This window comes from Talpa occidentalis, unplaced genomic scaffold (genome assembly GCF_014898055.3).
Source record: "Talpa occidentalis isolate TD23 unplaced genomic scaffold, MPIMG_talOcc4v2.1 talOcc4.15, whole genome shotgun sequence".
Taxonomy (NCBI): Eukaryota; Metazoa; Chordata; class Mammalia; order Eulipotyphla; family Talpidae; genus Talpa; species Talpa occidentalis.
The window spans coordinates 87921784-88060488 of NW_023601543.1; the positions used below are offsets into that span (position 1 = coordinate 87921784).

Consider the following 138705-nt stretch of genomic DNA (forward strand, 5'->3'; position numbering starts at 1 on the left):
TATCCCCACTTGCGTCCTTGCAAGAAAGGGGTGCTCAGCAGCCGTTGAGGGTGTGGGCTGCATCCCAGCTTCTGTGTTTGTTCTCCGCAGCCTGTGGTCAAATAGCTCAACTTGAGTTTTTTCTCAGAAAGAACGGATGATGGATCGAGGAGATGTGGCCTGGATACCAATGGAATATTACACAGCCATGAAAAAGGGAGACTAAACTGCCAAGCGTGCAGATGCCAGCAAGGTACAACCCCCGCCCCGCGCCCGAGACAAATCTCTCCGTGGTCAACGCTGATGCTGCTCCGAATCAATACTCTTTTTTTTTAATTTTTTAATTAATTATTATTTTATTCCCTTACATCCTTGTTCACTGTTAGACTCTCTCCCTGCGGGTCCTATCGCCCATGAGCCATCACCACAGTCCATCGAGTTGATATGCTTCCTTTTTTTTAAGATTTATTTATTTATGCATCCAAGAACTGGGGTGCAGGCCAGAAGTGTGGAGGTCAGAGGAGTCCCCAGAGACAGAGTGGGGTGCAGAACAGGTGTATCCACTGAAATATACTGCTGAGGGGAGCAGCGGGGAGACAGGAGGGGTCTGCCATGCCCTGTGGGCTACCCTGGCCAGCCAGGGTTTGAACTCGTGCTGCAGAGGCTGCGGACAGCTTCACAGAGCTCAGCTTAAGCCCTTGCGCCACCAGGGAGGCCCCACTATTCTTCTCGAAGACCAATATATTTTTGCTCTTCAATTCTTACTCACACACACACAAGCACACACCTTGATTCATCGTTGTCCATTTTTCACATCCCAGACTGACCCCCCCATTCTCTGGCTCTGAGCTTTGAACCCCAAAGCTTCTCCTTCTGGACTCCTGAGAGCCAGGTCTGGGCCAGCACCAGCCTTCTCCTCTTCGGGGTCCCTGGGGACCACTGCTTGGGGGGAGCCTCCTCAGCTGGTGCAGGTTGGGGTCAGACGTCGAGACTCAGGTGTGTGGTGTTTGCTTCTGAATCTCCAAAATGGGTCGTCCATCGTTGGGGGCTGGGCACGCAGCCTGGGATGGAGCAGGTCTACACACATTGACGACACTCACAACACAAGCCCTCTGGCTCTTGCTCCCCCTATCTGTGCGCCAGGCACCCCAGCCCGCTCAGCCCGGGCTCACAATGCAGGTCTTTGTTCTGTTCCCTGGCGCGGTAACCTGACACCCCGCTCACAGGCTCACAGGGAGGAATTAAGGGCTTTGAGAGAGCGCGGTCTGAGAGCCAGGGGTAGAGCCCCCCAAACCCCCAGACTCTGCAGCGTACAGAGGAACGAAAACACACACCATCTTCACACCTGCTTTTCATCGGACGGGCTGAATCGTTTCACTGGGTCAGCGTTTCCAAAAGCTAATGAGGACGCAGCAGAACTCTGTGTGCAGCGAGCCGAGGTCATGGTTTCCTTTGATTCCTGTTTTCCTAGGCAAGCAGATGGTTTGCATTAAAAGTGATGCTCGTGCAGGGAATTCCATCTGGGGGAGACCCGTCCACATGAGGTTCCAGCGGCTCCGGCTGAGGGAGCTCGAGCAAGGAAGGGGAAGCCCCCAGGGGCCAGGGTCACTGTATCACCCTAGGGGCGGGTCCGAAGGTCAGCAAGGAAGCAAGGTGAGGGGTGGTGTCTACACAGCACAGAGGGTCCAGGGAGGCAAATCAATCCAGTTTAATTCATGAGGGACACTCCTACTCCTGCCCCCACTTTCGGGAAGCCCCGGACTGGCTGCAGGGAAAGGGGCGGAGCAGAGCCGCCAGGTAGGAGCCACAGCACTGAGAACAGGTGGGCTGCGGGGCTGCCTGCGGCCGACTTGCACCCTGGTACTTGGGGAAGGAGATGAGGAAGGAGGGACAGGAAAGGGACACTTGGCAGAGACAGAGACGTGGGGAGAGGCCGGTGGTGAGGTGACCGCTGCGGCCTTTGTCTTGACTCGGGTTGGATTTGGCTCCTTGGCTCCCAGCCCTGCCTGGCCCCTCCTGCCCCTGTCCTGTGGGTCCCCCAGAAGGAGTCTTAGAGTGGGGGACACTCAGGGCTCAGGGGTCCTGCTTTGGGCCACCCCTGCTGGGCTGGACATTTCCCCATGAGGGGACGGGAGATGCTGGGTGCTCTCGGGGCAACTTATTAGACTATTCTCTCCTTTTCGCTCTCTCTGTGCACAGAACTGCAGTAGAGATGGTCTTTCAGCAGCTGGTGCAGAACCCCTTTCACAGCACACGCCCTACTGGTTTGGGGTCCTTGGGCGGCCCTCAGTCGCTCACCCACAAATTCTGACAAGAGCAGGACATGGCGAGAGAGTCCAAAGCTGAAGTGCTGGTCACCACGGACGTCCCTCCACTCCAGTGTCTGTCAGCAGCCCACGTGCTTCTCACTGACCCACTCAGGCTTGGGGTTCCCAGGACTCCCCGCTCAGGAGCACTGAATGGGCTAGAGTGGCTCATAGGACTTGGGGTGCCCACAGGAGCTCCAGCTGCCCCTTAAGAGTCAAAGTCACGCCCACAACATCTCACCCGCTGCCCTGCTTCCTCCTTGGCCAACCCTGAATTTGTCTCTCTGTTGTACCCAAAGAGCCCCCCAAAATACATGCCCCCAAGATGAACAACAAGGTGGTAATCTGAGCTCCATCCACTCAGCAGCATCCCAGCCCCCAACGATGACCCATTTTGGAGATTCAGAAGCAAACACCACTCACCTGAGTCTCGACGTCTGACCCCAACCTGCACCAGCTGAGGAGGCTCCCCCAGCAGTGGTCCCCAGGGACCCCGAAGAGGAGAAGGCTGGTGCTGGCCCAGACCTGGCTCTCAGGAGTCCAGAAGGAGAAGCTTTGGGGTTCAAAGCGGCCCTCTCCCACTGCCTGCACTGGCCACCCAGATGTCCTGACATCTGTCCTACAGCTGGTCGCAGCAGGAATCCTCGCAGCCCTCGCTGAACTCAGAAACCCTAAAACAACATGAGCTGGCAAGCGCTCTGCCACCCACGGTGCATCCGGGAGAGGTTAGCCAAAGCAACCACCCAAACGGGTCTCGGGTGGAAAAGGGCTTGGAGGACGGTCTGTGAGCAAAGGGGGAGAAACAGCAGGACGAGGGGGACACAACGTCCATCCACCTTCTCCAGTTTTGCCCCGAGGACGGGCACATGAGCTGGACAGCAGGGAACGTAGGCAAATGCGGTTGTTGTCAACATATGTGCGTGTGTGCACGTGGGGAGGTGGTCACGGGAGAAAACTCGAAGACTTCGACACCCTAAAACAGAGCCTGTGGGGCCGGCACAGCTTAGGGTCTGTCCCGCGCACCTGCACATCAACTGACAACAACACACTAAGGAAAGACACATTTTGTGGATGTGAATATTCTCACGCAAGGGGTGAGTCACGGAAATAAAAACCCAGACTCAGAGGAGCAATTCGATACCAGAAAGCAGAGTGCTGGGGAGCAAAGGCTTTGCCTCGACCCTCTTGGATTCAACCTACTGTGTTTTCATGAGGTTCTGCAAATTGAACGGACCAAAGACAGAGCGGCAGGAGAAACAGCAGACAAATTTAACGCGTGTGGATTTTTTAGGGATTTTTTCTTAATTTATATAAATACTTATAAATCGCATTATTGTTCATTTTTGGGCACGGTATGCTTGTAGGGTTTCTCCTCCGGCTGTAGACCCCGTGAAATTCCCACCACCTATTCACCCGCGACCCACCATCGTCCCTGTTTTGATCCCTGTCCCGCCCCCTCCCTTGCAGAATGTTTATATTTTAGGGGTGTCGTAGAAAAGAAAGCCTCAGAGAAGCAACTAAAGTCGAGAGTTATACGCCCCGCGGTGGAGGTGGTGGGGAGAGACACGAGCACTGTGGGAACAGAACGTCTCCTTGGCGTCACGAACACAAGGGCAAATCTTCCAAGATTTTTTTTCTGAAGCTGACGCTGACTTCCAACACTCTGCGTGATTCAGGGGACGGGGTCCCACGCAGAAAAAAGGGAAATAGCATGTCTACGAATGCCGAACAACTGAAACGAGCCAGCAGAGAACAGAGATTTTTCTCACACGCCCCTCGGCTTCCTGCACTTCCACGGCACAGCCACAAAGCAACAACTTCACGAAACGTAAACATGCATGAAATCCTGCTCCTCTCGTGCCCTCGCCAGGATCCAATGTGAGAGCAGAGGAATTTCATTCCCCTTCTTGGTTTTCAGTCCTTCTGGAACATGTCGCAAATTTTCCAGTAAAAGGCGGACGGCCGACTTCCAGCGCGATCTTATGATCCCAGCTCTGGTGGAAGAGGAATGGAGCGGGGCCTCCCCGGTGGCGCAGCGGTTGAGCGCTGGGTTGCGAGGTGGTTGCTGCAGCCTCTGCAGCGCCAGTTCAATCCCCAGCTGCTCCCCGGCCACCAGAGGAGGGTCCCGCATGGCGCGCAGACCTCTCCTGCCACCCGCTGCTCCCCCCAGCAGTGTCCTTCGGTCCTTCTGCCTGCTCTGCTCCCCGCTCTGGCTCTGGTGAATCCTCTCACCCTCCCGCGCTTCTGACTGTACCCAGTGCTCGTATAAATAAATGAATAAATAAATAAAATAAAATAAAGTAAATCTTAAAAAAAAAAAGAAGAGGAATGGATCGTGCTGCAAACCGTTGTTCAATTCCCCCAGGCGTGTCACTGGGGCCGAAAAATGTGCCTAAGCGTATTTGTCCTGCCGTTCCGTTTCCACCGCCTTCCCCGCGACACCGCCGTGCAGAAGAGGCTCCACGGAAATCGTCGTGAAGCTCCCGTGGACAGTGACCTCCTCACCTGCCCCGCAGGAGCTCTGGGCTGTGTCTTCTCCCTCGCTTTGCTGCCTCCCCTTATCTCCCGCCGCCCTGACGAGACGCGAGCGTTTTCCCGTCAAATCGCCCAGTTCATCTTGAAAGCGGGTTCAGCGCCAGCACATCTGGTGAACACACTCACGGTGAGGCCTCCCCTAGGTCCCCAGTGTCTAAACCCAAAGAAGTGCCGAAAGGACTGGAACCTTCACCCCACAATAGGACATCGATGCCCGCGCACCCTTCCCAGAAGGGATGAAAGTCAGCAAGAGCCACAGCTGAGCTCACAGGCACCAGCTCAACCCGTCAGGCGTTTATCTACGAAGGGATCTGCCCCATGTACTGTGATCGCCATCTGTCCATCTGTCAATCTATCTATCCATCCATGTGTCATCTATCTATCCCCTATTATCTCTCTGTCAACCTACTGTCTGTCTAACCTTTCATCTATATATAAAAATATCACTATCTGTCTATCTAATCTTACATCTATCCATCCTTCTGTCCATCCACCCATCCATCTGTCCATTCAGTCTTCCATCCATCTACCCATCCATCCATCCATCTTTGGATCTACGTAATCTTTCCTCCATCGATTCACCTGTCCACCTACTATATATCTAATCTATCATCTAGCTAATCTTTCATCTTTGTATCTATCATGTATCTAGTCTTATATCCATCCACCGTCCATCCATCCATCCATCCATCCATCCAATCTTCCATCCATCTATCCATCTACCTATCTAATCTTTCCTTCATCCATCCTTTCAGACATCTACCTACCTGTAATCTATCTACCTACCTATCCATCCATCCATGCATCTAACTATCTATCTATCTATTTATCTATCTATCTATCTATCTATCTATCTATCTATCTATCTATCTATTATCTGTTATCTATCTAATCTTACCTCCATCCATCCATCCACTTACCTGTCTACCTATTATCTATCTATCTTATCTTCGATCTATATATCTATCATCTATCTAATCTTACATCTATCCACCGTCCATCCACCCATCCATCCATCCGTCCATCCATCCAATCTTCCATCCATCCATCCATCTACCTATCTAATCTTTCCTTCATCCATCCTTTCAGACATCTACCTACCTGTAATCTATCTACCTACCTATCCGTCCATCCATGCATCTAACTATCTGTCTATCTATCTATCTATCTATCTATCTATCTATCTATCTATCTATCTCTCTAGTATCTATCTAATGTTACCTCCATCCATCCATCCACTTACCTGTCTACCTATTATCTATCTTATCTTCCATCTATATATCTATCATCTATCTAATCTTACATCCATCCACTGTCCATCCACCCATCCATCCATCCATTCATCCATCCATCCATCCAACATGTATCTATCTGCCTATTATCTATCTAATATTACCTCCATCCATCCATCCATCCATTTACCTATCTATTATCTATCTTATCTTCCATCTATATATCTGTCGTCTATCTATCTATCTAATCTTACATCTATCCATTGTCCATTCATCCATCCAATCTTCCATCTATCTATCTGTGTATCTATTATCCACTCACCCATCCATCCATCCATCCATCCATCCATGTATCTATCTGTCCACCTATCTATTATCTATGTAATCTTTCCTCCTTCCACCCACCGATTCACCTATCTACCTATCATCTATCTAATCTTTCATCTATATATCGATCTAATCTTACATCCATCCACTGTCCATCCATCCATCCATCCATCCATTTACCTATCTATTATCTATCTATCTTATCTTCCATCTATATATCTTCCATCTATATATCTGTCATCTATCTATCTAATCTTACATCCATCCACTGTCCATCCATCCATCCATGTTCATTTATCCAATCATCCGCCTGTCTACCTAACTACCTATCCATGTAAACTTTCATCCTTTCATCCATCTAATCTTTCCTTCATCCAGCCATTCACCCATCTACCTACCTATCATCTACCTACCTACCTACCTATCATCTATATACATGTATCGACCTATCATCTATGGACCTGTCTACCTACCTACCCACCACCTAGCTGTCCAGCTTCTGTAACTTCCCATCACTTCCCCAACTTACTCCGCGGACCTCATGACTGACGCCTACCAGCCACCCCATTCTGCACAACACGTGCTGCGTCTGTGCAGAGTCCGCACGCCTGTCCCTGCGGGAAGAGATCAGGGCCGGCGGCGGTGAAGCCAGCTCAGCTGTGACTCCGTTTGGACTCAACAAATGCTTCCGTGTCTCTCTGCAAAGCAACAAGTGAGTCGAGATTGCATCCACCACGCCCGAGGCTCTGGCTGTGCCTCCGCCGGGGGCTCTGATTAAATTTATACACGTCCGCTCCGAGTACAACTCGCCGTGGCTGGCTCTTTGTGTGACCCGACTTGAATTTCATCTTCACTGTTTAAAGACTCCCTCCTGCCTTCGGTCGAGGTCACTGACACGCTATGGTTTATAGCACAGCCATGTGTGCCACAATTTCCCCACCTTTTTACAGTTTCCTTTCACAGCTCAAGCCCGTAGCTGGGCCTGAGCTGCGCAGCTCACGCTCTGAGTCGATCCCCTTGTTTCCAAGGACCAGCTTGGGGGTGCTACTTGGCGCACGTGGAAGACTCTTCTTCACTGGCGTGGGACTTCCACGTGCTTTTAGGAGAAGCGGTGGCCTGTGATGAGGGAGACTGGGTCCACCTCTGCCCCGCGCCAGCAGCCGGGGGGATCCTGAGCATCTCCAAGCTGGGAGTGTTGACTGAATTTTACCCAAACCAGGACCGGCGTGGACAGACCCCGAGTCCCACCCAAGTGTGTGGTCCACACTGCATCTTTGCTAGTTTCAGTCTTGCACACCTCGTCCAGGCTCACGCTGCCCAGGGGGGATGGCAGAGGGCCGTCTCGGAGCCGCTGGCGCCAGGCCAAGCCCAGCTGTCCAGCCACCTCCGTGAGACGCTTCCCTCAACGCTTAGACTCTCTCCTTGCCCCAGCGTGTGCTTCTCGCTCCTTTATCCCTTGTTTTTCCTGCAAGGCCATCTTGAAAAACCCTTCTTTTGCCTACACTTTCCCAGCAGGCGCTTATTCCACTGACGTCGACGTGCACCTGGACACCTGCTCTCCCTCGGAAATGATATTTCTGTTGCTGTTTCGGGGGCCAGAGAGGTGTCTAGCGGGCTGGCTGCAGGGGCCAGGTTTGAGCAACGTGGAAGCTCCCTCCCGCCCCCCAAAAATTCTTCCGAGGCTGCCTCCGCCGTGCTAACAGTGGGGCTCCTGTTATTGATTGCAAAGATTTGTCAAGCAAATCTCAAGAGTTTTCATTTTTATTTTGCTAAACAGAGTCCCCGCCCCCAGAAGCTGGTTCTTCTCACCGACGCCCTTCCTGACCCCGGCTCTGTCTTGCCCCACGGACTCCAGTCTCCACCCAAAATGGCCTCCTGGCGCCATCTTGAAATTCCAGCAGGTGATGGAAGATGGGGTCCGCCCCTACCCTTGTGCACTGAACCCCACGAAGCGCCGAACCCACCCTCGTCAGAAATCAAGGAGACACGGACACGCTTAGGTTATCATTTGTCAGACCAAAGACGGAGGAGGCTTGAGCACCTGAGGGTCTGCAACGACTTGGCTCCTTCCATGCAGACTCTGGGCTCGCTCCTTCAGCTGACACCTCCGCTTCTCTCTGGGGTGACACTCAGTCCCTGATTCAAGCCCTGCCCAGAAGAAACAGGGGTGTCCTTCGAGCTTGAAGAAAGGGTCGGGATCTTTGCCGGCTCCATGGTCCGTGGATCGGGCGACAGGGCGCCTGAGGACACAGCAGGGTTCTCGGGAACAGCAGCTCGGAACCCAAGCTCTTCCGAGATCTGCCCTCGTCTGTAGCTCTGCGCATCCCCGCCGGCCTGCTGGCCCCTGGGGGCGCCACCTGTGGGTCTGCGTCCCTGCGCAGGTCACTCAGCTACGGGAGCCCGACCCTGCAGGTGCCGCTCAGGCCATCACGAGCAGAAGTGGTCACCTGGCAGGGGCGGCCTCCCGTGGTGTGACCAGGAACGCCCGAGGCCTCGACCGAAGCTGGACAAGGGACCCCAGAGCTGATCCGTGCACATCTGCTGATGGGACTGGAGCCCTGGCCAGGGTCTGGGGCCTGACCTCAATCTTAGCACCCAGTGCACGGAGCCAGCGGCTTCATTGGACGCAGCTGGACACAGCCCAGCACCCAGGAGCCTTCACCCCACGGCTCCGGCCGGCTGCGTCTCCGCTGTGTTCACAAACCCAACCGGCCGGAGGCTGGGGCGGGGGCGGTGTCTGCCTGGACATCTCGGTGAGGATTTGCTCCTGCGCCCCGACCGCACCCCAGTCAAGTTCTGTACAGATCTCGACTTGGAGCTGACGCCGCGCCAGGGGGATGTGCTGTTTCTTCAAAGGCGTCACCCCCAAGACGGAATCAGCAGGAGCCCACCTCCACGGGCCGCTGTGTTGGGGTGACCCGGCCGAGGCGCTCAGGCCAGGCGCCGTTGTTTTCCATCCGTGGGACGAGGGGGTGTCGGCACAGAAGCGGGAGAGCATCTTCTCTCCACGTTCACCCCAACGCCTGGATTCTTCTCGACGCCCCGTTGAGGCCGGGGTGAGCGAGAAAGCCTGTAGTGTGCAAAAACCCGCCAGCCTGCGAGACGTGGTCCTTCATGGAGACAACAGTTCCACCCGGGAGATAAAGTGTGGGCCTGGCGCCAACCAAAAATCCGGTCCAAGCCGCCCTCCCGCCCCAGTTCCCTGCAGAGAGACCGGCGTCGGCGAAGGAACCGTTGGGAGCCCTCGGGGAAGGTGGAGAAAACATTTACCCCCATGGGAGGGGACACAAGGCCTTCATGGAGCTCACAGGAACGTGCTGGGGCTACAGTTGTCTGGGATTAGGGCGTCGGGCTGTATCCGAGCGCCCCCCAGTGGGTAAAAGAAAGTCGGGGTGCAAGCAACCAAGGTTCCGTCAAGGAGCTGACGAGCTGGGGCGTGGGAGGGCGGAAGGAAGGTTTTCTTCACATGCAGACGCTGGGGAGCAGATTTACCATCCCGCAGAATCGGAGGGACGGGGCACGGAGTCTCCCGGCGCACCCCAGGGCCCCCAGCTCCGACACCTGCTCTCTGAGGTGCAGTTTACAGCTGTGTCTGGTGCTCGGGGGTCCCGCGGTCGGGGGCAGCTCACAAGTGGCCAAAGTTTGGGTCCATTTTCCACCAGGGGCGCGTCTTAAATCCTGCCTCGGGGTTAATTTCAAGACACCAGCGAGAACGTTTATTCCCCACCCTCCCGGCGCCGCCGGCACCACGGGGGCAGACAGGTGGGGCTGCAGAAAGGGGCGCTCCCGGGCATGGCTGGCACCTGGCTGGCACCAGGTGGGCGCAGAGTTGTCACCTGCAACACACCTGCCTCCTTCTCCGCAGTTGCCATGGCGCAGAAAACAAACACCTCCTCTGTGTGGACTCACGGGTTTCCCCTCCTGATGGCCTTGTGCAAAGGAGGCGCCAGAGGTGTGGCTCGCACAATGCCCAGCGCTGGCGGTGGGAGAGGGATTAGCCTAGTCATCGACCAGCTCCAGAAAGCAAGACCCGCAGGTGCCGGCGCCCCCGGATCACAAAGCACGAGACCCAGCATGTGTCAGAAGCTGTAGGGACCGTCAGGAGCACAGACCCCAAGGTGAAGAGACAGAGGTGGAGCCCTTTGTCGAACCTCTGGCCCCTTTCAAATTCCACATAGTTTAGAATTCTTGGCGTCAAGAATTCAAAATAAAAAAAAATATCAGAGGAAAGACATTTAATTATGGACCCATGGGACCCCACAAAGGGGCTCAGGACTCGGAGGCCTCAGCAATCACGGCTGGGGTGCTACAGACGCCCCCCGGTTGCTGTTCCTCCTTACCACCCCACGCCTGGGGAGCCCTCCTCCTTGTCGCACAGACAGAAGGGGAACATCCCACAGCACGGCCTCAGCCACACGATGTCCTTGTTCAGTTCCAAGAGCTGCTGCCGGACGGGGGTGATGGATTTCCTGTGCTCCCTCACCGCGGCCGTCACCGTCTGGATCACGAGGTCGTACAGAGGCTCTGTGTCCCGCCTCAGAGGGTTGGACTCAGAGGGGTCTCTGGAGAGGTCGAAGAGCAGAGGGGGGTCGTGGTAGGTGACCGAGTTATTTGAGCATTGGCAGAGGGCGGTCTGGTAGCAACCCTGAGCTCCCGGGGGCTGGAACACCGGGGTCACGTAATGGACCTTCCACACCGCCTCACCTGCGGGAGGAAAGACCAGTCAGAGAGAGGCCAGACCACTTGCCAGAGGCCCTTGGGTTCTTCCATCTCCTAAAGCTTTTCCCTGGTCTTTCTCTCAGCCCGCACTTGTATGCAAAATAGCATTCAATCCTTGGAACGGCCCTAGGGCGTCAGAACACCCCACTACATAATTTTGTCCATCTTTGGTAGCCAGGACTGCTTTTTGTCCTCAAAAGTGATGCCTGCGAAGGCGTCTCCCTGTCCCTCTAAGCACACTGACTCTCAGACGCTCTCCCAACGAGGCATAAATACGCGGCGGAATACTACGCAGCTGTCAAAAATGATGAAACCCTGCTAGACTTGTGTCCAGAGCGTATAATGCTGAGTGAAATAATTCAGATGGAGCAAGACATCTGAACCCACCTGCGCTGCATAAAGAAAGCAACGAACGAATGAATGAAATGACTCAAAAGCAACCTTTTCGAGTATGAGAAGGAACTACCGGTTACCAAAAGGGAGAGGGTAAGGCGGTCGCGTGGCGCTTTTGCTTCTGGTGTGAACGCAACGCAGGATCTACAGACGCTGATTTATAACCACGCACACCTGAATCCTAAATAATCTTATAAACCAGGACGGCTTGAACAGGGGTGATTTCCGGCAGCCACCCTGGAAGGGAGGACCGGAGTGTGAGCAGAAGAAAGCCCTGGGGATGGGGCTGACCCCACTGTGGCATCCACAGGGAGCAGGCGGGAGCACTCACTGTTCTGGGGGTGCCAGCGGGCGGCGTGCAGGTAGGACCCACAGTAGTGGAACAGGAACTCGTGTTCTGAGTGGTTGGTGTGCCCCTGAAGCAAGGGCATGAGGTTCCGGCCGTCAATCACCCTGTGGACATTCACAGAGGAGATGCAGTCAGGACAGCCAGCCCTCCCGGTTCCCTGAAGGTCGGTCAGTGTGTCCAGCCAGTCCAGGGGCCAGAGAGCAGCCCAGTAAGCATTTCAGAAAAACCTGTGCCATCGAGGGACGCCCCTTTGATGCCCGCACTTGGAAGCCACCAAAAGCTGACAGGAGAAAGAAGTGGACAAAGCCCAATGAACTGCAGCCGAGGAAGGACCGTCGTTATGCCAATGGCCACGGACAACTGGACAGCCAGCTGGAAGGAAGCAGCACGACCACCTACACCCCGGCCGTGTCCACGCCAAGTCTGCGTGCCCAGAATCGCCCCAGAGTGAAGGCATCACCTGTCTTGCGGCACCGTGGCTCCCGACACAGCTGCCAGCGTGGGCAGAATATCCATCAGGCTGGTGGGTTCGTCAATGTCCCTTCCGGCCGCCACTTTTCCAGGCCATCGGACGATGCCAGGGACGCGGATTCCGCCTTCCCAGCCGCCCATGGCTTTCCCACCTGTGAGGAGGACGGGAGGTTGGAGTTTCTTGTCGTCAAGGTGGGAACCACACTTAAAAATGCACAATCGGATGGTATTTGCTCAGCTGATGGGGCAGCAGTGCACACACACACAGACACACACACACACAGACACAGGTTTTTGATTCCACAAGTCATCATATTTGCTCTGGGACATTGGCACAGCCCATTGTCTCTGCCAAGAATATCTCATACACACCTGCCTCATCCCCGGCCTGCTGCACACCTTTGCTCAAAATTACCTGCTCGGTGAGCTCTGTCAGAGCACCTGGTTGAAGTGGCACATCCCCAGAAGCAACAAATACAGGTGAGGATGTGGAGGAGATAAAGGAACCTTTGCACAATGTGGGTGGGGTGTGGTTTTCCCTCCGGAAAACAGTGTGGAGGCTTGTCAAAATATTGAAAATGGATCTGCCATAGGCTCCAGCAATTCCACTCCTAGGTGTCGACCCGAAGGATGCCAAAGCGCTAGTGGGCACGGACAAGCACACCTACATTCATGGCAGCGCTATTTATAATAACCAAACCATGGGAATAACCTCAGGGCCCCCCAATAGGTGAGTTGATCAAGAAGACACAGTTTTACACGCATGGTGGAATACTACTCGGCCATGAAAAAGATGGGCTCTTTCTAGTCGTGACACTGTGGACAGACCTGGAGGGGATGATGCCGAGTGAGATCAGTCAGAAGGAGAGAGACAGATGCCAGATAATTTCTCTCAGACGCAGAATATAGAGAAACAAACCAAAAGAACGGATCCAGCTCCCTCAAAACCAACCCTAGAAATCTACAGAATTGAGGTCACCAGTGGCGGAGGGACCCCAGGGGCTGTGGGGGAAGACTGTGGCTGCCTTGGTGGTGTGAAACGGAGCCCCCAAATCATACACGGTGTTATAAACCAATGTGACCTCAATAAAAAAAAATGTGCAATGAACAAAAAACAAAATGGCGGCACCACGCCTGTAGTTCTCTACGCTTTTCCTCCATCTTTATTTCTGCTCTATTTTTCCACAGTCCTTGACCTCTTCTAACCCAGCCTAGAAATTATTTATTCTTTTTTCTGGTGCGCTCCTTCCATAAAGACGTGAACCCCAAGGAAACTCACGCCCCCTGGGGGACCAACAGTCGTCCTGCGACTGGGTTTTTTTTTTTTTCATGATTTCACTGCGTTACTCAAAGCAAAGTTGAAGCCAGAGCGCCCGGAGCATCGGAGCTATTTTTCAAGTCCGCGTAGGCAGAGACAGAATTTCAGTCATTGCAATTTCCCTTATGGGTCTCCTGCGCTTGCTAAGCCCTCAGGATAGCAGTCCGAGCCCTAAATCACAAGCTCTCCATCGGTCAGGAGGAGGGGAGACCCTCGCCCCACTCCTGCAGAAAGTTCTCACCAGATTCAAGACCGTCCAGGCCCTGCTCGCACAGATTATGAAAATATTTTCCTCGAGAGAAGACTCTGAGGTCTTTCCCAGCACCGACGCTGCGATGCATTCAGTGGTTTCCAGATAACATTTGCTTATAGCACCAGGACACGCGTCCCGATGGACAGGGCATGTTCGTGGCGTGAACGCTGTGTCGGGTCCAGGACGGGAGGCGACTTTGGGGGGGCAAATCCTATCTTAGAAAGAGGCACCGAAGCATCCTAGGAGCCCAGGAAACGCCTCTGCAAGCCCCACCTCTTCCCTGCGTCCTGATCTTCCCGCACACGCTCCTGAGTTCACCGCACGTGTGGAGTCTGACTCCTTTAAAGAGTCTGAACCCCCACTACCTGCTGGGGTCACTCTCCCTCCCATGCAGGGGCTGCCAGAAAGGCCACTTCTCATTCAGCACACCCGGGCTTCCCTGGAATATGCGCAGATTCGGGCTCCATTTCCTTGGTTAGTGCTCTGATGCGCATCACTTCTCCACCGGCCCCCGCATTCCCGTCCTGGATTCTCGCCTTATGACCCCCAGAGCTGATGCACCCCAAGCCCGGCAGGAGATCCCCCACACCTTTGTAGATCCCGTTCCATCCTCCCAGCTGCGCGTGCCCACGCCGGGCCTCCAGGTGCCCTCCGTGGTCCGACGTGAAGTAGACGAGGGTGTTTTGGGTCAGATTCAGGCCGTCGAGGGCATCGAGAATCTTGCCTGAAATAACCATGAGGAATGTCGGGTGAAGGGGGAGATGTGGGGAGCTCGGCAAACCCTCCCCCCGGGGCTCACATGTCCCTGGCACACAGGGTGATGCTTCCCGCCCGAGATGGACAACCCAAACACCCAAGAAGAGTCCGGGGCACCTCGTCCTCGTTCCCAGCAGCACCTCATGTCCGTGGAGTGAGAATGCGGAGCGAGATTATAATTTATAATCTATAAATTACAGATTCATAATTTATGAATCAATTATCCATTGAGTCTTCCATTATCTATCTCATCAATCCATCCATCTAACCCAATCCAATCCAATTATCCATCCTTCTATCCATCCATCCACCCACCCACGTATCCACACATCCATCCATCATCCATCATCCATTCATCATCCATCATCCATCCATCATTCATCATCCATCCATCATCATCCATCGTCCATCACCCATCCATCATCCATCCATCCTCCACCATCCATCATCCCTCATTCATCATCCATCCATCATCCACCATCCATCCATCATCCATCCATCCTCCATCATCCATCCATCATCCATCCATCATCCATCATCCACCCATCATCCATCCATCCATCATCCATCCATCATCCATCTTCCATCATCCATCCATCTTCCATCATCCATCCATCCTTCATCCATCATCCATCCATCATCCATCATCCCTCCATCCATCATCCACCCATCCTCCATCTTCCATCATCCATCCATCATCCATCAGCCACCATCCATCAGCCACCATCCATCCATCATCCATCCATCCTCCATCATCCATCCATCATCCATCCATCATCCATCCATCATCCACCCATCATCCATCCATCATCCATCATCCATCCATCATCCATCTTCCATCATCCATCCATCTTCCATCATCCCTCCATCCATCATCCACCCATCCTCCATCTTCCATCATCCATCCATCATCCATCCATCATCCATCAGCCACCATCCATCAGCCACCATCCATCATCCATCCATCATCCATCCATCCATCCATCCATCCATCCATCCATCCATCATCCATTATCCATCCATCATCCATCCATCATCCATCCTTCATCCATCCATTCACCTCTCTGCCATCTATCATCTCTCCATCTTCATCTTTCTTAGACAGCTTCACACCCTCCACGCTCACCTTCCCTCCCCAGTCGAGTACCCAATCCTCCAGCAGTCCTCATACATCCCCCCCACCTCACAATCCCAACCACAACTGTCTGCAAACAGGTCCCACCCAGACTCTCCTCCTGCTCCCGTCTCTCCCTCAGGACACCCCCCTCCCTCCCCATTCCCGAGAGCCCATGTCCTCCCAGCACAGCTGCTGATCTGGACACTGTGCCCAGTGGCCTCCTTGCCAAAACCCTGCTCCTCCTAACCTACATCACCCCCAGCTGGACACACCATCCCATGCGAAGCTTATCTCACAGAAAAGCGTGGAAGATCTTAGGTCTTTTCTGCATCCTGGGCTGAGGCTAGAAAACAGCTGCACACACCAGCTCCCGGGAGAAGCATGAAGCGAAACTATTGAAGGTCCTTGGCCACTCACCGAGCATGAAGTCCATCTCCTGCACGTTGTCGCCATACAGGCCGTGCTGGCTGGTGCCGATGAACTCATCCGAGGTGGGCAGGGGCGTGTGCACGTGGAGGAAAGAGAAGAACAGCAGGAAAGGGCCTTCGCGGTGCCTGGGAAGACATCGAGGCCCCCTTGTGGGCACTGCCCGGCTGAGAAGGGAAGCAGCCCCAGCTCCTCCTTCCCTGGCGAATATCTCCCCCTATCACCCCCGGAGCCGGTCACATGCACGGATACCCAAGCCCGAACCCCAGTTGGAGCGAGTGCGGGTCTCTGGGTCAACAAAGAGAGTCTGACTTTCATAGCAGCCGCCAACAAGACGGCAGCTCTGCGGCCCTGCCTGGGAGACACCGCGGGTCTGCAGCCGTCTCCGTCCTGCCCAGACCCCCCCCCCACCGCGGTGCCGGTGATGGCCGCTTCTGGGCTCAGGCGCTGGGGTGCGCGCACCCCTTCTTTGGAAGCGCCTCTACCTTTCAAGAAATGCCAGCGCCTCCCGCACCATGATGGAGCCGGTGCGCGCCGCCTTCATGGGCTGCTCCGTGACCTCGTGCTGGCGCATGAGCAGGCAGCTCCAGTACAGCCTGGACGTGAGGCTGGAGAACCACGCGTAGGACAGGAGGGCGATTAACAGGACCAGGAGGAGGACGAAGGGCCAGGCCACGGCCAGGCAGTGGCTCCACTTGCCCACGAGCAGGAGGGTGAGCGCGGCGAGGGCTGCCAGCTGCACACACAGGCACAGCCGCTTGGAGAGCGCCAGCTCCGTGCCGCGGGACGGGTCGGGCCAGCACTCGTCGAAGAGCGTGGTCGGCGTGCCGTAGAAGTAGTCGAAGCCGTAGTTGTGCGGGTGGTGGCAGTGGTCGCTGCGGGACTCGCAGTTCAAGCCTTGGTGCCACTTGCCTGGGAGGGAGCAAGCAGAAAGGGAACAGCGCCGAGTGCAGAGGCTTTAGGATGTGCTCGTAAGGGGCCTCCCTGGTGGTGCAAGGGGTTAAGGTGCAACCTAGGAAGCTGTCCGCAGCATGAGTTTGATCCCCCACCAGGGAGCTGACTCACATGGCACAGCAGACCTCTCCTGTCTCCCTGCTGCTCCCCTCAGCAGTGGGTCTCAGTGGATCTGCCTGTTCTGCTCCCCACTCTCTCTCTCTGATGAGTCCTCTCACCCCCACACCTCTGGCCTGCACCCCAGCTCTTGTGTGCATCAATAAATAAATCTTAAGGGAAAAAAAAGGATGTGCTTGTAAGGAGGCAGAGTGGTGTGAACATAAAGGGGGCAAAATACAATTGTGTTTGTGGCGAGGATGGGCAGTGGGCAGGTTGTCATTCGTGACAAGGATGAAGTTATAGCCACAGAGACAGGGTGAGATGCAGGTCCAGGAGAGACTGCGGGGGACGGGTCACAGGTGATGGGTAGGGAGGTAGGTGGGGACACACAAAAGTGCATAGATAGATAGTAGGCAGGTAGATAGGTAGGTAGATGGATAGATAGATAGATAGATAGATAAGATGATGGATGGATGGATGGATGGATGGATGATGATGGATGATAGATGGATGGATGATGGATGATGGATGGATGATGGATGGATGATGGATGGATGATAGATGGATGGTGGGTGATGGATGGATGATGGATGATGGATGGATGATGGATGATGGATGGATGATACATGATGGAGGATGGATGGATGATGGATGGATGATGGATGATACATGATGGATGATGGATGGATGGATCGATGGATGATGCATGATGGGTAGATGATGGATGGATGATGGATGGATGGTAGATGATTGATGTATGATGCATGATGGATGATGGATGGATGGATGATGGATGGAGGATGGATGGAGGATGGATGGATAATGGATGGATGATGGATGATACATGATGGATGATGGATGGATGATGCATGATGGGTAGATGATGGATGGATGATGGATGGATGGTAGATGATTGATGGATGATGGATGGATGATGGATGATACGTGATGGATGTATGGATAGAGGAAGGATGATAGAGGATGGATGGAGGATGGAGGGATGGAGGGATACACAGGTACACAGATGATAAATGATATGTAGAAGATGGACGGTGGATGGACAGATGCTTAGATGACAGGTAACTGGATGGGTGGATGGACAGACAGCAAGAACCCTGCACAGATGCTGGATGGATGTTGACAAGCAAAGTCTCCTCATGGTAATGCAGAGCCAGGGACAGTGTCACAGCCCAGAGGGGTCTCCCGGTGGCCAGCAGAGGAGGAGTCAGGTGAGATGGAGCACGGGCAGCCAGGTGGCCGATGGCCACTCTGTGAGCCCACATGCCCAGTCCTCATCTTGGTCAGGGTGACAGACACAGCAACAGACATTTTTATGGGTTTCCTTGGGGCGACAGCCTGACATATGTAGGGGCTCCAAACCCGACACCCCTAAAGGCCAGTTCAGGATGAGGGGAGCTGCGTGCGTGCCAAGGAGGCCCCATGATGTTTGTGAAGTCCGGCCAGAGGCCGAGGTGGAGGAGTCCAGGGTCTGGAGGAGGAGCATGTAGGAGCAGGACGCCCCGGGGAGCAGGGGCGCAGGAAAGCGATTCTGGCGAGACCTGAGGGGTCGGACTCAGGTGCCGAGGTGACCGCGCCTCGGTCCTCCCGCGTGGGAAGGGGTGTGTGCGCGCGCGCCCGTGTCGGGGTGTGTCCAGGTGTGTGTGGTCAGCGCCCGGGACGGGCCCTACCGATGAGCGCCGTGCTGTAGCCCTGCGCGCGGAGCAGCTGCGCGAAGGTGGTCTCGTTCCGAGGGAGCCCGGCCTGGACGCTGACGTGCAGGATGACGCGGTTTTGGTTGCTGGACACCATGCCTGGGCGCGGGAGGGAAGCCGCAGCGTAAGAAGAGCCGGGTGCCAAGAGCGCGCAGGGAGCCCGGGCGGGGAGGCAGGTGGGGGTGAGGGGGTGCGCGGGGGTGGGTGGGGGCCTGGTGGAGAGGGGTGGCGCGCGCACCTGGAGCGCACGGGGACCTCTGGCCGGGAGGTGGGGCGACCGACACGCATGCGAGAGCATCCCCCGGACCCCCGGCCCGGAGGAGTGGGGTCCCCAAGGGAGCTCACCCCAGCCCGCCCCGCCCAGGCCTTCCATGGCTGAAAGTGGGAGCCGAGACGCCCGCGGAAGGGCTGGCCGGAGCCGGCTGGGCCTCAGCGTCCGGGCGTGATGCAGCGATCGCGTGGTCGCGAGGACCGAGACGCCCGAGGGCTCCCGGGGGGCAGGCTGGAGCCGGTGCGCCCCGGGACTTTAGCCCCCCCACACCCCCGCCCGGGCACATCTGGGGCCCGCACCATTCAGCTTATATTGGGCGCGATTAAGCCCAGCTCCGGGGCCAACGGTGCCTCATCCTCCCCGGACACGTAGGGGGGATCGCGCGCAGGATGGACGTGCGCCCCGCAAACGCGCACAGAGCCCCCACAGAGCCCCGATCCACCTCCCTGCGCACGCCCCCTGCGCGCCCCAGCTGCGCTCCTGACAACTCAGCAGGCGCAGCCCAAGCCCTGGGCGCACCCTGGGGGTGAGGACTGTGCCAAATGGGGGGTCACCCGGAGCGCAGGCAGGGTGCGCACAGTGTGAGCTCACAAAGGCTCCAGGGCGCTCAGGGGCACCCCGGGGCTCAGAGTGACCCAGCGCGCAGCCCAGGGTAGCCTTTGGGACCCCTGCAGGGACCCCTCGGCAGCCTGCCGCACCTGATCGGATGGGGTACCGCCCGGTGAGGAAGGCCGACCGGCTGGGGGTGCACAGGGACGCGGCCGCGATGTGCTGGGTCAGACGCACGCCCTCCCGGGCCAGGCGGTCCACGTGGGGCGTCCTGGGGGGACAGGAGGGGTGTGAGGCGGAGCTGGAGCCGCAGAGGCAGAGACATGGAGAGACAGAGCGAGAGAGAGGCAGAGGGTCCTGGAGACGCAGAGAAAGAGACAGAAATAAGCAGAGACATGGCCCCAGCCGGACTCGCTGAGGTTGATGACCGACTTACAGACCTCCGCAAGGCCACGGCCAGCTTCCGGGCCCCGCGCTCGGGCACCACAGGGACAGAGGAGCCGTTCCTCCGCCTCCGTCTCTGCCTCTGCGTCTCTGCGTCTCCCCCTCCCCGGAGCCTGACCGGCCGGACTCAGGGACACGAACCTTATGGTGTCGTTGCCGAAGCAGCCGAGGTCGCCGATGCCCAGGTCGTCCACCATGAAGAGGACGATGTTGGGCCTCTCGTCCCCGGCCCCTTGTGACCGGCACGTGGGCAGGAGCGCCCCGAGAGCGCACAGGGACAGCCAGAGGCTCCTGAAAGCAAACATCACGGCTTGTGCTGCCCACGCGGTGCCCGGCGCGGAGGCCGGTGTCTGGAATGTCTCCAGGGGGTCGCCCGGCTGCACCTGCCCGTCCCTGCGCTGCCGCGGCCGTCAGGAGTCGGCACAGGGATGCCCACAGAGGCCAGGCCTAGGCACGCAACCCTGGAGCCTCGGCAAGACCCGGAGGACCCCGATTTCCTGGCACGGCGGGCAGGCGAGTTTAGACCCGTCATGCCTTGAGTGCACTGCAGCCCTTAGGGCCCCCCAAATTCCCCCCTCCAAGGCTGGACTTCTCTGTGGCCTCAGCTCCATGCCCGCAGCTCCCCAGCGCCAAGTACTGTCCTGCAAAAGCGTCTCATGTGCTCGGGGAAGCTTGGGCTCGGCCTCCGGACACCTTCTGCCACGTCCCCGGGGCTGCAACCCACTTCATTTCCTTCAGACTCCGGTCCAGAGTGTCCATGCGGACGGCCTCTGGTCCCCGCCGGACAGACGGGAGCCCTGCAGACTCTGCACCAAGTCGGGGGCCCCCCGGGGGCCTCGGAGCCGTGGCTGCCCTTACCTGAGCTCCATCCCGCGCTCCCAGGCGCCGCTGAGCTGCCCTGAAAGGTCCTGGAGAGAAAAAGAGGTGATTTTGGGCAGCGGGGCCCTCCGTCCGCAGACCGAGGCGCGGCATCTCCGCCCGCAGCATTGCCAGTGCTGCCCCCTCAGCAGAGAAGAGGCCCCCGGGGCTCTGGGGGGACGCACCTGAGGCCCACTGCAGAGAACACAGCAGAGCGTGGGGCCAAGCAGCCCCTGGGTGGTGTCTGCGCCCCGGCCCCCCGCTGGAGCCGGCCCCAGGAGCCCGCAAGACAGTCCCCTCTGTGCTGTGCTCCAAGTCCCGGCCGATCCCGGCCAAGACGCTCGGTCCCCGCCGCAGAGGCCACTCCCTGCTGCACAGAACTCCCAGGGGCGCGGCGCCCCACCCGCCGGGCCAGAGCTGGCGCCGCGGAGCCTCCCCGGCACCTGCGCGCCCCGGAGCCCAGAATCCCTGCAGCGAGAGACACAGCCGCGTCAGGGGGATCTGGCTGAGCTGGCCTGGGGCCGCGTGGGATGGGCACCCCAAAATAGCAGGCCCGCAGCAAGGAGTCCTGCTTCGGAGCCGCTGTCAACAACGCTCACTGGACACGGAAGGTCGCTGGGGTCACAGCTCCAGAGTCCAGATTCCCGGGGCGGAGCCGGGGAATGGCAACTCCAGGGGATGGCCTGGCCAGGTGACCTCCCGGGTGCTCGGCCCTGCCCTGGGGCAGGAGGGCCGGCCGAAGTGGAGGGTCTGGCCCCTGGGATGGCCGAGGGACAAGGAGCAGAAGCGGAGAGGAGAAGGTGGTGATGAGCTGATGACAAGGAAAGGTGGAGGGTCTCCGCCCCCTGCAGGCCCCTGCCCCGCCCCCTGCCACGTCCACGTCCTGGACACACCACCCAGGCGGAATCCTGACTTCGCCCTCCTGAGCCGGATAGCAGGGGGTGGACACTGGTGCCAAGAGCCCCCCATTCCAGAAGGGGATAGCGGAGGAGGGAGGACGGGGCAGAAGGGGGAGCAGAGCTTGGCTGGAGCTCACGTCCCCTGCCCGAGCGCTGCGTCCAGGGCCAGGAACGGGGGCTGGCCCCCAGGGAGCCCCGCCGCTGTGTCCACCTCAAGAGGAACAAGCCCACCACCACCCCCAACTCACCTGCCGGAGGCTGTGTCCACTTGCTCCCGGGGCGCCCGGGGAGCTCCGGCGCTGGGAGGGACGTCTGTCCTCCTGGAGGGAGCTGCTGTCCTCCTGGGAGGGACTCTGTCCTCCTGGAAGGGACTCTGGCCTCCTGGGAGGGTCTGTGTCCTCCTAGAAGTTGTCTCTGTCCTCCTGGAAGGGTCTGTGTCCTCCTGGGAGGGTCTGTGTCCTCCTGGGAGGGACTCTGTCCTCCTGGAAGGGACTCTGGCCTCCTGGCAGGGTCTGCGTCCTCCTGGGAGGGACTCTGTCCCCCCGAAGAACTTCTGTCCTCCCAGAACAACCGCTGTCCTGGAAGCCTGGACAAAGTGCTGACTGCACAGGAGCCCGCGGGACGGCCGTGCCCTCGCACACCCACACCCGTTTCTGCTTCCCCGGCAGAAAGCCGCGTCCCGGATGACAGCGCTGCCCACGGCCAGGAAAACACGGGCGCTTTCGGGAAAACCCCGCAGGCCGGGGGCGGCCCAGCTGTCATGGGTCCAGGGCAGCCCCATCTCACGGGCCACCTGCTTGCTGCCTCCATCCCCGTTTCACAAGCGCAGAGCAACACCCGACACAGCACCCAGGCGCAGAGCAACACCCCGACACAGCACCCAGGCGCAGAGCAACACCCGACACAGCACCCAGGCGCAGAGCAACACCCCGACACAGCACCCAGGCGCAGAGCAACACCCCGACACAGCACCCAGGCGCAGAGCAACACCCCGACACAGCACCCAGGCGCAGAGCAACACCCGACACAGCACCCAGGCGCAGAGCAACACCCGACACAGCACCCAGGTGCAGAGCAACACCCCAACACAGCACCCAGGCGCAGAGCAACACCCCAACACAGCACCCAGGTGCAGAGAACACCCCGACACAGCACCCAGGTGCAGAGCAACACCCCAACACAGCAGACACAGCACCTGCACAGCTGCCTGGGGCCCTGCCTTATCGGAGGAGATAAGAACGAGAAAGGCGGGAACAGAACGAGAAAGACCGGTTTCTCCAGCTCCAGGGTTTTCTCTTGCTGCTACCAGGACAGTGGCAGGCACAGCACAGCCAGCTCCTTATCTGGCCACGCTGACCCTCCCAAGAGGCCATCTTGTCAAGGCCGTGTCACCTTCAAATGGTTGGCTTGGTCCCCCCGGCACAGCCCGAGGGCGCGGGGCTGACTTGGGAGCAGAGAGAAGGTGAATGTTCCCAAGTGGTCAAAGTAGAACCGCTGGGTCCCCTGAGCGGGAATCAGGAAAGTCGACCCAGCACACCCCAAGGACGGAGTCTGCAGAGGGGGGCTCTGGATCCACCCGTGTGGGGAGGCTGTGGGGGGAACAGGGGGTGGTAGTGAGGCAGCGAGTGTCTGTTCCTCAGAGCGATGGATTGAAGTGTCAGCTTGTCTGGGACGATGCGGAATGAGTCGGTGGTTACTCCCCCGCCGCCGTGGGGAGGGCGAGGGTTTCTCAAGGACTGCAGGGGTGTCAGTGAGATAGATCCGGTCAAGGGAGGTGTGGGAAATAAGCTACTGATGCTCTGCTTGTGTGACTGGTCTGTTTCGTCAGCTCAGGGGATTTTCAAGACTGGTCTGCGTTGACTTTTTTAGTTTAGTTGCAGAGAGAGGAAGTGAGGGTAGATTAGATGGAGGATAGATGGATGGATGGATCATGGATGGATGGATGATGGATCATGGATGGATGATGGATGGATCATGGATGGATGGATGATGGATCATGGATGGATGGATGATGGATGATGGATGGATGATGGATGATGGATGGATGGTGGATGGATGATGGATCATGGATGGATGATGGATCATGGATGGATGGTGGATGGATCATGGATGGATGGATGATGGATCATGGATGGATGATGGATCATGGATGGATGATGGATCATGGATGGATGATGGATCATGGATGGATGGTGGATGGATGATGGATCATGGATGGATGATGGATCATGGATGGATGGTGGATGGATGATGGATGGATGATGGATGGATGATGCATGATGGATGGATGATGAATGATGGGCTCAGCACAACCTCACATGGGCTCAGCACAATCTCAATGTGTTCAGCCAACCTCACATGAGTTCAGAACATCCTCCAGTGGGTTCAGCACAACCTCAAATGGGTTCTCCAAACCTCGAATGGGCCCAGGACAAACTCAAATGGGTTCAGCACAACCTCAAATGCGTTCATCAAACCTCAGGTAGACTCAGCACAACCTCACATGGGCTCAGCACAACCTCACATGGGTTCAGCACAACCTTGCATGGGTTCAGCACAACCTCACATGAGTTCAGAACATCCTCCAATGGGTCCAGCACAACCTCAAATGTGTTCAACACAACCTCAAATGGGTTCAGCAAACCTCAAATAGACTGAGCACAACCTCACATGGGCTCAGCACAACCTCACATGGGCTCAGCACAACCTCACTGTGTTCAGCACAAGCTCACATGGGTTCAGCACAACCTCACATGAGTTCAGAACATCCTCCAGTGGGTTCAGCACAACCTCAAATGGCCTCAGCACAACCTCAAATGTGTTCACCACAACCTCAAATGGGTTCAGCAAACCTCGAATGGACCCAGGACAAACTCAAATGGGTTCAGCACAACCTCAAATGGGTTTAGCAAACCACAAATAGACTCAGCACAACCTCACATGGGTTCAGCACAACCTCACAAGTTCAGCACATCCTCCAATGGGTCCAGCACAACCTCGAAAAGACTCGGCACAACCTTGAATGTGTTTAGCACAACCTTGACTGGATTCAGCTCACTGACATCAGCCTGTAGCCGGGCAATGTCATGTAACAGAAAACCCGCACCGCGTGCAAGTGGCGTGTGCCGTTTATCGACAGCCGGTGCCGGGCCAGCCCCCCAGGACCATGCCCCACCAGCCGGGGAACGACCAAGATCTCCAAGCCCAGCTCCTGCTGGACGCGTGTCCCCTCCGCACCCTTTGAACGTCGAAAAACCACAAACGCCAACGTGCCAAGTCGGGAGCCGTCTTTACTGGGATTACAAAAGAAGCCGGGGTGGGTCGGGGACCAACAGCTCGGAGCTCCAGACATGTCCAAACCAGGAGGTTGTACCGGCAGCTCCTGGAGCCCGCACCAGAGTCTGCAGAAGCTCAGCCCGGCTGCCCCCTTCCGCCAGCCAGGACCCCCAACTATCGAAAAAAACGATAAAAAGACATGGTGGCTCCGGGGATCGGGCACACAGTTGAGTTCCTGGGTGCCGGCGAGGGCGTCCGGGCACCGGCGAGGGCGTCCTTGCGCCCCCCGAGGGACGACGAGCTGGCCGCCCGGTGTCAGAGGACCTCCCGGCCGAGTGTCAGTGTCTGGCGCTGAACCCCTCTCTGGCTCACAGAGACGTGGGCAGGATGACGTCCTCCTTGTCGCAGCCACAGAAGGGGAAGGCCCCGCAGCAGGGCTGCAGCCACGGCTTCCACATGGTGTTGAACAGCGAGAACTGCAGGGGCGCGGGCGCCAGCGTGCGCCGGTGCTCGCGGATGGCCAGCTCGATCTTCTTCACCACCGACTCGAAGAGCGCCTCGTCGTCGGGGTTCAGGGGGTGCGCCTCCGAAGGGTCCCTGGAGATGTCGAAGAGCAGCGGGGGGTCGTGGAAGGTGACGTCCCCGGAACAGGGGCACATCCCACTGCCGTAGCAGGCACCGGCTCCCTCCGGGGAGAAGTTGGGGGTCATGAAATGGGCTTTCCACACCGTTGCGCCTGCGAAAGGGAGTTTGCGTGTTTATGGCGGGAGGCGTCCTGATAAAAATAGACATCTCGAGGGGGCGCCCCTGGGGGCGCAAGGGGTTCAGTCTCGGCGGGTCCCCAGGAGGCCAGGGAGCTACCCACAGGGCACAGCAGACCCCTCCTGGCTCCCTGCTGCTCCCCTCAGCCGTGCGTTTCAGTGGATGCACCTGTTCTGCTCCCCACTCTGTCTCTGGGGAGTCCTCTCACCCCCCCCCACACCTCTGGCCTGCACCCCAGTTTCTCTACATAAAAATAAATAAAATCTCTCTCTGTCTCTTATTCATGCACATGAGCTTGCACAATCTCACACACACACACACACGCACCCTAAGGTCAGCCGTGCAAACGGCCACTAAGTGACTTTCCCGAGGAAGGAGGAGGTGGGGTGGGCACAGGGGAGAGCTGGCCCAAGTCCCGGGCATCCAGCGCCTGCACCGGCTACTCACAGTCCTTCTGGTGCCACCTGGCCGTGTGCAGGTAGACCCCGCAGTAGTGGAAGAGGAACTCGTGCTCCGAGTGGGGGGCCCTGCCTTCCAACAGGGGCATGAGGTTGCGGCCATCGATGGGTCTTGGGAGAGAGGGGAGGTGGACAGCCGTGAGCGGGGCTGCTGTGGTCACCTCCCAGGGGGGCAGCCCCAGATTGGGAGGACACGCCACACTGGCCACCATCTTTGCTCACAGTAAACCCCAGCATGGTGCCCGCATGCCCCACCCCTGCCCCCGCCTACCTGTCCAGAGGCAGGATCCCGCCGCCCACGTAGGACAGGGTGGGGTAGATGTCCATCAGGCTGGTGGGTTCGTCAATGACCTTGCCTGCCTCCAGGACGGTCGGCCAGCGGAAGATGCCCGGCACACGGATGCCACCCTCCCAGCCACCCATGCCCTTGCCACCTGGAGCAGAGGGGGAGAGACAGGGGGATGCTGGAGGAGACTGACTCGCCATGCCCCTCCACCCTGCCCAATGGTAGACAGGCTGGGATTTCTTGTGTGCGGGTGCCCCATTCGTGGAGACCCCCAGCTCCATCCAGCACCCGCAGGACATTGCTGGACCCCCATCATGGGCAAACTCAGCCACCCACAGAGTCCAAACCCCAACCATGGCCTCCAAATCCAAACAACCATGGCGTCCAACACAACCATGGCATCCAACCCAACCAACATGGAGTCCAACCCAACCAACAAGGTGTCCAACCCAACCATGGCATCCATCCAGCCATGGTGTCCAACCCAACCAACCATGGTGTCCAACCCAACCAACAAGGCGTCCAACCCAACCAACATGGTGTCCAACCCAACCAACCATGGCGTCCAATCCAGCCATGGTGTCCAACCCAACCAACCATAGTGTCCAACCCAACCAACCATGGCGTCCAATCCAGCCATGGCGTCCAACCCAACCAACCATGGCATCCAATCCAGCCATGGTGTCCAACCCAAACAACCATGGCGTCCAACCCAACCATGGCATCCAACCTAACCAACCATGGCATCCAACCCAACCAACATGGTGTCCAACCCAACCAACATGGCTTCCAACCAACCAACATGGTGTCCAACCCAACCAACAAGGCTTCCAACCCAACCAACATGGTGTCCAACCCAACCACCCATGGAGTCCAGCCCAACCATGCCATGGCATCCCTGTTCTGGTACTAAGACCTGATTGCAAAGTCTCAATGAGTGTGTCCACAAAACATTGTTTCCCCAAGATCCCTTCCCCGCAAACCTTTTACACCCACATTTCTCTTGCTGAGATTCTCAAATATTCCCCCCAAAAGAACCAGTTCAGCTTCCGGCAACATTAGTTTTGCTTCAGGAAGACCCGCATCTCGTCCTGCTCTTCCCCCACTGAGCACACATCTGGTTTCCTTTGCCAGGGAGACTTTTCCTTCCTATGCACCCAAACCTTGAAGACAAATAGACCCAACCTTGTTTAGTCCCGGTGCAATAAGACACAGCAGCCAAACCTTCGCCCCATAATAAGGGTTTTGGGGTTCATGGCATGCGGCACAGAAGAACGTCTTCAGGGGCTTGCCGTGACTTCCCGTGGCTAACCCCTGATGTGCCAGGTCTCCAGGAGCACCTGAGAGTGTCTAATCCTTCCTGGAGACGCCTACCCTGCCTGGAAACCCCAAGATTGGAGATGGCATCAGAGAAGGAAGTGTGATTGAGGTGAGAGCTGCCACACACCCCGTCTTTCTGGAAATGGGTTGGCTCTGAGGGGTGGAAAAGGCCACCAGACTGGCCCAGCTGGTTCTCTCCCAGCTCCTGGAGTGATAAGCGAGCTCCAGCCTCTGAGCAGGATTCCCCAGGGGTGTGGGGGTGGAGAGGCTGGAGCGAGGCCCTTGGGTGGGACGTGTTCTTGGGATGCTCTCAGGACAAGCAGGGGGACTGACGCCAGATCCTGACCCCACTCTGGATCCAGATAAGCTCCCGGGTTAGGTCCTGTCTCTTCCCTCCGAGCCAAGCAGCCCCACCCTCGCATTCCAGGATGGGCCACTGTGGAGATAACATTGGAATGGCCATCATCCATCATCCATTGAGCCATCCATTATCATCCATCCATCATCCATCCATCCATCCACCCATCCATCCATCCATCCATCATCATCCATCCATCCATCATTCATCATCCATCCATCATTATCCATCCATCATGCATCCACAATCCATCATCCATCATCCATCCATCATCCATCCATCATCATCCATCCATCCATCATCCATCCTCCATCCATCCTCCATCATCATCCATCCATCATGCATCCACCATCCATCATCCATCCACAATCCACCATCATCCATCCATCCATCCACTCTATCACCAGTCATCCATCTATCCACACAGAAGAATTTTATAAAGAATGAGGGAATCCTATGAGTAGGTGACGGATGGATGGATGCAATGAGGAGGTAGGACACCACCTGAAGGGATAGCCCCCTACCTGGCCAGCACAACCCTCTTGGAAATATACCAATAACATGGTTAGTTTCATTAAATTAAATTGACTTGGGCCTTCAAGTCAGACTTCTCTTATCACACATGGCTTGCAATGAGATTCAGAGCCCAGGGAATACTTGACTTTTGGTCCTTACTACTTTTGGGGTGGGGACCAGGGACACTGCCCCACTGACCAACACTCCACCGGGCACGAGAACCTGCAGCCGAGAGCCGTGTAGCCCTATCAGGGTGCAAGCCACACAGGAAACTCTCCAAGACGAATCAACTGGAAGCAAAGCCGAGTAGCGGGACAGAGGGTGGAGTCGCTTCTCTGTGCCTCACCTTTGTAGACGCCGTTCCAGCCGCCCCGCTGGGACCCGCCCTCCTGGGACTCCAGGCGGCCCCCGTTGTCTGAGGTGAAGTACACCAGTGTGCGGTTAGCCAGCAGCTCCCGGTCCAGGGCGGCCAGGATCTTCCCTGGGGAAGGCACAGAGGAAGGGGCACGTTGCAGTGAGGACCTTGGAGATGCACTGGGGTAGTCATTGCGCACGTGTGTTACGTAACACCATCATGACATGTTATTATATGTCGTATAACACTATGTAATAAGTCGCTGGTGTAGAACAGCATGCAGGATAGCACTATGCATGTGATAATGAACATTATTTTATGTAACATATACAAAGAGTCTAAAATAATGTAAAATGCTATTTAATATCTATAAAATAGATATAGTGTGGACCTCCCCTGGTGGCCCAGCGGTTGAGCGCTGGACTGCAAAGCTGCCCGCAGCCTCTGCAGCGCCGGTTCGATCCCCGGCCGCCGGCAAGGGTCCCACATGGCGCGCAGACCTCTCCTGGCGCGCCCGCTGCTCCCCTCAGCAGTGTGTTTTGTCAGTCTGCCTGTTCTGCTCCCCGCTCTGGCTCTGGTGAATCCTCTCACCCTCCCGCGCTTCTGACTGTACCCAGTGCTTGTGTAAATAAATAAAATAAATCTTTTTTTAAATAAATAAATAAATAAAATATATATAGTGTGTTTCATAGTGCTGAATCGCTATTGCATAATTTATATATTACGCAATCGATCACTGTTATATAATATGTAAAAATCACACTGATGTAATTTATGTAAGAAGTCACGAGTGTATAATATGCAATACGACTATCTATAGAATAGGTAATCAATCACTGTTGTACAATGGATGTCATCAGTCACTATTGCACAATATCAAGCAATAAATAGCTACATGATCTATAAGAATCAGTCTTATGTAATTTATGTTAGGAGCCGCTATTGCATGATTTTCAATAGTTCACTATTTATTATAGAATATTGATAACAAACCGCTATTGTATACTGGATGTCACAAGTCACCGTTGCGTAATATCCTACATAATAATTACAAATATCACTAGCTATAGAATATGTAGTAAATTACTGTTGTATAATATTATGCAATAAGTCATAATGGTAGAAGACTACGCAACAGATTATTTCTTAAATAGTAAGACGTCACTGTGGAGTAATATGAAATAATAGGAGACTTTATCCTGCAATATATTGTAGTTATTGTGTATCTGTATAGTTTATACGTAGTTTATATTAGCAACATATAATGAATCATTATAAATATGTAATTAAATTATTATTAAAATACTACTTTTATAAAATTAAAAAGAAAAATACTTTTTTAAAAATAAAAAATATGTTTATAAAAATAAAAATACTCTAAAATGATGTAAAAGGCTCTGTCTATAATAATAAAATATATGTAGTATGCTTAATTAATTATTTTATATACTATATAAAAATACTATTTTTATAAAAATAAAAATAAAAATACATTTTTAAAAATAAAAAATATTTTTATAAAAATAAAAATACTCTAAAATAATGTAAAATGCTCTGTCTATAAAATATGTGTAGTATGTTTAATGTCATTTATAGACATATGAATAGAAGGAATACAGCACCTTTAGTGTATGTTTAATACAATCACACGACAGAATACATCAAATATAATTAGTCTAAAAGACATTTATATTATACAAAATATGATAAATTATAATGTCTAATATATTAAAATCATAATAGTAAAATATACGCTGTGCTATAAAACATAAAACCCCCACGTAAATACGTAAATGTGTGGTTTATTGTCACCCTATGGAATCTGTAAATTCTTAGGAACGTCCTCTACCATCGCATCCCATAGAAACACACACATAATAAAAAGATGCCGTGAAATAAAACTAAAAACCCATTTACAATGCATAATAGGACACGCAATCACTGTTCTCTGTCCAAACCACTCGTGCGCTAGATTATTTATTACCCGGCAGCGACGGACACTGTGTCGCCACGTAATTTGCAATTTCACTCCCAGACGTGGGTTTCCGATACCGACAGCTGGATTTCACGGGCGTCTCGGTGGCTGAGAGGGGCGGACCCTGCTCCCCCAAACCACCCCGGGGGCCGTCGACCAAATTAATAACTCATCCCACCGTTGCCCCTGGACTCACCCACCATCCAGTCCAGCTCCTCCACGTTATCCCCATAGAGGCCGTATTTACTGCGCCCCACAAACTTCTCCTTGGTGACCAGGGGGGTGTGCACGTGCAGAAACGACACAAAGAGCAGGAAAGGCTCGCGTTTGTACCTGAGGGGAGAAAGGCAGCTGAGCTGTCCCCTAAAGTAAGAATATCGGGGTCTCCCTGGGGGTGCAAGGGGTGAAGTCTCAGCACTGTGAAGCAGTCAGCAGCCACTGCAGCCTGAGCTCGATCCCTGGTCAGGGGGCTACCCACAGGGTGCGGCAGACCTCCCCTGTCTCCCCGCTGCTCCCCTCAGCAGTGGGTCTCAGTAGATGCACCTGTTCTGCTCCCCACTCTGTCTCTGGGGGGTCCTCTCACACCCCCGCCCCTCTGGCCTGCACCCCAGCTCTTGTATGCATCAATAAATCAATCTTTAATTAATAATAATAATAATAAAATAAAGTCTGGCCAAAGAGGCCCAATGACCTGTCGATAAAGGTGAGGGCCTCCCTCAGCAGCAGGGAGGAGACCCGCTCCTCTCTCATCGGCTGCTGGATGATTTCGTGATTCCTCATCAGGATGCAATTCCACCGCCGCACGAACCCGTAACTCGAGTACCAGCAAATGAAGAAGAGCAAGGCGATGAGGGCGAAGGTGAGGATGACCCAGCAGGGGACGGGGAACCAGCGTGCCAACTTGGGGACGAGCAGCAGGACCGGGATGAGCCCGAGGGCGGCCGTGGAGATCCAGAGCTTGATGCGCAGCCAGCGGTGCAGCTCCGGCCTCTGGGACGCCTGGCAGTCGCTCAGAAGGCCCAAGGGCAGCCCGTAGAAGTAGTCGAAGCCGTGGTTGAGCGGGTGGTAGCAGTGGTCATCCCGGGAGGCACAGCTGAGACCCTGGTGCCACTTTCCTGGAAGGACAAGAGGACCCTCACCCGTGCGGCCCACTCTTGGAAACGGACCCAGAAACACAAAACCATCAAAAAACAATGCTCTTGGCAGCACGATTTAGAATAACCAGGGCCCGGAAGCAACCTCGGTGCCCCCTGATGGAAAGCTGGATCCAGAAGAATGGCTGGTCTGGCCATTCTGTGGAATATTACGCAGCCCTGAAGAAGGAGGCCATGTTACCATTTACAGCAAAGTGGGAGGAGCTCGAGGGAAAGCAGGTCAGAAAGATAAAGAAAAAGAGTGTGTGGGGCCTCCCTGGTGGCGCAGGGGTAAAGTCTCAGCACTGCGAAGCTATCGGCAGTCTCCCCAGCACGAGTTCGATCCCCGGCCAGCCAGGGAGCTACCCACAGGGTGCAGCAGACCTCTCCTCTCTCCCCACTGCTCCCCTCAGCAGTGGGTTTCAGTGGATCCACCTGCTCTGCTCCCCACTCTGTCTCTGGCGACTCCTCTCACCCCCACACCTCAGGCCTGTACCCCATTCGTTGTGTGCATCAATGAATAAATCTTTAAATGCATCATTTCCCACATTTAGTCCAACTGAATCGACGGACAAAGCAAAATCATTCTGTTGTTTGCGGTGCCTCCGTTTTCCAGGGACAGTGCCAGTCGACTCGCTGCGCAGTGAGACACGTGGGCAGGCGGTTAACACACCCTGATAGAGGACCTTCCCGATCAAGAGCCAGGTCTTGCAAAAGCAAACAGACTTATCCCGGTTGCCACCGAAAGGAAGGTTGGCAGCTGGATATCGATTTCGCGGTGGCGGATGCTGCTTTCGAAACCCAGTAGCAGAAGAAACCAGGGCCTTTCAACTCCCACCCTCTTGGACATGAGAACTGAAACCTGGGGAGTGGTCACTCTTAGTCAGCACCGCACCGAGGCCATCTAATCCATGGGGACGTCCCGATGTCGTGGGTTTATTCCTCTCATGAGAAAACCTGTGAGTGGGTCTTCTGAGGACTCTGCCAGCACCCTGGGGCCGTGGTGATCAGGCTGAGGATGCCCAGTTGAAGAGGGACAGTGGAGGGAGGAGGGGTCGAGGGGTAGGGGACAGGAGGGACAGTAGTGCCAGGAGCTGGGACCCCCAGTTCATCCCTCACAGCCATACCTATGAGACCCGTGCGATAGCCACGGTGCTGCAGCAACTTAGCAAAGGTGGTTTCATTCGTGGGAAGACCCCCCGAGCCTCCAAGCCAGTTGAAGACGCGGTTCACTTCGAAGGGGGACGCCATCCCTGGAGGAGTCACAGAGTGGACAGCAGATGAGGAACAGGGACCCTCTTCTCATGACCATTCCCACTGCCCCCCAGAGGCCCCAGTGTCGTGAATCTCTCCTCCTGGCACTTGGGAGAGGGCGACATCTTATCTTCAGTTGTTCTAGACGACACCTACGTGGGGTTACCCCTTCTTGTTTTCTCTGGCGTTGAAGTGTTGGTGGAAATAGGATGAGTGCGTGTCCATGGGAAGGAGCTACAGAGAGGCGCGTGTTTATAAAATACAACCCTCGCAAGGGCAGGAGAAGCTTTTTAGAGAGGAGCCTGCCCATTCGCGAAGGTATTTTTGCTAAGCGACCACAAGAAATTAGAAAACAGCATGAGAGCACAGCACGCAAGGGAACTCCTCTGTGAGCAGACTGGTCATATCTGGGGCCCAGGAAGGGGGAGATGCGGAACTCTTATCCCTCTTGCCTTTCTAACCCTTATCCCTTTTACATCTCCACATTTTATATAAAGGCCATGGAACACACACGCATGAATTTCTATTGAATTCAAAGATAGGACCATTTTTCTGGAAATTTCTAGGTAGTTCCCTTGCAGCAAAGATTTGACAGAGCCCTTCCATGGTGCTGTGGTTTTTCTTATTTTCATGCATTCAATCATTTTTCCACCTAGTCGATATTTAGAGTTTCCCAAAATGACGTATGGGTTGCCGTCCCTGGACACTCGCACACGTCCATCTTCACCCCTGTTCATGCCCATGAATACGTCAAGTAGAGACAAGTCTTGAGGCAACCGAAGTATTTAAAAAAAAAACTGGGGGCCTCCCTGGTGGCGCAAGAGGTTAAGCACCACATTATGAAGCAATCGGCAGCCTCTACAGCATGAGTTCGATCCCTGGCCGGTCAGCGAGCAACCCCCATGGCACAGCAGACCTCTCCTGCCTCGCCCGCTGCTCCCCTCAGCCGTGTGGTTCAGTCAATCCGCCTGTTCTGCTCCCCACTCTGTCTCTGGTGAATCCTCTCACCCCCCTCCCCGCATCTCTGGCCTGTACCCCAGCTCTTGTATGCACAAATAAATAAATCCTAAAAAAAAAAAATTGGGACTCTTGGATTATTTTTTAAACATCCTTGGGCAGCACAAATAGGTGGGAATAAATCAATGTTCAAAGGACAAGGACTTGCAATGTTTGTCATGTTCATGTCACTCATCCAACCTCCTTCCTTCCTTCTCCGGATCTTCCCAGCTGGGAGGAAGGAAAGTTCTGGAGAAAAATCTCGTTAAGGGAAAGATTTTGGGGAACGTATGAAAACTGCAGCTCCCAGCGAGTTGAGTTAATCGAAACACAATGACGTGGGGCAACTTCACGGAGGAGGTGCTAGTGCTGACAGCATCGCTGCTTTTAGCTGGGTATAAAAATCGATCTGCACCATGTTGATTCCACACCAGGGCTGACCGTGTTGCCTGTCGGCTGAGCTGCAGTGGGAAATACCCAGTTGTGGCCCTTGTGCTTGACTCGTTAAGCGTGCATGTTGAAACCATGTGTGCGAGGGAGAGACAGACAGAGACAGAGAGACAGAGACAATGTATGACGACCATTGTCTTTCCATGCTCTTCGCCACACTTTCTTCCCCAGTGCTCCTTTTACTTTTCCACCCTCTTTGCCAGAGACTGGACAGAGCCACTTTTTCTTACAATGCCGACATGGTCCCTGCTTTAGGAATGAGGAACCAGATGTGTTTAGTCAACACATTTACTAAAATCAGAAAGAAATAAGGTACTTCCTGCTGGTTCTTGCCAAAGCGCCTCAAAGTGAAAAGGTGATCTGTTCGCTGGAAACTGCTCACCAGAACCGAAACACTGTCCCCAGGGTCCCCAGGTGAGCAGCTTGGTGGCACCTGGTGAAAACCCGCTGCGAGCTGGCGGGGAGCCAAAATGGGGGAACCGCCCCCCCAAAGCCCACGTGTCTGGCTTTATCCCCACCTGGCTGCTGAACCCCACCCTCAGGTCCCAGCCCCCTTCCCTTGGGTGGGGATGGGATGTGGAGTCCCCAGTGTCTTTGGCTTTGGCCTGGGGTGGGGGTGGAGTCCACAGAGCCTGTATGGGATCAGCTTCAGGACAGCCTTTCCCCCCTAACAGTATGAGCACAAGTCCCATGTGAGGGTAGATGATTCATACTTTGACCTTTAGAAGAATTGCAAAAATACAAACATCCTGAGAAAGCATGTAGCGCAGCAACAATGCCATGGCATTCCGCACCTGATCGGATGGGGTACCGGCCAGTCAGGAAGGCTGCCCGACTTGGGGTGCAGACAGAGGCGGCGGCCAGGTGCTGAGTGAGCATCACACCTTCATTTGCCAGGCGGTCGATATTGGGCGTGCTGCAGGTGGAAGAGAATTCAGCGTGTGGGTTTCAACCCCCAACACAATGAGTGAGACCCAAGGGTATTCTGTTTAGGGTTGAGACAGCTGTGTCTGCAGGAACCCTAAAATTTGCCCCTTGAACATCAGTCCCTCTGCCTTGTCAGGGGCATCGATGGTTGGATGCAAGTGGAAAGTCGAAGGTAAGACCATCTAGTCTCAAAAACTGACAGGGACCTGCAGTTGCCAGCCAGGGCGAGCAGTTTGAGAGCGTCCACATTTCAGTCGACAGCTCAGTCGCTGAGATATGACACCTTCCTAAAACTGGATATTTTAGGAGATTATTTTTGGGGGGTAACTGAGGTTAAGCACCACTTGAATGCAGTCTTCCGAGATGCACCTGTCCTACAACCAAATGGTAATGTTTTAGGGTCCACATTCTTTCCCAGGTTGTTGGTCTATATTAAGAAAAAACCATGAGGACATAGGTACCCACAGGACTTGTGAAGACCCAAGGCAGAGAAGCATCTAGAAACCCAGGACAGAGGATCCAGCCCAGAGCTTGAGCTGGGACTTTCCCCGAAACCAAGAGGCTCTGTGGTGCCTTATATGGGAAACTAATATAAATTCCATGATTCCGTTGATATGGAATGGCCAGAATAACCGAACCCACGGGGACAGCAAGCAGACCGGGGTGGTCAGGGCTGGGGAGGCATTCTGGGGTCTCGCTGTCCAGGCGGACAGAGTCCTCGGTCGGTTCTGGAGACACTCACGGGCGCTGGCGGCCACCGGGACGAGCCAGTTTACCTCACTGTGTTGTTGCCGTAGCAGCACAGGTCCCCCACCCCGAGGTCGTCGGCCATCAGCAGGACAATGTTGGGCCTGGAATTCCTGGTCACGAACATGGCCCGGGGGCCCCCCAGGAAGCAGCAGAGCCAGAGCAGCACCCAGCGGCTCCTGGGACACGGGCTGGGAGGCGGAAGGACAGAAGCGAGGTTGACCGTTGAGACTCGCATTTCGGGCCAGCTGGAGGCTGAGGTGACGGGTTTTCTTGTACCTGGGAGAGTTTACTCAGAAACCAGATTTTTTTTTTTTTGGCCACGACCTGGTGGAGAGAGAATTAGCGAGAGCAGGTGCAGTCCTGACCTGACCTCGTGTTCGGGGCACTCCACGGAGCTGCCTTACTCAGGAGCTGAATCTTCTCCTTTTTCTCTTAGGTTTTCCTAAGTCAACTTTCACGCAAGCATCCTTTAAGGCACAAGCGAGTGCTCCAGGTTTTCGGACACTGAATCCTCCCAACAAGTGCCACGGGCCCTCCGAGAAAACCCAGAGCAGTTCCAGAGCACGACAAGACCCGTATTTCACTTCTTTGCATGCAGATAGGAACCAAAGAGAAAACCAGAGGCTACGAGCCAGCAAGGGCAGCTTCATTTTTTTTTCAGATGCCCCGTTGCACTTTTTCACGGATATTTTAGCTTCCTCGTTTGTCTCTGAGTCACGCAGAGCAGGGAGTGGAAGGGAAGCTCTGCTGTCTCTGGGGGAGAGGCAGGATGACACGGGGGAGCAGCCAAACCCGTCACCTGCGGCCCGGAGCCGCCCTGACCCGGCGGCGACACTCCGCGGCCAAAGCGGATGCTGCAAGTGGCCGCGCCAGCGGAAGGTCCCTCCTCGGGCCCCTGGGTCCCTTCCCTGCCGTGCAACCCGCCCCGGCAGCCCTCACTGGGGCGTCTCGAAACCCTCACCACTGACCTTCCCGTGACTCTTTGGCCACTTGCAAAACACAGCCCAGCGCGGTGGCCCCGTAATTCCATAAACCTGGTGCCAACGCTCCGGACAGATGCCCACGGCTCTCCCAGCCCTGTGATCTCCGCGGTGACCTCGGCCACCGCCCTGGGCAGCCCGTGCCCGCTGCAGCTCTGTGCTGCCCCCTCAAGGAAGGAAGGAATCGCCTCCCTGCCCCATCGCCCCGTCCCCGGGGGAGCTGGCCGACCGGAAAGGGGCCAGAGTGGACAAGCCTGTGGAGTCAGAGAACCGCGCGGCGGGCGGGCCGACTCACCGGGCGTGCAGCGGCCGTACCATAGCTTCTCACGCGGTGCCTGGGGGAGAAGAGAGAACACTGAGGCGTGCGCCGGGCACTATCTGTCTCGTGGGCCGACAAGAAAGAGCCCAAATTGCTAAAGAGCCTGTTTGACGGGAGCCCCGGGATTCCTTCTGCTCCTGGGCCAACGAGGCATGTCTGTGTAGAGGGACACGGCGCAAGAGCGAGCGATCAGCCATCCCGGGGGTGACGAGTGGCGTCGTGGGTCACTCGGATCCGTGTCGGCAACTGGCCGACCCTCAGCAGCTGCCTGTTTCGCACCTACCTGGACCCGGTCCCGGCGGCCAGGTCCTCGCGCATCCTCAGCAGCTGTAATGATGACCTTCTGAAAGGACTTCAAAGAGCTGGACATTCCCCTGCCTCGGGACCCTCCAATGGCTCAGCTCAGTGGGTCCTCGGCTGCGCGGCGACCCCACAGGACAAATGATATATAATGAAGACTAATAACACCTCCGGCGTTTACGGGGCTCTGTCAACCCCAAGGCATCCCGGGCAAGGTGCCCCACTGGGCCCTCAAACCATCTGGCCTTGCTTGCCTCGGAGGGTTAATGACAGCTGTCTGGCTTTACGGAGGACGGAATTGGGGGCCACGGGGTTTAATAGACTGATAAATTAAAGATCTGGGAGTCATATGAGGCCCCTGACTCCCGGGGGGGGGGTGTGTGTCCGATTCCCAGGGTCACCGTGTCATGGAAGGTCTTCAGCAAGAATCTCAAGTGTGATGTTTCGAGAAGCTGGGTCCCTTCTGAAGGGGCATCTTCCGAAGCCCGCGTCCCCACCTGTCAGCCGTGGGCCATTCTGTCTGCCCGACCCACAACCCAATCAGTACCCTGGTTCCATGGTTGATCCTGAAAACACATCCCACCTCTCTGGCTAAGACACTCCATGGAGTTCCAAAAAACACACACCGAAAAAAGCAAGAACTGCCACAGAGAGGTGGGATCAGGGCTTTTTAAACTCCCCCGACCGTGAACAACCCAATCAAAAAGTGGGCAGAAGAGGTTCAAGGACCTTTTTCAGAAGAAGAAACTCAATCATCAGGGATGAGATACACCCCACACCGCTGAGAATGGGCCATATTAAAAAAAAAAAAAGTGAAAATAACAAATGCCGTTGAGGATGTGGAGAAAAAGGAGCATCTTCCACAGCTGGGGGGAGTGCAAACTGGCCCAGCCACTCTGGAGAGCCGTGTGGAGCTTCCTCAGAACACTAAACGTGGATCTGCCCCAGGACCCAGCAATTCCGCTCCTGGGAATCTACCCAAAGCACACAAATACAGTAATTCAAAGGGAATCCCGCACCCCAATATTTATTGCAGGACCCAGTGACAATAGCCAAGATGTGGAAACAACCCAAATGCCCCAAAATAGATGACAGCATCAAGAAGATGTGGTAGATACACAATAGAATACTATGCAGCTATGAAAAAGGCGAGCTCTTCCCACTGTGGCAACATGGATGCAGCTGGGAGGAATGATGCTCAGGGAAAAAAGTCAGAAGGAGAAAGATAAATTCCAGAGGGTCTCACTTATATGAGGAATATGGGGAAAGCAAGCAAAGGGTCAGGGAAAAGCAAACTTGCAGGATGACCGCAGATCTGAGGTATCCGTAACACACGGAGACTGTCCCTGTTCCACATCAGTGCACCGGGGTGACCTCCGAGAGGCTCCCCGGCTGGCTGGGCTGCCCCCACCCTGTCCTGTACCCTTGGAGGACCAATCTATCAATTATCCCAGTCCCCTGGGGGGGGCTGGAATGGCAAATATTTCCTTTAAAATAAAAGGGTGAACTCACTGGCCCCCAGTGCCTTTGAAGGTAAAGCTGCCTGATTCTTTATTGTCAAGCATTTCTCTCCCGCAGCGGAAACCTAAACAGCAATTAGGCCAACCTTTCATCCACCAACAGTGAGGCCACCTGGGTGTTGGGGAACTGAGCCGGGGCACCTCTCAGGGGCTGAGGGGGTAATGAGGTCGTCAGACCCACATCTACCTGCATAAAATGGGCCACAGGAGCAGAGCAGCTGGGGTGAGCTCGTAAATTCAGGCCCGGCCTCTGCGCTAATTAAAATGTGTCTGTCAGCATGTGTGAGCCAGAGGCTCAGGCTGTAGCACTACACCAGAGTCTCAACCCCGTAGCGCTGACCCTCCTTGTGGGGCGTCCCATGCACGTGGGGGCTGAGCAGCACCCCTGGTCTTCACCCACTGATGCCAGTGTGGGTGACAATGAAAATGCCCCCAGACTTGGTGCATGTTCCCTGGATGGCAATGTTGTGCCCTTTTATGAAATAGAAAAGTGGGTGGATGGATGGATGGTGGATGATGGATGGATGATGCATTGTGGATGGACGGATGATGGATGATGGATGATGTATGGATGATGGATGGATGATGGATGGATGATGGATGATGGATGGAGGATGGATGGATGATGGATGGATGATGGATGATGGATGGATGATGGATGGATAATAGATGATGGATGGATGATGGATGGATGATGGATGGATGATGCATTGTGGATGGATGGATGACGGATGATGGATGGATGATGGATGGATGATGGATGGATGATGGATGGATGATGGAAGATGGATGATGGAAGATGGATGATGGATGGATGATGGATGATGGATGAATGATGGATGGATGATGGATGGATGATGGATGGATAAATGGATGGATGGATGGATGCTAGTTGGATACATAGCGGCATAGATGATGATTGATGATATATAGATGATTGGTTAATAATTAACAGAAACATAGATAAATGATTGGTAGATGCTAAATAGGTGATTGTTAAATAGAAAGAAGACAGATTGATGACATGTGATTGATCAATAGATGATCGATAGGGATTATAGATTAATTGATAGATTGATGATTGATTAATAGAAAATGGATGAGTGAATATACCCACAGATGATGGGTGGGTGAATGGATGATAGATAATTAATCGGTAGGTAGTAGATAATGGATGGATGGATGGTCGGGTAGATAAAAGCATAGATCCATAGATAATGGATGGAGAGAGAATTGATAGATGACAGGACAGATAGATGATAGACAGATAGATAGATAGATAGATAGATAGATAGATAGATAGATAGATAGATAGATAGATAGATAGATAGACAGACAGACACAGTCCCCCATACTAAGGTCCAGGGTCTCTAATCCCACCCACATCCTGATGTCAGCACCCGCATCCTGACCCTCTGGGTGAGGGTGTCCCTTGCAACATCCCTGTTCCTCACCCTCCAGACCCCAGGAGCAAGCCCTCCCCGGGGTGACCCCCAAAACAAATCAGGGCTCGGACTTGTCACTCAAAGACATGCTCCTTCGGCCTCCAAGCCCAGCGACTCTATTCTGCTTTGTGTTAATCATCAAAAGGAAACAGCAGCTTCCCCGGGGCTGTCTTTTGCCCCTTTGCAATCAGACGGACGTGAATAAGCTGGACTGAGCCTCTATTATGAGGCTCCCCACTGATGCCCGGGACCCCGCAAGACAGTCCTATAAATTCCAACTTCCTCCCAGTTGCCTGATGCTCAAAAATTGCTGGAACATTTATTCCTGTCATTTCAAAACAGAACCCCCAGCCACGTGGAAAATTGAAACTATCTGTTATTCAAAACCTTCTTTTTTCCTGACAATGACCATAAAGCCCACATCCCCCAGCCTCCGATTCTACGCTTTTCACCAAGAAAACCTGCACTAATAAAAATCAGTTACAGTCGTCGTGAAGCGAATTCCCCCAAGTGGAAGCCGGTGTCTAAATCTGCAACAGTTCATGCGACACGTCTTATATTTTCATAATATCATGTTTCGTATTTAGTATTTATTCGCTCGCTGCAATAGCACCAGGTGCATAAACCCCTTCAGGGATTAAAACCGATCGCAGGCAAAATGCTGACGTTCACCAACCCCCCCGTGCAGATTTTATCATTTTCCTACTGACTAATTGTCCCCGATCCTCCACGCACCTGCTTCCTTAATCTCCCCGAGAAGATATTTATTCTCACAGCCATGAAATACGCGGCAGACGGCAGGATCTGTGCGCCCACAGCCGAGCGGGAGAGACACCCTGTGGAATACTACGCAGCAATAACAAGGAACCAACGTTGCTACAAGCAAGACTATTCACGACTCTCAAAAATGATCCATCCGTAGGCGAATCCACGCGACAGATCAAAGAGTAGAGACTGTGTGACCCCACACAGAGGAAACTCCGGACACTGGAATAGGACAGGCATGAGAAACTCAAACCTTTTACCCCACAGAGCACCAGCAGAGTCAGAATCCCAGCGAACTGAACAAAATCTACTTACTCGAGAGAAGATATTTCTCCGGCTCCTACATTTGTAGACACTGATTTTGCAACTCCCCGGTCCTGCCACGGCCCGAAGTCACCGTGGTCGTGATTATAATTAAATATATATGTGGGGTATCAAGTTAGGACCCGGCTGAGCTCGGTCAATTATTTTTATATGTCCACACGGCCTACGGTGACAGCCGCTGGGTAGTCATTTAGGGGCGGCCTCTTCACTGGTAGTAAACGCTCGGATATAATTAAGGGGGTTGATTGGATGGGATTTCTGCCAGGATAATTTTCTTAGAACTTAACCAAGGACTCCAAGGAGGCTTTGAAAGGAGGGAAGAGGGAACAGAACAGGTGAGTTTTGGGGGGACGACTGGATACTTTCCAGGGTGACGTCCGTCTCGTTGACTACGGCATCTTGCAAACATGGCCTCGGGACCCCCAGTGTCCACTGAGACTCCTGAGGGACATTTGCAGCTGTGCTGGTCCCCACACCCAGCCGTCCTGCACTGGAGGCTCACGGAGGCGTTCCTCAAGAGATGAGACAGGTGCCTTTTCTCAAACCCGCAGATGAATGGGTGAACCAACCCTCACACAGCCTGCGGAATACTACGCAGCAATGATAAGGGACATATGGTTGACACAATCGCAACCTTCATGGATCTCAAAGCTGACCAAAAAGGCAAAAATAATGACAGATACAAGGGTAGATTGTACGAGCCCACGTATGTGAAATTCTAGAAAATGGGGTTTTCCACGTAGGGAAGCCTCACTATGTGGAGATAACCGTGGGAGTGGGGACAGGTGAGCAGAGAGAGCCACGGAGGATTGCCCTGAAGACGACCGATGATAAACCAAGCTCCAGCACATCTTGCGCCAAAGCTCAGTCATTTCTGGAACCGCCAGGGGCTGCCCTGGAAGATGGTCGTATTTCAGGGGTGTCCATTTTCCCATGGCCTCGTATGTGGCTTTTAAATAATTCTGCTGTCCTCATCTCACGTCTGTGCTGCAGCTCAGGCTGGTAAATCCCAACTCCACTGTGAGGTATAAGAACAAATGCAGATTTGGGGGAAAAATCTTAAAAAAAAAAAAGGACCAATCAACTGAAAAGAACCAGGGGAAAGCCCTAGAGAGGAAGACCCTTTTCTTGTGGTCGTGGTTGAATTAACTCATCGATTCATTACAAAGGAATATAAAAGCCAGAGGGAAAAGCAGAAAGCGGGGGTGTGAGGATCCACTGTCCCTCAGGGTGGAGAGCGCAGCAAGGGGACAGTGCAGCAGGTTGCAAAATCACTACGGAGACCAACAACGAGTGCACGATTTTGTGGCCTGTTCCAGACCATTCCCGTGACCCCAAATGAGTCCCCATCCCATTCAGTCATCCCTTCCCCCTCCTCCCTGCTGCCCCTGGTGGTAACAAAATGATTTCCTTGACCACAGATGTCTGTGGTTGCTTTAATGTGGGCATTTTGCTTGACCACAAATATCTGTGGTTGCTCCAATGTGGACATTTTATAGAAACGGGGTTCTGCATTCTGGGTATGGCTCTGCTCAGCAAGCTTTGGGGTTTTGGGGCTCATCCAGGTATAGGATGCACCAATACTTCATCCTTTTTCATGGCTGAATACTACTCCACTATGTAAACAGATCACAAAATTTACCCCAAATGGATCAGCTAATGTGGGCCTTTTGTAGAAATGGGGTTTTGCAACAGTTGTCCTTCTGGGTATGGCTCTCTTCACCAAGCTTTGAGGTTTTGGGGTTCTTCCAGATACAGCATGCATCAATACTTGGCCCTTTTTCATGGCTGAATACTACTCCACTGTGTAGACAGATCGCAAAATTCACCCCAAATGGATCAGCTAATGTGGGCATTTTATAGAAATGGGGTTCTACAACACCTGTCCTTCTGGGTGTTTTGGGGTTCATCCAGATATAGGATGCATCAATACTTGATCCTTTTTCATGGCTGAATACTACTCCACTATGTAAACAGATCACAAAATTCACCACAAATGGATCAGCTAATGTGGGCATTTTATAAAAATGGGGTTCTACAACACTTCTCTTCTGGGTATGGCTCTGTTCACCAAGCTTTGAGGTTTTGGGGTTCTTCCAGATACAGCATGCATCAATACTTGGCCCTTTTTCATGGCTGAATACTACTCCACTATGTAGACAGATCACAAAATTCACCCCAAATGGATCAACTAATATGGGCATTTTATAGAAATGGGGTTCTACAACACTTGTCCTTCCAGTTATGGCTCTGTTCACCAAGTTTTGAGGTTTTTGAGGTTTCGGGTTCATCCAGATATAGGATACATCAATACTTGATCCTTTTTCATGGCTGAATACTACTCCACCGTGTAGACAGATCACAAAATTTACCCCAAATGGATGAACTAATGTGGGCATTTTATAGAAACGGGCTTCTACAACACTTGTCTTCTGGGTATGACTTTTCACCAACCATCGAGGTTTGGGGGTTCATCCAGGCATAGGACGCATCAATACTTGATCCTTTTTCATGGCTGAATACTACTCCACTGTGCAGACAGATCAGAAATATAACCCCAAATGGATCAAAGACCTACGAAGCCCAAACCATCAAACTCTTAGAAGAAAATGCAGGGACAAATCCTCAGCGTGTCCGACGTGGCCTCAGTTTCTTAGCTGTGGCACCAAGATTCAAAGGTTCAAGACAATAAAGAGAGACAAGTCGCTCCATTTCCCTCCAGTGGACATTTTTAAATGTGTGTGCGTTGAAGGACCCAACGGAGAGAGGGAACAGCACGGGAGAATGATTTGCCAGCCCTGCCGTCACTGCTCCTGCATTCAAGATGCCTCCACGACCCGGGCAGCTCGGCCAGGCAGCACCCAGCTGTGCGGACACTTGCGCTGACACCTTCTGGTGGGGTCAGGAAGGGCAGGCGTCAGGGCAGAAGCGGGTCAGGCAGAGGGCCTGGTGGCAGAGCACCTGAGCCTCACTTTCCTGCACCGGCCACCCCCAGAATAGCCGCCCTCCCGTCCTGCCCAGCTGCATGTGACCACAGGCCCCTCCTGCCTCTGAGCTCCAATTCCTTGGTAATCAGGAAGGGTGGGAGGGAGGCGTGAGGGATCCCCAGTCCCTGCTGTGACCCGGAGGGTGGGGCCAGCAGGCACCATCCCGTCCCTGCTCCTTGTGAGCTCACACCCCGTCCACACCCCGCCCACACCCCGTCCATACCGTGGCTACCGTCCTGCTGCGTTCAGACGTCCATGTCCTGCGACCTGGCCCTGCCCCAGCCCCCGGGAGCTTCCACCAGCATCTCAGCCTTTAACCTCCCTCCTGGGGCAGCACCTGCCCTTGGGGCCTCCCAAAATAAGCCCCAGCAACACCCCCCCCAGGACTCTTGAGGCTGTGCAGAGCGAGGAGACCCCAGCTTTTAATTAGCAAAGAAGCATTTCCCTGCTGATGTTGTTGGGAGCCCAGGTCCCGGCTCTGAGGCCCCCAGACAGTCAGGGAAATGTGGGAGACAGACCCCCCCAAAGCCGGCACGGCTGAGCTGCCGGGCTCGGTCATAACTAACACAGGGAGGCCCAGTCAGGGCCGCTCTCCGCCTCGGTATGTTCTTTCCGAGCGGATGCCGCAGAGGAAGGAAAAAACAGCCTTTAAGACTTTCCAGACGACCCGCGGCCGCACCTCCCCCCGGGCACAGCAGCGCTGGCCGCTCTGGCCACCGCCGGGCCACCGCGGCGTGAAAGGGTGACTGTCCTCCCGGCACACGTGTCCAGCCTGCGTCCGTCCTCAGCGTCTGCAGGGAGGGGAGACACCGCGGCTCCTCCTCTGACCCGAGCCGGCTCCCGAGTCCCGGTCAGCAGCGGCCACCCCAGCGGGCAGCTGCCTGGAGACCCCGCCGGCCGGCGCTGGGGGCTGGTAAGTGACCGGCTTTCTGGGGCTTCTGCTGCGAACTGGACAGGACTCTCGGGACGGTTTCTGGCCCTCGGGGGAGGCTGTGCCGGGGAGCCTTGGCCAAGTCCACATTGAGGCTGCTCCGTGGACAGGAGCTGAGTACCAAGGGGGGGGTCGGGGATCCCCTCAGCACGGAGGGGGTCACTATTTGCGACCGGGGCGCCTGGGCTGAGCTGTGACCTGAGCACAAGCTGGGCTGCAGGGGTGCAAGTCTGTGCCCCCCTCGCGCAAGAGCAACTTGAGTCTCAACTTGAGTCTCTCGTGGATCTGCCCCCCGGGGGTCAGGGCGAGGCGGGCAGCCAAGGCGGGCAGCAGCCTCTCTCTGGGCACCATCTTAGAAGCAACTTTCCTGAACAAAAACTGACAAGATGTGAGAGACACCCCAGCTGCTGGCAGCTCTTCCAGCGGAGAGCTGGCCGGCGCGGGGCAGGGAGGCGTGTGGGGACAGCGGAGCCACATCCTGGCCCTGCGGGCGGAGGCTGGAGGCGGCTGGGGCTCGGCGGGGCCAGGCGGGCGGGCGGCCAGGCGTGGGCGCTGGGCTGGGTGGGCAGGAGCTCCCGTCTGCAGAGAATCAAAGGCTCCTTTGTGCCTCTGCCAGACTTTTCTTTCTCTTAACTGCTGAGTCTGAGCCTCCCTGTCTGGGCAGCCCCGGGCCGTGTCGGTCTTGCTGGGGGATTCGCTGGTGCCCCTGGCCAGCCTCCCCCAGGCCCCGGGATGGACGGAGCCCGGCTCCCGCAGCTCAGCGGGATTTACCAGCCCCCTCCCAGGCCCCCTGCACCATTTCCAAAAAGCAGCTTTTGCGTTTTACAGAAGAAAGCACTGGGAGCCTCTGCTTTTGCCCCAAACCCTGCAGGTTTGGCTCAGCAGGGGCCGCGGGTGTGAGGCCTCCCAGATCTTATCCTCCTGGGCGGGCGGGGTTTAGGGTCTGGGGCTTTTGTTAAACAAATGGTGCAGATCCTGTTCCCCCTCCTAGTAAATTCCTGCAGCTTTGGAGATGCCAAAATGGTCAGAACCTTTGGTGGGAGTTCAGGCCCCGGAACAAAGCTGGTGTTTATCTCAGCAGCTGAAGGCCCCGCGGGGTTCTCTGCAAAGCCCGGATGTGCCCTCACCTGTGCCAAAGCTTCCTGCTAAGTCACGTCCAGCGACTGGGCTGGATTTCTTCCCCGGTGGAAGTCGGGAAGCTCAGCCCTGCAGCACCCCCAGCCTCGCCTCCTGGGGCTTCCTCCTTCAGCCTCTGCAAACCCCCAGCTCCACCCAGAGAGGACCCTGCAGGTCAGCTCCCTTGGGGGTGCTCAGAACAGGCCCCCAAGATGCTCAGAACAGGTCCCCCAAGATGCTCAGAACAGGTCCCCCAAGATGCTCAGAACAGGCCTCCCAAGATGCTCAGAACAAGCCCCCCAAGATACTCAGAACAGGCCTCCCAATATGCTCAAAATGGACCCCCCAAGATGCTCAGAACAGTCCCTTAAGATGCTCAGAACAGGCCCCCCAGGATTCTCAGAACAGACCCCCAAGATGCTCAGAACAGGCCCCCAAGATGCTCAGAACAAGCCCCCCAAGATACTCAAACAGGCCTCCCAAGATGCTCAGAACAGGCCCCAAGATGCTTAGAACAGACCCCCTCCCCAGGGGCTTGTTCTAAGTTGTTTTGAGGGAAAAGCAGGCAGAGCCGGGGCTGGCAGGGTCTGCTCCTTTCTTTCTAAGAGGCCGGCAGAGACCAAAGGCCACCCCATTGTTCAGTCCCCTGGAGCTGCCACTGGCTCTTGGCAGGGGGTGGAAAGGCCATTCAGGGGTCACAGCAGGGGGGGGGGCTGTCTGTCTCCGGTGTGCCCAGCTGGGAGGGGTCACCTTCCGGCCATGAAACATTCCAGTCCCTGAAGGTGGGGAGGGGGTCAGGAACACACCTAGAGGGTGTTCTGGCACTCTCTGTGGGATCAGACCCCACCTTTGAGGGCCCCAGCTCCCTCCTGTTCCTGAGAAACAGTCCTGGGGTAGCTCCTGAAGGGACTTAGTAGCTTGTCTGCTGGCTGGTGGGGAGGCAGCTCCTCCTTGGAGATCTTTCGTAAATTCTAGCAAACGCCTCCCCCAGGCCCCACTCTCACAGAACCCGCCATAAACTCCTAACTTCCTTAATTTCCATCTCCTTATTTCTCAAAGAAACACACATCCGAGGTGCGGGAAAGTTGGAAAAAGATGCTTTCCCTGAATTTTCACACCCAGACGTGACCATGTAACTCAGGCCTCTTTGGAAAGGTTCACTTTGCAAAGTTGTTTTCCAGAAAACAAGGCTAAAGGCGTTGAAATTCTGTTTGTCTGGTTTCTGCTCCCAGAATGATGGTAACTGAACCTTTAATGTTCACGGGGTCACCCCTGCAGAAAGCCGCGGAGGGTCCTCAGACCCTCAGAAGGCTACAAATGGACCTGTTCTATGAGCCAGCAATTCCGCTCCAGGCATCTACCCAACCCAGCAATTCCGCTCCAGGCATCTACCCAAAGGACACAAAAAAGCGAATCCAAAAGGATCCTGTTGGTGCCTGTGTTGCTTGGAGGAATATTTGCAATAGCCAAGGAATGGAAACAACCCAAGTGCCAAGGACAGGAGAGTAGGGAGAGAAGACACAGTCTGTATACATGGTGGAATACTACACAGCCATGAAAAAGATGAGCCCTTGCCATTTGCACCAACATGGAAGGGCCTGGAGGGGGATGATGCTGAGTGAAGTAAGAGTTGTGTGATTCCACTCACAGCAGACTCCAGGACTTGAGGGATTTATGGAGACTGACTCCATGGTGGGGCACCGCAGAGAGAGTCAGCTTGGCTCCGCCACACACAGACCCACTTGTTGTGCAACGAGTCCCTTTTCTGACCATCTCACAGGGTTGTCTTCTTGTCTTGCAGGAAAAAGAGGGAACGAGGAGATGCCGGATCTGGAACATTCTTGGTAAGGGAGACCTGGGGGGCCTGTTGCTCTGTGTTTGCTCATGCATTTAGCTAAAGGGCCAGTGGCCTTGCTGCGTCAGCATCCGCCACGCATGTCAGGTCACTCACACAAGCCCCAACGCTCCGCTGAGAAAGACGGTCTCACACACAACACGGCCACAGTCAGAGCCGGGTGGTGAGGGCAATCGGGGCGCCCCCAGCCAGGGTGGTGATAATTCTCCCCCAGTGTCTCGGGTCGAGGCTGGGGCCTCCAAGCACCCCAAAATTCCCACATACACCACCCACCAGTGGACCGGAAAGGTCAGATGTTGCTATCTTGATGCTCATGTTTCTTATTTAAGGAAGACACAGGAGGAGGCGCTGGGTTGGGGGCAGGGAGAGCTTCTCTAGGGTCATAACAGACACCTTCCCGGTGAGTGTCTCAGAGACAGGACAACCTTCCGGAAATGGTTTTGTTGTCGTGCAAATGCCATAGACACTGTCATTCTCCAAAGATCACATCTCCCTTTTGTGGGGAGCAATCCAGGAAGGCATCCTGGAAGAGGTGTCAGATCCCTCATAACTTCTCGACTCTGCCACATGTTGGCTGTGTGTCCGCGGAGCTGTGGGAATTGGGACCACAGCCACTGTCGGTGGAGGCGGAGCCGTGAGGTGCCCGGAATGCTCTCGACAGGACACAGCGATGGACGGGCCCCCGGCTGAGCTCCTCGGTGGCTTCTTTGCAGGAAGTGGCTGCCGGTCAGCGCCTGTCTGCTCCTGCTGTGCGTGTCCTCAGCGTGCCACAGCGTGTCCGGCTCCCGCCCCAACATCCTCCTTCTGATGGCCGATGACCTCGGCATCGGAGATGTCGGCTGCTACGGCAACCGCACCGTCAGGTGGGCAGAAAAGACTCGCTGCTTCCCACGACTCTCCCCAGCGCAGGGTATGGTGAGCCGTCCCCGCCTCTCCATGCAGCTCTCGTGACTCAGCCGTATGGTCACCTGCAGGGCCCAGCTCACGGGCCTGCCGGACACTGTGCCTGAGTCCCAGCCTCAGTGGCACCTGCAATGTGTGCAGGTCAAGGCTGGGACCTCCAAGCACCCCGAAATTCCCATATATGCCACCCACCTGATGGGAAATGAGGTGGCCTGACTGGGTCTCACCCGTGTGCTTAAATGGACCTTATCATGAGACTCAGCGGCAGGTGCACACAGGACATGTCAGAGTCCAGTTTCGGTGAGCAGGGTTGAGAGAGGAATTTGATGCAGTCGATGGAATTATTAAGAAATGACAGACGCACATAGAGTTGAAGCGGGAGCCAGGGGACGCCAGGGCTTTTATTTGTGTTGAAGGGCTTTCAGTGTCTGCTGAAACTTGTTTTCAGATTTTTCATATTAATTATTAGACAATGAAGTGTTTTTTTCAGCATTTGGCCATGTCTGGGCACACATTTCCTGCCAAGGTTTTGTGTAATTAGGTTATTTTGTTTTTTTTTTTTTAATCTAGTTTGTGATCCCACACATAGCTTTGTACACACAAGAAGGAAGATCACAGTCTATGCAGGGGCCACTGTTCCGACCTGAGCTCATCAGTTTTTCAGCCATGACCTTGATGTTTTTCTGGTCTCTGTGCTGTGTGCCTCAGGGGTCTCCAACAAGAAAGGGGAAAACAGGAATAACTCAGGGAGAAAGAGAGAGATACATGGGTGACTGTTCCTACCAGGTCCTCTGAACTGGGACCCCAAAACATGCTGAAAACTGGGGAAAACCAAGCCCCCCCCACCCAAGACCCACATGTCTGATTATCCCAAGCCCAGCTGCTGACTCCACCCTCAGCTCCCAGCATCCGCTCCTCGGTGGTGACGACTCTACAGGATTTGTCATCCTTGGTGTCTCTGGTCTCTTAGGTCTGGGGAGGAGGGGGTGCCCATAAACCCCGCTCAGGACATCCACTCCCCCAACACCTTGAGGTTAGATCTTCCCAAGGACACCAGATTCTGAATTCCAGATTGGCTTCCTTGGGGTGTTGATCTCAGCACCAGCAGCACGTGCTGGGAGCTTCACAGGTGATACTAGACTGCAGTGGACATTGCTCGGGTGGGTGAGGACACATGTGAGGCTCCTGCCTTTGAGCTTCGGTCATCCCTGGGCAGCCTGTGGGGTGCTGGGCAGTGACCAGCAGAAGCATGCTGAGGGAAATACCATTTGTTTGCTAATTAAGGAACAGTGTTCATGTTTTCCTCCATAGGACCCCCAACATCGACCGCCTTGCTGAGGATGGGGTGAAGCTCACGCAGCACATAGCAGCTGCGTCCATGTGCACCCCAAGTCGGGCTGCTTTCCTGACAGGCAGATACCCCATCAGATCAGGTTTGTCATTCCCTTTCCACCTGAGATGTTCTGGGCCCCGGGGAACAAGGTCCACTTAAGCCGGAGCACCCCACCAAAAGCTGAGTCCCTTCCATGAGTCTTTATCGAACCAGGGGTCTTTTATGGTTTGGGAAAATCCCAGCATTCTCCAAGCTCCCGGGTGAGGATCTCTTAGCAATACAGGCAGCCTCAGACCAGGCTGCCCTCTCTCCTCAGACCGCAGCCGCCAAGGGGGGTCTAGTACCTTCTCCAGCGCTGGCTCTTGACTCTCCTGCAGGACTCTAGAAAGACAATGACCTTGGATTCAGAATTGTGGGGTGAGACCCTGGCAGCACCACGTCAGGATGCATTATACCCATGACCCCCAGCCTTGTCTGCACTTGAGACTATCTGGGGGAATCTTTTAGCCACCCGAACCCCGATTTCTACCCAGACCACCTGCAGTCATCATCGCTAAGCGTTATGGTGCTGGAATATTTTGAAGGTCTCCACACGATTCCAGAGTACAAATAAGTTTGAGAACCAGGGATTCTGTCAAGAGTGCCGTGAAGTCATCAACCATGTTGAATCATCAATCCTTTTTCATTTAATTCTCTTTCGTAATAGCCTAAACATAATAAAACAATGTCTTCAAGTAACTGATCATTTCTTTTGTGACCCAAAATGGAAGCCCCTCAGGCAATGGCATGTCAGATAGAAATTTTCCATTGCTTTGCGAATAATATCCCCCAAGTATTCTGAATGACGTCAGAAGGAGGCTGGTGATGAACATTGTCCCGTGGTTGTAACATGTCTTTGGCAACCATTCTTCGAGGTATGGTGTCCAGCAGAGGTTACCGGGTTCTGGCGTGGGCAGGAGCATCTGGAGGGCTTCCTGCAAATGAGACAACGTTTGCGAGGATATTAAAGGATAAAGGCTACGCCACCGCGCTGGTAGGTACGTACATCGTTTTCACTGGTGGGGAGAGAATATTCAGCTCAAAATCAGAAATAAAATGGGTGTGATATAGGGATAATTTCAGGAGAGAGGGAGACCCATGCATTACAGAGTGACTTCTCACGGAATACCCCTTGGGACATCTCATGAGAGTCTCTGGATGGTGGGTGGGTGCCCTTGGGGTGGGGACAAAACACTTGGGTCTCACTCTCAGCCCCCAGGGGTGACAGCAGGGAAGACAAGCATCTGCCAGTGGAAAATCCCAACCACAAAACAACTACCCACCAAGTGATTGACCGGTCACTGTAGCCTCTTCTTTCTTGCCTTTTAGGAAAATGGCACCTGGGTCTCAACTGCGAGTCCTCCAGCGACCACTGCCACCACCCACTTGCCCACGGATTTGACCACTTCTACGGGATGCCCTTGTCCATGATGGCAGATTGTAACCAGTGGGAAATATCGGAGAAGCGGGTGGTTCTGGAGCACACATTCCACTTCTGGTTCCAAATCATGGCCTTCGCCACCCTCACGCTCACTGCCGGGAAACTCACCCGCCTCATTGGAGTCTCGTGGAGACCGGTCATCTGGTCGACCGCGGCCGCCATCTTGCTGTTCACGACCTCCTGTGCGTTGGGCACCCTGCTCGTTCACGCTGATTGCTTTCTGATGAGAAACCACAGCATCACCGAACAGCCCATGAAATTTCAAAGGACAACCTCACTGATGCTCCAGGAAGTGTCATCCTTTCTCAAAAGGTGATGGAAATGCATTGGGGAAATATTCCGCAATGGGCGTTCGAACGGGGAAACAGCCCTGGCCCAGAAAGACATTTCTGGTGACATGAGTGGCAGGTGACGTCCACTGGAGTGCCATTGCATTGTGTCCGTTGACACAAGGCACAGGTTGCTCGAAATTCGCTGCTGTTGCCTTCAGTCTTGGGGGAGATAATGTCATCCCATAAACACCCTTTGACAACACAGACCATATCTAACATGAGAAATGCAAGCACAGAAAAGCCTTTACAGCAAAATCTAAATATTCTTAGACACCCCCCCCTCATCTAGACAGAGATGTCCTGTTACTAACTTCAGATTGGACATAAATTTGAGTGACCAGAGCACTGATTTTGTTGCACCAAGAGGGAGACAATGAATAGCTTCTACTACATAGAGGCATCTCCTGTTCCCCCCGGGCGATCCAGTGAAGTGGGGATCCCCCCAGCTTGCCTGCTGGTGATAATGTGCTCACGTTCTGGAATATTCATTGGACTTCTGGAAGGAGCTGTGTAATCCGGGTCTGGTATGAGTGACAACTAGTCTTCAAATTAAACCCATTAAGTCTAAGACCTTGATCTTTGTCTCTGTAACTTCAGGACATAGATTCGATCAGGAAAACCAAGAGTGCAGAGGGGGGCGATGCGGGGTTACCCAGATGGAGGAGAAAAAGTTTGCACGCGTTTCCACAATCCTGTAGTGTCCTAAACTTTCATAGTTGGAGAGAATTTGTCAAGAAAACTGAGGATGTGATGCCATTTGAAGGTGACAGCGGAGGAGAAAAAACACGTTGACATCCTTGCGTGAAAGAGCTGCCAGAGCAGATGGGGCTCACCTCCTCCCTTCAGATCTCAGCTCCCCGTAGAGTGAGAAAATGACAGCGTTTAGGATGAAAACAATCTATAAAACTGGGGCGGATTTTCCGATGGGCTTTAGAAAGGAAACGCCGGCCCCTTCTGGAGAGGGGTCGCCGGGGGAGAAGGGGTTGGGCTTGGATGAAATAGGCAAAGGCAGGGAACCGACATTCTCGGGGTGATCTTGATGTCCACAGATGTGTATTTACAGGGTTGTACCCCTGAGGACGGTGTGACACTGCACCCCACGACTTCAGCTAAAATATCTGAAAAAATAATGCCGACCGTTGTCACTTTTGATCTGTAGAAACAAGCGCGGCCCTTTCCTGCTCTTCGTGTCCTTTCTGCACGTGCACACCCCCCTGGTGACGACGCACAGCTTCCGGGGGCACAGTGCCCACGGCTTGTACGGGGACAACGTAGAGGAGATGGACTGGATGGTGGGTAAGTGCTCTGCCAAGTGCACCCCAAGAAGGCCGGAGAAGGCGAGGAAGAAGACACAAGGGGCGGGTTAAGGCGAAAGCTCGGAGGTGCAGAGGAGGCTCGAGTCTTGAGCGGGTCAGGTGGAAGCCACCACAGCGTTTATCCTGACTCCCCGGTGCTTGGTCTCCTTCACAACGACGCTATCGGTGGACAGCTGGGGGGCAGTACGACCCCCCTAGGGCGGGAAGTCTCATCCTTCTCCCCCAGGTGAACAACAGTGCCTGGAGTGGCGGGGCTTTCTCAAGCTGAGTGACCGATCCTTCCCCGTCCAGGATGGGATGTCCCGGGGTGCGGCTTCCCGGGGTCCTCGTGGGGCGGACGGAGCGTGTCAGAGTCTGCAGAAGAATCGTGACACGAGATTTCAGGGCAAATGCGCTTTCCAGACTCTTTTTAGAACACCCCCCCTCGGCACAACCTGGGATTTGAGTGAACGGTTGGGAGAAAGCCATGGAGGTTGGGAGAGTCAGGTGGCAGCCATCCCTCCACCGCCCTGCTCCACCGTAACCCTCTTCTGTCTCAATTTTTGAGCTTCCGCTATGTTGTCTGACGGGCCCTGTGCCCTCGGGGTGTTCCGGAGGCTTTTCTGGGACTGAATGGAGCATAAAAAGGCCCCCTCCGGTCAAGGATGCCCAGGGGCGCACGGTTACACCGCTGCCCACGCCCTTTCTGCGTTACCACTGAAGACTCATCCTCATGGAGGCTTCCAAAGTGCTAACACGCGGCAAATCACTGGGTTTAAGAGAGTCTTCCCATGGGGGCGACTCAAACTCACCCCTTCTTGGCAGGACAGATCCTCAGTACTCTGGACTCAGAAGGTCTGACCAACCAAACGCTTGTGTACTTCACGTCTGATAACGGGGGATCTTTAGAGGTCCAACTTGGAGACAACCAATATGGCGGCTGGAATGGCATCTACAGAGGTAAGAGAGCCCGTCCTAGCCTGTGGTCTCTGGTTTTCCCTTGCAGTCCCCAATCTTTCCACCCCAACCCTCCCTCTCAAGAGCCTTCACGTACTGTTGACCAAGGACTTTGCTTTGTGAGGGCAAGATTTTTTCTAAAATCTTGAAATCTGGATTTTGGGGGCCCAATGACTGGCGCTGAGGGTATGTACAGCCCCGTGCAGCCACCATCGCTCTTAATGAGCAAACATCTCATCCTCTCGGAGAGAAGCTCGATACCCATTTGTGGTCACGCTGCATTTCCGCCCCCACCCAGCTCCTGGCAACTCTCAGGCACTGTTGTTTCTACACTGAACATGTCCCACTTCTAAATATTTCATGTAAATGGAATCACGAATCCTATGTGCTCCTGTGACTTCTTTCCCTCAATGTGATGTTTTCATGGTTCATCCATGCTGCACCTGATTTCTGCACTGCCACCTTTTTCATGGCTGCATAATATTCCACCGAGTGAGTAGCCACCATTTTATTGACCCATTCAACTTCCCATAGGCTCAGCTTAGAATCCTACAGTCCAGGAGAGCTGACCTCCATAGTGGCCACGTTACAAGCTGCTGCCGCTAAGATTATCTCACGGGCCACAAAGATTCTCAAAGGATCCGCTTTGGCTTTGACCCTGTGGGTCCCCTATTGAACATCGAGCCTCCGGACTGTCAGATCTTAAATTTCTGTTTCCATAAATCCCTACCCTTGTGATAATGTGTCACGGCAGCAAGAGGGAGGATGGCAAAGAGCAGAGGCAGCAGCTTTTAGAACAAGCCGAGAAGGTGAATGAGCAGAGGAGCAGCCTCGCTGACGCTCCGTCCCAATTTTCCATTCTATTTCACAGGCGGCAAGGGCATGGGCGGCTGGGAAGGGGGCATCCGCGTCCCGGGCATCTTCCGCTGGCCGGGGGTGCTGCCGGCCGGCCGCGTGATCCACGAGCCCACCAGCCTGATGGACGTCTTCCCCACCGTGGTGCAGCTGGGAGGCGGGACGGTGCCGCGAGACAGGTACAGAGGGCCCAAGGGGCTCGATTTTCCAGACCACAGACATGTGAAAGGTCCCCGTGGCTTTCACTGGGGTGGGGCTCCCCGAAACCAGCATCTACAGAAACTCTCCAGGTCCCAGCCACGCTCTAGGGGGGTCACAAGGCTGCGTCATGACTCAAAAGGTCCATGTCCCGATTCGTAAGGCCGCCCTTTTATCATAAGGGCAAGTGTGGTTGAAAAATCCAATAGTTCCTCAGGAGAAAGCATTTTGGAGGCAGTGGGAGGCCTTTTAGATCGTTCTAATGGTTCTTTTTAAAGACTATAGAAGATATTGGGGGAAATAGAAAATAAAATTGTTTTTATGATCTTGACAGCCTGGAGGGGATACAAAATTTAAAGCATGATGCAGATATTTGGCACATAATTTTTAACTAGGTTAATAGAATGTATAGCTAAATACATCTATGTCTAAAGGGATGGATGGACGGACGGACAGATGGATGATGGAGGATGATGGATAATGAATGGATGATGGATGATGGATGGATGGATGGATGATGGATGAATGGATGGACGGATGGATGGATGGATGATGGATGAATGGATGGACGGATGGATGGATGGATGATGGATGAATGGATGGACGGATGGATGGATGGATGATGCAAGATGGATGGATGGAGGATGATGGGTGGATGATGGATGGATGGATGGAGGATGGAGGATGCATGATGGATGATGGATGGATGATGGATGATAGATGGATAATGGATCATGGATGATAGATGATGGATGGATGATGGAAGGATGATGGATGAATGATGGATAGATGATGGGTAGATGATGGAGGATGGATGATGGGTGGATAATGGATGATGGATGAATGGATGATGGATGGATGATGGATGATGGGTGGATAATGGATGATGGATGAATGCATGATGGATGGATGATGGATTATGGATGGATGATGGATGGATGGATGCCTGATGGCCAGCTGGAGTCTCCAGTATGCTCTAGACAAGGTGACCTTAGAGGTGCATCAAGGACGAACCCCATGTCCTCTTGTCCCTCCTCCAGGGTCATTGATGGCCGGGACCTGCTGCCCTTGCTCCTGGGGACACCCCACCACCAGCACCATGAGTTCCTCATGCATTACTGCGAGAACCTTCTTCACGCAGCCCGCTGGCACCAAGCCGACCGTGAGTGGGCTGGGAGGAGTGGCCACTGGCTCCTCATGGCTTCCTCTGCACGCTCCCTCCTTCTCGCTCCTGCCAGTACCATCTCTTCCCTCACCCCAGTCCCTGGCACCAGGACCCCACTCCCTGCCTGTGGACTGGCCTGTTCCGGACATTTCCTAGAAACAGATCCCACACTGTGTGCCCGTCTGCGCCTGATTCTCTCCTTGAACGTGATGTTTCAAGGTTCATCCATATTGTAAGCAATGGCAGAGCTTTCCCTTTTCACAGGTGCATAATATTCCACACCCGGATGGACCATTTTCCTTAATCTTTCAGAATTGAAGGGCATTTGGAGGGTTTCTCCCCTCTGGCTGTTGTTCTCCATCACATGCTCCCCCACTGCACCCTGTTTCAACAACCCTCTGTGACTCTGACCTTCCCTGCAGGTGGAGCCACATGGAAAGTCCACTACATGACCCCACGGTTCCACCCGGAAGGTGCAGGAGCCTGTTACGGGAGAATGGTCTGTCCATGCTCCGGGGGCCACGTCGACCATCATGATCCACCTTTGCTCTTTGACCTCTCCAGAGATCCTGCTGAAGCCCACATCCTCACGCCAGACACGGAGCCCTTGTTCCATCAGGTGGTGGACACAGTCTCCCGGGCTGTGGAGCAACATCGCCGGACTCTCAGCCCGGTCCCCCTGCAGCTGGACAAGCCGGGCAACCTCTGGAAGCCCTGGCTCCAGCCCTGCTGTGGCCCCTTCCCCCTGTGCTGGTGTGATGGGGACAGTGACCCCCAGTAATCAGGTCCCCAAGCCCGGAGACCAGCACTGGGGTCAGGTACAACCTCACTGTGAAGTTAAGTCAGCGACCGATTCAAAAAGAGGAAGAGTCAGAGCAGAAGGATCCGGAAACACTGACCACTGGGTGAAGCACACCAGGACGGGGCCGCCCAGATGCTGCTACATCTGTGGGCATCCTGCCCGAGGACCCCAGCCCCCCGATCCAGCCCCCCAAAGGACCCAGGCTGCAAAGGCAGACAACAGGCGGTGGACACCAGGGGTCAGTGCTGGCCCTGCCAAGGCATCACTGGGCAAAGTCATGACAGTCGGCATGACCGGGACCTGCCTGACTCACCTGGGACTTTCGGGGCGGGTCAGAACCCAGGCTTCATTTGTAATAAAATAGAGACGACAACAGTGTTGGGCTCAAACAAGGACGGTGCATCCCTGCACCAGGGCTGTGATTCCTGCACCCCTGGACGCCAGACCCTTGCACCTCTGCACCCCTGGGTGCCAGATCCCCTGCATCTCTGCACCCCTGGATCCCAGAACCCTGCATCCCTGGACCCCAGGGCCCCTGCATCTCTGCACTCCTATACTTCTGGACCTCAGAGGCCCTGCATCCCCCAACAACCTGCACCCGCGGCCCCCAGAGCTACCAGGCGGGTCACCCGAGACTGCAGTGCCCGTGGGTGGGGTGGGCCAAGCTCAGTCCTCTCTGCCTCAGGGACCAGCTTGCTCTGCTCTGGGGGTCTGCTTCTGCAAGCGGGAGGTGCGCAGGTGAGCCCACCCCGTGTCAGGCACCTACTTGTTTACCTCTGTGCTCAGGGGGCCCCACAGGTGAGCCCACTCCCATTGTCAGGGCAACTACCTGTTTACCTTTGCACTCACGGGGCCCACAGGTGAGCCCACTCCCATCATCAGGGCACCTACCACCTCTGCGCTCACGGGGCCCACAGGTGAGCCCACTCCCATCATCAGGGCACCTACCTCTTTACCTCTGCAGGTGAGCCCACTCCCACAGGGCAACTACCTGTTTACCTCTGCACTCCCATCATCAGGGCACCTACTGCTCTTTACTCAGGGCACTCACACAGGTGAGCCCACTCCCATCATCAGGCACCTACCTGTTTACCTCTGCACTCAGCCCACAGGTGAGCCCACTCCCATCATCAGGGCAACTACCTGTTTACCTCTGCACTCACGGGCCCACAGGTGAGCCCACTCCCATCATCAGGGCACCTACCTGTTTACCTCTGCGCTCACGGCCCACAGGTGAGCCCACTCCCATCATCAGGGCACCTACCTGTTCACCTCTGCACTCACGGGCCCACAGGTGAGCCCACTCCCATCATCAGGGCACCTACCTGTTTACCTCTGGCTCACGGCCCACAGGTGAGCCCACATCATCAGGGTGTTCACCTCTCACGGGGTGAGCCCACTCCCATCATCAGGGCACCTACCTGTTTACCTCTGCGCTCACGGGCCCACAGGTGAGCCCACTCCCATCATTAGGGCAACTACCTGTTTACCTCTGCGCTCACGGGCCCACAGGTGAGCCCACTCCCATCAGCCATCAGCTGGGGTGCTGCTCTCCTGGGGGGTGGCGATGTCTGTTTTGCATAAAGACAAGGTTTTGGCTTTTGTTTGCTCCCACCCCGTCTCTCCGTGCAATCAGGTTAATTTTTTTTAAAGATTTATGGATGCATACGAGAGCTGGGGTGCAGGCCAGAGGTGGGGGGGTGTGAGGACTCCCCAGAGACAGAGTGGGGAGCAGAACAGGCGGATCCACTAAGACACAGGGCCTGAGTCCTGCCTTAATTATGCTTTGGGTCATTTCCTTGTGTTGCATTGAAGTCAGACTGTCGTGTCTATTGGGATCTATTCAGCTCTTACTACAGATGCTATTTTCAAAATTTGGTTTTTCCTCCCGTAAACGGTCACTAACTGGCTGACAATTTTCAGTTTTGCTCAGCGATTTCTAAAAATTCTAGAGCTCCGCCTCCGCCCTGACCCGGAGACCCGACTATGCCCCGGCCTGGAGCCCGGTCTCACCCCAGGGGTGAGGTTGCTCATAACTATATCGCAAACCATTTCTAGTAATGTCACAGCTCGGCCTCTGCCCCTGGCATGATGGACACGGTGTCTGCCCCGGCCTGGAGGCCAGTCTAAGGCCAGCCTGGAGGCCGGTCTCACCCCAGGGGTGTGGCCTGTATTATAAGCGGCCGTGAGGCTGCACATAAGTGTAAATATTGCAAACTATTGAAATTTCAGAGCTCACTTCAGCCCGCAGGCAAGACTCAGCCCCGGCCAGGACCAGACTCAGCCCCAGGCAGGAGGCCAGATACGGCCCCGGCGCTGATGGCCTGCAGGATAAACGGTCCTTAGCGTTACTTGCATCTAATTGTCAATATCGCAAACATTTCTAGTAAGGTCGCAGCTCGGTCTCTGCCCCTGGCTTGATGGACACTGTCTCGGCCACGGCCTGGGGGCCGGACTCTGCCCCGGCCGGGGCTCCGGGTCCACCCCAGCAGCGTGTGACCCTGCAGTAGAAGCATCACTCAGTCTCTCTGCACCTTGTCTGAGGCCTTTGTAGAAAACTTACTTCACTAGATCCTCAATATTGAATTAATCCATTGGCTGATGCCGCCTACGAATATCTTCTGAATATTTTAGGACCATGATCTGAGGCGCCTGCGTCTCCCACTAAGGCCTCCCACCTGCCTTCAGTTCGGTTTTTGGTATTTTACTTTGCCACGTTGACCTTTATTGTGTCTATCTGGGCGCAGAGCTGTCCAGATTCAGCTTTTATTGTGGCTGATCTTATGGAAAGTCGTTCCTACCTTGCAGAAATTGCCTTTAAGTTGCACATAATTGTAAGCATGGCAACCGTTTCTAGACATTTTAGATCTAGTCTCTGCCCGGGCTCGGAGGACTCGATCCCGGCCTGGAGGCCGCTGTTGGCCTGTATTATAAACTGTCCAGTGGGATATAATTATAATATTGCAAACCGTTTCTGGAAATTTCAGAGCTCGGACACTCCCCGGTCAGTCTCTCCCCGAGCTCAGAGGCCAGTGTCTGAGACCAGAGGCCAACTCTGCTGACCTCGGAGGCTAGACTCCTCGCGGGCCTAGAGGCCAGACTCTGCCCGGGCCAGCAAGCCTGTCTCTGCACAGCTGGGAGGCCAGAGTCTGCCCGAGCCTGGTGGCCTCTCTGTGCCACGCCCGGAGGCCAGACACGGCCTGTCCTGGAGGCCAGGCTCTGCCTGTCCCGGAGCAGACTCTGCCTGGCTCACAGGGCCAGTCTCTGCCTGGGCTTAGAGGCCAGACTCTGCCCTTCGGATGTTGGCCTGTATTATAAACTGCGTGAATTTGCACAGAATTGTAAATATTGAAGTCGTTTCTGGAGATTTTAGAGCTCAGACCCTACCCCAGGCCAGAGGCCAGACTCTGGCCGAGCCCTGAATGCCGTCTCCGCCCGAGGTTGGAGGCCGATGCTGCCTGCTCGGAGGCCAGTGTGGCCCCCAGGAGGCCAGTGTGTTCCCCGGGCAGGAGTCCGGTCTCTGCCCTGACCTGCAGGCCAGAATCTGCCCTGCTGGTGTGGCCTGTGTTATAAACTGTCGTTAACCTGCATAGAATTGTCAATATTGCAACCATTTCTGCAAATTTTAGAATCAGACCCTACCCCAGCCTGGAGGCCAGACCTGCCAGGCAGGGGCCGGTCTCTGCCCCGGCCCAGAGGCCACACTCTGCCCATCCCGGAGGCCAGACTTGGGCCACTGAGAGGCCAGTCTCTGCCCTGGCCCAGGAGGCCAGTCTCTTTCTGGCTCGGAGGCCAGACTCGGCCCATCAGAGTCCAGGCTCTGACCAGCCTTAGATGCCAGACTGCCCAGCTCGGAGGCCATCCCTGCCCGCCTCAGAGGTCAGTCCCTGCCTGGCCGCCCGAGTCTGTCCAGCCCGGCGTCCAGTCTCTGCCCCAGCCTGGATGGCAGACTCTACCCGGCTCGGAGGCCGGTCTCTGTCCAGTCTGGAGGCCATTCCATGCCCGCCTCAGAGGCTCGTCCCTGCCTGGCCCGGAGGCCAGGCTCTGCCCGGGCCTGGTGTGGGCCTGTCCTGTAAACATCACTCACTCTGGAGCTTGTGTTAGTCCCAGGTAGAAAAGCTGCTCTAGCACATCCTTAAAATACTTTAATTTCTACGTTTGTCTTCTGTCTACCATTCTCTTATATTAAAATATATTATATTTTATATTATATTTCCTTATTCCCCAGAAAAACTGTTGCATATGGTAAAGATGTTGCTAAGTCATCTCTGAAATCTGAGTTCTGAGTCGTCCTTGCCACGGAGACCAGGCTCTGCCCGAGCCCGGACCCAAATCTTGCCCCGGCCAGAGGCCAGACATTGCCCTGGCGCTGTTGGCCTGTGTCACAAACGGTCATTACGCTGCATAGAATTGTAAATATTGCAACCGTTTCTACAAAATGCAGAGCTCGGCCTCTGCCCTGTCCTGCAGGCCAGTCTGGGCCCCGACTCGGAGGCCACTCTCTGCCCGGGCCTGCCGTGGGCCTGTCCTTTGAACGTCACTCCGTCCCTCTCGCTCTCGTGTTGCTCCGCTGGGGAAAAGCGGCGTCACGGCTTCCCTAGCATTTGATTTTCCATCACTGCTGCCGTCGACGGGGCCTCTACTCACAATTCTTTCCCAGGAGTCTCCAAAAATTCTTATTTTCAAGAAGGCCTCACCCCCAGCTCCAGGGCTGCTTTTCATCTTTTCCTTTGCTCCATTGAACTGAAACGCTGTGTTTGGATTCAACGTTTATTGCTGATGGGATCAATATTTGTGGTTTCTTCGCCTCCTACTGCAAGCTGCCCACAAGGACAAATGTGTTTCTGAGCCATTTGCAGAAATTTGAGCGCTGTCTCAGCCCCGGCCGGGCGCTGGCCCGTGCGGTCAACATCACTCAGCCCCTCGGGAGCTTGGATCAGCCCGTGCAGAGAAGCTTCTCTGGAGCATCTCAAAACCCTTTAATTTCTGCGTCTGGCTCCTGCTGGGCACGACTCTGCACACCAGTAAATAGTTTAATGACTGTCTGGGGCCTTCGCAGTCACGTCGGGTCTCCTGCCGGGTCTGGATGCCGAGTTTTGCCCCGGCCGGGGCCCAGATGGTGCCCGGGACCAGGCCCTCGGCCCTGCCCAGCCTGAGCGCTCTCCTGGGTCATCACCAGTGTCCGCTTCTCGGTCCTCGGCGTTGTCCCTGCTCCCCAACATGGGCTGGACCTTCCATTCTGTCTTTGGTCATTGCGTTTTGTTGCACTGAGCTTTATCGGGGTCTATTTTGAGGCTGAATTAGGAAGTTTTAGCTCTTATATTGGATGCTGATTGGAAATATTTTTTCTGGCATCGACTGACTTTAAGTTGCATGGAAGTGAAAAGGCTGCTATGACGTTTCTGGAAATTTAAGAGCCGAGTCTCTGCCGGGATCCAGGGGCCACTCTCTGGCCCTTCTCAGGACAATTTGCCCGGCCCAGAGACCCGGCTGTGTCCAGGCCCAGAGGCCCGTCTGTTCAACGGCCTGGAGACGTGACTGTTCCCTGGTCTAGGCCAGTCTCTGCCTGAGCCCCGAGGTCAGTGTCTGTCCGGCCGGGAGGCCAGACTCTGCCGTGCTCGGAGGCCAGTCTGTGTCCGGCCCGGAAGTCAGACTGACCAGCCCAGAGGCCAGTCTCTGCCCTGCTGGTGTTGGCCTGTATTAAACTGTCTGGTTGCATATAATTGTAAATATTGCAAATCTTTTCTGGAAACGTTAGAGCTCAGACCCTACGCGGCCTCCTCTGTCCAGCTCAGAGGCCAGTCTCTGCCTGGCTCAGAGGCGAGACTCTTCCCCAGACTGGAGGACAGACTCTACCCGGCCTGGGGCCAGTCTCTGCCAGGCTCGGGGCCCAGACTCTGCCCACCTTGGAGGCCAGTATCTGCCTCCCCCGGAGGCCAGTGTGTGTCCGGCCTGGAGCCCAGGCTCTGCCCGGACCCGGAGGCCACCGTCTGCCCGGCTGGCGTCGGCCTGTTACAACCAACACACAATCTCGCCACTTCTTAGTCCATCGCGGAGGCTTCATGAAACATCCTTCTCTGCTTAATTTCTGTCCCTGCCTGGCCTGGAGCCCATTCTACGCCCTGCTCGGAGGCCTGTGTCCGTCCGGCTGGGAGAGCATTTGTGCCTGAGCCCCGAGGCTGGCTGCTGCTGCAGACCTGAGGCCAGACTCTGCCCGGCTGTGAGGCCAGTTTCTGTCCACTTCGGGGCCAGTCTCTGGCCGGCTCGGACGCTAATCTCTACCCTAACCGGTGGCCAGACTACCCATCTCTGAGGTCAGCCTGCCCGTATTGGAGGCCAGTGTCTGCCCTGCCCCGAGGTCAGGCTCTGCCCAGCTCAGTGGTCAGATTCTGCCTGGCTCGGATGCCCGTCTCTGCCCGGCTCAAGGTCCAGTTTCTGCCCAGCACCAAGGCCAGACTTTAACCTGCTCAGGCGCTAATCTCTGCCCCTGACTGGAGGCCAGACTCTGCCCGCCTTGGAGGACAGACCCTGCCCCCGATCGGAGGCCAGACGATGCCCGGCTTGGAGGACAGTGTCCACCCCAGCCCTGAGGCCACTCTCTGCCCCGGATCGGAGGCCAGACGATGCCCAGCTCGGAGGCCAGGTTCTATTCACTTTGAAGGCCAGACTCTGTCCCGGCCAGGATACCATACCCTGCCCTGGTGGGTGGCCTATATTATAATTTGTTATTAATTACATACAATTGCAAATACTGCCAACCATTGCTAGTAATTTTAGAGCTCAATCTCTGCCCCGGCTCGGACCCCAGGCTGCCCTGTTGGCGGCCAGTCTCTTCCTGGTGGAGGCCACACTCCCCAGCTCAGAGCCAGACCCTGACCGGCTCAGAGGCCAGTCTCTGCCCCGACCATGAGGCCAGAGTCTGCCCCAGTGGGGTTTGCCTGTATTATAAATGGCGGTTATTTGCGTGTAATTGTAAATATTGCAAACCATTTCTAGAAATTTTAGAGCTTGGTCTCTGCCCGGGCTTGGAGGAACGGCTCTGCCCCAGCCTGGAGGCCAGACTCTGCCCGGCTCACAGGGCAGTTTCTACCAGGTCCAAAGACCAGACTCGCCCACGCTGGGGGACAGGGCCTGCCCCGCTCAGAGGCCTCTCTCTACCCGCCTCGGAGGTCAGGCTCTGCCCGGTTTGGACACTGGTCTCTTTCCGGCTCAGGGGTCAGACTGTCCGGCCTGGGGGTCAGTTTCTACCCAGCCCGAAGGCCAGACTCTTCCTGGCTTGGACTTGAGTCTCCACCTCGGACTGGAGGCCAGAACTGCCCGTCTGGGGGGACAGTTTTTACCAGGTCCGAAGGCCAGACTCTACCCTGTTGGGGGCCAGTCTCTGCCCCACTAAGAGGCCAGACTCTGCCTGCCCCGGACGCCAGATTCTGCTGGCTCAGGGGCCAGTCTCTGCCCAGCTCGGACGCTAGGCTCTGCCCCTGACATGAGGCCAGACTCTGTCCACCTCGGAGGTCAGACTGCCCGTTTTGGAGGCCAGTCCCGGCCCTGCTCCAAGGCCAGACTCTGCTTGGTTTGGACACTAGGGAGCTATTCTGAGCATTTTGGGGGGCTGTTCTGGGAATCCTGGGGCCTGGATCCGGGCATTGGGGGGGGCCGTGTTCCGAGCATCCTGGGGGCCTGGTTCCGGGCATTTGGGGGTCGGTTCTTAATATCTTGGGGAGCCTGTTCTGTACACCTTGAGGGCCTGGTTCCAGGCATTTGGGGGAGAACTTAACATCTTGGGGAGCCTGTTCTGAGCATCCTGGGGACCTTGGGGGCATTTGGGGACCAGTTCTTAATATCTTGGGGAGTCTGTTCCGAGAATCCTCAGGGGGGCTACCCTCCGATGTCTCGGTGCTGTTGATTTTTCCTCTCCGAGGCGGGGATCCCCCAGTGCTTGCTGCTCCCCGACCCCCCCACCCCCAGGGTCACCAGAGACCGGGCTGAGAACAGAAACCTCAGGGAGAGGCGTCCAGGAGCGGAAGCTGGGGTGGGGGAGAATTGAACAGGGCCTTGAACCCCCTGCAGGAAAGCAGTGTCCCCCCTGAGGGACCCCAGAAAATCCCCGTCCTTTATGCAAGCCCAGCCCAGGGGACCCAGGAGGAAGGTCACCCCCCTCAGGGCGGGCCTCCCGGAGAGGTCACTGGGCAGCCCTGCCCGCTCCCCCCACCTGCAGGTGCCTTTCTGAGCAAATCCTGCCCTTTGGGGTGCTCTCCTGCCCCCTGACTACAGAAGTAGTCCCCCAACTTTTCAAAAGGGAACCTTCCCTGCGTGCAAACTTGCTCTCCTGGGTAGACTCCGTGACTCCCTCAAAGGGAGCTGGAGAAACTTCCCAGAGGGGACCCCCCACCTCTCCACCCCCACGGGGCGCAGCACCACAGTGGCAGCCCCTCCCTGGGCAGAGGCTTCCCCCTCGTGGCAAGATGCGTTGTGGGGAAAACCAGGACGCAGCCCCCCACTTGTTAACCTGCATCCCTGTTCTTAGCTTTGGGGCGCGCGGACACCCTGAAGGTCTTGGGGAGTTTGAACACTTGGGGGTGACCGCCCTGCCCCCCCGCGGGGACCGAGTGACACCCTGAGTGCGCGCGCTGCTGGGTGAGGCGGCCAGGGGGCCGCAGGCGCGCGCGCCGGGAGGGCTGCTGGGGTTTGGGGCGCTCGCAGCGAGGTGCCAAGCCCGCGGCTGCTCCTGGCGCCCCAAGGCGCTGAGATCTGGGGAAACCTGTTTGGGAAGCGACTCCCCGGGAGGCCCCGGGCGCAGATTAAGAGATGACGCGGCGGGCCCGGCCCTGCAGGACGCGCTGGGGGCGGGCGCCGGGGCGCGGAGGCGCGGGGCAAAGTCCTGCGCGCCCGGCCGGCCTCGCTCATGGGACCCACGGCGCGGAGGGGACGGGCCGCGCCCGCCGCCAGGTGTGGGGGACCCCGGGAGGTGACCCCAGGCTGCTGGGGCGCGGGGAACGCGGCGCGAGCGGGGAGGGGCACCCCGGGGCTCCGGGAGGCGGCGCGGGCGCCTTGGAGTCTCCAAAACGCAGGCTGGTCCGGCTCCTTGGCGCAAGCAGGACTGGGGTGCGGGGCCGAAGCCCCCCGAAAAGCAAGGGGCGTGGGGACAGGAGCTGGGGGGGCGGGGGGAAGGGAACGGAAAACAAAGGCCGGCGCGCCAGGCCCTGGCCCCGCCCCGCCGGGGCGCGCCCCTAGCTCCCGCCCCCGGAAGCCTCTGCCCCCCAATCCCCGCCTCTGCAGGGCGCGCCCCGCCCCACTTGCCCAGGAACTACGGAGACCAAGTTCCCCCGCTGCGCCTGCGCGCTGCGTCCCCGCGCCTGGCACCTGCACGTCGCCCCACTTCTGCACCAGACGCCCCCTCAACACCCCGCACCCCTGCGCTGTCCCGGCTGCCGCTGGGCGCTGCACCCCTCCCCTCCCGCTCGGGGGCCGCTCCCACCCCAAAGCTGAGGCGCCGCGCTCCGTCCCCAGCTGCCACCGCAGCCTCAGACGCACCCCGAGCGGCCCCCCAGGACGCCCAGTGTGCCCGACCGCCGCCGGCGCCCCCAAGGCAGCAGCGCAACCGGTGCTGGGGGCTCCCCGCAGAGCTAAGGCGCCCCCCCGGAACGATCCCGCCTCCCCGCCCCCTTGGAGCTGGCCTCGGCCCAGCCCGCAGCCCTATTGCCTTGTCCACCCCAGAACTGGGGCCCCCAGCGCGGCAAACCACTCCCGGGGCGCCTCCGGGGAGCGCAGCCCCGAGCCGCCGAGTCTGCGGGCGAGCTGGGTGGGACCGGGGTCCGTGGGTCACGCTGGACTCCCCCCTCTCCCAGCGCACCCTCCACCGGGGCTGGGGCGGCTCCGTACCCGGCCTGCGTGCGCCCCAGGCGCGCCAGGGTGTCTCAAGTCCGCGCCCTGGGTCGCCCCGGGGCGCGATCCGGAGCCTCCGCTCGGTCCACGGGACGCGCCGGGCTCCCACCTCGCGGCGGACACCCGGGATCCGGGCGGGTCCGCCCCGGTGCGCCCTGACGCGCGGCCGCGCCCCGCCCTCGCTGGCGCCCACCAGTCCCCGCGGGAGCTTCGGGGCTCAGCCGCGGGCCCGGGGTGTCCGCGCCCCTCCTGGCCCCCACGAGCCTTGTGAGAGGAGAGGCCGGTGCGCGGGCGTCCCCAGAGCGCCCAGGACGCGGGGACGCGACGGCGCTGCCAGCCGTGCCGGGGCGCACAGGGGATGGTTGGGTGCCCGGGGCGTGCAAGGAGGGCTGGGGCCGGTCGGCTTTCCAAGGCGCAGCCTGGAGCGCACAGAGCCTCGGTCCTTTACGCGCGCGCCCTAGAAGCCACAGGACTTTGGGAGGCAGGTGCCGGCGCCCCCTTAAATCCTCGCTCCCTGGCATCGCGAGCGCCTCGCGGGGTGTCAAGCCGGACACTTGTGCTTCCTCCCAGGGACGCCTGGACCGTCCTGCTCGGCCTGTGTCTCCTGCCCAGGCCGTGCCAGGCCACGGGGGCGCCTGCTGTGAAGCCCAACATCCTCCTGATCATGGCGGACGACCTGGGCATTGGCGACCTCGGCTGCTATGGCAACAGCACCCTGAGGTATTGGGGGGCTGAGAGGCTGCAGAATGCGGGGAGGCCTCACAGCAGGGGCCCTGAGCCCCAAGAGTGCCCTCCCTGCTCAGCTCCACCCTCCTTGGGTTGGGGAGGGACCCTGGACCCGCCACTTTCCCCGGGGCCCTCCTTACGCAAACAGGGCGCCGTCCTAACCTGGCACGTGGACGCAGGCAGGTGCGTCCTCTTTGGAGAGCCGAGTGTCCCCCACGGAGCAGACCACCCCCGTGCAGGCTCTTTCCCTTCTGTTCGGAGGGGGGTGGCCTTAGGAAGACGCCCCCCAGATCACACCCCTCCCCAGCAGCTCCCAGCCTTCCTGCCTGGCGCTGTCCACTGTGGTCAGCCTGGCCCCGTGGGGCACCCGCCCAGCAGCAGAACAGCGGCTTAGAGCCGCGGTGACCTCGCTGTCCCCGCCAGGACCCCCAACATCGACCGGCTGGCCGAGGAGGGCGTGAGGCTCACCCAGCACCTGGCGGCCGCCCCCCTGTGCACGCCCAGCAGGGCCGCGTTCCTGACCGGGAGACACGCCTTCCGCTCGGGTGGGTGCCGGGCCCCGGGCCAGTCCCCGGGCCAGTCTGCGGCCCCTCGCCCCAGTCCCCCTGGAGTGGGCTCCCCTGGTGGTGACCGCCGTCCCCGCAGGCATGGACGCCAGCGCCAGCTCTGGGTACCGGGCGCTGCAGTGGAACGCCGGCTCCGGGGGGCTCCCCCAGAACGAGACGACCTTCGCCCGGGTCCTGCAGCAGCAGGGATATGAGACCGGCCTCATTGGTGGGCCCCCCGGCTTCCCTGGGGGGTGGGGAGCTCCGGAACCCCACTTCCTGCCCCAAGCTGGCCCCTGGGATTCGTCCTTCGGAGACGGCAGTCCTGGGCTCCCCTCCTGCCCTCCCTGCCTCGTCTCTGCTGCTTGGGAGCTCCAGGGGGGCTCGCCCGGCCCTGGATTGCTCAGACAGGAGGGTCGGGGCTGCCACGTCCACCCTGGGGGGTGTGTCCAGGGAGGACTTGGGGCGACAGTCGCGGTCACCTCTCTGCTGTGGCTCTACTGTGAGGCCAACATGGTGGCATCTGGGACAAGCCCGGGGGGGGGGGAGCTTCCCCCCATGTCCTCCAGTCGTCCAGCAGCGGGTGGACACCAGGGGCCAGTCCGGCCGGCCCTGGCAGCTGCCCCAGCGTGCGGCAGGAAAGCAGGTGCCGGGAGGACCCGCCTGTGTCTGCAGGGCTTGGACACGGCAGCCGCCATCAGCCTTAGGAGCGGCCACTCCGCTGGACTTGGGGGGGTCTCGGCGCTGGCCAGCTGCACGCCTGGGGGGGCCCCCCACATGCTCAGGAAGGTGGGGAGCACGTGACCCCCGGCTCGCACCAGCAATCACTCCTCTCCCTAGTGCCCGAGGCGGCAGGCCCCGACCCTGTGCTCCAGACCTCGCTGTCCGTACCCCGAAGCTGCTGCTCCGTCCAGCCTGGGTCCAGGGTTGGCGGGGGGAGGGCCAGCAAGGGGGGGGTCCACAGGGCGTGATGTCCGGCCAGGGAGCCCCTTCTGGGTCACGAGGCTGTTTCTGGCTGGTCCGGGGGCGCGGGGGTACTCTGGGCTTCCCATTGGGGGCTCCGCGCAAGGCCCCCCCATCCTCACGCCACACCTGGGTTTGGGGGAGCAGATTCTGAGTTCTGCCGCCCGCTCCTGGTCCACTGTCCTCCGCCCGTGGTGGAGTGGCCGGAGGGTCCCCGAGCCCCCCACCTGCCTCCCGAGGTTATTCGTAAACCCATTAAGAGGCGCCATCCCGGGTCTGTCCAGAACCGCATCCTGGGGGTGCACACATGCCGAGGCGGGAAGCCCTGGGGTGTCTCCTGCCCGCAGGGGAGCTGCTGAGGGTGCAGGGGCAGCGCCCCGGCCAGTACGACGTCCTCCTGCTGGGATCTGAGCTCCATCCCGCCTGCCCAGTGTTCCGGGCGCGGCTGACTCTGCAGAGACAGCTTGGAAAGGCTTTGGGGTGCAGCTTCTTGGAGAATGGAGTCCCCACTTTGTTTATTCATGATACTTTGGTAACAGCAGGGGGGCCCCAAAGGCCCAGAACATCTCACCCCTCTCCTGACTTTCTGAGGTCTCGGTCTTTGGCCACCCCCAGCTCCCCTTAACCGCGCGGGTGAAACCACGGTGTGGTCCCCAATTTCCGCGGCTCCCCTTCAGATTTCCCTCCTTTCTGTCTCTCTCCAGTTTCCATCTTGCTGCTTTTCTCCACGGTCCAGCTCCTTCCTCTGCTCTTTTGCAATTTGGGGGGAACCCGGGGGCCTCCCCAGGCGCTGCCCTGACGGGGTCCGCACGCCCGTCCCCAGGCAAGTGGCACCAGGGCGTGAACTGCGCGCGGCGCGGGGACCACTGCCACCACCCGCTGCGCCACGGCTTCGGCGCCTTCTTCGGGGTGCCCTTCACGCTGGTCAACGACTGCGCGCCCGGCCGCGCCCCCGAGGTGGACCGCGCGCTGCGGGCGCGCATGGAGCGCTGGATGCAAGTGCTGGCGGCCGCGGCGCTGGGCGGGGCGGTCGCCCGGGCCTGGGGGCTGCCCGCGGTGTCCAGCCGCGCGCTGGGCGCCCTGGCCGGCCTGGCCTTGCTGCTCCTGGCCGCCTGGGGCTGCACGTTCGCCCTCGCGCGCCGCTGGAACTGCCTCCTGATGCGCGACCGGGAGGTCATCGAGCAGCCCCTGGTGCTGGAGAGCGCCGCGCTGCGGATGCGCAGGGAAGCGCTGGCCTTCCTGGAGAGGTGAGCACTGGTCTCCACCCGGGGTCTCCACCCCGCGTCTGCCTGCGAGTCCGGCAGCCCCAGGGCGCACCGCGGGGTGGCTGAGGCGCTTCTGTTCCAGGAACAAGCACCGGCCCTTCCTGCTCTTCGTGTCCTTGCTCCATGTCCACATCCCGCTGGTGACCACCGGCGCCTTCGCGGGGAAGAGCCGGCACGGCTCGTATGGCGACAACGTGGAGGAGATGGACTGGCTGGTGGGTGAGTCCTGGGTGCCCCCAACAACTGGGGTAACCGCCAAGGGGTCTCACGGCCTGAAACGTCATTTTTTGTTTTATTTAGTTCACGTGTTTGTTTTCCGAGGCGCGTGTGAGTCCGGGCAGACGGTTTCCCCCCAAGTGTTGCAAATGCCAGCGATTTGTCTTTTTCAGAGCCGCATAGTACTCCACTGTGTATAGAGACCCCTTAGGTGCTGTGGGTGATGGTGCTGTGAGCACCAGGGCAGGGTTTCATCTTTTTCACAGCTGCGTAGTATTCCACCGGGTGTAGAGACCACCTCTTCATAGCCAGCCATCTGTTGCTGGACATTCTCCACGTCGCAGGTGCTGTGAGTGGTGCTGCTGTGAGCACGAGAGCAAGGTTTTGCCTTTTTCAGAGCTGCATAGTATTCCACGGTGTACAGACATCACTCAGGTGTTGTGAGTGGTGCTGCTGCGAGCACAAGGGTAGGGTTTTGCCTTTTTCAGAGCTGCATAGTATTCCACCATGTGTAGAGACCACATCTTCATACCCAGTCGTCTGTTGCTGGACATTCTCCATGCCTCAGGTGTTGGGAGTGGCGCTGCTATGAGCACGAGGGCATCTTTTTCAGGGCTGCGTAGTATTCCACCATGTGTAGAGACCACATCTTCGTAGCCAGTCGTCTGTTGCTGGACATTCTCCACATCTCAGGTGTTGTGAGTGGTGCTGCTGTGAGCATGAGAGTATGGTCTTGCCTTTTTCAGAGCTGCGTAGTGTTCCACCATGTGTACTGACCACATCTTCATACCCAGTTGTCTGTTGCTGGACACTTTCCACGTCTCAGGTGTTGTGAGTGGTGGTGCTGTGAGCATGAGCACAGGGTTTCATCTTTTTCACAGCTGCATAGTATTCCACCGTGCATAGAGTCCACTTAGGTGTTGTGAGTGGTGCTGCCGTGAGCACGAGGGCACCGTTTCGTCTTTTTCAGAGCTGTATAGTATTCCACTGTGTGTAGAGACCGCATCTTCATATCTAGTTATTTGTTGTTGGACACTCCCCAAGCCTCACGTGCTGTGAGTGTTGCTGCTGTGAGCACAAGGGCAGGATTTCACCTTTTTCAGAGCTGTGCAGTATTCCACCATGTATAGAGATCACATCTTCATACCCAGTTGTCTGTTGCCGGACACAATCCACGTCTCAGGTGTGGTGAGTGGTGCTACTGTGAGCACGAGGGCACCGTTTTGCATTTTTCAGAGCTGCGTAGTACTCCATTGTGTATAGAGACCACTTAGGTGCTGTGGGTGACGGTGCTGTGAGCACGGGGGTGGGGTTTCATCTTTTTCACAGCTGCGTTGTATTCCACCATGCATAGAGTGCACTTAGGTGTTGTGAGTGGTGCTTCTGTGAGGACGAGGGCACAGTTTCTCCTTTTTCAGAGCTGCATAGCATTCCACTGTGTGCAGAGAACACATCTTCATAGCCAGTCGTCTGTTGCTGGACACTCTCCATGCCTCAGGTGTTGTGAGTGGTGCTGCTGTGAGCATGAGAGTATGGTCTTGCCTTTTTCAGAGCTGCGTAGTGTTCCACCGTGTGTACCGACCACATCTTCCTACCCACTTGTCTGTTGCTGGACACTATCCACGTCTCAGGTGTTGTGAGTGGTGCTGCTGTGAGCACAAGCACAAGGTTTCATCTTTTTCACCGCTGCATAGTATTCTACTGTGTATAGAGAACACTTAGGTGTTGTGAGTGGTGCTGCTGTGAGCACGAGGGCAGGGTTTTGCCTTTTTCAGAGCTGTGTAGTATTCCACAGTGCAGAGACCACATCTTCATAGCTAGTCATCTATTGCCGGACACTCTCCACCCCTCAGGTGTTGTGAGTGGTGCTGCTCTGAGCAGGAGGGTGAAGATCTCTTCAGCGTAGTGGGTTTAAAGCTCCCGTCGGTGCCACCCTGGGTCTCAGCCTTTGATTCCTTTCCTGGCTTGTCAACAGACGTGCGTCGTCAGGATACGTAGTGACGCCTTCGCGCTTGACAAGTGCCTTCCCCACATCTCTGCTCCCCGTTTACGACTCTCCAGCAGGCGCCCCCTCAGACACTGGGTTGTGTGGGCGGCACCCACGCCTTTATTTTGCCGTGAAACCGCCCACTTTTTGTCAAGGTGAAATTCTTCACGCCGTGGAAGAGAACGGTTTGAAGAACACGACATTCACCTATTTCACCTCCGACCACGGAGGACACCTGGAGGCCAGAGACGAGCGGGGCCAGCTGGGTGGATGGAACGGAATATACAGAGGTGAGACCGGCCGGCCAGCCTCCCCGGACCAGGGCGGTTAGTAGGGCAGCGGGGCCCCTTGAAAGAGGGTCTTGCGTCTTCTTAGATTGCTTGGTGTGTGTCCCAGCCATCCCCTTGGCGACGGTGTAAATATCCCCTAATTATTTGGGAACCATAGTTTGTAATCTATACGCGTATTTTGAGTCTTTGACCCAATATTGAGTCTTTCATCCAATTGTCCAAGCAATAGAAACCGTCTACGTGTCCAGATGTTGTTTTGGCTTTCAGGGACCCGGCTCTTCTTTTACACCTTTTAGAGAATGTTTCCTGTGGGTTTATTTTGCTTGTCCATGGTCTGTCTTCTTGTCTGTCTCCCTGTTAATCTGTCAGTCATCCACCCATCATCCATCCCCCATCATCCATCATCCATCCACCCATCATCCATCCATCCTCCATTCCATCCATCCATGATCCACCATCCTCCATCCATCCAGGGTCCATCATCATCAATCATCCATCCATCATCCATCCACCCATCATCCATCCATCCTCCATTCCATCCATCCATGATCCACCATCCTCCATCCATCCATCCAGGGTCCATCATCATCAATCATCCATCCATCATCATCCATCCATCATCCATCCATCAATCATCCATTCCATCCATGATCCACCATCATCATCCATCAATCATCCATCCATCCATGAATGATCCATCATCATCTATCATCCATCCATCCATCCACCCTCAATCCATCATCCATCATCATCCATCATCATCCATCATCCATCCATCCATCATCCATCCATCCATCATCCATCCATCATCCATCAATCATCCATCCTTCCATGTTCCACCACCATCATCCATCCATCATCCATCCATCATCCATCATCCATCATCCACCATCATCATCCATCCATCATCCATCATCCACCATCATCATCCATCCATCATCCATCCATCATCCATCCATCATCCATCCATCATCCATCAATCATCCATCAATCATCCATCCATCCATGAATGATCCAGCATCACCCATCATCCATCCATCCATCCACCCTCAATCCATCATCCGTCATCATCCATCATCATCCATCACCCATCCATCCAACCTTCCATTCTCTGAAACCCCAGTACAGGGAATGATCTGACTTCTCACAGGCCATGCTGACATGACCCCAGAGATCCACTGACCCTCCAGGTCAGGGTGTGTATCTGTGAGGGTGTGTACGGACACACACACGTACACGCGCACCTGTGTGAATGTGTGCACTGGACGACACCTGGACTCTAGTAACCCTGTCGTTGGCTTCGCAGGCGGCAAGGGCATGGGCGGCTGGGAAGGGGGCATCCGCGTCCCGGGCATCTTCCGCTGGCCGGGGGTGCTGCCAGCCGGCCGCGTGATCCACGAGCCCACCAGCCTGATGGACGTCTTCCCCACCGTGGTGCAGCTGGGCGGCGGGGCGGTGCCCCGGGACAGGTACAGGGGGCTGGTGGAAGCGCCTGTCCCCTCATTTCTGGGAGCCCCCCTTAGCACATTTCCCCTCTGGAGGCGGAAAACTAAGAGAACGCGAGGACATGAGCTCTCGGGTCCTTCGCATAGGGGCAGCCTTCAGGCGACCTCACCGTGTTCAGTAGATTCGGGATGAAATAAAGTACCTGGCGCGGCGACTCCTTCTCCGCCGTTGGTCACGCCTGACCGTCTGAGGACGGGAAGGGTGAGCCGGGAGCCCACAGTCCTCCGGGGCCACAGTAACCAGCAGTAGCTCCTCCGGGAGGGACTCACCGCTCTCCAGATAAACACTCCTGGCTGCGGACTCAGCGCTGGCCTCTGTCCCCAGCGTCTCACCCCGAAGCGCAGTCTTTGTCCTCGTGCCAGCAGCTTCCCCAGGAAAGACCGCAGGTGCGTGCGAGGATGTGCAGGGCTGGGACTCTGTCTGGACCTGACTCCGCCCTTGGGGTCTCGCTGAATCAGGGTGCTGGATGGGCGCAGCCTGGTGCCCCTGCTGCAGGGAGCGACGCGGCACTCGGCTCACGAGTTCCTGTTCCACTACTGTGGGGAGTATTTGCACGCGGCCCGCTGGCAGGAGAGGGACAGTGAGTACACACTGGGGAGGGGGCCAGGGGCTTTATGGGAGGAGGGTTCTCCAGAGAGGTGGGAATGGCGGGGTGGGTGGATGGATAGATGGATGGATGGATGAGCAGATGGATAGACGGGTAGATGGCTGGATGGTGGATGGTGATGGATGGATGAGATGGATGATGGATCAATGATGGATGATGGCGGATGATGGACAGGTGATGAGTGGGTGATGGAGAGATGGATGGATGGATGGATGAGCAGATGGATAGACGGGTAGATGGATGGATGGTGGATGGATGATGGATGGATAATGGCTGATGGATGGATGATGGTGGATGATGGATGGGTGATGAGTGGGTGATGGAGATGATGGATGGATGGATGGATGGATGGATGGATGGATGGATGGATGGTGGATGGATGGTGGATGGATGATGGATCAATGATGGATGGCTGATGGATGGACAGATGATGGATGGATGGATGGAAGGGCAGGCAGATGGGTAGGTGGACGGATACATGGATGGATGATGGATGGTTCATGGATGGTTCATGGATGGACAGACACATACATGGACGGACAGAATTTAAGGAACTGTCCCATGTGCTTACAGGGCTGTCAAATCCAAAATCTCCAGGGAAGGCAGCAGCCTGGCAAGAGTTGGTGGTGCAGTGTTGTGTCCGAGGTCTAGACGTTCGGGCAGGTTATTCATGCTTGAGTTTGAAGGCAGGACAGCACCCTCCCCGGGGCACCTCGGTCTTTTTTGCTGAAAGTCCTTCAGCTGATTGGGCCAGGCCCACCCATCCACCCACGTTGAGCAATGTTTTACCCCAAGTGCACCGCTGCAGTGTTGGTCTCATCTCAAAGACAGTTTCGCAGGGACATCCGCACTCGGGTTTCACCATGTGTCACCAGAACCCAACGATGTTGCCACGTAAAATTCAAAAACACGGAGCAGATCCCATTGTTATAATCTGAGCGGATTCGCTGATAATTTCCAGGGAGACAAGGCAGGTGCCTGAGCAGCATGGAGAGTGAAGGGGTAGGGCAGCTCGAACCCTGGAGGCTTCATCCATCCATCCACCTGCCCGTCTATACTTCCATCCATCCATCTACCTAGCCATCACCCACCCATCCTCCATCCATCATCCATCCATCATCCATCCATCCATCATCATCCATCATCCATCATCCATCCATCATCCATCATCATCCATCATCATCATCCATCATCCAGCCATCCATCCATCCATTCATCATCCATCATCATCCATCATCATCATCCATCATCCATCCATCATCATCCATCATCCATCATCCATCATCCATCATCCATCCATCCATCTATGCATCCATCATCCATCCATCCATCATCCATCTATCCATCATCCATCCATCATCCATCCATCATCCATCATCATCCATCATCATCATCATCATCCATCATCCATCATCCATCCATCCATCCATCCATCCATGCATCATCCATCATCCATCATCCATCATCCATCCATCATCCTCCATCATCATCATCATCCATCCATCCTCCATCCTCCTGGGGTGCTCTGCGCCATCCTTTGCCTTTATTATGCAAACCCCTATACAACATAGCACGACCTTTGCCGATCACACTATCGATTCATCCCGCTTCTAGTGATTGATTTGTGGCTGTTGAACATTCACACAACAGGGGAGATGGATACGCATATGCTGTGGGTGTCTATGTGAGTGCCCGTGGCTGGCCACCCTGAACACTGCGAATGAGCCCCTTTTTGTCTCCCTGTGAGCAGACCCCTCATAGAGAAACCTGCTCCCCAACACACACGCACCCTCGCTGATTTGAGCAGCGATGTCAGCCACGTGCAAGCACCTTGGGTGTCCTGTCTTCTCATCGGCCCTGGGATGGTGGCCCGTCCCTGGGGCTGGGTCGGGTGCTGACCGTCCAGTGGGTTTCTCCCACCCTGACCACTTCCCTCTTTGCTCCCAGGCGGAAGGCTCTGGAAGGTCCACTATACGACGCCCCGGTTCCACCCCGAGGGGGCCGGTGCCTGCTACGGTCATGGTGTGTGCCCCTGCTCGGGGGATGGCGTGACCCACCACCACCCCCCGCTGCTCTTCGACCTCTCCAGCGACCCCTCTGAGGCACGGCCCCTGTCCCCCGACTCTGAACCCCGGTACCAGGCGGTGATCGCCAGGGTGGGCCAGGCGGTGGAGGAGCACCGGAGGACGCTGAGCCCCGTGCCGCCCCAGTTCTCTCTGGACAACATCATGTGGAAGCCATGGCTGCAGCCGTGCTGCGGCACGTTCCCCTTTTGCTCCTGCCAGGAGGACGGAGACCCCGGTGGGACCACGTCTCCCGCCCAGTAGGGCAGTGTGCAGGAGAAGCAGACACCACATGTGCTGGCGGGACTCGGGGCAAAGGGCCCCTGAGCCATGTAAATGGGTGCAGTCACCACGGATGACAGCATGGAGAGTCCCCCAGACATCCGTCCATCAACCATCCATCCATCCATCATCCGTCCATCATCCATCCTCCATCCATCCTCCATCCATCCGTCATCCATCCATCCATCCATCCATCCATCATCATCCATCCTCCATCCATCCTCCATCCATCATCCACCATCTCTCCTCCATCCATCCATCATCCATGCGGGAATAGTATGCAGGCATGAAAAGGGAAATGCTGGTATTCATGACCCCAGGAATGGGCTTGGAGGGCGACCTGCAAAGTGGAATAAGCGAGACACAGATGGTATGATGTCCCTTTGGGGGGGCATCCAAAATAAACCCTCAGTCAGAGAAAGGTTGTGCAATGGTGGCGACCAAGGGTGGCAGGTGCGGGCCCCCGGGGTGATGGTGCAATGGTTCAGACTCCAGTTAGGAGAGAAATGAGCTCAGGGACCTGCTCAGAGCGGGTCTTAGGTGTCCTCACCCCTGCCCCCCCCACACACACACACAGTTCTCTCTCTGGTCATCTCACGGCACATACGTCTATCAAATCATGAATCTATACCCTTTTATCTATCAGTTACACCTCAATCCTCTGGAGAATAGAGAGGACAAGGCCAGCTAACCCCAAATGCCCCAAAGGGGCTGTTGTCTAGACTGAGAAGTAAGAGGATCACAGTGGAGCCCCAGGAATGCTCCTGCTCCTGTTAAACACCCCAGTCTGGTATTTTACCCATCCATCCTACAGCATTTGGGGTTTCAATGCTTCATGAACAACCTTATAAAGTGGCGAACTATGTGGACTAGCTTATGGTGACAAGGGCGAAACATCGGGGTCTGCTCTTGCATAATTTCCACTCTCAAATCATTGCTCCTCCACGTCTTCCTTTTTCGTGACTGCGTACTATTCCTTGCCTGTGAGTCCTCGTGAGTTAGAAGTCGGGGCTGCTAGAAGCAGACACGGGGGTAAGAATGCTTTAAAGGAGAGGTACAGCCTCACCCGACTCATGGGTGTCCAGAGGGAAGCAACCCAGGGCGGGTGAAGCCTCACACCGGCCTCCAGAGGAGACCAAGGACAACCAGAGTCCCCAGCATGTTCCCCCAGGGACTCCCCCATGTCTGCACAGAAGCTGGGCTTCTCACCAACTCTTAGGGAGATGCCTGGACCAGGGCCCCACTTCGACTTCCCTCATTGCTTCCTTACACCGTCCATCCCCAAGGTCAGCCGTGCTGGCTCAGGTCAAGGAGAATTCCGTCCACATGTCCACACCTCCACACTAGCCGTCCCCCCGAATCACACCAGGAGGGTTGACGAGCTGCCATCGTCAGATCAGAGCCCCAACCCCAGCGGGATTCAAACACAACACTCAGGCCCTGCAGAGGGATGGAGGGGCTCGGCATCCCCTGCAATGGCCTCTTCTGAATGCCTTGGGAAGCCTGTTCTCAATATTGTGGGGATACTGAGCATCTTGGGGGTCCTGTTCTATCTCAAATGGGCCTGTTCTGAGCATCTTGGGGAGCATGTTCTCAATATCTTGGGATACGGAGCATCTTGGGGGTCCTCTTCTGAATATCTTGCAGATACCAAGCATCTTGGGGGTCCTGTTCTAAATATCTTGGGAATACTGAGCATCTCGGGGGTCCTGTCTTGAAGGGGCCTGTTCTGAATATCTTGCAGATACTGAGCATCTTGGGGGTCCTGTTCTATCTTGAAGGGGCCTGTTCTGAATATCCTGGGGATACTGTATCTTGGGTGGCCTGTTCTGAATATCTTGGGGATACTGAGCATCTTGGGGGTCCTGTTCTGAATATCTTGGGGATGCTGAGTGTCTTGGGGGTCCTGTTCTAAAAGGGGCCCGTTCTGAATATCTTGGGGATGCTGAGCATCTTGGGGAGCCTGTTATTGACACCTTGAGAATGTGTGTCCTCCACAAGGGCCTCGTCAGAGACAGGACGGTCAGGTGGGGCGGGCGCGTGCCCCTGGAAGCCAAGCTCAGGCATGGACTTTGCAGCAGGACCAGTGGGACGTGGCCCCCAAACTCCAAGAGTCCCCCAAACTAGCAGCAGAGACAACCGCAGTCCTGTCTGGAGAAGCCTCTGAAGGCAAATCCTGTCTGGACCTCGACTCCCCGAGAACCCGCAGCATGTCAGGGAGCAGCCTCCCTCTGAACCCAATCCCCATGGACACATGTCTGGGGGTGTCCTGACACTGTCTTGGGGACCTCACCCCAGAGGCCGGGGCTGCACCGGAGGAAAGAGTCCTGAGATTGTCTGAATCACGCACGTTCTCCCCGGCACAGAACCACCCTCCCTTCACGGAAGCTTCTCCCGGTTCACTTGCTCCGTCGTGCTCCGAAAATGGGGCGGATTTTGGGGTCACCTGAGCTAACCTGACTGCGACCTCGAGGTCTATTTCGGACTCAGATAAATCTGCGCATATAATTTTAATATCATGACGTGGTGTTTACAAGTGGGTGGATGGACAATGATTTCAGCTCAGCGATTGTTCTGCCAATTATCGTGACTTGGGGTCATCGGCGATTTCCACAATACGTCCGTCCCCTTAACTTTCGGATTATCGGGGCTGGGGCATCCAAACCGGTAATGAGGTGATTCCGGTGATTATCCAGTTGGGTTCTTGATCCCCAAACCGGCTGCTACATAAGAGCCATTCTTGACGGCCCCTTGGCTGCGTTCCTCAGATTCTTGGATTCTTCATAGAATCTGTTGAGTTCTTTGATTTTTACAGAAACAGCGGCCTCCACGCCGCCGACGGCGTTCTTGAGACTCTACAGGTCCAAGATGGCAGCTCCTGGCCTCCCACTTGGAGGCTTTGCCTTTTGAACTAAATCCACATCCTCTGAGTCTGTGAGGGAGATGTGGAATACTATGCAGCTATGAAAAAGGCGAACTCTTGCCATTTGCGGCAACGTGGGTGGAATCGGAGAGGCCTGGTGCAGTGAGATGAGTCAGGAGGAGACAGACACGGGTGATTTCACTTAGATGTGGAATTAAGAGAAACAGAAAACAGAGCCAAGTAATAAACCTAGAATTTTGAGGGTAAAATGGAGGGTACAGAGGGGAGGGGCTAGGCTGCCAGGACTACCCAGAGGCCCATGGTGCAGGACTATGGCTGCCCTGGCGTCGTGGCAACAACTCCTTCAACGGGTGACCCTGGACCTCTGAATGACACACGATCCTGTAAACCAATTTACCTCAATCAATAAATCCTCATGCTCCGGGGGGCTGTTCGCTCCTTGGGGTGTGTCTGGTGTGTGGCCTCCATCAGGAGCCTCCACGAATCCAAGACGGCAGCGTCTGGCCTCCCACTTGGAGACTTTTGAGCATAAACTCTCGTCCTCTGACTGCATCCGGGATGTGTGGAATACTACGCAGCTATGAAAAAGCTGAGCTCTTGCCATTTGCGCCAACGGGTGGAATCAGAGAGGCCCGGGCTCGGTGAAATAAGTCAGAGGCGCAGATGGGCATGCGCCCTGGTCAGGGGTGCAATGGACCCTGGTGCAGAGACAGAGCAGCTTCAGTCCGCAGGGGGAGCCGGATGCTGGGAGGTGGAAGAAGGAAAAAAACAGGGTTGACTCACAGGACAGCGTGTGGCCCTTTGCGCCGGAGAGCGACCCCGCAGGGCCACGGGCAGGAGCCAGAGAGGGGGCAGGAGAAGCAGGAGGGGCCAGATGGGCGTCTGCTGCGCGCACAGCCTCGGGTCTGCACCTTGCCCGCGAGCTTTGCGCCACGACGCCCTGCGCACCCACGGCGCGGTTGCGCGCGCTCCACACCCACCAGCCCGCACACCTCCCGCAGGACGCAGCCGGCTGCGTCCCTCCGCGCCTGCACCAGGAGACCAAGCCGCCGTTTCAACGCTTTAATCGCACGCGCCCATCCTACCCGCACAGGGGCGCACACCCTCCTGCAGTGCGCAGTCCCTAGGAGGAGGATGCGCGTGAATTTTGGGGAGCGCAGCCCCCATGCGCGCGTCCCTCCGTGCGCACAAGCCTCCCCCCAAGGCCCCCAAGGCCGATTCCGTGCACCCTGTGCGCCCCCGGTCCCGCCCACCCGGCCATTCCGACGGGCCCCGCCGCCTCCCGGCAGCCCTTGGGGACCCTGCGCGCGCATTTCCTGAAACTCCCACCGCGTGCACCAAGCCCAGCGCCCCAGGGGGCCGCGCCCCACACCCAGGACTCACCCTCTCCCCAGCCCGTCCCGCCCCGCCTCTGCTTCCCAGCATGGCGCGTGGAAGACACGAAAGTCCAGCAGTTCAAAGTCCATCCCGCGCGGCCAACCCGTCGTCCGGCGTCCAGGGCCTCCAGTGCTGGGCGCGGGGTGAGTGGCCGCCTGAGGACCCCGCGGCCACGAGGCTTGGCGAGGAGACTCCCGAGGGCGCGGGGCTGAGCGCGCCCGGGCGCAGGGGTTGTGTCGCGGCGCAGAGGTAGCAGGGGGCGCCCGGGCGCCGAGGGCGCGAGCGGGGCTGTCCACGTGGCGCACAGTCGGCGAGGCGCGGTTTCCAGCAGTTCCCAGGAGGCGCATCCGCCCCGCCGGCGCCAAATGTCCCCGAACCCGCGTCTCCGAAATGGGCACGTCGGGGTCCAGACACCGTGCGCCGTCCCCCGGAGTCGCTGCGTTGACAACGGTCACCCCCAGGAGAGGCCGTGAGGCCCCCAGATCCCCCGCAGTTTCCACCCGTGCGCGGGGAGACGGAGGCTGGGGAGCTGGACCCGAGGGGCGTCGAGCCGGCTGGTTGAGGGTTCACGGGGTCTTGGGGGCGCGCAGCTGGCGAAGCAGAGCTGGGAGTTGGGGGGCCCGCCGCGGGCGCCCCCCGCGTCACTGCAGGAACCGGTCCAGCTTCTCCTGGATGCGCGCGAAGGCGTCGCGCCCCAGGTAGTCCATGCGCCCCTCCTCCCACGTCCGCCGCGCCTCGTCGGGGCTGCGCTCGCGCGCCGGGTCCTGCAGGGTGAGCTCGGCCACCGACACGGACAGGTCCACCTGCGGACACAGGGCGGTCACGGCGGTGGGTGCCCAGGGGCCCCGGGGACAGGGGTGCTGATGCCCCAGGGACACCCCAGGGCAGCCCGAGCGTCCCCCAGGAGGCGCCTGTGCTGGGGCCAGCGGGTGGAGGCTGAGAGGAGCTGGGGTCCTCCCAGTGGGGGTGTCCTGGGTGCTGGAGCCCTTGTCTCTCTCACACACACACACAGAGACACACACGCAACAGAACACACAACACACACAGAGACACAGACGTCCTTCCACCCTGATGGTCGTGGCCGTGCCCGGTGCCCACGGTGGGGCAGCAGCCACGCGCTAGGGGGGTCTCGGGGACACCCGCAGGGAAACCCCAGCAGGGGGACTCGGCCAGCAGCCCGGGTCACGGCTGACCTGGGAGCACGGGGCGGGGCGGGGCCGGGAAGAGACGGCCTCGTTGCACAATCAGAGCAGCAGGGGCTGCACAGAGGGTTTGGGGATCTGGGGTGTCCAGGGGAGCGGAACTAACAGGACGTATAGGGACACCCAGAAACCCAGGACGGAGGGCAGGGCGGGCCGGCGCCCAGAGGCAGGAGGACGCTGTCCGGTCCAGGGGGGACCAAACGCACCCCGCTCGGCTTTGCCTTCCACATGGACCCTTCACGGAGGGATGAGGCCCCCCACGGAGGCAGAGGAGCGAGTGTGGGGTTCCAGCTCATCCCCCAGACCCCCCCGGGAGTCACTGGTGCTCCCCCAAAGCGCCCGCTCGGACACCCAAGAGCACAAAACAGCCTCTTCAACATTCCTTGCTCTGCAAACGAGGGGCGCCTGGAAACGGACTCGCAGGATTCCAGGGGGGTGAGCAGACACCCGAGAACTGGAGCACAATGGGCTCCCGGGCTCAAGTGAGCCCCAGGGCTGTCAGAAATGAGACCCCTTGTACCCCCCAGGGGCTCTGGGGTCCCCCGTGGCCCTCCCCAGACTCCAGGGTGGACCCCAGTCTAGCCAAGTCTTGCTCAGGTTGGGGTTCCTCCTGGGGATCCCGCGCGGGGGATGCACTTGGTGCGGGTACCTACCTCTTTGAAATGGCATCTTTTTGGGGAGGCCGGTGGCTCCTCCACCAGCGAGGTTCTGTCCACGGGCTCCTCGTCAGGCCAAGGCTGGCTGGACGCCGTCCCTGAGCTTGCACGCCGCCCCTCCTCGCTGGGCGCTGAGTTCTCCCACGGCACCCCAACCACGCTCAGGCAAACCTGCACAAAAAGGGGGTGCACTTAGCAAGGTCTCGTGAGAGCTCTTCAACGATGCTGCCCTCGGGACCCTGGGAACCAAGGGTGAGGGTGCAGGCACTCTTGGGGGGCGACAGTGTCCCTCCCCTGAGGCAGAACATGATCCTGCGTGTCCTGTGGCCTCCCCGGTCAACCCCCCAAGCGCCTCCCTTCGACCCCCTCGGAGTGCTGCTGCCTCAGCCGAGCTCTGAAGGTGCTGGGGCCACGTGGGGGAGCCGGTCCTGCCGGGTCTGCCCACGGACACTGCAGGTGGACAGGGGAGGATTAAACTCCTTTCAGACGCCTGCTCTGGCCAATCGCTCGATGCCCATCTATGTGCCAGCCGTGAAGAAGCCGGACGGGTCCCCCGTCCTCAGAGCCAGCAGCACCACCCCAGCCTGCCTCTTACCGGAAGCCGGGGAGCCCCTGCATCACCCCGATCCTCCCCGCACCCCAGGTCCTGCACTGAATCACGGCTGCACGGGGGCCAGCACGCGCTGGCCAGCCGACAGGCAAAAACCCCGGTCCACAAACATCAAGCTTCCCGGGACGGGTCCTCAAAGGCGGCTGGACGCGGCCGAGGCCTCCCGCAGACCCGCACCGCTGGGGGCGTCTGGGGTGTCGCGCTGGTGTCACCCAACAACTGGACACGCGCTCTTCAGACACGGCCTCGAGCGCTCTCCGCGCATGATCGCAAGTGGACGTGTGCCGGGCGCACAATCCCGGCGGAGAGCTCCCTGCGGCGTTTCTGCGCGGCTCCGTGCAGCCTCCAAGGGGCTGGACGTGGACGGGGCGGCTGGCCACGGACCCCCAAGGTCCACGCGTGGCTTCCCAGGCTGCACCCACTTACCGTGGGGGCCGGACACGGGCCCTCGTCCTCGTCCCGGAGCCGCTGGTAGAGCGGCAGGACGGCGCGCTGGTAGGTTCTCCACCAGAGGTTGAGGAAGGCCAGCTGGTGCCGGCCGGCCAGCCCCAGGCCGTCCTCCACGGAGCCGGTCTGCGCGTTGAACCTGTAGTTCCAGGGCTTGGTGGGGCCCAGGAAGCGCACGACCTTGGCACAGGAGCCGAACCTGGCAAGAGAGAGAGAGGGTTGCAGCCGCGGGCAAGTTGGCCGCGCTCGGAAGATGCCGGAAGGTGCCGGAAAGACTCGCGCTCAGGCCCCTGGGAGCGGAATGGCAGCCACGTTGCCTGGTGTTTGTTTGGCTTCAAGACCTTTTGTTGGGGACAAAGTTTCCAGGGGCTCCTTTTCTACGCCAAGATACATGATCCTGGGGCCTCTTTGGGGGTGCAAGGGGTTAAGACGCAACCTATGAGTTCCAGCCCAGGCCAGCGGGCTACCCTCATGGCGCGGCAGACCTCTCCGGGCTCCCACTGCTCCCCTCAGCAGTGGATTTCAGTAGATGCACCTGTTCTGCTCCCCGCTCGGTCTCTGGGGAGTCCTCTCACCCCCCCGCACCTCCGGCCTGCACCCCCACTCTTGTATGCATCAATAAATCAATCTTCAAAGAAAATCAGAAATGGAAAGTGAGAAAATGTCCGTATCGGTGCATCAAAAAAAAATCCACAGGCTAAGATCGCACAGTAACGGAGCCTAAAGGAATAAATTGCCTGTTTTTCATGAGAAAAACCACCAGTTTTCCCCCCAAAACATCCTTGGAGAGACCCTATCTCGGCACCCGGATGGACAGATGCGCCCACAAGAGCAGACGCGGAGCTGCCTCTGCTCCCCCGAACGGTTTCTGGAAAGTCCAAATGAGGAAAAGTGAAAGGGGCGACATCTTTTCACCTGTTTTGGCTGGAAAGAGTCTCGGGGGAGCCCTGGGGGTGCTCCGGACAACCCTTGGGGAACCACGACCGTCAATACTCTGTGCCCAGGTCACCTGCCACGTAAGCAACATGCCGGCCAGGGGGTGTCCTCGCTCCCCGACGGAGCAAAAGCCGACACGGGTCCGGCACGAGGAGGCTCCGGACGGGCCCAAAGGCCCCAGCCCAGCGGGGAACCCACCTTTGGAAGGCCGGGCCGTAGGTGTAGGCGGAGCTGCTGCTCAGGTTGTACACGAAGGGCAGGTGCGTGTGGATGTCCGCCGTCGGCCAGCCGCTGAAGAAGCTGTTCAGCAGGCCCTGGTCGCCCCCTGCAGAGGCGGGAGAGGTGAGCGGGGAGCCCGGCGGGCGGGACGGGGACCAGCGTGAATGGCAAGGAGAACCCTCGCGTCCGAGGTCCCCCGCTCCATGTCCCTCTGCTCGGTAGAGACGGCCTCAAGGGTGTGGACCCCCAGGACCCGCCCGCTCCAGATCCCCACGGAGAAGCCAACCAGGCTGTGCCGACATCGGAGGCGTTGCCTGCGCCCCCCGCCCCGCCCCCAGCCAGGCGCCTCACCCGGGCTGCATTTTCACTAAACTGACCACCAGCGCTGTCCCGGCTACTGCCCGGTCCATCAAATACTCAGTTTCTGCTCCACCCGCCTTCAGTCTGGCCACCGGGCCCCCTGGAGAGCAGGTCTCCCCTTTGCACGCCGGGACGCGGCGGGAGGGTGTTTCCGCGCTACCTCCGACGCCTTCCCCGACGCCCACCTTAGCGGCCCTCACCTTCCCGGTATTCAGGGCGCGGGGTGGGCCGGGCAGGGTCTGCCCACAGCCCACGCCCTGGCGCCCACGAGCCATCCCTACCGTCGAAGCTGCCGTGGTCGCCCGCGTGCCGCAGCAGCTGCCGGTGCGTGTGCAGGGAGGGCTGGAACACGAACACGCCGCTGTTGAAGCAGTCGGGCCAGCCGGGGTCCGGGGCGGCGGACAGCTCGCCCCTGTCGAAGAGCTCGTCCACGTTGGCCAGCACCTGGCGAGCAGAGCGGGGGATGGAGCGCCTCGGCCCGGCACGCCTCTGGGGAGCCTCTTGCATGCGTGGCTGGGGGGCCACGGCCCTGACCGTCCACTCCTTGGCCCTGCTGCACGCGCTGCCCCAGAACCCGACGTCCAGAACGGACCCGGCCTGGGCTGCACTTCCAGCTCCGACGACTGACTTTGACAGTGGCCACTGAGGCCCCCACCCTGAGCGCCACCCCCAAGTGGCCATCCAGGGCCCCAAGTGGCCAGCAGGGTCTCTACCCTGCAGGGTACTCCCCACGTGGCCATCAAGGGTACGTCCCATGTGGCAAATGACAATGCGGGGGGCCGCAAAGCCGGGGGGCTGGTCCTGTCCACACGAGGCCACATGCGCCAATGTCCATGGAAGCAATGGACTGTCTCCCAATTATCCCACTTCGTGCAGACGGCACAAGGGGATGAGAAACCCACCCTGGTCAGAAACCATCTCAGGTCACCCAGGCTCCGCGGGGTCCAGGGCGGGTCTGGGGGCGCATTGTGGATGCTGATGGGCAGGGCGAGGGCAAGGCTGGGGGGGCCATGTGGGCGCTGACCAGCATGCACAAGAATGCCTGCGCTCCTGGACAGGTGGGGACCAACCCCCGCTCACCAGGGTGTCGGCGTCCAGAAAGACACACTTGCTGTAGTGGGTGAGGGTCCAGCAGTGGAGTTTGCTGAGGGTGACCCCGAGCTCGGGCCTCTTGAGAAAGACCAGGTGGACGTAGTCTGCGCTGTCCATCAGGTTCACCTCGACGACCTCGTCGAACACCCTGGAGAGGAGGACCCTGGAAGACACAGCATGTGCGGGAGGCGGGGAGGGCGAGGAGCGGGCACCATGGTCCAAACCCACCACACGCTTAACCCCTCAGAGAGCACAGGACACCATGTATCGTCCAGCACCATGGTCAGTATGGGATGTCAGAGACCTGACCTTAGGATGAGACCCTGTCATCCACCCACCAGCCATCCTCCATCCATCATCCGTCATCCATCATCCATCCATTCATCATCCATCCACCATGCATCCATCCATCATCCATCCACATGAATCCATCATCCATCCATCATCCACCATCCATCCATCATCATCATCCATGCTCCATCCATCCTCCATCCATCATCCATCCATCATCCACCATCCATCCACTATCCATCCATCCATCCATCATCCATCCATCATCCATCATCCATCCATCATACACCATCCATCCATCATCCACCATCCATCCATCATCCATCCATCATCCATCCATCATCCATCCATCATCCATCATCCATCCATCATCCATCATCCACCATCCATCCATCAGCCATCCATCATCCATCATCCATCCATCATCCATCCATCATCCATCATCCATCCATCATCCATCATCCATCCATCATCCACCATCCATCCATCATCCATCCATCCTCCATCCATCATCCATCCATCATCCACCATCCATCCATCATCCATCCATCATCCATCCATCATCCACCATCCATCCATCATCCACCATCCATCCATCAGCCATCATCCATCCATCATCCATCCATCATCCATCATCCATCCATCATCCATCATCCATCCATCATCCACCATCCATCCATCATCCATCCATCATCCACCATCTATCCATCATCCATCCATCATCCATCCGTCCATCATCCAACATCCAACTCACCCATCATCCATCCACCAATCCATCTATCCATCCATCCATCGATCCATCCAAATATTACCTATCTATACAGCCATCTAACGTCTAAGCGTGCATGCAGGGAGGTAGCTGTCTATCCATGCACCCCTCATCTATCACTCTTCAACCTGCCTATCAATACCTTCCTATCCCCTCTCCCCTGTTACCTGGCCACCATTTGCTCTACTCCTCTCCACTCTGCACGCATCCCTGCCCTCTGCTGGCGACATGTCTACCAGCACCAGCAGCTGAGTGGTGCTCTCAACTCCAGGCAGCTTCCATGCCCAGGGGAGAGTCACCAACATCTGCAGCCACCTCTGTGTGTAGCTCGGGGGGCCGAGGCCCTTGGCGTCCAGAGGATGGAGATGTGGGACACCACTCAGCCCCCCACGGGACCCAGGACAGCCACCCCAGGAAGTCCGCCAGCCCCACGACAGCAATCCCAAGGCTGAGATCTGCTGGATTCGCAGATTTCCCTGCTCCCCTCATCACAGTCTCCCGAGTGCATTTGCCATATGCTCCCCATTCACAAGCAGAGCCTCGCCTGTCAGCTCCCTCCGACACACCGACAGGCTCCCTCGCACCCATCGGGTCTTAAATAGCTCCCTTGCTTGCTCAGCCGGCTCGGCTGGGGCTGGCCTGTCTGCTGCTCCGCATCATGAAGCCTTTTGCTCCCCGTGTAAACACAGTAAAAGCCGCCAGCAGGCGGGGCTCGCAGGATGGCAACCATCCCTCCCAATAAATCAGCAGCCACGTCCCCAGGCTCCGCGTGGCTCCGATCACGTCGAAATTAATTCACTGTGAGCAACTCAGGGGGCGGCGCCCAGAACTGCCGGACACGGCCCGCGACCCGCTGAGCTCCCGGCGACGGCCTCCATGTCGCCCCTGACGACGGTCCGCGGACGTCCTGGGGTCCTGGGGTCCTGGCGTCCGGGGCCAGCTGCGTTATTATCTGCATTTCCCGCAGGACCAAGCGTCTTCCGACCTCCCCCTGGCAGCCAAGTGCCCCTCCTGGCACCTGCTGCTGTCACCTCAGCCGCACCCAGGTGACTGCCGTGGGCACGTCTTGGGCCCGGATTTGCGTGTCTGGTCCGGGCGCTTCTCTTCTACTTCCGATGTTTGTTCTGAAATCACCCGCCGGGGTTTCTCTCTTGTTCCGTCGCCTTCAGGAACTTCTTCCTTCCGTTCGCCTGACGCGTTTTCTGCTGTCGCTTTAAGCGCGAAGCGCTCGGAAGAGCAAAGGTTCTTTCGGGATTTTAATCTCCCTCTCGGGCACGTCGCGGGGCCTGGAGCTGGCACGCACGGCCGTCACGCTGCAATTATTTGTTAAATAGCGTCTCATCCCGGGTTTCCTCTGCCCACCTAGCGGGAGCGCCCGCGGGTGGGGGATCCCCAGGGGACCGCGCCGTGATGCGCGGTTATTTCCGCTGCCGTTCATGCTGCTCCTCGCGGCCGGGCTGCTGAGCTGATAGCCAGAGAACGCAACACGCCGTGTCGCCGGCAAGTCCCGTGGGAAGCGCCTCCTGGGGCCGTTAGGAGAAAACCCATTTTGTGAAGCGGCCCCCGGGGCTGAGAGAAGAGTCTTGTTTACGTAACACGCGGCGTTAGGAGGGGCCGAGCACGTGATTCGTGAGCGAAATCCACGGAGCTGTCGCCTCGGGGCCCACGCGAGGTCTGGTCCTTCCAGTGTCCGGCTGCCGGAACGGATGTTGGCAGGTTTTTTGGGTCCGTGATGGCCGGGTGCACAGGGGTGACCAGGGATCGCCACCGGGATATGGAAAAGGTGAATCCTGCACTGTATTATCTAGGGTCCTCTCCCGGAATTCTGGTTTTGTTTTTTTGGTATTTTTTTTTTGAGGTCAGACTAGTTTCCAACACAGCACTGGGTGCGGGAGGACACATGCTCCCCTCAGCTACTGCATGTGTCTCCCCTCGCCCACCAACCATGTCCAGCCACCAACCAGGGGGCTCCACTACGCAGGCTCCCCTTCTGCTTCCCTCTGCTAACCGCCATCTTGCTTTGCTTTTGTTTCGTGAATCTGTCCATCCATCCATCCATCCATCCATCATCTGTCCATCCGCCATCGTCCATCACCCATCCATCATCCATCCATTATCCATCATCCATCCTCCATCCATCCTCCATCACCCACCATTCATCATCCACCCATCATCATTCCATCATCATCCATCATCTATCGTCCATCCATCATCCATCCATCATCCATCATCCACTATGCATCATCCATCACCCGCCATCTATCATCCACCCATCATCCATCCATCCATTATTATCCATCCATCCATCATCCACCATCCATCATCCATCAACCTCAGCCTGAAGATCAGCACCTACATGTGAAGGTCACTACGTGCTCGTGAATGTCACCGTCTACTCATGAAGGTCATCCCCTAGACCTGAAGGTCACCGCCTAGACCTGAAGTCACTACATACTCGTGAAAATCAATCCCTACTCCTGAAGGTCACCACCTACTCCTGAAGGTCACTACCTACTTGTGAAGGTCACCACCCACCTAGGTGTGAAGGTCATCAGCCATGCCCATCCATTCATCATCCATCCATCATCACTCCATCTCTCCATCCGTTCACCTCTCCGTCCATCCATCCACCCATCCACCCATCTGTCCAGCCAGCTATGCCTGAAGGCCACCACTTACGCCCGAAGGTCACCATCTCCGCATGAAGGTCATCTCTAAAGCCTGAATCAGGTCACCACCTACCTGTGAGGGTTACCATCTGCTCGTGGACGTCAGCACCTACACCCGAAGGTCAGCCTGGGTCCCACGGGCAGAGCAGGCCTCCTGGGGCCTCAGCACCAAGGGCCTGGCTGGCCCTGCACAGGGAGTCAGACCTCCCCAGTCTCACCTGAGCAGGCCGGACACCTGCGGGCTGAGGAGCACCACCAGCTTCCTGGACGTCCCGTGGTTCCTCAGCGACTGTCCCAGCACCAGGGCCCCCTGGCAGGAGATGTCATCGGTGGCCAGCGTGACGAACGCCTGGTCGGACACTGGGGACGAGGACGGAAGCAGAGGTTACCCTGGGGGCGGGGGGTCTGCACGGTGCGCAGCAGCGACAAGGCAGCCTCGTCCGTCCACTGAGATGCACACGTGCACACCCCGGCACACACAGGTGTACACCCCAGCGCAAAAAGGTGCACACACCGGTGCACACAGGTACGCACAGGCACACACAGGTGCACACAGGTACACACCAGCACACACAGATGCACACAGGCACACACACCAGCACACAGGTGCACACATCAGCACAGAGGTGCACACTTCAGCACAGGTACACACATCAGCACACAGGTACACACCAGCACACATAGGTGCACACAGGTACACACAAGTATATAACCAGCACACAAGTGCACAGAGGTGCACACATCAGCACACAGGTACACACCAGCACACACAGGTGAATATAGGTACACACAGGTGCACACATCGGCACACAGGTACACACCAGCACACACAGGTGCACAGAGTTGTGCACAGGTACACGCACAAGCACACACGGGTGCACACACCAGCATACAGGCGCACACAGGCGTGCACAGGTACACACACCAGCACACACGGGTGCACACAGGTGTGCACAGGCGCTCCGAGAAACCGAAGAGAACCCCCTAAGTGAGGCAGACGCAGCCACAGCAGCGAGGGCTTCTCCGGCCACAGCCGCGTGGCCGCTCATGGCGCTCTCACCGCAGAAAACTCCCCCAGACCTGCTGCAAACTCGGGGCGACAGGAGCGCCCCTCTCAGGAGAAGGACCCAGGGAGCCAGGGTCCCAAAACCGCCCCGCCCCAGGGCAGGCAGCCGGCCAGCAGGCGTCCGGGGACCTGGGCTGGCCAGGGGTGCCAGCGGACATCACGCAGGAGCGGAAAGAAACACTCAGCGCGGAGGAGACGCGTCCGGGGAGAGCAGGGCCCGGCACCCCAGGAGCAGGCGCTCACCAAGCTTCCTGCTCCCACGGGAACCCCAGGAAATACCCCGGGCCCCGGCCGGACCTGGCGCGAGGGGGCTGCAGGCTGAGCAGCGGGAGGAGGGGCAGACTGGACATCGGGGGACCCCAGGGGCGGGGGCGCCACAGGGACGGACAGTCCCCAGCCGGGAGCCGACTGGTTCCCGGAACCCAGAGTGGCCTCCGGGCAGACCCTGGAGGCTCCGGGCAGCCTTGGCCGAGGCTCGCCGGGCCTGAGGGCCGAGGATGAAGGGGGTCCGGTCCGTCCTCAGGCGCCACGTGGCCGGACTCTGAGCGATGGACCCACGAGCCACTGTGGCCTGGGCTGCCACCCGGGGCCTCCCACCGACGGTTCCCGGAGGGGCCCGGGGCCTGCGCCCCGGCAAACCGGACAGTCCCGTCCACCCCGGGCCCCGGAGCCAACGACGTGCACCAGCCTGCAGGGAAGGCCCGGAGCCCGCGCCGCCCAGCGCCCGGCACACGCCCGCGTCCCACTCAAAGGTGCTTTGTCCCCGCAGGGACCGGCGTCCAGGCGTCCAGCACATTCCAGGCTGCGGAGCCAGCCCGTCTGAATGTGGCCTTTGTGTGAGCCCGGGGCCGGGGCCAGAGGGGTTCCGCTCGGGCCCCACACTTCTCGGCTTCCCCAAACACGACCCCAGCAGGAAAACGGCCCTTTCTGCCCCGAGGGGCAGCCATGGCCAGGATCTGCCCACAGCCTCCCAGGATGGGGGGCCAGGCTGGGTGGTGCCAGAGGGGCATCGTCCTCTGGGGCGGGGTCCCCCCCTTGGCCAGGACACTTGCCGGAGCCCAAGCTTGGTTCGAGGTCCGAGCCAGCACCCACCTGGACACCCCAAGCCCTTTGGGATGAGCCCGGAGCTTAGCTGGGAAGGGGATTCTGCAGTGCCTGGACCTCAGGGGGTGGAGGGGGCCGTCCCCAGAGCTGGGGCGCCAGCTTCTCCGTCTCCTGTTCACCCTGTCGCCTGGAGGTGGCCACTGAAGCGCCCAGCTGCTGCTGAACAGGTGGGAACGGATGGCCCCGGGGCGCCCCCTGATCCCCAACGGGCGCCCCACCCAGCTCCAGCCGGAAAAGCCAACGACCCGCACTGAGACCCAGCTCGGGGGAGGCTGGGTTTGGGGGCGCCTGGCAGCAGCTGTGTGCGCGGAGCAGGGTCTCGGGGCGCGCGGATCCATTTCGCACTGGGCGCGCAGACGCCGAAGCCGAGGCTTCTTCCACTCACCCGACATGGTCCAGGGCGCGGGGGGAGGCCCGCGCGGCTCTGCGCCCAGGGGTGCGCCCGCTCCGGCCACGAGCAGCCCCGAAGAGGCGTCTCCAGGGACCCGCGCGCAGCTCCGGCCTGCGGGGAACAGGTCGGGCTCGTCCACACGCCCCGCGCGCCCCACGCGCCCCGGCTACTCTCTGCGCCCCGGGGCAGCCTCAGTCCTCGGGCCTGGCGCCCCTCGATCCCCGCGCGCCCCAGAGAAACTTGCGCCCAGTGAACCCGCGCGCCGGGGAGGCCTCGGCCGGGTGGTCCCCGCGCGTGCCCTGGGGTGCAGCGCCCCGCTGCTCCTTTTCCACATGCGGGCAGCCTGCCAGCCCCGCCCCCCGAACCCCAGGACTCCGAGGCGGCTCCCCAGCCTTGGGCGCCCGCACCGCGGAGCCCCGCCCCTCCCGCGGGCAGCCCCTGCCCCACTCTGGCCCCGCGCCCAGGGACACCCCACTCCCCAGCGCCCCGCACCGCCTGCGCGCTCCGGGGTGATCCCCAACCGGCCTCTGGCCCGGCGCCCCGCGCTCCCCGCGGCTCCTGCGCGCTCCGGCCGCCTCCAGCCCGCGCCCCCCCCGCCCGCGCCCCGCTGACCTGCGGCCCCGCCCCTCCCCCGCGCCCAGGGGGCCCCTCAGGCCCCCACCCCGCAGTGCCCCGCGCCTCCACGCCCCAGGCACCCCCATGCGCCCCGCCCCTCCTCCGCCCTCGAGAGACTCTGTGCGCCCCGCCCCGGGCACGCCCCCCGCACCTTCTGCGAGCGCCGGCAGCTCGTGGTCCCCAGCACCCCAAAACCCCCGCGCGCACGCCACCCCTTCCCAGCCCCAGCGCCCCCAGCGCCCCCCCCCGGGCACCTCCTCCGCGCCCCGGCAGCCTCCGACCAGCGCCGGCCGGAGACGCCCCGCGCCCCGCGATTGGCCGCTCGCCGGAAGCGCGGCCCCGCCCGGCCCTGGCCGCGGGGGGCGGGGTGCTGGGGGCGGGGTGCTGGGGGCCGGGGGTCTCCCTGGCGCCGGCGCTGCCCCGCCCACCGCGCCAGCCGCCCGCCGATGTTGGGGCCCCGCCGGGGAGCCGCGGGGAGGGGCGGCCCCGGCTCCTCCGCCCGCCCCTCGCGCCCTGCGGCCCGGCCGCCTGTCCTCGCGCGCTGTCCTCGCGGCCGCTGGACCTTCCCCGGCCGGCCCCGGAGTCCGTGTTTGCGGTGGCCGCGGGCCCGCCAAGGCCGTGGCTGCCCGGGCGCGCGGCTCTCGGGGGGGGCTGGAGGGGTGCGCGGCGCGCGCGGCGGGCGGGGCGAGTGGGGGAGCTCAGGGGTGACGGAGCGCAGGGGGCGAGTGGGGGAGCTCGGGGGTGACTGGGGAGCACAGGGGGCAAGTGGGGGTGCAGGGGGAGTGAGTGAGGAGCGCAAGGGGGTGGGTGACAGCGCAGGGGGCGAGTGGGGGAGCTCGGGGGTGACTGGGGAGCGCGGGGGGCGGGTGACAGCGCCGGGGGCGAGTGGGGGTGCAGGGGGAGTGAGTGAGGGGCGCAGGGGGCGGGCGGGTGCTGCTCCCGAGCGTGATGCACGAGGGACGCTGCCCCTGAGCTGCTGGCGTGGGGGCGCCTGCGCGTGGGACGGGTGGACGGTGCAGGGCGTGGATGACGCGCCGCGTGTGCAGGGGCGAGTGCCCGCGTGTGCCCGCGTGTGCCCGGGAGGGCGAGCACCGCAGGGGCGTGACCCCCGCGAACGCGTGCAGGCGGGAATGAACGAGTGACCAGTGAGGCCCGTGGAATTGGACGTGCCCCCCCGGCCAGGTGGGGTCCCCGAGACGCCAGTGCGGGGGAGAAATCAAAGGGGCAGTCCAAGGGCCAGGGAGGGTCCCCGGGTCCCCCCAGACCCCAGCCAGGCCGGGAAAGGCAGGGGGGATCGCGGGTCCAGGCAGGTGGCCGGAAGGAGCGACCCCCCCACCGCTGCAGGGCACGGGGAGACCCACGGGGGCCACCCCTCGCGCACAGTCCCGAGAAGCCCCCCGTCCTGCTGCAGGACACCCCGGAGGGGCCGGCCGGGGAGGCCGGGGCTCGGGGTGTCCACGTGCCGCAGCTCCCTGGACGCAGCCCGTGTCCAGCTGCGGGCGGAGAGGGCGCGGGTCCGGGCGCCCTGGGGCGCAGCCTGGTCGGGACAGGAGCGGAGTTCGGGGCGGGGGACACGGGAGCCGCGGGGGGTCGCGGAGGGTCCGGGGAGTCGGCCGGGCCCGGCTGGGGCCGGAGGGCGGGAGTGACCGGCGGGCAGGGCGGGCAGCGGGTGTCCGGGCACGTCTGACCTGCTGCTCCCACGGGCTGGCGGCGTCTTGCAGGCTCCCTGCCCCCTCTCTGGGGACACGCGCCCCAACACCGCGGCCCAGGGGCGGCCCGGCGGCCTCAGGAGGTTTCGGGACATGCCGGGCCCCCCTCGTGTCCTGCTCCCCCGCGTCAGGAAGGAGCCCCCCAGTGACCGCGGTTTCCTCTCCACGTTTATTAGACGGCAGTGCTTGGGGCGGTTACAGAGACGGGGAGACCCCCCGGAAGCCCTCGTGGCGCGTGTCCGGCACGTGTGCCCATGGGGGGACACACCCCGTAATAAAGTGACCCCAGGACAGGCTCGCCAGGAGGGACTCGGGCCACCCCCCGGGGTCGCAGCCTGCGGGGCCGGCCCTGAGTGGGCGCTCCTGCACACCGGGACTCTCCCCCAGGCCTCCTGCCCGCGTCCCCCCAGGATTTGGGGCGCACAGCGAGCGTATTTGGGATTTTCCCGGCTCCTCTCCCGCCTGCGGAAAGCCCGCTCCGTTCCTGGCGAACCCTCGGGCCCCCCGAAGGCCAGGATCCCCCGCATCGCCGGCCTGAGATGACCAGACCCTGCACCCCAGTTGGGAGATCCCAACCCCCCTCCCTAATGAATCTTTCCGCCCCCCCAAATCGCTGCAAAGTAAGAAGCAAAGAGTACTGTGCAGATCGGGAGGATTTAACCCTAAAAGTACCCCGAGAAAGTAAGACTGACCCCCAAAAACCTGGTACCCCAGGATATACACGAGCATAGTGCGCACATTCCTCCTGTCTCCATCTATTTCTCCCCACCCCCCCCAAAAAACCCCACTGAGACCCTCAGATGTCACCCAAAATACCACCTGTTCCCGGGGCAGCTCCAGCATCAGCAAACGGGCAGCCGAACCCCAGCCCCGCCTGCTCCGGCCGGGCCGGCGGGCACGGGGATGACTAGACTCCGCCAGGGGCTCAGCCCGGCACCCCGAAACCAGCAGGCGGCCGTCCTGGCTCCCGACATCCCTCAGGGATGCGCCCGGCGCCCGCCCAGGCTGGTAGAAACCCTGGCGGCTCGTGCACCCGGCGGGCGGGGGGTCATCCCGCGGCGAGGTAGTTCGGGGTGCCCGCGTGGGAGTCTGCCCCCCAAAGAAGGCTCCAGCTGACAGGCCGATGGACGGTCTCATCCCCGAGATCTCGGGGCGCAGGTGTCCCCAGAAGGCCGCCGCGTCCGGGGCTGGGGTGTGAGGGGCTCAGCTGCTTCCAGCTAAGAGAAAACACTTTTGGGGGGAGCGTTCGCCGGGGACGGAGGGGAGCAGTGGGGCTCTTCTCTCCATGGGGTTCTCCTCAGTGGGGGCCGCGGGGCTCGGAGCCCTCACACGTGCTCGGGGGCTGCAGGGGAAGAGGGAGAGCCCACGTCAGTCTCAGCAGGACCCCCCTGCGCCCACCCCAGGCGCCCCTGAACCTCACTCCTCGGGGCGCTGCCTCTGTGTTTCCCGCCGACACTTGGGGAGATGAATCAAGTTGTGTATAAAACGCTTGTTTTATGCACAGACTCACTGTCCCCCCAAACTGCCAGGCTGGGGAGCTGTGGGGGGTCAGTGCCTCGCATCAGCAGCAGAGGGAGCTCCCACACAGGTTTTGGGGTTTGGAGGCCCCAGGAAACTCCAAAAGGAAAGGCCCTGGGAATTGGGGGTGCTTCTGGCTTCCGCGGCAAACATAGGAGAGTTGAGGGGTGCAGGAGTCTCCCCTGGGAAAGCCACAGGCACATGCTGGGAGGGTGGGGTGACCATCGGGGCCATAAACATCCCTCTGTCTGCCCCCACACCCGGCCTCTGCCCCAACAATGGCTAAACCTGAACCCCAAACCGAATCAGAATCCCAGACCCAGCGGGGCCCCCAGATGGCAGAGAAAGCTTGAGACTTGGGGCTTCCGTGGTCTTCTTTGGGGGGCCGGGGGGACGCTTGGCTCAACCCCACGACTTTCTCCAACTCGCTTGATGTGAAAATTGCCCCGAGCACGAGGAGACGGAGCCTCTTCAGTCCCTCTCGGCCTCCACGAGCAGCCGGGGCGGGGCTGGCCCGGGGGGGACGTGGGGGGCCTCCCGCCGGCACTCACCCCCTCTCTGGCAGCAGTTCCTGCGCCGGTTGTAGTAGCTGATGGCCGCCCCCACCAGCGTCACCACCACCATGGACACGATCGGAGACACGACCTTGGCCACGGTGTTGCCTGCGGGCGAGGACACGGGCTGAGCCCGGCGGTCTCTGCTGCCCGCTGGACACTGACCCGCGCCCCCACCCCGCGGCCGGCAGCCGGGGCCCCCCGGCGGCGTCTCCTGCGCCGGCTTCGTGAGCTCAGGGTCCCCAGACACAACGAGGCCGTGACCATGACGGTCACCGTGCGGCCAGCAGGGCAGGGGACGGGCCCTCGGGGTCCCCCGGGCAGGCCCAGGGGCCTCAGCCCTGCTCCAGGGGCCTCGGGCCCGTCCACCCCAGAGCCCGAGAGCGCCCGGCCCCTGGGCTCCCGGCGCGGAGCCAGCAGCGCCCGCGGCCCCCGCGGCCGTTACCTTGGTGGCCGTAGGTGGACTGTCCGCTGCCGCCTGCGGGGAACCGGGGGATGAGGGGCGGGTCAGTGCGGGAGGCCGTCCCGGTGCAACCCAGGCTCAGACACGCAGACACGCGTGCAACACGCGGGCGCACAGCTGCGGGCGTCACCCACACGCACACAAAGCGCGGCACAGGCGGGGGGAGCCCCTCGCACACACACGCGAGGCACAGGAACCCTCACAAACACACGCGTGTGCAAAGCTGACCTGCAGCTGGGCATGCGTGCAGACGCCGCAAACACCCCACACATGTGCACACACGCACACACATGTCACCATCACGTGTGCACACAGCCCAGATGTGCATATCTGTGCGCGCGAGTCTGCTGGCACAGACACGGGCTTTGCAACACGTACATGTATACACAACATGCATTCACACACGTGTGTGAACACACACCCACATTTGTGCACCTAACAGAAGAGACATCCAGAGACACACATGCGTCTGCACAAACACGTGTGCACACGGCCAGCGCAGGCATTGCTCATGCTCATACACACACGTGAGCAACACACCTATAACACACCAGTGCACACACCGATACGCACAAGTGTACACAGTGGCGTGCCCGAAACACGTGTGTGCAAGTGCTATGTGTACACATACAGACACATGCATACCACCATAAACACGTATGCACCGCAATATACCCACACGTGTGTGCACAACACATGCCCGCGCCTACACATGGGTGCACACGGCTTATCCATGCAGACACCCAGACACGCGTGTGTGCACAGCACACGCTCACACGCATGCGCCCATCCACAGCTGTGCACGCGCATGCAGCAGCATCACACACCCACGCGGACACCTGCAAGCGGCCTCAGCTCCGCTGGGGAAACCGAGGCTGCAGCCAGGACGCCGGGTTAGTTCCCGCGGGGACACAGCTCGGTCAGCCCAGGGGGGTTAGTCCCGCAAGCAGGGCCCGCGCGTCCTCAGCGGCCCAGACACGCCAGTTACCGTAACCACTTCCGTGGGGGTTGGGTCTGTAGCGCCCTCCTCCTGCGGGCGGAGAGATCGCGTGAAACGGAAGAGCAGGTGCCCCAGAATCCACGGGAAGCCCCGGCAGAGAGCCCGGCCCAAGCAGACACCCCCACTGAGATCCAGGCCCAAGCAGAGCCCCCCACTAATCCCCCCGATGGCCCAGAGCAGACTGACCACTCGGCCCCAGGGTGAGCGCCCTGGAAGCCCTGGACCGACCGTGGGGGCCGAGCCACGAACCCCACCCCAAACAGCGGCCATTGCACTTGGAAAATTCACCTCCTGTGCCCGGCGTGTGCAGGAAGACACCCCAAAACCTATGCCAGCCCCCTTGGCAGAAAGGAGCCCTCTCTGCAGCTCCTCCTAGTGTGTGGACAGCAGAGCTTTGTTTCACGATTCCCCCTGGTTCTGCCTCAGCACATCCTCCCGTCCACTCCCTGTGGCCCTCACAGACCCCCTCCTTGGGGCAGGTCCACTTTGCTTCGCGTAACCCCCTGCTCTGACCCCTGCTCCTTTCTGCCTCGCTTCCCTGCACACCCTGCTCTGTTTTTCTGCAGGCGGCAACTTTGCTTCCTTCTTCAGGGCTGAGTAGTATTCCACACGGTGGCCAGCCCACGTCTGCTGGCCTGGCCCCTCTCGGCGGGCTCTCCGGTTGCTTCCAGGTCCGGGGGACTGCAAACCACGCTGTGGACCGGACTGGATGCTCTGAGCGGATGCTCTGATGATCTTTGCACAACTGAGACTTGCAAATGCCCTAAATGGGGCGACGTGTTCTCCGGGGGTGACCTCGGCTCCCCACCTCTCCGTCCAGAACCACGATTTTAACATCCAGCACTTGCCTGGAGGACACTCAGTCTCCGCCGAGGACGGCTCAGTCTTGCCAAGGACAATCCCTCTGGTCTGGCAGAGACTCTCCGCCCCAAGTGTTCTCCGTGGGAAATCAGGGAGCCGGCTCGGGACGGCCCCCGATCCCCATACTCCTGGGAGCTGTTCCCCTGGAGAGTCTGGGGTTCCTTTCTAGCCGGGCACAGGGGTGGGGGGCAGGAGCGAGACCAGGAGAGCCCAGAAGACCAGAGATGGGGCAGCAGACAGGAGCCCGCAGCCCAGGAGGAAGGTATCAAGGGGTACGGAGACCCCAACTGGCGCCCCAAGCCCCGGTACCATGTGCCGTGTCTCCGTAGCCGTCATAACCAGGGTTGTAGCTGCCACCACCGCCTCCTGCAGGGGGTTTGGGGGGAAGACACTTAGCACAAGGTCATGCCCCGAAGACTCCCCAGAGGGTGGCTGTGGGACATGCTCCCCAAAGTCACCGCTTCCTGGTGGGAAACCCCAAGACGCAGCCCTAAGCCCCGTCTGGACTGGGCCGGAGTCCCCCGACACCCCCACCCGCCGGTTGAGCACGCACCCGAGGGCGGCCGAGGTCTGGGTGGGTACCGGCCGTCATCGGCGTCGCCGTAGTAACCTGCGGGCAGAGGTGGGGGCAGACCTGAGTGCCGGGGGGCCCTCGGGAGGAGGGGGACGCAGCTTATGGAGAACTGAGCCCCCCGACAGGCCCGCAGGACCCCAACAGCAGCAGCAGACCTCCTGCAGCTCGGGGAGTGTGGGGACGCCCTGGGAGGGGCTCCTGAGGGACGGCGTGGGGGCCGGGAGGTCAGCCCCTGTCCACCCAGGCGGCCCCAGGGACGTGGCCCAGTTCCGTGTGGCCAAGAGCGCTTGGGGCGGGAACCCCGTGTCTGAGCAACATCTGCAGAGGGTGAGGCCGGGAAGGTCCCCGTGGCTGGTGGGGAGTGAGGCCCCAAGTGTCCTGCAGGGGAGGGCACGTGTGTCCACGGCCCAAAGGGAGGGTCTGTCCATCCCAAGGCTTAAAGAGAAGGTCAAGTTCATCCCAACATCCAACGGGAAGGCCAAGTCCATCCCAAGGCTTAAAGGGAAGGTCAAAGTTTACCCCAACATCCAACACAAAGGTCATGTCCACCCCAACACCCAACAGGAAGGCCAAGTCCGTCCCATGTTTTACAGGGAAGGTCAAGTTCATCCCAACATCCAATGGAAAGGTCAAGCCTGTCCCAAGGCTTAAAGGGAAGGTCATGTCCACCCCAAGGCTTAAACGGAAGGTCAAAGTTTACCCCAACATCCAACACGAAGGTCATGTCCATCCCAAGACCCAACAGGAAGGCCAAGTCCGTCCCACGTCTTACAGGGAAGGTCAAGTTCATCCCAACATCCAGTGGAAAGGTCAAGTCTACCCCAAGTCTTACAGGAAAGGTCATGTCCATCCCAAGGCTTAAATGGAAGGTCAAAGTTTACCCCAACATCCAACACGAAGGTCATGTCCATCCCAAGACCCAACAGGAAGGCCAAGTCCATCCCAAGTCTTAAAGGGAAGGTCAAATTCATCCCAACATCCAACGGGAAGGCCAAGTCCACCCCAAGTCTTAAAGGGAAGGTCACAGTTTACCCCAACATCCAACACAAAGGTCATGTCCATCCCAACACCCAACAGGAAGGCCAAGTCCACCCCAAGTCTTACAGGGGAGGTCATGTCCATCCCAAGGCTTAAATGGAAGGTCACAGTTTACCCCAACATCCAACACGAAGGTCATGTCCATCCCAACACCCAACAGGAAGGCCAAGTCCACCCCAAGTCTTAAAGGGAAGGTCAAAGTTTACCCCAACATCCAACAGGAAGGTCAAGTTCATCTCCACACCCACAGGGAAGGTCAAGTCCACCCCAACATGCAACGGGAAGGTCGAGTCCATCCCAAGCCCAGCAGAAGGTCACCCCGTCCCAGCACATCCCACACGCAGCCCGATCTCCCCGCCCTTACCTCCACCGCCGTCAGAGATGCCGGGCTGCGGGCGGGCGGGGGGCGGCTTGGGCCGCGGGTAGATATCTGCCGGGAGACACCAAGGTCAGCCAGAGAGAATCAGAGCTTCTCTCGGGGACGACCCACCCAGCCCACAGGCAGACCCGAGACGCTGCAGACACAGCCCGCGGCGCCCAGGTCCTTGGGGGCTGAGCAGGAGCCGGAGAAGGGGGCGCTGTCTTGAACCCACCACTGAGCCAAGCGCGTGGGCCAGCGGCTTCCTGGCGCACACCCAGGAGAGGGCAAAGTGGGGTGACCCCAGGTGCTGAGCACAGCCCCAGCTTCTGCCAGGAGGATTCCCCATGCCCCGGGCGCCTCCCCAATGAAAGCAAATTCCTCCCACCAGCGGGAAACGGGCCGGGAGCGTAAACTTACTTCCACCGCCGCCTTGGGAGGGAAATCCGGGCTGCGGCTGGGGCGGTGGCTTCGGCTTGGGGTACAGGTCTGTGAGGACGAGGAGAGACACATTGAGTTTTGGGGCACGAGAAACCCCCTTCTGGCCGGCAACGTGCCCGTGTGCAGCCATGTGCACGGTGCACGGCCCCGGAATCCTTTTGCCCCCACAGGCAAACATGCAACCACACACGGGCAGACGTGTCTCTCTCTCCTACAAGTTCCCTCGCACGGGGAGCAGGGGCAGAGCCGCCCCCCGTGATGGGGGTGGAAGGTGCAAGAGGCTGGGCCTCCCGGTGCTCACAGCAGCATCAGTCACAACAGCCAAGGCAGGGAACCCACCTGAATGCCCAGAAACAAAGACGTAAAGAAAATTATTCACAATGGACTTGGAGGAATACTACGCAGCCGTGAAAAAGGCAAATGTCACCATTTCTGGCCACACGGATGGGGCTGGACAGGATGTTGCTGATGAAAAAAGTCAGAATGTGAAAGACAGAGACCAGGTGGTGTCCCTCGTTTGTGGAATGTAGAGAAACCAAGAAAAGAGACCGGGAAAGCGTCACGCAAATAACTGAAAAATCTGCCGGTTAGCAGAGCGGATTGGGTAGGAACGGGGTCGGGCACCCGCCCTGGGGCGCTGGTGGAGGGAGGGAGAAGTGTGTGCACATGGGCGGGAGTAAAACTGTTCTCCCCAAGTGATCTCGTGTTGAACCCGAGTGGCCCGTCCGTAAAAACGACTGCGTTGATCTAAAAAAGGAATTTGGTTTTCCTCTAACTGCATTTATAGTTTTGGTTTTCAGCATCGCGGCACCTGGCGTCCTGCAAGCCCCCACCCAGCCTCTTCCCCAGACAAAAACACCAACAGGCAGGTGCCTGTCCCAAATGATTTTGGGGACCCTCCTCCCTGCATGGGCGTCAAAAACAAGCCACAGACCTCAGATGCCCCCAAAGCCTGGCATGGCTTCGCCTCACTGCCTGTGCTCCTGCCTCCTTTTATCAACAGGGTGTTAGATTTTGGGGTGCATGCATACCACCCCCATCCCCACCACGTGTTTCCACGACAAACTCATCCGTGATTGTTCTGGAATCAGGATTCCCTGTGCTGATGCGGCTGACCCCTCTCTCTGCACAGCTGTGCTGTCTGAGCCTCCTGGGAGCGGAATTGCTGGGGCTGGGGGTGAGGATTCTCAGATTTTAAATAATTTTTCACCCTTCACTGACTGACCGTGGAAATACCGCCAGACCCCACAAGCCCGTTCTGGGATCTTACGCGAAGAACTCGAGACCAGGAACTGAAAAACGTCCCCCCAATACGAATTCACTGCAGCCTATTTACCATCGCTGGACTCAGACCCCAGCTCAGGGACCACAGGCAGAGGACGGGGTCAAGAAGGGGTGCTCTGTCTACACCATGCTTTTCCTGTGGTGCAAGCGCCACCTCCCCCTGATTCCAGAAGCTTCTATCCCCCCAAAAGGAGGCCCTCCCGTGAGCAGAGCGTCCCTGGCACCAAGATCCTTGGCCCGTTCTGGGCACTTTCTAGAAATGGGTCCTGCTCTGTGCATCCTTTTGTGCCTGGTTCTCTCACGGATCAGCGTATTTTCAAGGTTGTAACGAGTGTCAGAGCTTCCCTCCTTTTCACTGGTGTATAATATTCCACAGGGTGGATGGGCCATGTTCTGTGCCCCCCCCTGTGTGGAGGGACAGCTGGATGTCTGCACCATTGGCCACTAAGAGCCACGCTCCTATGAACGTGTGCACACATGTTTTTGCTGGAGCCCCCTGTTTTCACCTTTTGGGTCACACCGGGGAGCGGAATTGCTGGAGCAGCTGGAAATCCAATGTTTACATTTGGGGGAACAGCCAAACGGTCTCCCAACAACAGCACCCTTTCACCCACAAAGGCACACAGCTCCCCGTTTCTCCTCATCCTCACGACACTCGTCGCTTTCCACTTCGCTCCTCGGAGGCGTGGGGGGTGTCTGCCGAGGGGCACCCGTGGTTTCTCCACCAAACACGCTCTGCAAAGAGGCGGCCGGTCGAGGACACCAGCAACGAGGGGCCGCCTGGGTCCTGCAAGTCCTCACTCACCTGAGCTCGGCTTCCTCGTGGGATCTGGGAGCAAAGAGAAAAAGAAATGCAATGTCCGTGGGGGGAGGGAGAACAACCAACACCCCACAAAACTTTGGGCCTCCCTGGGGGTGCAGGGGTTAAGTCTCAGCGCTATGAAGCTACCGGCAGCCACTGCAGCCTGGCTCGATCCCCGGCCAGGGAGTGACCCACAGGGCGCAGCAGACCTCTCCTGTCTCCCCGCTGCTCCCCTCAGCAGTGGATTTCAGTGGATCCCCCTGTTCTGCTCCCCACTCTGTCTCTGGGGAGTCCTCTCACCCCCCCCCCAAAGCTCTGTCCTGCACCCCAGCTCTTGCATGCATCAATAAATAAATCTTAAAAAAAGAAAGTGAAGCAAAGGCCACCAGAGTCCTCCAGACCTCACACTTGGGCCCCCCAGACTCCCCACATTTTTCCAAGTGGGGTGCAAGGTCCTTTCCAAGGTGCCCGAGACCTCATGGGGCCACCCAATGTCTCACTGCTGAAAAGGCCCAGCTCCCCGCAAATGCCGTCGCTTACCGGGGTCATCGAGGGCGTCGGCCAAGTCGAAGTCTCCTTGACCTGTCGGGGGGACACGGACCGAGTCACAGGGAGGTAGCCAGGGCCCCTCGTTCAGGGCTCTGCCCCCAGTCCTGTGGCTGTGAGGTCCAGCCCAGCCTAAGCTCACGGGAGGCCACCCCCTCCCCGGTGGGGTCCAGCTGCATCTTGGCCTTCCCAGGGGGCTGACCCCCTCCCGGAAGACAGCGCGTCCGACCCAAGTTTCCTTGGAGGAATCTCAGCTGCTGCCAGTGACCCAGCAAAGCGCGTAGACATTTTGGAGACCCTAGGAACCCAGCCCCAAGATCTGCAAGCACCAGGAGTGAGCTGGGAGCCCTGCCTTCCTGTCCAGCAGGTGGCCGGGACGTGGCATCACCCCAAAGGGCCAAGACGGGGGTCAGCTGGCAAGTCCAGGTCTTGCACGAGCAGCCCCTGAGGGCTTCCTGGAGGAGGAGGTGTGTGGAACAACCCCTGTGCCACGCAGGAGAGCTCCCGGGACTTGTGACTGGGGGACCCCTATTTGTGGGGCTTCCCTTCTTGGCTGAGACACGTGTCTCCCCCAAAACCTTGCAGAGGGTCCTCAGACCCTCCTCCCGGCGCCAGCGTTGAGTTTCTGCTTCCCAGAGGAAGGCTGAGCTCTGCAGACAAGAGTTCTGGCATCTTCCAGCACGAAACAGAGCTGGGGGGTGGGCACCTGGAGCTCTGTTCTGGGGTGACCATCACCCCAATGGGTGCCGAGTTACCCCCAACTGCTCCCTTGTGAGGGCTGAGGTCAGACGCATCCAGACTCGCCCCCCAAGCCCCCTCCTTCTCCAGAGAAGACGGAGTGGTGGGGACCCGGCTTGTTCTTGAGAGAGGGGGAGCCCTGGTCCCGGGGTCCCCCTGCAGCTCAGCCTGTCTTTAGGGGCCTGCTCCGCCCCGGTCCGGAGCAGCCACCCCCTCCGAGCCTCATCTCCGTGCACTGGGCTCGGGCGTGTTTATGGTGGAGGCGCGGGGAGGGGAATCCGCCTGGCCCTCCGCCCGCCGCTGATGGCACAATCGGCTCCTGAACTGGATCTGCAGGTCCCCGGCGCCTTGTCATCCTCCGAGAGACGCCCCAAGGCGGCCACCCCAGCGCCTGCCCCCCGCGTCCAGTCTCTGTGGACGGCTGGTTTTGGACACTCCCAGGGACGGCTGACCCCCTCCCGGTGGCCGTGAGCTCCTGGAGACGGTGGTTTGTCCGCACCGGGCCTGGGTCTGTGTCCACCCCCGCCCATGCACGCCGCAGGCCACTCGGACCAGAGGGAGAGTCAGCCCCGGCCCCCGTGGGAGGCAGAACACAGGGACAGGTCAGCCCTGGGGGCATCTGACCTGCCCAGCCCGGTCAGCCGTGTCCCCAGCGGCCGGAGGGCAGGGGAGCCGGCAGCAGGGAGGTTCTGAGCCAGGGAGGGCGTCAGGGCCAGGCCAGCTGCCTCCGCGGCCCCAGGGCCTGGACAGGACCCGGAGCCTCCACTACGCAGCCCTCCAAAGCCCCTTGCACTGGGGAGCGCCCTGCAGGCGCCCCTCTGTGTTGGGGGTTTGCTTTGCTTTACAGGGAACAGCCCAGGCACAGGGCAGAGCCAGGACAGGGACCCCAGGATGGGCTCCCGGAGTGTCCAGGCCAACGGCTCAGCCCTGCCCACCCGCCCGCATTCCGACCCCCCTGAGCGTTTGCAGAGGCGCCCCCAGCCCCGGGCATGTCCCTCTCAGCAGGCAGGACGCCCTTCTGTGCACGCGGCTGCTCCTGGGGGAGCACACGGGGGCCGGGGTCGCTGACCACCCCTGTCCTGTCCAGCGGGAGCCCTTCCCGCATGGCAGGCGGCTCAGCCCAGCCGGGGCGCAGCTTCTCCGGGCGAGCGGGTCCTGCTGGTCGGCAGCCCCAGGGCCAGAGAGGTCCCGGGCAGGGGTGCGGAGCGGGGGCAGGAGGTGTGTTCACACGCAGCTGCGGGTGACTCAGGCGGGCGGGGTGTGGCCCCGGGGCTTCGCGTGAGAGCAGGCGGCTGCGGGGCAGCTGGAGGCTGGACCTGGCCTCGCTCCCGGGCCGGCGGCTCCTGTTCAGGTCTCCAGAGCCCCCCAGGGTCAGCAGCTGGAGGAACCGTGCCCCAGGCTGGCAGGAGCCCCCAGAGCATCCTCTGGGCACAAATTCTCAGTCTGACCAGCGTCCCCTGGTGCTGACCGGACCCACCGGAGTCAGGGCTGGCCAAGGCCCCAGGAGAGCCCACGTCCTGGCTCCTCACCCCATCGGGGCAGCTGGGGGCCGGGCCCCTGGTGCACAAGGCCCCCCTCGAGAAGCCAGTCAGCAAACCCCAGCTGCACCGGACAGGTTGAGCCCTGGCCCAGCCTCCTGGGCGCCGCCAAGGACACGTGTGTCCCCCACCCCCACCTGCTGCCCTCCCTGCAGACCCTGGTCACTGCAGCCGGGAGTGTCCTGCAAAGCCAGAGAGCTGGGGTGCAGCTGCCTGCAGGGCGTAAGGACAGCCCAGAGCCCCAGCCCTGCCTGCATTTCCATGCAAGAGAAGGACACCCCCAGCACCCCAGAAATGACCCCCTGGATTTGACCACGCAGGTCCAGGCCCCCCTCAGGGGCCACTGTTCCAGCCAAGTCCTCCTCCTGCCCCCCAGGACGCCGCCCCGTACTCCAGCCACCATGTCCGACTCCGGATGTCACTGCCGTCCCCTCGTCCGGGCCAGGCCTCCCGGAGGCTGCGGGCTCCACCCCTCGTGTCCTCGGGCGACTCCCGGGCGGGCTGGGCCGCATCTGGACCTCATCTCCCCGATGCCCGCCAGCCAAAAGCAGGGCTCCCTCGGGAATCTCGCGTGACGCAGCTGAGACACATGCCGGGCGCGGGGAGAAAGCCCCTGTCCCCAGACGGGGCAGGGAACAAGATGTCCAGGGGTCGCTCGTGCAGGTCCGAGGACAGCTGGATGGAAAGGGGCCAGCCCGGAGAGATGGCGTCCCCCCCACAGGTCCAGCTCCATCTGCACCCCACTTTCTCCCTCTGTCTTGGTTGCCAGCAGGACACAACATGCTGGACAGGGCTGGATGCCCATGTGGCGCCCTCCACGCCAATGTCCAGGGACTCTGCTGACTGACCCTCCTGGGGCTGGCGGCCCCTCCTGGAGATGAGAAGGGGGTCCAGTGAGGGCGGGGACCCGGTTCTTACACCCCGATGCACAGCGATTGAGCCTATCCCGGGGGTTGACCAGTTCTCCTGGCGCCCCCAAGGCCCTTTGACCCCTGCAGGCCAGACTCTTCCACACCCACAGGGTCTCCAGGGGGAGGTTGTCGGTCACCAGGGAGTCGCCCATCATTTGGTCTAAGCAGCCTTCCCGAGGACATGCTCGGCGACCCAGCGGGACACGGACACACACACGGAGGCAGCTATGGCATGTCCAGGAGTGTCCAGCTATGTCCAGCTGTGTCCAGGTGAGGCCGGGACATGACGGCACTTCTCACCAGCTCCTGGGGGTGCTAGAGCTCCCAGGGGCCTCCCTTTCCAGGACGGAGACCTCATGTGCACCCCCTGGGGAGGCGTGACGGTCACCCAGGCAGGGGTCACTCCCCAGAGGGTCTCCCCATAATCTTGTAATGTGTTGAGATCATGTCTTCTGGCTGCCGCTAGGCAGCTGACCAGCAGTATGTTAAGACTGATAATAGTACAAAAGTGATAGATGGATGGATACATGATAGACAGTGGAGAGATGATAGATTGATAGTCGATTGAGAGTTTGATACAGATAAATGATACAGATAAATGGATGAGACAATTCATAAATGGGATGGATGGATGCATGAATGGATGGATAGATGATAAATAAATAGAGAGAGAGAGAGAGACAAATAGATGAGTGGATGGATAGATAGATGGCTAGATGGATGGCTGGCTGGATGGATGATGGGTGGATGGATGATGATTGGATGGATGGATAAATGGATGGATGGATGATAGATAGATAGATAGATAGATAGATAGATAGATAGAGCTATAACATGTGCATTAGGTGGGTCGGTGGATGGATGACAGATGCATGATTGATAGACACATGACAGATGGATAGAGAAGGAGATAGATAGGTGATAGAAGATATGGATTGATGGATGGATGATGGAGGATGGATGATGGATGGAGGTTGGTGGATGGATGATGGATGGATGATGGATGATGGATGGAAGATGGATGGATGGATGATGGATGGATGATGGATGGATGGATGGATGATGGATGGATGGATGATGGATGGATGGATGATGGATAGATGGATGGATGATGGATGGATGCTGGATGGATGCTGGATGGAGGATGGTGGATGGATGATGGATGGATGGATGGATGATGGATAGATGGATGCATGATGGATGGATGCTGGATGGATGCTGGATGGAGGATGGTGGATGGATGATGTATGGATGATGGATGGATGGAGGATGGATGGAGGATGGATGATGGATGGAGGATGGTGGCTGGATGATGGATGGATATATGGGTGGAGGGATGGACATGGATGGTTGCTTGTTAGAGAGGGAGACAGATGGTGGACGATATGGATAGATGATGGGTGGATCATGGATGGATGGCCACATGGCTAGACAGGCAGGACAGAAGGGTGTACGGATGGATGATGGGTGTGGGGACAGGGCAGTCTTGAGCCTCGTGCTCTGGCAGGTGTCTCCACCCCTGCACTATGGCATGTGCGACTGGAGAAGTTTAGCCGCATGCCGTGTCCTCTCCAGAACTTAGGGTGCCTCCCTGGCCCCACCCGCCTGACAGCACTCACCCCACTCCCAGCTGTGACAAGCAGAATCGACTCCAGCTGTCACCGCGTGTCCTTGGGGACACCGCCTGAGCGTGGCCGCGGCACCTCTGACCTGAGCGTGTGGGTGACGCGTCATGAGTCAGCAGGCGCCCCCTGGGGCACGGAGCCACAGAAGCCACACATGTGGGCCTCAGTCACTATCCTAAAGAGAGCCCTGGCTCCAGTGTGGGCGCCACCCCAAGGGCTCCTGAGAACACAGCTCTCCTGTGCCCCAGGACACACCCCCTCCCGCAGCAGGAGCTCAGGGAGGAGCCCTGGGCACCTGCTCAAGAATCCCAGGAGCCTCATCTGCACAAGACCGAGAAGCACGGCCCTAAATATCTGGGCAGGCTCAGCCCTGAAGACGGGCCCAGTTCCCACGCCCACGGGCGGGAGCGTTATGGATGGCCAAGGGGTCGCGAGGAGGGGCAGGATCAAGGGCTCAGCAGAGGGAGGCCGTCCCACCTGCCCGCATCAGCCCTCTCAGGGCCACGCCCAGGATGCCGGACTCAGACTCCGGGGCGCCCCGAGCATTTCCCTCACCTGACTCATTGGGAAGCGCTCGGAACACCACGGCTGTTGTTAAACATGATAAAGAACATCCCCACCGCTTCCGGTTTTTCCTCTGTATGGAAAGGACGGTGGCTTAACGTGAGTGTGGGGTTTGGGCCAAGTTGCTCAGGGGAGAAGACACCACATTCCACAGTGTGGATAGGGCAGTGGGGGGAGAATTTCAGGGTCAGTGTGTACAGAGGAGACTCAATAATGTGTGTATAGGAATACATGGATGATGGATGGATGATGGGTGGAGGATGGAGGATTGATGATGGATGGTGGATGGATGGATGGATGATGGATGGATGATGGATGACGGATGGATGATGGATGATGGATGGATGATGGAAGGTGGATGGATCATGGATGGTGGGTGGATCATGGATCATGGATGGATGGATGGATGGATGGATGGATGATTGATGATGGATGGATGGTGGATGATCGATGGATGATTGATGATAGATGGATGGTGGATCGATGATGGATGATGGATGGATGATGAATGGATGATGGATGGTGGATGGATGGATGGATGGATGGATGGATGGATGGATGATGGAAGGTGGATGGATCATGGATGGTGAATGGATCATGGATCATGGATGGATGGATGGATGATTGATGATGGATGGATGGTGGATGATCAGTGGATGATCAATGGATGATGGATGGAGGATAGATGATGAATGGATGATGGATGACGTTTGATGGATGGATGGATGATTGATGATGGATGGATGATGGATGGATTGTGGATGATGGATGGATGATGGATGGTGGATGGATCATGGATCACGGACAGATGAATGGATGATTGATGATGGATGGATGGTGGATGATCGACGGATGATGGATGGATGATGGATGGATGATGGATGGTGGATGGATGGAGGATGGATGGAGGATGGATGGATGATGGATGGACAGATATACGACAGCTTGGGGCTGGACACAAGCACCCTGGACACATTACAGAAGACAAACAGACAGACAGGCGGACACATACCCACACGCCCAGACGACAGAATCGACATAGGGGTGAAGTCGACGCCTTCTTGAGCACAACCCGCCTCTCTATCCTCAACAAACCAAACATCACAAGTTCTGCTCTGGGGTTTCCCGTCTTCCTGCTCCTCACTTCCCCTTCCATCCGCGGACGCCCTCCAAGCTTCCTCCATCCCCTCCACCCTGGAGAGTCAACCCACTAAACGCCCTGGAAACCCAGAGCTGCCGACTTGCAAACCCTCCTCATGAGGACCAGACGCGGCTGTAACTTTCATTCCACGATAAATGACAACGACGACAATTCACACCACACTCACCCTAACGCCGCCTGGTCTCCTGGCTCTGTAATGACCCCTCCCTGCCCTCCTTGGGGAGTGTCTCCGGGACCTTGGAACCTTCTCAGTCCACAGCCGGTGGTCGTTGGGGTACGAGGGTGTCTGGGTGCGAACCCCAGGGCAGACTCCCCACTGGCTCCGGCTCTGTCTGCTCCACAATTGTGTTCTTGGGCAAAGCTCGAGCCCACCTGCCTCAGTTTACCCTGCTCTAAAACGCCCTCAGGCAGGGCGCCCCACCCCAGGGATGCAAGAGAATCTCCCAGGAGGCCCCCGGGCCGGCAGGAGGGGGACCCCTTTCTGGTCCTGCGGGGAGCTTTGCTTAGACACACCCTTGGCCGCCCACGGGGTCACGGAGAACGCAGAGTCCAGCGCAGGGGCCGAGTCCATTTGTCTCATACGTGGGACCCTCAGCTCCCGGGAGCCCCTGGCTGGGGCGCAGAGAGCAAGCCTCCGGGTGCACATCTGGGGGGCGGCTTTGCTCCCCACGACGCCTGGCGGGAGAGCCCTCGGCTTCTGCCTTAGCCCAGCGCCTCGCGCGCTCCGGAGCGCAGGACACCGGCCGGAGGGTCAGGCCAGCCCCGCGGAGCATCGCGCCCGCCCTGCCCTTCGGCGCGCCTCCGCCAGGACGCCCAGGAACCCCAGCCTGCGCCCCTGAAATCTTGTCACTCCATCTGCCTCTGCGGCCGGGAGCTGCACCGGGTGTGGGGCGCCTCCCTGGACCTGACCCCGCAGCCGCTGGGTCCAAGCCACGCCCCACGCGCTCAGGAAGGCGCCGGCAGCCCCCCGCGGAAAGCCGGACCCGGGCGGCCGCCTGGGTCGACTCCCCCAGAGCCCCGAGGCCCCAAATCCACCGGGCGGAGCCCTGGCACCCCCCAACCAGCTGGCTTTAATCTGCCGGCACATTGAGCACGAAGCTGGAACCTCCGGGGAGGCCGCTGGGGCCTCCGACCCTCCACAGGGCGCACAGTTTCAAGCGCACGGTGCGGGGCGCCAGGTTCCTGCGCGGTTGGCACCGACTCCGGCCCGACGGGGAGCCCGGTGCGCGCGCGGCGCCTCCGCCCAGCTTGGGGCTCAGAACAGAGGCGCCCGCCGGCTCCCTCCCGCCAACTGGGTGCTCCCTGCGGCCGGGCGCCCCGGGCCGGGCCCACCCACCGCGCCCCGCGCCCCACTCACCGCGGACGAGCAGCGCCAGGCACAGCAGCCCGAGCGCGGCCAGGCCCCGGCGCTCCATGCTTCGCGACCGGCCCGACCACGCCCCGGTGTTGACTGTGCTGCGCGCGCGAGGCTCCGCCCTCGAGTGGAAAGTCTGAGGCGGCCCGGAGCATCCTCGGCTGGGAACAGGGCAAGAACCGGCTCGCCCAGGCCCCCAGCAGTGACCCGTCCTGGCTCGGGAAGCGGCCGCGCCGGCCTGGCCGCCCTGCCGGGGCGTGGGCGGGAGGGCGGAGGCTTCAAAGGCGGCGCGGTGGGGGGGACGCGGGCACGGGAGGGGTCCCCAGGGCCCGCCCCGACCGCTTATCTGCGCTGGGCACGTCTGGGCGCTGGTTATCTCGGCGCGCGCGCCCGTCTGGCCAGCCCAGGAGGCGGGTAAATGCGGGGGCGCAGGCGGCGCGCTGCTGGGGGCGCGGCCGTCCGTGGGGACCCGGGGGTGTCTTCCCCAGGCGGAGGCTGGGGCGCAGGGCGCGCAGGGGCGTCTGGTCTCCAACGCCGCGTCTGTGTGCGAACCCACAGCGGCCCCTAACGCGCTCTTGGCAGCCCAGAGTTTCAGGTGCCAGAAAAGCCTTTCTTCCACCCAGAAACAGCCCCCGCGCGCCCCCGCGCGCCCCCGCGCGCCCCCCCCACTGCCCCGTGTGCCCCTGCGCACCCCGCCCGCCCCAGGCCCCACCAGCCACGACGGGACGCGCCCCTCTGGGTATGCGCCCCTCTGGGTACGCGCCCCTCTGGGTCCACGGGGAAGGTGCTGAGACGGTGCTCGCGCCCCAGCCGTGTCTGTGGGTCTGAGTGTGGCTGCGCCTGTGTTTGCGCGCGTGGTGTGCGGTGTGTGGGCGTGTCTCTGTGTGCACGTGTGTCTGTGTGCACACTTATGTGTCTCTGTGCACGTGCGTTTGTGTGTGACTGTGCGTGTACCTGTGACTGCAGGCATGTTTATGTGTGTGCACGTGTATATGGTGTGTGTCCATGTCTGTGTAGGTGTGTGTGTGCATGTCTCTGTGTTCAACCGTGAATGCTTGTGTCTGTGCATGTGTGTCTGTGTGTGTCTGTGAGTGTATCTTGTCTGTATGCATGTCTGTGTGTGCACACATGTATGGTGTGTGTGCACACATGTATGGTGTGTGCGTGTACATGTTTGTGTGGCCATGTGTGTGCCTGTGTCTGTAGGCATGCCTGCATGTGCACAGATGCATCTTGTGTTCACGCGGGTATCTCTGTGTGTGCATGCTTGTGTGTGTACTTGTGTTTTATCTGGAATGTGTGTGTCCCTGTGTATCTTCATGTCCGCACGTGAATGTGTGACTGTGCGTCTATGTCTGTGTCTGTGCGTGTGTCTGTACACACACCTTGGTGACTGTGCACACACATATGTGTGTGGTTCTGCATCCATGTGCACATATGTCTGTGCACATGATTGTCTGTGCACACTCGTGCATGTATGTGTTAGCTGGCTGCACAAGTGTGTGGTGTGTGCTGTGTTTATATAAGGATGTGGGTATGTTTGTGCATGACTGCACCTTGTACCATGTGTGCTGTGCCCATGAGCACACACACATCCAAGCACAGCTGAATACACGCGTGTGTACGCTGCAAAGCAGCAGTGACGAGGAGTGTCTGTGGGTGTGTGTCTGCATTTCTGTCTGCATGTTTGAGTGTGTGCCGTGTGGGTCTGTGTGCGTGTGTGTGTGCAGGCGTGTCTTGTGCACACGTGTCTGTGCACACACAACATTCACGGCTCTGGTTCTTGTAACGCCCCATGGAGAGCGTGAGGCGGTGGCCGGGTTCTGAGGGCTGAGCCCGAGCGGCCGCTTGTCTTGCACACTCCCTGGAGGGACGTGACACGCACGAGCGGCTGCAGGGACAGGACAGCTCCAGCCTCTGTTGGGGCTGGCCGGCCGCGCGCACCGGGCAGTGACACAGACACCGTGTCTTCCTCCTGCGTGGACCTAGGATGAGCCACACTTGCCGCCCCCGCGGCCACCCCAGCCCGTGCCCTGCCCCACGTAGACCGTCGGGGGCGCCGGGTCATGAGGCTGCACGTAAGGCAGTCGCCGAGTCCCCAGATCTGACAACGTGGTTCTTCACCCGCCATCGGCAAGTCTGTCTGCAGAGTCCGGGAACGGACACGCTGGGGGGTCCCTGGGGAAAGTGTGGGTTCCGGCAGCTCTGGCCAGCGTCCAGCGCCCGGGGCTAGCTCAGGGCACAGCCCAGCCCCGGACGAGTCGGGCCAGCCGCCATCAGGAATCTAGGCCGGCCTGTCTGGGAGGTGCCGGGACACTCCCAGGCCTCCAGCGTCGGCCACCCTGGCCTGTCCCCAGCTCACCGGGGCGTCTGATGCCCAGAGAGCCCGCCGCGACGAAAGGGAAGCTCTGGATGCCTTCCAGCTGGGCTGAGGACCAGGGGCCAGCGAGACGCTCTGGGTGTGTGACGGGGGTCCCCACAGGGCCGTCACCTACTGCCAGGGCACATAAATCCCTGCATCTCTCCCGTCAGAGCATTTCACCCTCCTGTGGAGAGGTAATATACCTGCGGCATTTCCACACTAGGACAAAGGGAAGGAGCTGCTACAAGAGGAGTAGCTGACCTAGGGGAGTGCCTCTCAGCTGGAGGGGCAGGTGATACAGGGGAGTATCTCATTGCTAGGAGAGTAGCTGACACAGGGGAGTAGCTCACTCATTAAAGGGAGTATCTCATTGCTGGGGGAGCACCTGGTACAGAGGAGTATCTTGTGACTGGGGGAGCAGCTGACACAGGGGAGTCTCTCGTGGCTGGTGGAGCAGCTGACACAGGGAGTATCTCATTGCTGGGGGAACAGCTGATACAGAGGAGTATCTTGTGGGTGGGGGAGGAGCTGACACAGGGGAGTATCTCGTGGCTGAGGGAGCAGCTGATACCGGAGTACCTCATTTTTGGGGGGGCAGCTGACACAGAGGAGAACCTCATTCCTGGGGGTGCAGCTGGTACAGGGGAGTATCTCATGGCTGGGGGAGCAGCTGACGCAGGGGAGTGTTGTGGCTAAAAGAGGGCATAGCTGATCTAGGGCATATCTTGTTGCCGGGGGAGCAGCTGATACAGAGAAGTATCTCGTGGGTGGGGGAGAAGCCAACACAGGGGAGTATCTCATGGGTGGGGAGGAGCTGACATGGGAGTATCTCATAGCTGAGGGAGCAGCTGACACAGGGGAGTAATTCATGGCTGAGGAAGCAGCTGACCCAGGGGACTACCTCATTTCTGGGGGAGAAGCAAACAGGGGGAGCAGCTGACAGAGGGGAGTATCTCATTTCTGGGGGAGCTGTTGACACAGGGGAGTACCTCATTGCTGCGGGAGCAGCTGACAGGCGGAGCAGCTGACACAGGAGAGTACCCCTCCTTGCTGGGGGAGCAGCTGAGGGCCAAGAAGCACTTGTCTCCCAACATGACAAGTCAAAAGGAAAAGCAGAGAGAAAACCCCAGAACCACACGCAACGGCCAGCTGGGTCTCGGCCCCAGGGGGAGCGGGCGACCCCCACACTGTCCTCCTGGGGGGCCACCCCAGGAAAGCACCAAAGACAGAAGCAGGACGTGGTTTCCAAGTCCCTTTATTAGTCCCGCGGAGAACATACCCCTCCAGGGACGCCTGGAGGGAAGTGGCTGCCGGAGGCTGAGCTCCCCGCGCAGAAGGCACGACCAGGGGCGTCCCGGCGTGTTCATGAGCACCCAGAGAGCCCAGTGGGGACCGTCCATGGCCCGCTGCCCGAGGGGGGCTCGGAGAGGCCGGCTTCTCCCATCACACGGAGACCCTCGGGGCGTCTCAGGGAGGCTCAGGTTCCCCTCTGGACGCAAACGTGTTGCCAGCAGGTGTCAGGTGCCCACAGGCCAACAGGCAGAGCCCACAGGTTGGAAGAATCCAGTCTGGGAGCAGGGTGGCCCCCTGAACTCCGCGGACATCTTCTAGGGGTGCACGGGGTTGTCCGGGTGCCCCACTGTGGACCGGGGGCCGCTCTCCGCTGTCTGTCTCCTAGTTCTCCAGAAGCGTCTGCCGGACTGTCAAGGGCAGAGAGAAGGAGAGGTTTACGCAGTGACCCCAGCTCCCCAAACATGCTCCCCAAAGGGGGACCCCTCTTTCTACTTCAGCTAGCCGGGCTCACAACTGACCCCCAGGAGAAGCAAGAACTAGACCTGACCTGCTGGGTGCTCCAGCCCGGCAGCCAAAGGCGCAAAGAAAGCAGATACTTCCAGGAAATCGGAAGGAAAACGGGGCGAGACCCTTTCTGTAAGCCCCATCCCAAGACCGTCTTTGTCCCCCGAAATCACCCACAGAGCTGCGAAGCAGCAGGGCCTCAAACAAGGCAGCGGAAACGCGTGAGCGCAATCAGTGGGGTCCGCGTTGGCCTCTGAGCAAACATTCTGGTGGACGTGGGGGCTGCACCGTCCCCCAAGCTCACGTTGAGTCACCTCTATGGGGCTGAACGGTCTTGGGTGATTCAGGGAGTTGGTGACACTCTTCAGTGTCTGATGTGCTCGCTGTCCTTTGAGTGACGCGTTGTCGTTTCAATCTTTTTTATTTATTTATTTTTTTTTGTGGGACCCTCGCCGGTGGCCGGGGATCGAACTGGCGCTGCAGAGGCTGCGGGCAGCCTCCCAACCCAGCGCTCAACCGCTGCGCCACCAGGGGAGGCCCTCGTTTCAATCTTAAAGGGACTTTGTGGGGAGGAGGGAAGAGTTGCAGGGAGGAGGGAGGAGTTGCAGGGAGGAGGATTTGTAGGGAGGAGGATTTGTAGGAAGGAGGGAGCATTTGTAGGGAGAATTTTCAGGAAGGAGGGAGGAGTTGCAGGGAGGGAGGATTTGCATGGAGGGAGGAGTTGCAGGGAGGAGGGAGGATTTGCAGGGACAAGGGAGGAGTTGGAGGGAGGAGGGAGGAGTTGCAGGGAGGAGGGAGGAGTTGCAGGGAGGGAGGATTTGAATGGAAGAGGGAGGAGTTGCAGGGAGGGAGGATTTGCATGGAGGGAGGAGTTGCAGGGAGAAGGGAGGAATTGCAGGGAGGGAGGATTTGCATGGAGGGAGGAGTTGCCGGGAGGAGGGAGGAGTTGCAGGGACGAGGGAGCATTTGCAGGGACGAGGGAGGAGTTGGAGGTAGGAGGGAGAATTTGCAGGGAGAAGGGAGGATTTGCATGGAGGAGGGAGGAGTTGCAGGAAGGAGGGAGGAGTTGCAAGGAGGGAGGATTTGCATGGAGGAAGGAGGATTTGCAGGGACAAGGGAGGAGTTGGAGGGAGGAGGGAGAAGTTGCAGGGAGGAGTTGCAGGGAGGAGGCAGGAGTTGCAGGGAGGAGGGAGGAGTTGCAGGGAGGAGGGAGGAGTTGCAGGGAGCAGGGAGGAGTTGCAGGGAGGAGGGAGGAGTTGCATGGAGGAGGGAGGATTTGCAGGAGGCAACCAGAGTCCACAGACTTTGTGGTGGGGGAGGGAGCTGGACCCCCACAAGACTGACACCGGGCAGGAGAAATCGCTGCCGGCTTTGGGGCGATCCCCACGCTGAGGCCACTTTCCCCAACACTGAATAAGAGGAAGCCTGACTCAGGTCTCAGGGGGTCTGGCTTTGGGAGTTTAAAATGTTTTAAAATGTCATGAAAAACTGTGGATTGTTCAGTAAATGTCATCTCAACGGGTCTCGAATGGAGCCTCAGGCACCGTCAGGCCTTAGCTACGGCCTCGGTCTTCCCCACGAATCCCTCGAGACCTCGGGGCCACACCCAAGCCCACAGCCCCGAGAGGAGGGGGCAGGCCGGGGGCCCAGGTGGGGCGTCCAGGGTCCTCTCACCGGGCGGCTCGGCCTTGCTGCTGTGGTTCTCCATGCTCATCTCGCTTGGGTCGGCTGCAAGAAGAAGAGACCCCAGCATGGTGAAAACACAAGAAACGGCTCCAGGGGCCGCTACGGGGCTGCAGGCTCATGGACAAGAGGACTAGCCCCAAACCCCAGCCCCCAATGGTCCCAGACACCCCAGGACCCTGGCTCGGCAGGTGGGTGGGCCAGGGTCCCTCCAGGCCATGGCGTGTGCAGACACAACCTTGATCAGCGGCATCCAGCCCCGCCTTACAACAGACGTATAAGCGACACCCCATTTTAGCAAATGAGGCTCCCTGGAGACCCTCACTCCAACCTGAGCCCCCAAACTGAGACCCTAAGCTGAGCCGTGTGACACCTTCTCCCCAGCAAATCTCGTCCTCCTGCGTGCCCCAACTCCGGCGCCAGGGAGAGCCCCAGCCCTAGCTCGCCACAGGAGGCAAAATAAAGGGGGCCTTGTGGGCCACAGTTTGCAGGCCTGTTCCACTTTGGCATTTTTCCCTGCAGACGTAGATGCTGAGATTTTTCAAACATGCACCCAGAGACACGTGAGCCCCCTCAGACGCTCTCCGGGGTGGAGAGAATGAAACATGCACAGGAGTCAGGGGTCAGATATGTTTATTTCTCTCTTCGTCGTCGCTGCAGACACATGAGGACACGGACATAAGCGGGACAGGCGCTGAGGGCCTGCGACCCCGGCACCCCCTGCTCGGAGCTCAGATCTTTACAAAACTGGGTCCCTGCCAGAGCACGCATGGAGCTTACAATCCAGCCAGTCTGTGTCCTGCACCCCAAACATGGAGCGACAGCCGCGTCCAAGAAACGCAAGCCTGACCATCACGCAAAGGGGAAACACTCAAAGCAGGAGCTCAAGGAACATCCCTGTCGGCTGCGGTGACTGCGGTGGTCATCGGCCTGGGCGCGTGGTAGCCCGAACCCTCCAGGCGTTGCAGCCGGGACTTGATCTAATTCCACGGGACATAGAAATTTTCTCTATCCAAAAAAATACGAAGGGCTAGAAGGGGGATAGAGTCTTCGTACAGATGCCGAAAAGCAAAGGCAGATGGAATCGGAAAGCAAAGAGCCGAAAGGGAATAGATTCCGAGGGCGCTAACAGGACCGGGAAGGTCACGGGACCCACGGGAAGCCCGTGGGGAGCAAAAAAATATGGTGAAAACGAGGTCCATGTGGGCACAAGTTGCTTCTGGGCATCCGGAGCTGGGAGGGACGGAGGTGTCAGGACGCCAAGGTCACAGCCCTTGAGTGTGTGTCAAGAGACCTCACTGCCCGGTCGGGCACCCACTCTCTCTGGATGCCCAGGACGTGTGCAGAGAACACTGTCCTCGGAACACGGGACGTGCACTGGGCTCGAGCCGCACAACCTTGAAGTGCCGGAAGCAGACGGGATCCCTTCGGATGCAGGGGTGAGCAAGTCGGCCTCTCCGGAGACGTGCCCCGGGGACACCAGCCCCTGTCCTACCCGCTGTGACACCCGAACTGTCAAATACCAAAGACACCACGTGGCTGGATGAATTAGGGTGATTCCTGGTGGTTTGGGGGGCGCTCGGGAACTGCGTGTAGCTAGTAAGGCAGTTACGGCGACAGAGGCTTCCGAGTGTCTGCTTGGGGGTGTCACATGAGACTGGGGACCCATAGATTCAAATCTTCCGCTGTGCTCATTCATCAATGGGGCGACCCACTTCCTCTCCGAACCCCCACACTAACCCCAACCCTCCACAGGCCCCTGGGGCGACCTGCCTTCCTCTCCGCACAAAGTCAAAAGACCAGATTTCATGCCCAGCACAGCGGAGGAAACACAGAGACGCCTGAGCCTTTGCCGCGGGACATGGAAGGAGCCAGATGGCAGCATCTCGTTCTCGGGGAGACCCAACCCCCGGCCCTGCTCTACTTAGAATTTTCAGGTCATGAGATTTGGGGGTTTTCTGAAACGTGGGTGGAGAAGTTCACCTCGTTGGAAAAAAGTGATCAGAGACAGAGACGGACAGAGACACGAAAGGGGAGAGAGACACGAGCTTCTTCAAGGACGACACAAGGTTAAAAACGCCCTCGGTGCCCGGAAAGGCTCTGCAGGGGACCCCGGGGGTCACCCAGCTGCTGCTGGTCCCTGCCAGCTCCTGCTTCCTGCCTCCACGCGTAAACAATCTGCATTGCTTTCCTCTGCAGCCCCTCGCCAGGCCCAGCTAGCAGCTCCCACACGGGGAACCCCGCAGTCCCAGGAGGGGCGCAGCCCGGGTGCGCCTTCACTGGGGAGCAGGAGGGGGGGTGGCAGGGCGCTGAGGTTGCTTTAGAGTCTTAGACGAGCAACACCGAGCCGCCGGGCGCAGTCGAGGCCTGCAACGCTGCCACCTACACAGTCGCGCCACCTGAAAGGGAGAGCGGGGTGAGCCGTGAATGCGGGGCCCGCGCTGGGCTCTGGACACTGCGCGCACTTCCTGGGGGGAGCGGGAGGCGCAGGCGGCAGCCAAGACGCGCAGGCCACGTGCGGAGAGGAAGGAGCCAGGTGGACGCGCAGGTGCGTTATGGAAGCTCCGAGAAGCTGCAGGCGGGAGGCAGGCGGGCGCAGTGGGGCGGAGCGGAGCGTGCGCGCAGGGCGCAAACCGACGGGTGTGTTAGCGCGAGGCGGCAGCAGGAGCCGGGCCGCACCCCAGCAGGTCAACCTGTCGGATCCCGCGAACACGCCAAGAAACGCGGACGGAAAAGCCCGGGAACACGTCGCCATGGAGACGAGAGCGCGCCCCGCGCCTGCAGCGCCTGGGCGAGTCTCTGGCTAAAGAAAGGCCTGCTCGGTGCTGGCACCGGTAGCTCAAGGCGCGGCACCAAGGCTCTTGCGGAGACGCGTCGTGAGGTGTCAGCGCTGGTCTGTCTCTGCATGGCGAGGCCTCATCTGCTTCCACCCCCCTGGCCCGGGCTCCTCTGAGGCAACGTCAACAATCGCTGCCTGACCTGTGGTTACTGCAGCCGCAGTCCTGGCTGCAGGGGTGGACGCATTTCCCCCGCCCGCGTGTGGCCTCAGCGTGTCATCCACTCTCCCAGCTCGGGTGGGCTGCTCTTAAATGGTCATCCCAGATGGCCTCCCGGCTGGCCCACGGGTCAGTCTGAAGCTTTCGCTGCCGCGGCCTGAGTTTGATCCCCGGCCAGCCAGGGAGTGACCCACACGGCGCAGCAGACCGGTCCTGTCTCCCCGCTGCTCCCCTCAGCAGTGGGTCTCAGTGGATCCACCTGATCTGCTCCCCGCTCTGTCTCTGGGGAGTCCTCTCACCCCCCTGCACCTCCGGCCTGCACCCCAGCTCTATGCAAAAATTTAAAAAAAAATAAAAGACCGTCTGAGACTAAGTCGGCACAGCCGCGGACACTTGGAGGCTCTCACATGGGTGCTAAGTGCTTGCACCTCCCGGCTCTTTCTCTGTTCGTAAAAGGGTGCACGAGAGAGGGCACTGCAGTCCTTTCATCGTCCAAGCCGGAAACCCAAGTGGTTAGAGAGACACTCGGGGTTCGGCCCCGAGTGACGTGGGCAGCAGCCCATCTTGTTTGTGTCACGTCCAGAGGCAAATGGCGTCCTTGTGGGGCTCCCCTGACCCTTGCGACCAGGACCCTGGAATGGGGTCGGGCACGGGGAAGACCCTTTCCTTTCACTTTCTCTGAACCCCATTCCATACAGGAGCCAACACCAAATCCACTAGCACCCGTGGGTGCATCCCCGAGCCCTGTACATGGGGGTTTCCTTATCACATAATCCCAGAGCTTCCGACACCCCACACCTGAGGTCATGGGGACGCCCCATGACCCCACACCCAAGGGTTTTCAAAACCCCCCAGGAAGGGAACCAGCTGCCAGTGTCTGGAGGTCAGTTCACCTGGCGGACAGGACGCTGCGGCCAAGGATGCGACTAGACCCAGCTGGACACTCGCCTCTTCCCACTCGACCTTCTAGCCCGCCTAAAATTCCCCCGGTGGGCAGAGTCCACCCTGGTCCCCTCCCCAGGTGACAACCCAGGGGCTCGGGCAGCTTGCGGGGTTGGGCACAGAACGGGCGGCGGCGAGAGCCTGATGGGGATCCCATGCGGCTCCTGTGCTTGACACCCCGAGAAAGGCATCCCCGGGGTGGCCTTTGCTGCATGAGGGTCCATGAACCCCACCAACGCACACATGTCCCCCCACACCCAGGTGACGGGGGACCTGCTGGGTCGGCCGTGGCCTCATGGCTGAGCTGAGCTGTTCTGGCGACTACGCAAGGAGCGTGGCTCTGCTGAACGGGGTTCCGCGCGGTTTTAGTGGTTTAGGAAGCAGGTGTTGGGTTAGTGGGGCGCACGGGGTGGGGGGCGCCTGGAGCTCACCGCTTTCCTTGAAGCACAGCTTCTTCTTCTGGTAGGCGATGAAGCTGGACACGGCGCCCACCACGGCGACCACGACGCTCCCGATGATGCCCGAGAGAACCCCTGGGGAGTCCGCTGTGGGGGAAGAGAGGAATGTCAGCAACCCCACAGAAGGTGCTCCTGGGGGGGTGCGTGGCGGCTGGCGCTGGGGGTGTCCACGGTGGGGCTCAGGCATGACCCAGCTGCTTCCTGGGGTGGGGTCTGCAAATTCCCCAGGGGAGGAATCATCAGGATGAATCCCCAATGGGTCTTGATCAAAAACGGGGTGCGCCGTGAACAAGGAGTGGGAGCAGAAAACCGACCTCAAGGGAGGGTGGTTGGAGGGCCGAGTGTCGCCTGATTCCCCCAACATGGTCTCTAATCCTGCTCCGCGACGGAAGGGGTCGGCGGCCACACCTCCGTTTCCGGCGGGGCACCTCTGTGACAGGCGGGGCAGACGTGGCCCTGGGGTCAGGCCAGCACTGGCGGCGCCTCCCTGCTCCCCGTCAGTGCTAGGGCGGCACCTGAGGGCGGACCCCTGCCCCCTGCTCCCAAGGGCGCGGATGAGAACCCCAGGGGTGAGGACATGGGGGGCATACCCTGAGGCGCCCCGCCATTCTGGGTGTTGTCATGTTCATCAGGGCCAGCACGGCCACCGTGTCCACCGCGGCCACCGCCTCCTGCAAGACAGAAACCACTGGGGTGAATTCTGGCTAAAAACTCACCACAAGGACCGAGTCCCGTCACCCTGACTTGTGACCGACCCCCGAGACAGTGACCAGGCCACAGATATAGCCAGGATCGGGGAGTCCTTTTCAGTGGCTGACCGGGGATGGCCCCGAGTGTGTCCTGGGGTGGGCAGAGGTCCCATCCACCCCCATTGGGCCACCTGAGTCCCTGGCCATGGCTCCCCAGTGATGCCAGGCTACATGATGGACAGGAAGACCAGCTGCTGTGGACACAGGACCCAGTGACTATCCAATGGCCCTGGACCCCACACAGTTGAAAGCCACTGTCCGTTGGAATGATCCACTGTCCAGAGGAATGATCCACTGTCCAGAGGAATGATCCTCTCCCTCTGAGGCTCTTGAACATTTTTTTTACTGACGGGAGTGGTCAGGTTTCCAGTGGACATGGGCTGTTGGGAGCTAAGATGTGGGGGGCAACATTTTCCATGGAGTTTCAAAGCCTCGGGGGGTTGGTGCCCCAGGTCCCTGAGTTGTTGAGGGACTGAATGCACATATCAATAGATAGACATCGAATAAATAAAGGTCAATATACCCTAATGATTACCAATGGCTCTTATTCTACTCGTTTATTTATGATATTTAAATGCTGCGCTGAGCCCTACTCGGTCCTAAGATTCTAAAGAGAGGTAGGAAATCTCCAGCAGTAAATCTGTCGACGAGGGTCCTCTGGGCAAGTCCTGCCACTCCACGACTTGGCCTTTCGTTTCTACACTCATCAGGTTGTAGGACGCAGCGCGCAACCGGCAACGCTGGAGCACAGCGGGAGACACGGGTGGCTGGTAGACCAGATAGCTGGTGGGTGCTGCCTACCTCCAAGGCCAAGGGTGGGGGGAGCTCCCCAAACTCTAAACACAACTCCCAGGACGCGGCCTCGTGGGGCAGGTCTTGCCTCCTGGGCTGGCAAAGACACTCCCCAAGAGCCGCCATGATTTCACCGAAGGTTGAGACTCTGGGTCTTGCTCTGATTGCGCAGAGCAGGTGGGTCACAAGGGTGGAGGAGAAGGGCCACTGTACCTCCATCTGCCGTCCCGTCGAAGAGGTCGGAGTCTGAGAACCCACCTAGGAGAGAACAAGACAGCGTCAGCTTCCACACTGCCACGGCGGGAGGGCATTAATGCCTCAGGGTGACAGAAATACAACGGGAGCCAAAAGCCAATGCAGAGGGCACGAGGATCCCCAAAGGGACCACATTACGGGCGGATCTTGCAACTACGCAGCTCCGACAGATCCCCACACTCTTGGAAGAGTCCTGGGAAAGTCCTAGAAAAGTCCAAGATTTCGGATAAAGATGACACCAGAAGAAATGGAAGTCAGAGGACTGGCAATAACTGTTGTGAATGGCTGCATCTGCCACAGCCCCCCTGGCCTTAACGACCCCCACTTTTCTCTCCCTCCACCCAGTTGAGCATGTTTTGTGCCAATTCTTGGCCCAAAGGAGGTTCCAAGCAAATGCTATTTACAGCCGTGTCTGTCCAGCTTGGGGCTCTTGCATGTGGGAGCTGACAGGAGGGTGTGAGAGACGGGAGTGGGGAAGCGACTCATACCAGCTGACATCAGCGCTTATTTTATAATAAAGGTGAATTTAGGGGTTCAGGGGCTAAGACACAGTGAGATCAAGCTATCGCCAGCCTCTCCAGTACGAGTTCCATCCCCGGCCAGAGAGCTGACCCACAGGGCGCAGCAGACCCCTCCTGACTCCCCGCTGCTCCCCTCAGCAGTGGATTTCAGTAGATCTGCCTGTTCTGCTCCCCACTCTGTCTCTGGGGAGTCCTCTCACCCGCCCCCCGCACCTCTGGCCTGCACCCCAGCTCTTGTATGCATCAATAAATAAATCTTAAAAAAAAATAAAGGTGAATTTCAAGGCGTTTCAGGCTGCATTTTTGCCTTCAAGTCAGGCAAAACTTTCCTTCCTCGCTCCCAGCCCAAAGAAAATGATCAAAGTTGGTTGTTTTTTCAAAAATTCGGAAGCCACAGGCGACAGCATCCTGGGACGTGGGAATAAATAAACTATCCGAAGGCGAGTGGGGCTCCCCCACACCCCGGAGCAGCTCGTCAGCACCACCCACAACACCTGCTCTTCCATCCCAGAAGGGAACAGAAAGCTTCATTACGCTCACACGGAAACCGCGTGATGGAAAAGCAGCGCGTGGCCTGAGAACACGCGTGTGGGAAACGAGCAGGCAAGACCCGTCACGACGGGAAGGAAGTGGACAGTTTCCCGTGATTTTCCTTCCGCCACACTGACAAGACGTGGCCGATGTTGGGGCGACTCGGAACTACCCACCTGGGCTGCGCCAGGAACAGACAAAGCAGCTGCGAGGTGAGTGGTTTCTCGGCAGGGAACACGCAAGCGCAAGCTTTTCCCCCCACGGATCCCACCGAGTCCAAACCCTGCACCCCACAAACCCTCGCAAGTCAAATCCGCAAACTCAAAAATCCAAACCGAAATGATCTTTGGCGACGGCTGCTTTCCTCCACCGAGAGGTGGTTTCCAACAGGGACGTCACACCCCGAAAAAGCACCCCCAGGGTCTTACCCGACGATCCCGGCTGCTTGGGGTTGGGGTTGGGGTTGGGGTGGGGGTTGGGTTTCGGCCTGGGTCTGTAGGTCGGTCGGGGGTCATCTGTTGAGAGAGATGCGAGTTGACTATGAGTAAAGACAACGGCAGGTGCATGTGCGTCTACAGATGCTTGACCAGAAACTGGACCGTGTCCTTGGGACCGTGGGGGACACGGGACACAGCCACCCCCCGATTTCTCCCCACTCTCCATGTGTTGCCAAGCCCCACCAACAGGCGTCCCAACTGGCTCTGGAATGTGCGGGAGCTGGGGCCAACCGAAGACCAGAGCCCTTACGGAAGAGAGTCAAGAATTTCAATATGGCGGCCGAAGAGCGTTCAACCCCCAGTGGAGGCTCCTCCCGGGACAGAGGGCCCAGAGTGGACACCCACCCCGTTTCTGTCCCCCCAGAGAGCTTGAAAATAGGAGCCGGGGTCAAGACATCACAGCCAGCCAGCGACAAGAAGAGTCGTAGGTTTCAGCTTTTGGGGTCAAAGCCGGTTGGCCTCATGGCGTCCAAGAGCCAACGCTCTGGGCAAGGACAGCGGCGTGGGGCGGGGGACACTGGCCGGTCGGCCCCGCAGCGGACCCAGGAGACACTCACTTCTCTCCCCACCACCGCCGAGGGCATCTTCCAGGTTGAAGTCGTCCCCTGGGGGAGGAAAAGCGGTTGTGAGACCACGGTCTGGGCCAAACCTGGGGACCCTGCAGCCCCAGGTCTGGGGACACTTCCGGAGGATCAGCCCGAGCAGGCGCTGCACGGAACCCCAAACTACTGCCCGGTCCTCGCAGATGGACAGAGACACACAGGAGCGGCTGCAGGTCAAGCGTGCTCCAGGAGACCCCACGAGGCGGGTCCTGCGAACAGCATCTCCGTTCACAAACACTTCAGAGCTGCCCCCTTGGATTTGGGGGTGCTTCTGGGAGTCCAGGTTTCTGGGAAACCCCCAGACTCCAGCAGGGAAGGGGTGGGACACCCCAAGGCCCCAGGATGGAGAAGCAGCTCAGGCTCTGGTCCATGGTGCCCGCCCCATCCGAGGCGGGATCTGAGCCGGGAAGAGTCACCCCTTCACTCGGAGATAGGGGTCTGGAGGGGGACCCCAGCCCCAGTGGCCGGGTTCCAACTCCATTCGGGGATCCTGTGGGGTCTCGGCCCTGGAAACATTCTGCCAAGACAGGAACTTGCACGTGGGAGAGAAAGCACCTGGGGGCGGTGCCCAAGCTGATCTCAACCCCCCATTTTTTGAAGATTTTTCGCCTTTATTGTGGGTGCCCTCTTTGGGGTGTCTGGAGCCTGGTTCTGTAATTTTGATATCTCCTTATAAATAGGGCAGCGCCGTGTAGACGCGGTGAATCTACGTGATGTCTACTTTATATACGGCTTCTGTCATAAGGTCTTCGTAGGTGGCTGGTGTCCGGGCAACTTTGAAATGGGCTCGCTCAAAAAATATTCCCCATGGGGGCTCCCTGGGGGCGCAGGGGGTAACGCTCTGCACCGTGACCCCGTCACCAGCCTCTGCAGCACGACTTCGATCCCCGGCCAGGGAGTGACCCACATGGTGACCCCCAGGAGACCCCTCCTGTCTCCCCGCGGCTCCCCTCAGCAGCGGATTTCAGCGGATCCGCCTGTTCTGCTCCCCACTCTGCCTCTGGGGAGTCCTCTCGCCCCCCAAAGCTCTGGCCTGCACCCCAGCTCTTGTGCGCATCAATCGGTGAAATAAATCTTTAAAAAAATTCACGATGATTAAGGTGATTTCAGGGATTTGCTCCATTGGATCCAGTTTCAACGCAATTGACTCGACGTGTTTGCTAACGTGGGTTCAAGTGTCGCGTCGCCCTCGCCGAAGCGCGGATTTAAATATGTTATAGGTTTATCTTGTCTGTTCATGTGCGTGTAAGGAGCAGCTTAGGCTGATTTTATCTGCTTCTGCGTATGTGCAGACACTTACAGGTCACGGACACAGGTAGACGGGATCATTTTTCCAATATTTTTATGGTTCCTTTCCTTTAATTGGTATGTTTATATAAACATACAGCTATTCCGATAACGATATAGAAATGGATTATGTATTGTATAGACTGAGCAATATATTAAAAACAAATTATAAGCATATGCAACTATGGTCTATATTTTATGGAGTTAAAATACATGTTTCTATGTTTCTATATTTCCATTTTAAATATAATATCAATATATACTTTTAAATATAACACATCTTTTAACTATGTATGAAAACTACTTAATAAATATGTAATAAATATACTTAATAACATATGTTATATTTGAAAATATAATCAAATATTAATAAATATTTAATAAATAGATTTAATGGTATCTACGTTAGCTTTAAAAATATAATTCATATTAACAAATATTTAATCAATATATTTCATAACACATATGCTATATTTAAAACATATGTCATATTTAAAAATATAATTAAATATTAACCAATATATTTAGTAGCATAGATAATATGTTATACTTAAAACATATATAATATGTTATATTTAAAAGTATAATGAAATATTAACAAATATGCTTAATATTAATATTAATAAATATTATCAAATATATCTGATGAAGATTAACGTTAATAAATATCGAATATCAATAAATATTAAATATCAATAAATATTAAATGTTAATAAATATTAATGTTAATAAATGCACTTAATAACATATATTATATTTTAAAATATAGGAGGAGAGATTATAAATCTCTGCAAATATCACCCAACCATGATTTTTTAAGTGCGCGCTCATGTATTTACGAACCATTCATCCAAGCGACGTCATTTTATAAACACGTTTCGATAACTACAGAACCGCCCTGTCCACGCCAGTGGCCACAGTGGACAACAGATTTGGGGCTTCATCTCGGGGTTCGGCTGCCACAAAGGGCCTCACGCAGATGGACCCAAACAGGGACCCCCCGAATGGCACCTTCACCCCAACCCGCGCGCGCACAGGGTCGTTCTCGCCCTCGCGGGGCCTGAGCCTGCGCGTGTCCCGGGCCGGGCCAGGCCGGGCGAGTGACCACCGCGGCGCCCTCCCCCCGCGCCTGCCCGGGGCCCCTCCCCGACGCGCGCCCCGCGTTTCCAAAGTCCCAGCAGGGCCCCAGACCGCCCCCAACCCCGGGCGCGCAGGGCCGGCGGCCTCTCACCTGCGCTGGGCTTCTTGGGCGCGGCCGTGGGCTTCTTGTCGCTGTCTGGAAAGAGGACACATTGCAGCCACTGACCCCTCGTGTGTCCGCGAGACGGCCCCGGGGCGCCCCGACTCCTCCAAGGCCGGGGAGCGCGTCCCCACGGCGCGGGGTGCGTGGGGGGCACTGCTGAGCCCCGGGGCGGTCACCAGGTGGGTGACCCTGCGCGCGCCGGTCCCCAGGACGCGGAGAGTCCGGGGTGCATGGCCACCTGCGGCTCGCGGGGCAGCGCCCACCCACGGCCACACCTCTCCCGCCTCTGGCGCGCAGCCCTCGCCCGAGGGACCCCGACTCAGCCCGTGGGAACCCGACTCTGCCCCATCGCCGGGCCCCGAGCTCAGCGCGCTGAGGTCTCCAGGGCCAGAGACGCGGGACCCCCGCCCCCCACCGCGCCGGGAGCCCAAGGAAGTGCGCCAGGTACCCCGGCGGGCCGGGCACCAGCAGCCCGCGCTGGACCAGGCACGAAGGCCACTCACCGTCGAGGGCGTCCCACAAGCTCAGGTCGTCACCTGGGGGAGAAACAGCCAGTCAGGGCGGGCGGGAGGACATGGGCGCATGGGGACCCCCCCACCACGGTCCTGGGCTGGGGGCTGCGCCAGCAAACACAGGTGTGCGGGGCAGGTGGGCAGGCAGGTGTGCACGCCCAGGTGTGTTACCTGTGTGCAGGACAGCTGTGCACAGCCATGTACAGGACAGTGTGCACAGGTGTGCAGGCCCAGGTGTGCATGTGCACCTGACTGCTTAATAACACCCCGCCCTGCTTACTCCCCTGTCCCCCCATGACCCCGCGCTTGGCCCACCTGGCCGCCTCATGGAAACCAGTCTCCCCAGAAGACATCCCGCTCCCACCCACCCTACCTCAGTCCCCCCACTGACCCCCAAGACCGAGCACAAGCACCCAGGCACAGCAGACCCCAGGCTGCCAGGTGCACCCGCTCTCCTTGCATCCCCTGCTGCAGCATCACGGGTTCACCATCTGCGCCCCAACACGCCCCCGCCCACTGGCAGGCGGGCTCCGGGGTCCAGGCAGGGCTGAGGGCGCACATCAGGGAAAGGGAGACTGCGCCCCTCGGGCTCCCCCCATCCTGCCCCTGCCAGGCGTCTGGGCAACCCCCCCAAAACGTCCGCGGACGAGGGAACCACGCGACACCCCCAAACTTGCAGCTGCTATAGCTTCACCCCGGCTTCCGCCTTTGGGAGCCTCCTTCTTGGAAACACGGCCCCTCCCTCGCCATTTGCGCTCCAGATGACTCCAAAATTCAGGCGCGCTCCACCTGGGAACACCCCCAAGCTCAGAACGGTGGAAGCTGGGGGGCCGGGGGAGGCCCTCGGTGCTCTAAAAAGCCAGCCTGGGGTCCCGCGAGCATCCTGCGCTGGCATAACCGCCCCGGCGCGTGCGCGCAGGGCAGCAACCCCTTTGCGCGCAGGGCAGCAACCCCTTTGCGCGCGGGGCCTCCGCCCAGGGGAAGCCCCAGGCCCCCAGCCAAGGCCATGGTCAGGCAGCCCGCGCCCTCCTGGCCAGCTGGAGGCCACTGCTATCAGGCGAGGGGCGGGGGCTCTGGGGAAACCCCGCAATGGCCGCAGCCCGAGCGCGCAGGGACGCATGGACAGGGAAGGAGGCTGCCCAGGGCCAGCGCCCCTGCCTGGGAAGGCGGGGACAGTGCGGAGCAGAGGTCAGGGCAGGCAGGGTGGCTCAGGGCACAAAGGACAGGGTGAGTCACTGCCTGCCCACCCCTCCCTCGGGCGGCTGCTCTGTTGACGCAGGCGGTGAAGACGGGCCTCCTCCGGCCTCAGCCCGGACCCTACTGGTGAGTGACTCAAATTTGTTATGGATTTTGGCAACCGGAAAGCACCGCGTCCCTTTAGGGCTTCAAATCAAATTATTGCCCAAGTAGGCAAATCTGCAGCTGGCAAGTGCTGAGGCGGGACAGGGCCGAGGAAACAAAAACCTAAGGGGAGCGTTCCCGGGTGAAAGGTCCACCCCTGGGGTCCCTCGGGCACCTGCAGTGGCCACAGGAACTCCTGGGAGGAGTTTTCAGGCTCCTTGACCTTTGTTCCGAGCCTCAGCTCAGCCACAAAGGCCCTTCTGGCCACGCCGGGAAAACTCCTATTCATGCCTCAAAACCCCGGACAAGGGCACCTCCTCTTGGGAGCCCCTCGGAGAGACGGAAAGCATTTTCCTCTCCAGCCCTCTCCATCGTTACGACACCTGCCTCCGAAGGGTGCTCCCACCTGGCCCACTGCAGCTCCGCACGGGCCATCATGCTCACACCTTGGCTTCTGTTTGCCCAAGCTGCTCCGCCGGCCTGACCAGGGCCCCCTCCATCAGGCTTCCTGTGTTTGAGGGGAGAGGGGGGTGCTGGTGGAACGTGGGTGCACAGGTCAGATGTGGGAGGGAGGAGAGGGCAGCAGTGACTGGAAGCTCTGGTTTGAAAATCTGGGCCAATGGTTCTATCACAAAAGGTAAGAAGGAAGGAGGAGATCCAGGGCCCAGGAAAAATTTAAGAAACTGCAGGTAGGGGGCGTGTGAGACACTGAAATCAGATTGACCTTGTCTGTGACAGGCCTGACCTGGAGAGCCCCCCGGGGTCCTCAGGAGAGAGGCCCCCAGATGGAGTGGACAGGTTTGCTGGATTGGATGTGGGAGGAAGGAGTTGGCAGCAGTGACTGGAAACTCCGGTTTGAAAATCTGGGCCAATGGTTCTATCACAAAAGGTAAGAAGGAAGGAGGAGATCCAGGGCCCAGGAAAAATTTAAGAAACTCCAGCTAGGGGGCGTGTGAGACCCCGTGGGTGCAATCAGATGGACCACGTCTATGACATCAGTAGTTGCCTATCGGAGGGCTGACCTGGAGAGAGACTTGGGGTCCTCAGGAGAGAGGCCCCCATTTCCAGCAGGTGGACACAGAACCCCCTGTCCCACAGCGGGGCAGAAGACGCAACCTGCAGCCCCCCAGAGGCTAATCTCTGTCTTTCCCTGCCCCGGGTAGTTCCCCAGGGTGAGTCAGCTCCTTATCAGAGATATGCAGAGAATGCAGAGATTGCGGTGAAGGTGGTGATAGGAGGGGTGAGGGGCGGGTAGCAGGGGTGAGGGGCGGGTGTCTGGGGTGGAGCTGAGGGGATGTTCACCTCCGGCTGGAAGCCACTCAGGGAGCTGCTGCTCTGTCCCCCCCTAGAGCTCACCCATCTCCCTACCCATGTGTCTGTCACCCACACGCTTCTGTCTTCTAGCTCCAGCCACCGTCTTTCCTATGCGGCTACCCAGCTTATTTATTATATGTTTATTTATCAATCCATTGAATATTTGTCTGCTATGTGTCATTTATCAGGTAGGCAGTATATTATAGGCCTATCTGGTAGGCATAGATTTGTGTCTATCTGCCAATCCATGCACCCACCCAGCATCCGTCCATCCATCCACCATCCATCATCCATCCACCATCCATCCATCATCCATCAATCATGCATCCATCATCCATCCATCATCCATCAATAATCCATAATCCATCACCAAGCCATCCATCATCCAGCCATCATCTACTCATCTACCATTATCCATCCATCCTCCATCAATAATCCATCCACCATCCATCCATCACGCATCAATGATCTATCCATCATCCATCCATCATGCATCAATAATCCCATCATGCATCAATAATCTATCCTTCATCCATCCATCATGCATCAATAATCCCATCATGCATCAATAATCTATCCTTCATCCATCCATCTTCCATCGTCCATCCATCATCCATCAATAATCCATCATCCATCTATCATTCGTCCATCACCCATCAATAATCCATCATCCATCAATAAGCCATCCATCATGCATCATCCACCATCCATCCATCCATCATCCACTCATCTACCATCATCCATCCATCCTCCATCAATAATCCATCCACCATCCATCCATCACGCATCAATAATTGATCCATCATCCATGCATCCTCCGTCCATCCTCCATCAATCATCCATGAATAATCCATCCATCATCCATCCATCACCCATCAATAATCCATAATCCATCAATAAGCCATCCATCATGCATCAATAATCCCATCATGCATCAATAATCTATCCTTCATCCATCCATCACCCATCAATAATCCATCACCCATCAATAAGCCATCCATCATGCATCATCCACCATCCATCCATCCATCCTCCACTCATCTACCATCCTCCATCCATCCTCCATCAATAATCCACCCATCATCCATCCATTCCCCACCCACCACCCATCACCCATCCTCACCATCATCCCACTATCAGTCGGACCACTGGTCCTCCCCTGAGTCCTGCACCCATGTCGCTGTCCTCACCCTCCCTGGCAGCACCTCATCCGAGGTCCCTGCAGTGGGCTCCTTGCACCCAGCTCAGTCACCCCGAGGCCCAGCCAGCCTGTCCTCTCCCCAGCCTGCTGTGCTCTCCCCGGGGTGCTCCTCTGTGGGTGCCCTCCTCTCCAGGATGGACCTCATGGACCCCGCGCCCCACTGGGGACCGCTAGCAGCAGAGGCCTCCCTACCATGCTGACAAAACCATCTTCCCGCAGGCCAGGCCCCAGCAAACACAGCCTCTTACTCTGTGTCCGCCAAGAGCCGCAGCCGCCTCTCCCCGCGGGCCGGATTCCACACTCCTCGGGCCACGTGGTTGGGGTGAGTCACCTCCCGGGAACGCCAGGCCAGCAGCCGGCACCACTCGGGAACGGCCGGGCCGTCCAGCAGGAGGCCAGCGTCAGGGCCCAGGGGCGGTGCCAGATCCCCAAGGTGGGGGCCGCGGGGCCGCGGACAGGGGCCGGGCCTGGCGGGGACAGACCCTGGGTACGGGCTCGGCGCCCCGCCAGGGCAGCTGGGCGGGCAGCTGTGAGGTTTCCACCCAGCTCGGAGGAGTAAAAAGGGAAGGAAGTGTCCGGTTTCCTGCTGAGGACGGTTTTTCAAAAGCAGAGTAAGGAGACCGCGGTGAGTCACCCTGCGGCAGGGCCACACCCAGACGGGGGGCCTGTCACAGCACGCGGGCGCTCACACCCAGACAGTGGGGAACGGGGTGTCCCCGGCTGGCTGGGGGTGTGAGAGTGCGTGCACTAAGCAAACAGACGTGGGGACTCCGGGGAGTGGCTACCTCCACCCCCCAACCCCCCAGAGCTAGAGCACACGAGGGCGTGCAGGCCGAGAAGCTGACAGCAGCTGCTCAGAGGCCGCCCGCAATGTCCGTCTCCACGCCGGGCCCTGGAAACCCGCTCAGTGGCCACGGACGGGGTGGGGCCAAGGAGGGGGTGACCGGTCAGTCCCACGGAAGGGAATGGTGCCCACTTATGTCCCAATGGGAGGCCCTGCGGACTGGATACAAGCAGAGGAAGCCAGAGGGACAGACACAAACACTGGGGGTTTATAGAGCAGGCAGGTCAACAGCGCAGGACGCCGATCAAGGCTCCTGGACACCAGGCCCTCCCTGGTGGCCTGAGGGTCAGTCTCGGGCTGTCGCTGCATGGCCTGAGATGCATCCTGGCCAGCCAGGGAGCTGACCCACAGGGCACAGCAGCCCTGTGGATTTCAGCGGATCCACCTGTTCTGCTTCCCACGGTGTCTCTGGGGAGTCCTCTCACCCCCACACCTCTGACCTGCACCCCAGCTCTCTCATGCCAAAAAAACTAGTGGACACAGGGCTCTGTCCCTGCGTGGGAGTGGGTGGGAGAAAGGGATCAAGGAGATAACAGGGCGCCGGGGCTGAAAATTACCAGAATGAAAGTAACACGTGGACATACAACATGCGGAGGTCGACCAGCACTCCCTGGGCCTTCGCCACCAAGATGGTGGCCACAAGCATTGGCGTCTCCCACACGGCCGGCAACTCGCTCCGAGGAGCCCAGCAGAACTGGACATTTGGTGTCCGGCGGGGGTGGACATGGGTCTCTGTTTTGTAGGGGGCTGGGGACTTGAGAACGAGGAAGAGACGCTTCCCTCTCCCTCCCCATCCACCATTTCTGCTTCTCCACCCAACAGAGCTCCCCTGCGGCCATCTGCGTCCAGCTCCCTGGCTTGGGAGGGGACAGGACAGGCTTCCTTTTCGAAGGCTGCTTCCCTCCAACACCTTCCCCGTCCCCGACTGATTCCTGCTCCGTCACGCACGAGCACGCGGCCGGCTTCCTGGGAGTGCTTGTTGGTGTCTCAGGAGCTGTTGTTGTGGGAGACACAGAAAACCCCCTAGTTCTGGAGATGATACTGAGGTAACGGGCCTTGGGGTTCCATCACCCTAAGGCCCTGGGTGGAGGGTCAGAGAGGAGTGGCCGTGGGGCCACCTTGGATGGACACCGGGGCCTACGGGGACTCGCCGGAGAGTCCGGACTGTGCCCAGGAGTCTTGGCTCCCCACAGGGCGGGCATCCCAGAGTGCTCCCCACAAATTCCCTTGACAGGGAGGCCTGAAGGATCCCAGCTCCCTAAGACACACCCCGCCTCACTTCCACCCCGTCTATAAGTCAGAGGGCGACACGGACTCTCGCCCCAAGCCGGAACGGAGAGTGTGAGCCTGAGAGGTGGGGTCGGTCCCCTGGGGGAAGCATGAGCTGGAAAAAATTCCAGACACCGCCCAGGAAATCCCGCCTCGGGCCCTCCCTAACCGTCCAAGTGGCTGAAACGCTCGGCGCAGGTGCAACTGTCCTGAACAACAGCAAACAAATCGTCTCGAGAAGAAAACGGGGGACCCTGGTGTGCTGTCCCCCAAGATATACAGCGGCTTAAATAGCCCGACATGCAAAAACAAGACGTGTGGAAACACCCAGGTCTCAGGAAGGAGAAGGAAAGACAGGCAAGACGCCTTGATCACACCCAACCTGCAGGCCACAGAGGAAAGAAGATTCCACGGAGCACCCCTGGGCGGGGAAATCAGAGCCCACACCCAGGGCAGGGAGTCCAGGACATGTGGGGAGGGGGACCCTGACTTTCCAAAGAGTTCAGGCCTCTACTGCTCAGATGGCCAGAGCTGCCCACAACAGGACAGCGCTGGCGTGTGCTGCGTGCCCACCGGGCCCACTCTGGCCCATCGGCCGCTGACCGCGCTGTAGGGGAAGGAGTCAGCTGACTGCGGAAGCACTGAGTCATGCTAGGGCGTCTCCTGTCTGCACCCCCAGCACGTGGGGCACCCCCATGGGGGCATCCTGTGCACTGAGGAAGGATGAGCCGGCTTCCTGGTCTCCACCTATCAGGGCCAGGGGCACACGCCCTGCTCTATGACAAACACATGTGTCCAGACTCT

At 58.4% G+C, this 138705-nt stretch overlaps 7 protein-coding genes across 8 annotated transcripts in view; 2 read left to right on the forward strand and 5 right to left on the reverse strand.

The window, feature by feature from the left end:
- Positions 1–10706: 10706 nt before the first annotated feature.
- Positions 10707–25319, reverse strand: ARSF (arylsulfatase F). Its single transcript, XM_037511712.2, has 11 exons — positions 25026–25319; positions 21069–21118; positions 20352–20501; positions 19916–20037; positions 18923–19045; positions 16667–17093; positions 16173–16309; positions 14472–14606; positions 12301–12463; positions 11823–11944; positions 10707–11083 (listed from the first exon to the last, which is right to left on the reverse strand). Exons 1-11 carry the CDS (start codon positions 25317–25319, stop codon positions 10716–10718), a joined length of 2091 nt encoding a protein of 696 aa, XP_037367609.2. The 3' UTR covers positions 10707–10715.
- Positions 25320–25611: 292 nt separating this feature from the next.
- On the reverse strand, positions 25612–38452 carry ARSH (arylsulfatase family member H). Its single transcript, XM_037511713.1, has 11 exons — positions 38366–38452; positions 38079–38098; positions 36810–36971; positions 35901–36022; positions 33534–33659; positions 31965–32388; positions 31470–31606; positions 29290–29424; positions 26735–26897; positions 26453–26574; positions 25612–25979 (listed from the first exon to the last, which is right to left on the reverse strand). Exons 1-11 carry the CDS (start codon positions 38450–38452, stop codon positions 25612–25614), a joined length of 1866 nt encoding a protein of 621 aa, XP_037367610.1.
- Positions 38453–45689: 7237 nt separating this feature from the next.
- ARSL (arylsulfatase L) lies at positions 45690–59259 on the forward strand. The gene is made up of 11 exons (XM_037512750.2): positions 45690–46336; positions 49272–49314; positions 50039–50188; positions 51540–51661; positions 52476–52598; positions 52930–53353; positions 54533–54669; positions 55494–55628; positions 56497–56659; positions 57719–57840; positions 58266–59259. The coding sequence occupies exons 2-11, from the start codon at positions 49292–49294 to the stop codon at positions 58622–58624; spliced, it is 1758 nt and encodes a 585-aa protein (XP_037368647.1). The 5' UTR covers positions 45690–46336; positions 49272–49291; the 3' UTR covers positions 58625–59259.
- An 8288-nt stretch (positions 59260–67547) lies between these two features.
- On the forward strand, positions 67548–79005 carry ARSD (arylsulfatase D). Its single transcript, XM_037512748.1, has 10 exons — positions 67548–67591; positions 69098–69247; positions 69677–69798; positions 69899–70027; positions 71585–72008; positions 72109–72245; positions 74385–74519; positions 75826–75988; positions 76484–76605; positions 78580–79005. The coding sequence occupies exons 1-10, from the start codon at positions 67548–67550 to the stop codon at positions 78957–78959; spliced, it is 1806 nt and encodes a 601-aa protein (XP_037368645.1). The 3' UTR covers positions 78960–79005.
- A 4498-nt stretch (positions 79006–83503) lies between these two features.
- GYG2 (glycogenin 2) lies at positions 83504–95109 on the reverse strand. Its single transcript, XM_037512751.2, has 8 exons — positions 95045–95109; positions 92708–92849; positions 88749–88923; positions 87950–88112; positions 87288–87414; positions 86133–86352; positions 85094–85267; positions 83504–84041 (listed from the first exon to the last, which is right to left on the reverse strand). Exons 1-8 carry the CDS (start codon positions 95049–95051, stop codon positions 83880–83882), a joined length of 1170 nt encoding a protein of 389 aa, XP_037368648.1. The 5' UTR covers positions 95052–95109; the 3' UTR covers positions 83504–83879.
- Positions 95110–98404: 3295 nt separating this feature from the next.
- Positions 98405–114766, reverse strand: XG (Xg glycoprotein (Xg blood group)). Its single transcript, XM_037511715.1, has 11 exons — positions 114709–114766; positions 106808–106849; positions 106271–106294; positions 104161–104229; positions 103747–103812; positions 102324–102380; positions 102080–102136; positions 100898–100939; positions 99892–99924; positions 99444–99554; positions 98405–98716 (listed from the first exon to the last, which is right to left on the reverse strand). Exons 1-11 carry the CDS (start codon positions 114764–114766, stop codon positions 98700–98702), a joined length of 576 nt encoding a protein of 191 aa, XP_037367612.1. The 3' UTR covers positions 98405–98699.
- Positions 114767–118311: 3545 nt separating this feature from the next.
- The window catches only part of CD99 (CD99 molecule (Xg blood group)), a 23294-nt gene continuing 2900 nt past the window's right edge, over positions 118312–138705 (reverse strand). Inside the window, exons 2-10 of one of the 2 annotated variants that reach the window (XM_037512752.2) lie at positions 131924–131956; positions 131409–131453; positions 128846–128893; positions 128220–128306; positions 126698–126742; positions 125534–125614; positions 124917–125030; positions 120539–120592; positions 118312–118767 (exon numbers count right to left, since the gene is read on the reverse strand). In XM_037512752.2, the coding sequence (XP_037368649.1) occupies positions 118742–118767; positions 120539–120592; positions 124917–125030; positions 125534–125614; positions 126698–126742; positions 128220–128306; positions 128846–128893; positions 131409–131453; positions 131924–131956 (533 nt within the window). In that variant the 3' untranslated portion in view covers positions 118312–118741. Of the gene's footprint in view, positions 118768–120538; positions 120593–122880; positions 122947–124916; positions 125031–125533; positions 125615–126697; positions 126743–128219; positions 128307–128845; positions 128894–131408; positions 131454–131923; positions 131957–138705 lie in introns of those variants that run through there. The other variant, XM_037512753.2, reaches the window with a different exon arrangement.

Coding starts and splice junctions, on each gene's coding strand:
- ARSD (XM_037512748.1), top strand. CDS start 67,548: ATGGGACCCACGGCGCGGAGGGGACGGGCCGCGCCCGCCGCCAG. Junction 69,799..69,898: donor GAGACACGCCTTCCGCTCGG/GTGGGTGCCGGG, acceptor CCGTCCCCGCAG/GCATGGACGCCAGCGCCAGC. Junction 70,028..71,584: donor ATATGAGACCGGCCTCATTG/GTGGGCCCCCCG, acceptor GCCCGTCCCCAG/GCAAGTGGCACCAGGGCGTG.
- GYG2 (XM_037512751.2), bottom strand. Junction 87,415..87,949: donor CGACCACGGCAGCTTCGACG/GTAGGGATGGCT, acceptor CCGCCTCTGCAG/GGGGCGACCAGGGCCTGCTG. Junction 85,268..86,132: donor GCCCGTGTCCGGCCCCCACG/GTAAGTGGGTGC, acceptor CTTTTTGTGCAG/GTTTGCCTGAGCGTGGTTGG.
- XG (XM_037511715.1), bottom strand. CDS start 114,766: ATGGAGCGCCGGGGCCTGGCCGCGCTCGGGCTGCTGTGCCTGGCGCTG. Junction 106,850..114,708: donor CCTGGCGCTGCTCGTCCGCG/GTGAGTGGGGCG, acceptor TCCCCCCGACAG/GTCAAGGAGACTTCGACTTG. Junction 102,137..102,323: donor CAGACCTCGGCCGCCCTCGG/GTGCGTGCTCAA, acceptor AACCCCCTGCAG/GAGGCGGTGGTGGCAGCTAC.
- ARSL (XM_037512750.2), top strand. CDS start 49,292: ATGCCGGATCTGGAACATTCTTG. Junction 51,662..52,475: donor CAGATACCCCATCAGATCAG/GTTTGTCATTCC, acceptor CCATTCTTCGAG/GTATGGTGTCCAGCAGAGGT. Junction 56,660..57,718: donor GGGACGGTGCCGCGAGACAG/GTACAGAGGGCC, acceptor TCCCTCCTCCAG/GGTCATTGATGGCCGGGACC.
- ARSF (XM_037511712.2), bottom strand. CDS start 25,319: ATGTCTGGAGCTCCGAGCTGTTGGTCCCCGACCCACCCCGGCTTCTTT. Junction 20,502..21,068: donor GAGCGCGGGATGGAGCTCAG/GTAAGGGCAGCC, acceptor GTTTGCTTTCAG/GAGCCTCTGGCTGTCCCTGT. Junction 14,607..16,172: donor GGAGATGGACTTCATGCTCG/GTGAGTGGCCAA, acceptor TGGTTATTTCAG/GCAAGATTCTCGATGCCCTC.
- ARSH (XM_037511713.1), bottom strand. CDS start 38,452: ATGTCCAGCTCTTTGAAGTCCTTTCAGAAGGTCATCATTACAGCTGCT. Junction 38,099..38,365: donor GCCGCCGGGACCGGGTCCAG/GTAGGTGCGAAA, acceptor CTTCTCCCCCAG/GCACCGCGTGAGAAGCTATG. Junction 25,980..26,452: donor CAGGTGGCACCAGAAGGACT/GTGAGTAGCCGG, acceptor TCCCTTTCGCAG/GCGCAACGGTGTGGAAAGCC.